Here is a 121,896-nt window from a genome sequence, read left to right as displayed (position 1 = left end):
TTCAGCACCACACATAATTCTTTTAAGATACACCAACATCTACATCGTTTTTAATGGCTGCATGGTCTTTTATTTTACGGTCATACCGATATTAATGATGTGCTATGATTAACATACTCTTAGCTAAATCTCTACATGTATTATTTCCTGAAGACCAAGTCTTACTGTGCTTTTCTACAAGAACAAAAAAGTATGTTTGTAGGATTTACTGGCAAAAGTGTTGTTAATATTTTCCTAATATTCCCCAGTACTCCGTAGTGTGTTTTTAAAATTTTACATTCACAAATGGTTAGGAAAACTTAATAAAATTTTGTCTAAGTGGTGTTTTTATGTTTTCTTTTTGGAAATATCACAGAAAGTACATATTGAATTAACTGCTTTTTATAATTGCTCTGATCGTGAACATAGGAAAAAATAGTATTTCAAGATATTCTCACTGTATTGAACTTGCATTAATACAGAATTATAGAAATTGAAAATTCCTACTACCAGTAGCTTTCTATGAACACAATACTTGTGTGATCAATAGAATTCTGCTTTAATACCTGATAAATTATTTCTATTATCTCAGAGATTAATAAATATGAGTCTAGCCACACTGAGACTAACTTCTAGCAGACACAGTAACTTGGAGATCGAATTCTGTGAACCTAATGGCAAAACCTGGTAATCTCCTGGTGCAGTGACATAAATCCCACAAGCATTAGGAGAATATCTTAAGTAGCAATGAAATTAAAACTATTCTCAAATTATAAATGCTTCATATATGCAATTTCTCATATGAACCAAGTGGTTGGATATTTCAGAACACACAAAAAAGCAAACTGAGAACTTGGTGCATATGTTTACATTTTAATATTTGAGAAAACATGAGTCTGATACAAACAAAGCTCGCACAAGGAATTACACAAAATTGTATTCGGATAGTCAGTATGTGAACTTGGATGTAAGAATGTAGCACAACATCATAACAGCTTGTTATGGAAACCTTTTAAAGAAGCAATAGATTTTTAAATCAGAGATAGAGTAAAGGAACAGTAATTTATTTCTCAAAATATTTCCTGTATTCACTAAGAACTGTAAACTCACTGTGAGGAGAAAAGTTAGAAGTAATCTAATTTATTAAGGCATTTTGAAGATATAAGCGTTAAACACCTAATGTAAAAATAATCATAATTTCATGTTCTTCTGAAGATTAATTTGATGTATTAGTTATGTTAAAAATTTATAGCAAAAAAAACCTTACTCCATTTTTTTTTGAAAATACACATTATTTCTTCCTCTGGTTACTTCAGTAATTTAAGCTTAATATTAACTTACTAAATATCAAACACAAAAATCTTTATAATCTTGCGCTATTATTAAGAGAAATAAAAACTTTCCAACTTCAACAATATATTTTTTAAACCGTGAAAATAATTAGAGACAGTAGTTCTTTAATAGCATTTGAAAATATATTTAAAGAAAGTATCTGTCAGGCATCGTGTATTTCCAAAAAACCTTCATTTTGGAAGGGTAAACCATACATAAATAAAAATTCATTCAACATGAATACAAGCAGAGAAATTTCCTACTGATGAAGAATAAGGCTACTTATAAATGAATTTCCAATTTTTCAAAGAACCATTCTTGGAATTCGTGCCAGCTATATGTGGGATACTTCATTCCTGATGGCTCTCAACACACACTGTGAAATATGCTTGGATTCATAGGTTGGCTGTAATATCATTTACTTTTTTTTAAGTTCTAGAAGTTACTGATACAAAAGTAGTGTTTCTTCTTACAAGGAAATAAACTCCTTAAAGGTAAAATTCTTCCTCTCTGAAACATGCATTAAATATTTCTGATCACTAAAAATATAAAGCCTCCAGCACTTCTTGAACATTGACCTTACTTTCCAAATTGAACATATGATCTCTCTCAATGCCCAGATCAACAGCAGAACTAAACCAAATATTTGGTGAGTGTGTCTTTTAAAAAGAAAAGCATCAGTTATTCCAAAAACCAGCTTGCATATATCCTTATTTTAGCCAGATGACTCAGACAAAAGATCATTTAGTTTTATCCGTTTTCTTGCTTTATAATCTATAGAACATTCAGTCAGCTTAAAATGCTTATTCTGATTGCACATTTGTATAAACCATTACTTTGCTTTACAAAACACATTACAGTTTAAAATAGAGAATCACAAGCCTCAATATTGAATATAATAATCTGTGATAACTGATAATACTGTACAGTTATTAAACATACCCCAAGACTTATGAAAGTAATATTTAACACTTTTTCAAATATCCACAATCTCTTAAAAATCATTTACAAACACCACCTTAAATGGATGGACTCTATGCAGTCATACATGGTCTGGATATGTTCCTTGGAGAATCTGACTATGGGGCAGAAAATGCTACATATATACTGTTACTTGCCATTGCAAAACTGAAGGCAGCATGATTTTATAAAAGAAAATTAATGTAGTTGGAAGAAGCTAATTAAAACTGGTATTGTGCTGTCTAAAGAAAAATAATCACATGATAGAATCTGTATATAGCACCTTTTAATAGAGAATTCTTAGATAAGAATTCTAAGATTCTTTATCACCTTAACTTTAGGATTATTAAAATGTAACTCTGATGTTAAAATATTATATTAATGTAAAAATTCATATCTGCTCTTGTAGGAAATTACATTATTAAAAATATTTTAATATCCTAAAAGCTACTAAATCGGTTTCCCCTTTCACACTGCACAACACCCATCTAAAGTACAAGCTGTAAAGTCTTACAAATAATATGAAAAACCTTGGATTTTACCAAATTTCAGTTGACATTTCACAATACCTCAACTGGCTTTCTTTTTTTAACCAAAAATATTGGTAACAAATTATTACCAATGTTAATAAGCCAGTTAAAAAAATCAGTTCCCTCTGATTTGGAAAGCTTAAAGAAAAGTAGCAATTTTACCAAACCCAGAATAACACCAACCGAATCAGCAGCAGCCACTGGTACTTAGTATTCTTTGATCAGACAATCCCCGCCAGAAAATTAAATTAGGTGCTTTTTGTAAGACAAGTGCCAAACCGTTGGGTTTTTTACTAAAATCAGTAACTAATATTAAGAGCACCACTGTTGCTACTAGCAGGTATGTAACATCTCTATATAAATATAAACCTATACTTAACACATATTCAAAACAAAGCAACTATAGTTAAAGCTCTAGTAGTGTTATTTGACTTTACAGTTCCCTTAAAGGGCAGACATTAATAAAGATTCTATGGACTGAAAATCCGATAAATGTCTATTATTCATAAGAGCCTTGTGGTGAGTTTACCACTGCCTGACTACAAAGGGCACCTTCTAGTGAATTCAGATGCCTAATTCCCATGAGCCCTCTCCTTACCACCCCTACCTCTACCCCAGCCTCCAACCCTTACACTATTGTCCTCAAGGTCTGCACCTATTTGCATAAACACAAACAGAACCTTTTCACATGTGAAACTAACACGTTCATTCTCTTTTCTGTTTTCTTAAAATGGCACAGTTTCATTTACTTTCTAGGTTTCTTACTTCCAGTCATAACAAAATAATGGTCATCGTCTTCCTTTTTCTTTGCAGTAGGTTTTGTATCTCCACTAACTGCTTCCTTATCAGACGAGGGTGGTTTCCTGGTTGAAGCTGGGGTTTTGCCACTTTTTGGAGGTCCTCTGGCTGAATACTGGCTCTTTGTGGCAGTCTGCGCTGCCTTTGATACAGTGTGGGTTTTTGTAGAAGACTGAGGAAGGCTCATGATGGACAGTGGGGTACGACCAGGGGACTTTGAGGAGCTGAATCCTGTCTTCTGGGACGTACTTATATTCTGAGGCTGCTTTTTGGCAACTGAAACTATATTCTTATCTTTTGATACCTGTGCTTTTGCAGGAGCAACTGAGGATACAGAAAGTGGCTGGTTTAAGTTCAAGGCTGACTTAAGCTTCTGTGCCGGCCCTGCCGCTGCCTTTGGGGCTCTATCAGATGGCTGAGACCGTGTTCCTAGACCTGCAGTTATTGTTTTAGAGCTGGACTTAGTCATTTTTGCAGGGGACTGGTCAGAAGAAGGTGTAGGTAGTTTTGGACACTTTGATGATGAATTTAAATGTACAGCTGAATGATACACTGCATTATCCCTAAAAGATACATGATTATGTTTCAAATGCTTTGGTTTGGTTTTTCCAGAACACTTATTTGGCAAACATGTAGACTCAGGCACATCTCTTGATTTCTGGGCTGGAATAAACTTGGCCTTTGGAGTACTGGGTGGTGAGATACATTTTCTTAATGACTCAGATACACAAGGTGTAGTTCTTGATAAGGCTGGTGAAGAAGTGCTTTTACCTCCTGGATTTAAAGAAGCAAGTGAAGGTGATGCACTGTTTGAAGGAGCCTGTGGTTTCTTTGTTATGCCTTTTGAAGATCTGAGTTTGAGATCAGATGATACTGCTGGGGAACTTGGCATTTTAGAACGGACTGACACGGAGCCCAGGTTCCGTCCTTTCGGGGAAGACACTGGCAGCGTCACACCTGGCGGACATACCTGCTTTCCTTTGCTCCTTGTAATCCCAACTGGAGTGCTTGGTTTTGACTTCTCTTTCTGAAACATGCTAACTGCTGACATTGGATTCATCTCAGGAGGCTGAGGTGTTCTGGCAGGTGAATCAGGTACATTTTCGTTAGAAACTCCTTTTTGAAATGCTAGAATTTTTTGCTCTAGTGTAGCAAACTGTAATATTCGACAGGGGTCATATTTTAGCAAAAATCCTTGAAGAGTATCCCAGCCTCCACCAACACGGACCATGACATGTTTTCCATGAAGCATCTTTTCCCCAAAAGAAAGTAAAAAACAAAGGTATAAAACTGTAAGTTTCACAGTTACAATTTACTAGCAGTCACAGTCTGTGACGTCTGTGATCTATGAAATTCAGAGTTGCCAGTACTTTATTATAAATTGACAGTCTCTTCCTTGTATTATTAAAGTAATAAATTTAATCCAATATTAAATCATGCAAATAACAAAACAATACCCTCCAATTTGTAAGGAACATATTTACACACAACTTGCATCCTAAACAATGAAAATTACTAACACACAAAATTGCAAGGGCAATATTGCTCAATAAAGAATCCAGGATTGAAGGAATGAAAGAGAAATGGAGAATTACAGAAAAAAATGCCACATAAAAACAAAAATTATTGTGAAAGATAAAAATGATGAATACATGTACTTTATAATTTAATAAATTACTTTCATATATATTATCAATTTGATCATTTTAAAACTTTGATATAACTTATTACTAGTTCTTCTTTGCAGATGTGAAAACTTTGGCTCTGAGAGATTAAAGAAATAGTCTCAAATCACAAAGCCTGGCCTCGCCTCAAATGCACCAGGCTGCGCCAACCCCGATGGTGCTTCTGTGTGGGTAAGGCACATCCTGAGTCTGCCAGTGGAGACCAAGCTGGATTTCTGCCCACCCCATCCCTGAAACAGGAAAAGCCGCATAACTGGATGAGATTGCCCTGAAAATCTGCACTCTAATTCCATGCTGTGTGCGCTATCACTACACAATGTGGCCTTCGAAAAGAAAGCAAATTTTAAAAAAAGTACATATAATGTTTCTGTGTGATTTGGGTAGGGTGTGGGGAGGTAATGACAATATATGAAACAAAAAAATACAGAGGTTCAAATTATATTTTTAAATACATTCATATTATATTACCAAATTAGAAATAGAACAGCTCGTGCATCAGAAGTAGACAGAAAGCTGAACAGGTGAAACTCCTCTCTCCTTACCAGCAAAGGGGATAATCAGTTGCAGGTTGCAGGGACAAAGAAAGGAAATAAATATGTACAGCCGCATTTTGTATATATACTGATGCTGTGTTGATATAAAAAGGTTTTCTACCTAAGACACAATGTATACATTACTGTAAATTGCAGTGCTTCTATTTCCTTTTCTTATTATGACATTCAATGTCATTTGATGTATTGTTTCCTGTTTTTCTTACTACAATGAAACATTATTTCTTTTTAGAAAATTTGAAAAATGGCCCTGGCTGGTGTAGCTCAGTGGATTGAGCATGGGCCTGTGAACCAAAGCGTTGCCAGTTTGATTCCCAGTCAGGGCACATGCCTGGGTTGCAGGCCAGGTCCCCAATAGGGGGTGAACTAGAGACAGCCATACATTGATGTTTCTCTCCCACTCTTTCTCCCTCCCTTCCCTCTCTTTAAAAATAAATAAATAAAATCTTAAAAAAAAAATTTGAAAAATGGAATGAGTTACCTGAAATATACAAAGATTTTTCCTCCTGATTATATTTGATTTCAAAGTAGTCTTAGCTCTTTGTAGTTAGTTGTTTTGTCATGTTAAAGGTGTTTACCTAAATTTGTTACATATTCATGAAAGCAAGAATTCTGTATTTTTTCTGTACAGTGAAATTCTTTCATTAATAACACCAATTTTTAAAAAAGTAAAAGGGGAGCAAATGGATGTTGGTAAAGCAATAAATCTAATTTCAAAACAAGATCTGTGTGTAAATAGAATGTAAACGGTAGACTTACTCTTATAAAGAGTATTTTGTCCCCTAGTCGGTACCGTCCTTCAGATAAGTATTCAATAGAAAATCGATGAGAACAACTACAAGGAGGGTCTTCAGCAATATGTGTAACCTAAGATTAAAAATAAATAACAATTAGTGCTTGTGACAAAAGTATTTTAACATTAAAATGCAAGGTTATTTGATAGCTAGGAAAATCAAACTCAAAGATAAAAATTTAAAGACAGTGCAACTTTTAATTCTCTTCTTCACTTGCTGAAAAATAGTGAGATTAGACATTAGCTAATGCATTAAAACTTCAGTTAAAAACTAGCAGTGATAAAGTCTTCAGTTTCTTTCTGTTTCTCTCCCCAGTGCCCTCAGACTTGTAGTGCATTCACTGACTACTGGAGAAATTTTGTGAATGTGTACAACAGTAAAGTCAATTCAAAAAACATTCATTAAGCCACATTAATTCATTAAGCTTGAATTATTTTAAGCCCTGGATTAATGTACCTGTGTCAAATCAAAGATACGGCCAGTCAGCCCTGGCTGGGCGGTTCAGTTGGTTGGAGCATTGTCCCGTACACCAAAAACGGTTGTGGGTCAGATTCCCAGTTAGGGCACATACCTAGTTTGTGGGTTCCATCCCTGGAGAGGGTGCATATGGGAAGCAACTGATCTATGTTTCTCTTCATACCAATGTCTCTCTCTCTCTCTCTCTCCCCCCACCCCGGCCTTCTCTTCTTCCCTCCCTCCCTCTCTTTCTAAAACCAATAAACATATCCTTGGATGAGGATTAAAAAATAAAAATAAAATAAAAAAAAAAAGATAGGGCCAGTCAGATAAAGCTTATGTTAAAAACTCTCATTTGTCCCTTAACACTGTGCTAACTTAATATTGTGAGGGAATATCTAGATTTATCCCAAAGCTAATGTTAAAATACACAGACATTTATATCTATTAACCCAAGATTGGGTGAAATTCTAAAAATTTCAGTTCAAGAGGCGTTTTTCTAGAAGCGCTCACTTGTTTAACAGTCTGCTAAAGAGATGAAAGTGAGGGAAAAGCCCTACATCTACACCTCAAGAAGCTCACAGAGTTTTTAATTGCAGCAAGTATCTATAAAATGTAACGACTAGAATAAGTATAAAAAATAAATCCAGGAATTCTATATTTAAAACATGGAAATTAAAATAAATTGGTCAAATGAAAATATCTATTGAGATATGCTTGACTGAAAAAAAAGTCACATATTAGCCACCAAGAAAAATATTTTGTTTTCCTAAAATTGTATTTTTTTAAAAGCCATAAATATTTTTCTCAATTACCTGTCACAGAGTATCAAAACAAATTCATTTCGTTGAATTTATGTATGATATTTAAAAAAGCCTCTTTGGGTATGCCCAGTTTAGCTGACCACTGATCGAAATTAATGACTGTCTTAATTATCTACCCAAAATGAATGAACACATGTAGATTCACCAGGGCCTGCGCAGACGGGTCCACAATTTATCTGCCTACATCATTTGTTTAACAAAATAACATGACCGTAAATAGAACTGAATTTCATAAGCCATTCAATCAAGTTTATCTAATTCACTGCCTGGATATATGTGTACATGTGCACGCATATTCTTACATACACATCCATAAAATGCCTAAAAATAAGTTAAGCTTGGGCAAAGAATTCATAATTGTTAGAACCATATGCACATTAGTTAACCAAAGCAATATGAAGAGAAGTATTTATTCCAATCACTACTTTCAATCCATAAAATTTTCATGTATACAGAACTGCAGTGGTACACTACTTCTTAACAATATTCTAAATAATGAATCAGATAACAATTGTTCCTCATTTTCAACATGACCCCAAGTTCTCTGTAGTTTACATATGCATAGGTGGACACTGAGTATCTTATAACACACATATATTTAGAGAATATGTTCTTTTTTAGTTTTCATAACAAGAATGCAGACAAGAGAACTCACTTATTCTCTTTGTTTAAAATATCCAAATATCATTTATACTCAACAGTACAAATTAGCACCAACCCGTTATCTAAATAAGGAGGGTGGGCCTAAAAGAAGTAAGTGCTATAGATAAGAAATGTTCTCTTCTGGTTTTACATACTGCATGCTTAATATTATAACACTAAAGGAACTAGCTAAAGAAATGAAAAGTCCCTGCAAAGGCACTACCCTACTAGTAAGTACTTCCATTCTCCTTATTCTCATATAGTTTGGCTATATATACATACTTTACACAAAACAAACATTTTTCTCATTGCTACACAGTCTTCAAAATTATCACATAAAGTGATTACTCTGTTAAGATAAAAATCCCAGCTTGAGTAGCCATCGCCCTATTTGAGAGCATGTATGTACAGTGCTCCCAGTTTTTCACCATTATCCACAATAGTGCAATAAGCACTTTAGCCCATGCTTTTTCCTCCCCTCTTCAATTACAAGAAAAATGAGAGAGCAAAATTTTTGTGGCTCTTGATATCCATTTGTCAATTTGTTTTTCAAGTGCACATCATCTGTCATTGCCCATGGCGATCCCTACGTATAGTGTCACCAGAATTTACCAGCACTAGGTCCCGTGATTTCAAAAAATTCTGCTAATGGGGCAAATTGTATATCCAATTTCCTTGATTATCAGCAAGTTTCAACACTGTATTTTCTTCTTGTGTGAACAACAGTCCTTGCCCATTTACCTACTGGAAATGTTTTTCTCATCAAACAGCATATGGCCTTTACATAACAGGGAAATTAACATATCATATTTTCTATTTAATAAAAAATATTTTACAAATGTCTCCTTTTTATTTAATTGTCATTATTTTAAGTTACATGAAATTTAAAATTAGTTTTACTTTTACCTACTACATTATCATTGCATCACATATTGACATTCAGAGTCACCATACAAATCAATAATATAATATATGTAAATACATTTTGGCCTGATACAGTTGTTTAGGTTGGTATTTTCTTAATCTGCCTTTGAAGCCTATCTAAATGCTTTACTACATACTTTTATTATATTAAACAACACAAAGCAACACTGTCTACATACTTATTAGTAATGACTTATTTATTTCTTAAATAATTTTGCATATTAAATACTTTCATAAAATACTATAATCCAAAAAAGACCATGAAATCTAAGCAACAGCCTAAGCAGAAAAAATACTTGATACTTACTTCACCTCCATCACTTGTTATACTATAGCAACTGCAGAAGACCCACGGGCCTAACCAACTGCAATTCTAGCAGCTGCTATCTAGTGACAATCAGGTAACATTAAGGAGACTTTCCAGTTGAGACCCAAGCCTGCATCTATCCTGTCGGGGGGAATGTACCGGAAAACCCCATCAATCTGCTCTCTCAACTTTTCTGCCACCTATATTCCCCAAGTTTCAGTGTCCCCTTTACTTAGACACCTTAGTAATCACCCCAGATTTTCTCCCTCCCTATCAGAATTGGTATTCTTGTCAGTGCTACTTTCTAAATACGTCTTACATTTTTTCCTTTTGCTTTCTTCCCACAACTACTGCTTGAATTCAGGTTCTCATCATTTTATGCCTGGATTATTAGCACAAGACCAATACAACCTCTATGTGACCATGAGAATAATCCTTATAATTTTTAAATTAGATTATGACACTACTATGTTAAAAAAAGAAAAAGAATCAATGAATTCTCATGGCCCATAGTACCCTTCAGGATGGATTGAGCTTTTTTTGCCCCAACATTCCTCAACTCCATTCCTCACCATACACAAGTAACAAAAAGTCACCTTTATCATAGTGCCTTCAACTCACCAGGGAGTGAAAGTCAGTACTAGTGTATATTCTAATTAAGAAACATTTTCTTTTAAATATAGCATCACCTGGGGCAGACTAGGAAACTTACACATCATGGTCAAAAAGTGCAGCAATTACTTACAGCTTCATGCAGCTCTTCGTGTTGACAGCATGATTTGGGGATGCTGATGGAATCTTCAGGCCCAGAAGTATTAAGTAAGGTCTCTTCTAGCTCAATTTCTTTCTCAAGTTTTACTAACACCGGTGGCTCAACCCCATATCTGAAAACCAATTAGGAGATCTCATCATTCGAGTGGAGTCTTACCCAAGCACTCCCTTGCATATTACAATAGGTTATATTTTATTTTTAAATGAAGTCTGTATGACTCTCTTCTCCCAATTGTTTCACTGGGATATCTAGAATGCTTATAAGTGTCCCACAGATTGCCAAAAATTCAGATTATAAACTTCGTATCAGAACATATATTTGGGTTACTAGATGCTCAAGGATTTTGAAAGGCACCTGAAAAGTCAGTGTGTGAGTAAAGACGGGGCTGAGCCAGGTAGGGAGGACACAAGGTGGCCTTCGTATCACTTCCTCTTTGTGTCTAGAGGACTTGCCTTGCCTTGACCGGCTAAAAGACTACATGCTCTTTATTCTTCATCTAAAAATTTTAAGTTACCACTTTTACAGTTTAACATTAAATGAAGGCAGGTTATATGAGCAAGCACATGACTTGGCTCATGCAAACAGAATAAAGTTAAGAAACAGAAAGAAAAAATAGAAAAAATTAAGTTACTTTATTTCAATAAAGTTATTTTCTTTTATTTATAGAAAACAGTGTCCCAGCTAAAATAAAACAGCTTAAAAATATTTATGACATTGAAATTCTGAAATTGTGGAATACATACCTTGACACAATTCGACCAATTTCAAGAAGACAAAGATACACCTGTCTTGGATCTTTGTGTAAAACTGTGAAGGAAAAAAAAAAACACATTTTATGGGGTAAAATTAAATAGAAATATATTTCTGGCATGAAAGAAGTAAAGTAAAAGAATGATGAAGACATTTCTCATTTGGAAACTTAGAAAGGACATTTTGTTTTCTCCACACATTATTGTCGTCCATAAATTTTAAAACAATGGCTAACAAGAAGAGGATGACAACTTACATGCACCCTTATTTGTATAGCATTTTAATTCTAAAAAACTGAAGGCTTAAGTAACATTAAATTATTTATAATTTAGATCTCTCAACAGGAGATACTATTTGAAGAAATATATCACCTCGATTTTACTCCAAAGTATCTTTAGTATAAGAGTATGTGTTAACAGCTTTCTTAAACTCTTTCAAAAAAATAAATGAGGGAGCACTCCTAACTCATTCTATGAGGCCGATATTACCCTGACACGAAAGCAAAAAAAAAGCATCACAAGAAAACATAAAGACCTTTATGAATGTAGATATAAAAATCCTTAATGAAATACTGGCAAACTGAATCCAGAAGCAAATGGGATTTATCCCAGAATGCAAGGTTGGATCACCATATGAAAATCAATCAATACACACCATATTAATAGAATAAAGGAAAAGTAACATACAATTATCTCAGCAGACATGGAAGAAACATTTGACAAAATCAAAGACACTTTCATGATAAAAGACTCAATAAATTAGGAATAGATGGAACTGTATAAATATAAAAACAGACACACATATGAAACCCACAACTATTATCATTCGCAACGGTGAAAGACTTAAAGTCTTCCTCCTAAGACCAGGGAAAGGACAAAAATGCTTGTCTGTTTTCACCATTTCTATTCAACATTGTACTGCAGGTTCTAGCCAGGGAATTTAGACAAGACAAATAAATAAAAGGCATCCAGATTGAAAAAGAAAGGAAACTATTTCCATTCACTGACTGCAGGGTCCTTAGTATTAAAAAAGTCCTAGATAATCCACAAAAAAAATAATTATTATAGCTAACAAGCAAGTTCAGCAAAATTGCAGGTTATAAGATCAATATATAAAAATCACTGCACTTTAAACCCCTGTAATAATTAAATAACAATAAATAAATTAAAAAACAAACAAACAAACCAAAAAAAAAACCCCTGTAATAAATAATCTGAAAATGCAATTAAGAAGACAATGCCATTTATAATAGCTTCAAGAAGAATAAACTACTGAAGAATAAATTTCACCAAAGAAGTGTAAGACTTGTACACTGAAAACTACAAAACACTGTTGAATGAAATTAAAGAAGATATAAATAAATGGAAAGACATCCTGCATTCATGGACTGTCAGACATAATGTTGTTACGACAGCAGTATCCTCCAAACTGACCTACAGATTCAATACAATATCTATCAATTCCTTTTTTTCCAAAAGCAGACAGGCTAATGACAAAATTCACACGGAATTGTAAGAGACATGAAATTGCCAAAATAATCTTGAAAAAGAACAAAGTTTCAAAACTTACTACAAAGCTGTACTCATCAAAACAGTATGTTACTGGCATAAAAATAGCGATATAGACCAATGGAGTGGAATTGAGCACCCAGAAATAAATCTATGTTTCTGTTCAGTTGATTTCCAACCAAGGGAGCCAAGACAACTCAATGGGAGAAAAACAGGTTTGCAACAACAAATGGTGCTAGGAAAGCTGGATATACATGCAAAATAATGTACTCAGACCCCTAGTTCACACTACGTACAAAAAATAACTCAAAATGGACTAAAGACCTAAATGTAAGAGCTAAAACTATAAAACTCTTACAAGGAAACTTGGATTTGGCAATGGTTTTTTAGGTGGCATCAAAAGCACAAATAATCAAAAAAAAGATAAATTGAATTTCATCAAAATTGAAAACTTATTCAACAAAGGACATTACCAAGAAAGTGAAGACACCCCAAAGACTGGTATCTACAATAAAGAATTCTTACAAGTCAACAGAACAAGACAAAGGACTCCTAGAAGTGAGCAAAAGATGTGAAGAGACATTTCTCCAAAGATATACAAATGGCCAATAAACCCATGAAAAGATGCTCAATATCATTAGCCATTAGGGAAATGCAAATCAAAACCACAATGAGATACCACTTCACACCCCCTAGGATGTGAGAAGGAGGAGGAAGAGGAGGAGGGGTGGGGGAAGAGGAGGAATAGAACAGAGAGGACAAAGACGAAGAGGAAGGAGAAGGAAAAGAAGTACAACAACAAGGCAGAAGGAGGAAGAAAAATAACAAGTGTTAGAGAAAAGGTTAAGAAATCAGAACCTATAGTCAGGGGGGAGTGGGGAGGGGACAGTGAGGAGAGGGGATTACAGGAACTACTATAAAGGACACATGGACAAAATCAAGGGGGAGGGTGGAGGTGGGGGGGGAGGGGGGTTAGGCTGAGGTGGGGTGGAGGGATGGGGAGAAAAGGCATATAACTGTAATTGAATAACAATAAAAATTTTTTAAAAAAGAAATCAGAACCTTGTGCACGCTAGTGGGAATATGAAAGGGATGTGAACAATCTGGTGTTTCCTCGAAAAGATAAACATAGAGTTATCATATGACCCAACAATTCCACTCCCAGGTATGTCTCCGAGAGGATTTAAAGCAAATGTTTACCCAAAAACTTGTATGTAAATATTCATAGCAACATAATTCATCATAACCAAAAAGTAGATACAACCAAAAAGTATTAACAGAAGCAACCAAAATGTCCATTAGCTGATAATGAATTTTAAAAATGTGGTCTCTCCATATAATGGAATATCATTCAGACATAAAAAGAAATGAAGTACATACTGTTACTTGCTACAACATAAATAAACCATTATGCTAAACAAAGAAGTCAGACACAAAAGGCCACATATTGTAGGATTCCATGTATATAAAATACCCAGAATATGCAAATCCACAGAGAAAAAGTATAGATTAGTAGCTGCCAGGGGATGAAGGTAGGGAGTACATCATTGGGCCTAACTGCTAATAGGTATGGGTTTTCTTTTGAGACTGATGTACTTAATTAGTGGTGATGGTTGCATGACATAGTGAACATATAAAAAAAACACTGAAGGGTACATTTTCCAATGATGAATTTTATGTTACATAAAGTATATCTTAATAATGCTATAAAAAAATCTCTCATGCTTAAAAATGGTTATAATGGTACATTTTGTTTTGCATATTTTACCACAATTAAAATTTTTTTTACATTAACAAGAAACCCAAATGTTAAGCATAACAGTTCAAACAGAGATCCTTAAAAAAATAAAACAAAGCAAAACAAAAAACCCTGATGATTAGAACTCATGCTAAATGTACCGATATGGTAGCTGTGGATCATCTAACTTTCTTTTCCTGTCCTTAGAGTTAAAAGTTCTAGGTTAAACTCCTGAAGCCTAATATAATAATAGTTTTGTGTGACAAATTATATATATACTGACTCCTTGAATGGAAATGACAGTTGTTTTTTGATTTATGAATAACATCTATTATATACCCCCAGCATGAAGCAATAACAAGGCCTATGTTTGACTTTAAAATTCATACCAAAAGAAATGTATCCTGAAATTTTTATTAAACTTGTTTCTCTGAACACTTAGACATACCTTTAAATGGAGCATTACCTTTTTATAATTGGTCTAAGTTCCTAGCACAATGTAAAAAATGAAGAGGCTCATCTCTGAGATCTTTAGAAAGTTAAAACATTAGCTCATCAGCACAATGCCTAGAAATGAATTAGTTATTGGCAGTACTTTATTTAATCCTATACTGACTGTCAGAATGGTTAGAAAATGCCTCCTACTGAGAATGAGAAATATACAACAATCTTACATCCTTTCAGAAATAATAAACTGGAAACTAGAGAAGTCAAAGCATTTCCATTCCCCTTGGATTTCTGGAAGCGGTATATGCCATTAAATCAATCACATTGTCAATAATAATCAGCACACCTGGATTAAAGCAGCGTGCGACCTGGAGGTAAAACATCAACCAGCTGCATTTTGGGTTTTATTCTACAGTGGACAGAACGTCAGAGGCATACTTAATGCGAACCAGTGGGGCAGCCTGCCCTGAGTGCAGGCAGCAAGGGTATGCGATGTCAGTCAAGAATTTTAAAACAGTAATAAAACCAACTAAAAGTCAGTTTGCTTTTTATTATCACCATGAACCAGCAATTCTACACGATGTGATAAAATACTTCTCTCTACCAGGGCAGACTACTACTCCCATGGCCCACCCTTGGGATACTACCGCTCCTATCAAAACATTATAAATTCTGTGTGTGTGTGTGTGTGTGTGTGTGTGTGTGTGGTATAACATAAATAAATAAATAAATAAATATATAAAAATATATATGTATATGCTTTGAGGAATTATATATAATATACAGTCTAAAATTTAGACAGCTTCCACTTTAGTCACTGCACAGACAGCAGTTCGTCAGTAATTCTTCAGGAGAGCACGACTGTCAATTGAACAGTCGAAAACATTAACCATTTAGATAATCAAGCTGGCAGCTGCTGCTTACCAGGTGAATCTGAAGTCACGAACATACATCATTTAGCCTTGTTATTTCCATAATTATCTAGTTAAGTAGAGTAATTCTTAATGAAAACATTAATTAGTAAAGCATTCATCCCGAAACTTCCTCTAGCCAACTCATTTAGAAAGTAAAATACTTCTAGGGTATTTTAGATATATAAGATCTTTAACAATAAGTGAAAAGCTTAATATATTTGACTTAGAATCAAATTCTCTAATTGTTCGACATATATTTAAAGTATACATTTTTCTAGGAGAATGAGATGTGGTATTTGAGTCCTTATTTGGAAAGAAAAATCAGGGCTGAGGCATTAAAAAATATAATAGACCTTAAACCCAATAATGATGACAACACTCACCTAAACCTTCAGATTCAAAGAGATACGTCTCATCAACCCCAATGTGCCTACACCAGTGAAGGAAGTTCGCAGTATTGTCCCGAGCAAAGAATGAACCTGAGGCAGCATCCTTCTTACAGGGCACTTTTCTCATTGGAAAATTCTGGAAAAGGCAAAAGAGTAATTTCAAAAACGCATTAAAGATATTTTCATTAGATACCCATTTTAATATCACTAAACAAATGTCCAGTGCATTGAATGTAAGTAAAAAGTGTGTAACATTAGAGTAAACAGGTATCTTCAAAATTATTTTATGTTAAATTATTTTATTTTGCTCTCTTTTAAGTATATTTCAGAAATAATTTGGTTGAAATTAGCAGTAGGATCAAGAATTTCTACCCTTTTTCTTTCTGAAATGACAAAAAAATCATTTAAATTTAAAATAAATTAAATTTAAATTAAAAAATTACAGTCTAATACTTCCAAAGTACATCTCTATAGTATGTCTCTCCATACATAGTTCACTACAGACACAAAATTACTGCCTTGGTAAAGACTAACAGACACACTCATGTCTGCTTACTTCCCTATTTGCAGATTCATAAATATGGCTCTGAGTTTCCTAAGGAGACTATCAAATAAGGAAGTAGGAGCCCATTCTTAATTCAAACAGAATCCTAACTTTTTGACTATTTTTTTAAACTTTTTTTTCATTGTTGTTCAAGCACAGTTGTCTCCATTCCCCACCCCCATGACTCCCCCCAACCCCAGCCATCCCCACTTCTTGCCCTTGATCCTAATCACCTTTGGCTTTGTCCATGTGTCCTTTGTAGAAGTTCCTGAAAACCCTTCCCCCTTTTCTCCCCATTCTCCCCTCCCTCCTCCCCTCTGGTTACTGACAGTTTGTTCTTAATTTCAATGCCTCTGGTTATATTCTAAGCCGAAAGTATTTAGATAATACTGCTGAGGTTGGAAGGTCTTTTTGTTTTATTTTAGTTTAAATTTTTACTTGATTAAGCAACTCATGTATGTAATTTTTAAAAATGCAATAGGCATAGTAAGTACAAGGCTCTCTCCTACCTCCACCCCTCAGTTCCTTTATCTCCCTAGAGATAACCACTGTTACCAGTTCCTTCTATATCCTTCCTGTTGCTATTATTTTCCAGAATTACAATAGTCTTGTGAGCTTTTCTAATGTATACAGAATATATGACCATGCTCCCCCCAATAAAAATCAAACAATACAGCCAAATACAAAGGTGGTTAGTATCAACTAAATCCTCTTACCCACATTTTAGCAAGACATCGCTAGGCACAAATATGCACTTGGAAGATACCTGTGTACCTACAGAATATTAAACAAACACTATTCTGCAATCTGATTTATGTGTGTATGTGCTTATGCATACTATTTTTTCCCTTTTTATTGAATTTCTGGGGTGACAATGGTTAACAAAATTATACAGGTATCAAGAGCACAATTCTATAACACATCACTTGTACACTGTATTGTGTGTTCACCACTGCAAGTTGTGTTCATGCACACTTAACAGTAGGTTGTAGGCATCTTTCAGGGTAAAAAAGAACAGATTGAAAGAGTCATTTCTTATAAATGGATGGATAATATTCCTGTGTGTTTAGGTACCATAATAAATATTTAACCAATTTCTCTCTCTTGATGAGCATTTAAGGTGTTCCTAATTTTCTGCAGTCATTTTTGTGAGTTTGCAATTTCCTTAGAACAAATTCCTGAAAGTAGAATTACACTATGTATCACAGGAGGCGCTTCATTTTCTTTTCTTTTATTTTTCAATTACAGTTCACATTCACTACTATTTTGCATTAGTTTCAGGTGTACAGCACCATGGTTAGACAGTCACATACTCTGAAATATCGGTTCCCCTGACATTTCCAGCGCCCAACTGGCAGCACACACAGTTATTACAACATGACTGACTATACCCCCTATGCCATGCTTTATATTCCCATGACTCCTGTAATTATCAATTTGTACTTCTTAATTCCTTCACATTTTTATGATGTGCTTTATTTTCAATGTGAGATATGTATGTATAAATATATCACCCACTGTTCCCCCGAAAGATGATGCCACTTTACATTTCACCAACTCTGTGTGTCTGTCGAGACCCCAGAGACCCCATGTGAAAACACCCATGTTTGATGAAAAGAGAGAAAACCTTATCTACTTCAAATCATAACTTGAGTCAACAGAGAGAAGCTGGCTAAAAAAATTATTATTCATTTAACCAATATTTATAGAATTTACTCACCAATCCGACATACAAAGAATGAAAAGATGACACTAGCTACTAACTGTGTTCCAGGAGCCACTGCAAGCTCTTTTCTCATTTAACTCTCACAACAGCCCAACATTCCTGTGCTCAGGAAGAGCTATCTGCTGGATATTTACTGTGCACTAGGCACTACACTAAACACCTTCTGTAGATTATCTCATTTAATTTTGCTGAATCCTTGCAAATAAATCCTACATGATAAATGTCAATACCTCCACTTCACAAATAAGAACAGTTTTACAGATTCTCAAAAAGATTAAGTTATCCAAGGTCTCATAGGTAGTTGGGGTGGAAGCTTATAATCTTCCAGAGATAATAAGAAATGCACACACACAAGTCAGTATGTACCAGGTATAAAACCACCGTCACACATCTACTTACCCCTGCTTCCTCAGGGCTGCGCATTTTCACCATGGCCTGAAGAACAGCAATCAGCTGGCACAACAGTGCTCCGTTATCAAGTTCTTCCAATAATCTTTCTGCCTTAACTTCAATACCTAAAGGCATATTTCAGAGTTAAGATTCTTCTAAAAACAGTAAACTCAAACACTATGGTTAAAATTTAATTAGATGTAATTGGATTAGGGCTGACATACTAGACAAATATTAGATCAGACTACAATTATTCACTCTTAGAAGGTACAGTTAAACAGCAGAGAATGTCAAGTTAAAAAATGACAACTGAAACCAAGATGTCTGTGACGTAGAAGTACAGAAAAAAATAAAGAAAATTGACACGTCTTTTATTTCATTTTAAAAAGACCAAAGTGTTTTGTATTTCAATACTGACTGTTAAGGTTAAACTCTGATTCACTGCACATGACTGCTGCTTGCACAAGAAAAAGAACAACTCTCTATAAATAAGACAGGCTCTGATGCAAGTTGAAAATTAAAGACAGTAACATAAGAAGCCCCAGGGAATACGAACTTTTCACTTCGAAAATGCCTTCCATAGATGCTTTATTACTTCATAAACCTTTAAAAAAATTCTATATCACACAGATACCAGATATCTGAAGCAAGCGTTGGCTGTTTTTAATTATCTTGGGAAGGCCATAGATGAGGTTTATGCATTCCTTTTCACAAAAACCTTGCAATGTTACATGAAATTGTGTATAATAGGAGAATTTTTTTCTGCAAAGAAGGTTCAGAGCACTTATCATATTCTTTTTTTAAATTTTAATTTGTTTTTAAGAAAGGGAGGAAAAGAGGGAGAAAGAGAGGGAAAGAAACATCGCTGTGAGAGAGAAACATCGATTGGTTGCCTCTCGTACACGCCCCAACTGGGGACAGAACCTGCAACACAGGCGTGTGCCCTGACGGGGAAATCTATTTCACTTTGTGGGATGACACCCACTCAACTGAGCCACACCTGTCAGGGCACTTATCACACCCTTTAACTGAGCAAAGCGATGTGAAACCAGACCTTCTCCAATCTGACATTTCCTCCCGGGCTTCACGGGCCTCTACCCCGCAATGCCTGAGAAAGAACAATCACGGCAACTGCAGTAGGAATCCCGCTCTGAACCTCATGCCTCCTGCAAAATTAAGTGGGAAAAACCAGGAAAACACAGATTCCAAAATTAGACCTACATACCTAAAAAAATTTTAACATTAATGGTGAAAATTTTGATTATTCAAAGTTTACTGACCTCTTCTGTTAAACCTCCAACTTCATTACTATTCAAGCCCTAAGGGTCAGGGTGAAACCAAGTATCTCCCCAACTGGAATATAAGCTTTGTGAGAACAAGGACATCGGATGCCTCATTCACTAGAGCATCCCCCAGCCTCTACGACAATCACGCCTTGACAAAGAATAAGGTTCTTAATAAATATTTACTGAATAAGAGAACACAATTTTGAGTATCTTTTCAAGTCTTACCTAACAAACCAGATAACCAGATTGACAGATCCTCTTGCATGGGCAACAGGGTGGCTTGGTGCCTCACAGCTATCCACTCATCATACTGATAAACGTCAGCCAGACCCGGCCCATGTCTGGGGGTCAGGGGACTCCGTGGACTTAGAGGCAGGTCTTCTCCAAACCATACCTAGAGAAAACACCAACTTCATGGATGGATGTGACCTTGTTAAGTCAGCACAACCCACATCTATATTTAAATGATGAATTACAGACCGCATACAATACAAGCTATATAAAACTGCAGCAGCTCTCAGAAAGTGTATAATCTAGAGCAAACTAGTAGTAGTCAAGATACTTAAGTCATGTTCAATTTTCCCTATCTTGGTAAATGTAAGTGAACCTCTAATTAATGAATGGATCCTGTTATCAAGCCAAGGGGATAAAAATCAACAAGTTATATTTTTATTTCACTTGTTTTACTTCACTTATTTTATTAATTATTATAATTTTATTATACTAATCTCATAAAAATATTTTTCCAAGAAAAACACTTACTTGAATTGCAGGCTGCATGGTCATCAATATTGAAATGAAATTCCTTTCCTGAAAATAGAACAAAACATTAATATGCAGACGATGGCAGCTTCCCCGAGCCCTCAAATTACAAGGAACCTGTTTTACTCGACTGAAGAGCTAAAACTTTTCCTTCTCATTAGAATTATTTGACTATATGAGAATTCAATAATTGCTCCCAGCTTCTTCATAAAAGTACTCTTCATCTGAAACAGGAATGCCTGAAACCCATTTCAATATCTAGTTTCTGGCACTAGTATCAAAGTGATTCTTTTTTTTTTTTTCTTCCCTAGGACGGAAAAATGATGTAAGGGAGGCAATGGTGGGCTGTGGCTCAAAAGTCCTAGCGCGCTCTCTCTCTCCCCCTCTCTCTCTTTTTAATCTAGTAATCTACCAAGAAAGAAAACGCTGTGTGGTGGGCGCTCTCACTAACTCTGACTGCAAGCAAACCAGTTCTTGAAACATCTGGCTTTAAAGTAATTCTTGAAGCTTCTGGTTAGTAAAATAAAATTAACGATAAAACTTAGCCAAGTAAAAGTCTCCCAGAATATCCCCCCTGTAAACATAATATAAATACATATGTCACAACAACTGATACTAAAAGTCAAGTATCTCTCATCTGATGTTTACATGGAGATCATAAAAGTTCATCTGGACTTTGCATAAACTCACAAGCTATCCATGAGCTTCTTTTGCCAGACGACAAGGTAATAGACATAAACATCAATTTTAACTATGAAACAACACTCAACGCCTTTCTATAATAATTTTTCATAAGTTACTTTCTCCATGAAGTGCTAAAGACAAAAAAGAAAGAAAGAGTGTAATTTAGCTCCAAAGTACTGTTCTTGAAATCTACAAGAAAGACAACCACAATTTTAATTAAGTTAGGTTAATATAAGTCTTTAATGCATTTTCAGAAGGAAAAAAAAGTAAAGATTTTAAAAACACTCAGAATAACCAGACTATAAAAACCTAGGATTTTTAATTGCTTACAGCAGCACTATACACTACTCATTTTTTTATTTAAACCACTATTTAAAAATTCTAAGGAAAAAATCTAAAACAGTTTATAAGGCTCTAATGCCATCAGTTTCCAAGAAGTTACTTTCCCCTCTTAGTTACACCAGGCATACCTCAAGCACAGCAGCCAACTACACATACCACCTTCCTTCCTTTCAGGAACACTTCTTCTAGTACCAAATTTGAACTTGAGCTAAACCGAACTGAAAAGTCTAATATTACATCACATTTTCTTTGCAAAAGAAAAGGCAAAGGATAGCAGAATGTCCTTTTTGATATCATTTTCCCTCTCTCTACCACAGCAAAAGGGCAAAGTACAACTGAGCATTACTAATGAGCTTGTTATGCTTCCCACGAGCTAAATCAGTGGGGAATACATTTTCTTTTAGCATAAATAATCCTTTGTCCCCAACAAAGATCCACAGTAAGAAGCTTCCGAGTCCATTTTTTAAAAATGCAGCAAAGAAGTTGCTCCCATTAACATAAGGAGTTCCACATAATCAGACAAGAGCTTCAACAGTTGGAACTTCCAACCCAAAACAAAAGAAGGCCTAAATTATAAGCCGTGTGCAAATCAAGAACAGTGACACTTTCACAAAGAAGCTATCACAAGAATGTTTAGTAGTGGCATTTTTTATGGAAAATTCAGCAAAATAGGTTTTATGAAAGAAACAAAAAATTTGTGTACAACCTTCAGTCACTTGAACTTTTTAGCAGAAAGTTTTTTGAATCACACTTCTCACGTAATGGAAAAACTACTTTTATGATGACAAAAAGGTAACTACCTGGGTTACCTTTAAAAAGAAATTCTTTAATAAAATACAGTGAATCATTAATTAATTAATTCATGAGTACTCATCATGTTCCAGATACTAAGACCCAGTTATTGGTATTTTCTAGTTATTCACTATTCTCTTTATAAACCGCTTTTGTGTCTCAGGGATTTAATCCGGAGACAAGCATCTCTTCTATAGTTGGCCCCAGTTCTCGCCTTCACCACAATCGCAATTCTTGATTGCTTCTTACTCACTTTATTACCTGTCTTCCTCTCTCCTCTCTTCCCTGAAAGTCTTGATCTCTACTTTCTCCCATAAACCAATCACAAAACTTCCTTCTTGAAGCTACATCATAATTAACAACTTAACGGCTTTATTTTGTTTCCTTGTCTTTTGGGGGAAGCCTCCTTCAAGTCGTTGCCAATTTGAGGAAGTCTTTTCCCTTAGCTGTGGGTGTAAAAAAAAAAAAACAACATGACCTCTCATTTGACCAAGTCCAAACTACGCCTATACTTTGACCCTGCTGGGAATCTCTCACAAGACATGGAGCGCCCACAGATGGCATAAATGAAGACAACTACACTTAATTTTTAAACCTGGGGGAAATTAGAAACACAGAATGTGCTCATCCACCTGAAACTTAAATTGGATTTAGGCCTAACCCTCATTTTTACTAAGTTTCAGTCATGAGGTCCTCAAGATTATGTGTGGTAGGTTCTTTGTACCAATTTGACTTCAGATCATGATGGAGGAAAATGCCAACCCGTTGATCCGTTGTCTCATAGCTGTGGGCTGTGAGACCGAGTACATTTCTATTCCTCACCCACATTGTAAGTATGGTGGGGTGACTAGGTCCTGGTACAAATGGGGGGTCATTTTTTTTAATTGGCAAAGAAATAAAAAGCAGACATAAGCTAAGTTACTTTGGAAGAATAATAGCATTAACACCACTGCAATCAGTACGTTCAGCACTCAGCCACCACACTGTTGCCGAGACACATAAGCCGCAAGGGTATGATAAATGCCAGCACTGGGAGTGGAGTTACTACTGAGGAAGAGGAGACTGGGGAGGAATGCACAGAGGCCTTTCAACACTGCTGGGGAGATTTTATTTCAAGATAAGCGGCGAGAACACAGGTGTTATAAATGCCTTTCTGAATGTCAAAAACATGTTATCATTTTTAAATGTTTATTTAGAAAAACAGTTGAAGAAGATGGCCTCCCTTATTTGTTCAGGAAAATAAACAACAGCTTTAAATAGTTAAACATTTCCCGATTGCCTAATAGAGAAAATAGAAATGCTACATTCATACCAAACCTACTTTGTACTTTATGTATATTAAAATAACTCACCATAAAGTCACTACTGCAGTAGTAGAAAGTAGCAGAAACATCTGGTGTGAATTCCAGCTGTATGACCTCGGGATAATTAACTTCTCTGAGCCTCAGTGTTCTCATTTATAAAATGGAATACCACCTCCTCCTTCTTATGGCTGTTGTAATGATTAAACAAGATGATACAAATAAAGTACCTGACACATAGCTAGCACTTCAAAAATGAGTTGTAATGATTAATACTATGATGAGACATAATTATAGTACATGTATGATAATTTGTCAAATTAAAGAGATAAGAAAACAAGGCAAATAATAGTCAGAAATCATTAAATGTGATTTGGAAAGCTTCTTTTACTAACACAAAAATAAAGATAGTAATAAATAAAACTAAAAGCTTTCAAATATCCACATTATAATTGGGAGTATACTGACTATGAATTTGTGACTTATAACTGTCTTGCTGGAATAAAAGTATTGAGCAATTCACGTAACCTAGGTGTTTTGCTCCATTCAGCCTTTCTCCTCACTCCCTATCAGTTCTGCTCATTTCTGTGGCTCTATCACTATTCAGAATGTACGCTTTTCATGTCGGGTTCACGCATTCATTTATCCAACAAGCATTTACTCACACCTTTTATAAAAGTAGGCACACTGGGAAGAGACACAGTGATAAACATACCAGACACGTGACTGCCCTTACAGAGCTAGTAGTAAATACACAAATGAATACACAATGTTACATCATGATCATTGCTTTGAAGGAAAGAACAAAGAGAGAAACATCAGGGGTCTACTTTAGACTTAGATTGAGTGGTTAGAAATGCTTTTGCTGGAGGAAAAACATGAATTTGAAGAATGGTAGAAATTAGCCAGAGAGAGAAAGATGGAAGAGTTTTATGCATACAGCATCATTTTTGTAAAGACTCTCGAAAAGGAAAGAGTTTGGTGCATGCCAAGAACTAAAAGCGGCCGGTGTGGCCGAAACATGGAGAATGTGTGACTCAGGACAGGGTTGAAAAGTTAGACAGTGGTCCCACCACACAAGGCCATGCACACAAGGCCATGCTGAGGAAACTAGATTTTATTCTAAGTGTCATGGGGAAGCCATGGAAGAGCTGTAACCAGGAGAAACACAATCTAATTCATAGCTTTAAAAGAGCTCTCTCAGGGGTAGAAACATGGGAGTGAAATAGTGATGGGTTTAACAGCTAAAAAGGGGAAGAAACTGAAGAGGGGTGGATGGAGATGTGGGGAAAAGAACCAGGGGAAACAATGAGAAGGAAAAAGAGAGGGGTACAAACAGAGAGCCAGGGAAACAGAGCATATAGGAAATGGGATGGACAGAAGCCTGGAAGAGGAAAAGTTAGGAATCCAGTGCATAGTTCAATGACAGATGATGGTGACTGACAGTGTCTCGTTGGAGAGGAGGGGGTGGGTTTGATATCTATGCTGGAGTTAGAAGCAAGACTTGATCATGGCTAGAGATGGATGGGTGAAGAACAGGGACGTAAGGGCAGAGTGAAGTGTCAAGAACAACTCCCAGGTTTCCGGCTTAAGCAACTGAGCAGATAGTGGTAGCATTTACTGAGGTGAGGATGATGGAGACTGAGCAGACCGAAGCAGGGAACACAGCATAGACAGGTCAAAAGTGCTGTTTTGGCCATGTTTAATTTAAGAAGCCTTTAAAGACACTCAAGGGGCAATGTCAAGCTGGCAGTTAGAAATGATATTCTAGAGCTAAAGAGAAAGTTCGGGAGACATAAACTGTCAGCAAATACTTGGGAGGTAAAGCTACTGGAATGAATGAGATCATCTGAGAAAGAAATGAAGAAAGCAATGAGTGATAAGGGTCCAAGAACAAGTCCTGCGAAAATCCAAAATCTACACATGGGAGAAAGAATGAGCAAAGGGAACAGAGAAGGAACAGTTGAAGAGATTCCTCATCATCTCCGCTAATCCAGGACACAACTTTTTTGATTTATCCCTTCCCAGTAGCCCTTCCTGATTGGACTGAATTATTTAGAACTTTAGCTGTTGAAGTCACATAGCATTTCTCCCAATCACTTGCCTTTACAGTGTTTTATACTGTATATTTTGAGTTAGTTCTGTACTTTGCTTGGCCAAGTATATTATAAGTTCTGGGCTTGCTACTGGAAAGTTTTGATACAAGTATTCAAGCCTGAAGTTTAGGAAACACTGTTGTTAAGAGAAATGTGAGTACCTCTAGGAAAATCTGGGCTGTCTCCCTTCTCCACAGTGTTTTTGCTGTGGAAGAGAGGTGACAGCAAAGCTGAGAAACAGCCACGCAGTGGACGAGGGTCTGAAGGGAGAACTCTTTTAGTACTGTTAGTTTTTACTTTTATTTTTATGTAACCTGAATTGATATTTTGCCTCTCGCCCAACATGTCCATGGGGAAATATGTAGAGTGGTTACTAGTCAAGGTACCAGCAGTTCAAGTGAGTTGCCTGATACATCAGAGGAATCACTAAGAAAAATACTAGTAAGACTAATGTAGAGGCAGAGGGTCCAAGCGAACAGGATGGAACAGCGGTGCCACGGGGCAAGGATTCCGGAGGCAATGTGCCACTCAGACATTCATGACTGCCCCAGAGAATGGTACATTTTTACTACACTCAAACTCCATTTACGGTAGACAGAACGATGGTCCCCAAAGATGCCTAAGCCCTATTCCCCACAACCTGTGAATGTACTACCTTCATGGGCCAAATGGACTACAGATGATTGAGTAAATTAGGGACCTTAAAGTGGGAGATTATCCTGGTGGGCCAAATGTAATAACCAAATGAGTATAAGAGGGATGGATGCAGTAACATCGGAGTCAGAGGAGGCGATGTGAGAACAAAAGCAGAAAGAGAGAACGTGATATGATGATGAAAGAGAGGCAGGGAAAGAGGCATGTTTGTGTGGTTACACTGCTGGCTTTGAAGATGGAGGAAGAGCCGAGGAATGCAGGTGCCCTCTAGAAGCTGCAGAAAGGAAAGAAATGGACTCCCTACTTCTGAGCCCCGCGAAGCGACACAGCATAACTGACATCTTTTTTAACTCATTCCAGGTTTCTGTTTTCCCAAGCTGTAAAATATAAATTTGTGTTGTTTCAAACCACTAAGTTTGTGGTTATTTGTTCTAGCAGTAAAAGGAAACTAATATGCTTAAGTGAATAAAGGAAGATTTGCCCAGAGGATCAAGACATCTGACCTAACCTAGACAAAGCAACGTGTATCAGTGAGCCCAGCAGGCTGAAATGATAAGAAAAGGGCACCACTTTCATACAGCATGCTTTAAAAAAAAGATGCAAAATTTATAGTGATATGTGTTTGCTATTATTACCACCATCTTCTCCATCATCACCATTAAATGCTCCTGCCTTTGTATATTTAAAATCATTTATATATTCATTCATTCATTTAAATATTTACAAAGGTTTCCTGTATTTAGTATCTCAGGAAATGACACCAAGATTCACCAAGTCACCAGGACTTCTTTGATTCCATCCTCGCTTCCTTCCTCGCTCACACATCTACCTCCTCACTCCTGGGTCCCTGCCTCACCTCAGCCCAAACCATCAGTGACGACGTCTTGTTGCTTCTACATCTAAACTGTCTCTTCAATACCTATAGCCACTCCTCTCGTTCAAGCCCCCATCATCTTTCTCCAGGTTTACTGGCACAGCTTCCCACCAAGTCACCCTTTCTTCAGCCTTGCAGGCCTCCAACCTTTCTTCCTGTCCTGCAGCCAGTGATCTTCACAAACTCCCACCTGAGGACATGCTTAAAACCCAGAACGGCTCTTCACTGCCTTTGCAGAAAGCCCAAACTTCCTAGCAAAGCTAAATAAAGCTTTCCAGGAATCTCTAGCAGCCTCATCTCTTGAACCCTACACTCGAGCCATATTGAACTTTTAGACCCTTCGAGCTCCATGCTCTCCCATTTCTAGTTCTTAGCACAAGCTGACCCATCTACATAGGACACTCTATTCTTCCAGACTCACTCCTACCTATCCTTCAGATTCAATCTCTCTAAAATTGAACCCCATGAGCCCACTCTTCAGTGTAGGTTATATAGCAAGATATGCTTCAATTTTACTGTACTCCATACTTTTTAAAATACAGGTCCTTGAGGAAGTAACAGTCTCCATTTCTTCCACTTCTATGTAGAAATCAGTGCTAAAATCAGTGCTGGAATTAATCCTAAGTATAATAAATGCTGCATATATTACTAAAAGGAATATGAAACAATAATGAAATAAATCTGTGGTGTATCTATTTAAGAGAAAGGCAGCTTCCAAAGCCAAATGAAAACTTTTAAGAAAAAGAACTAAGATTCTTACAGTTTAATAAAACATCACATATTACTTGCAAGATATAAAAACTGTTCAATTGTTGGGAGTCTTCACTTTTTTATTTGAAATTTTCTTCTTTCAATGGTTGGCAGAGATTCAACCTGATAACTAAATTTTGTATTAGACAGAATTATTAATTTGTCATAAAATTCTGAGTGATACAAAAATTTAAAAGAACTTAAAATCAGTTTGCCTTTATATATGAAAGACTAAAAGGCTCTATGGAAAATACACACACACAGACACTAACATAAAGAAATGTAGCCCTGGCCGGGTAGCTCAGTTGGTTAGAGCCTCATCAGATAAACCAAGGTTGCAGGTTCGATCCCAGTCAGGGCACATAAAAGCAATCAGTGAATGCATGAGAAGTGGGACAACAAAAATCAATGTCTGTCTGTTTGTCTGCCTGTCTCTCTCTCTCTAAAAAAAAAAAATCAATAAAAAGAAATGTAGAGCCAAAGCAGCCCTGCCTCATCTCTCTCCTGTGGGTTCTCCTATCCTAGGCCCTTCCTTCTTTCACTGTCCCAGCTCTAATAAAGGTACCCTCAAAACAAAAATTTTTTTAAATGTAAAAATAACATTAAGTGTCTGTTAGCAGGAAACTGCTCAAATAACTTATGGGACACTTATACAGTGGATTTAGTTAGCCACTTCAAACAATATATGATAGAGCTATATCTACTAATCTGAAAAAATGTCCATTATACCTTACACAACCAAAAATATATAATTTTATTACTTAGATCACAATGTTTTCTAAATTGTGTGTGTCTGTGTGTGTAAAAGAAAACTTCTGAAAATAGCTAAATTATTTTTCAACAGCCAATTTTATTTTTGGAATCAAAAATATTAACAAGTCAGCCATCAAGGAAAAACAACAGTCATTATGTTTAAAACTATATAAAGTAGCGAAAACAATAGTCATCACGTTTAAAACTATATAAAGTGAGCCGTTCACCATAGCTAATACTATACTTTCTTACACAAAAGTTTATATTGTGTGACAATAGGCAGAATCTCTACCAGCCAGCACTTCAGCTATATCTAGCACATCACGGTCATAATACTATAAATTCCTCAGATACTTTTAGCATCAAAGATGAAATTACACTTAGTATATATATGCTACATTTTATTACATTCTAATTCTTTTGGAAATTAGTAATCCATTTAGAAAATACATGGTAACTTTTTGTTAAAACAACCTACTCTGTAACAATGTAATAATATAAAAAAACTTTTTGAGTTTTTAGGAGAAATACTAAAGAAATACAATTGTTATTATTGCCTGTATCTTGTAAACATTACTCTAAGGCATTTTCTACGGCAGTCAAATTTCAATTAAAAACAGGGAAGCTCGAAGTGAGAAAACAGAAGACTCAAGTTTCATATTTTCTCAAACCCTATTGTACATCACATGGTTCATTAGGTACCTGATGTCAAAGTATAGAGAGCAACAAGTAATAGGAAATAAACATACACACAGACATACACACAGACATGTTACTTCAAGAAAGTAAAATATCATGATACATAATAACCTTAATCCCTTACTTTCCTCATCAACAGTTGGCTTGAAAACAATTATTGAATTAACTGAACTTCCTTCTCTTATCTCCAAACTTAAATTAAGACTTACAGGAAAAAGCGACAGCACGGATGGAACTGGAGACTATCATGCTAAGTGAAATAATCCAGTCGGTTAAAGACAAATACTGTATGATTTCACTTATAAGAGGACTCTAATTAACAAAATAAACTAATGAGCAAAACAGAACGAGAGACATGGAAACAGAGAACAGTCTGACAGCTGCCAGAGGAAAGCGGGGGTTGGAGGGCAATGGTGGGAGGAAGGGGAAGGGAGTAGTCAAAGAACATGTAGGAATGACCCACGCAGACATGGACAATGGTGTGGGGACAGACTGTGGGAGGGGGGTGAACTAGGAATAAATTAGGAAACATTTCTGAACTGACCAATTCTCCAAACACCAACGGACTCACTTAGTTTTTTAGTAATAGCATGTATATTGTTGACATTCTCTCTTTTCACATGCTTTGATTCACCATCACCACAAGTTATTTCTTTTTTTTTTAATTAATGAAGTATCAGAATAAACCCATACTCACAGAAGAAATGAACCTGGGACCTACAAACAACAATGGGCAGAGAAGGTGCTTAATGCTGGGGAAATAAATGCAAGGGCAGCGCCATACAAAAAAGCAGCTGGATACTGGAATGTGACAGTCTGGACTGAATTCTGATGGACCTTAGAAGGCTCTGCCCTTTCTCTGAGCCTCAGTTTACTCATCTACAACAGGGAGATAACACCAACTACAGCGCAGGATTACTAAGAGGTTTAAGAATAATATAAACAAGGCACAAAGAATACAGTACCTGGCACATTCTAAGTAATAATGCATTTGATAACTAAGAGTGTGTAGTACCAGCCAGATGCTGCTACTGTAAGTGCCTGGCAGGTGTTAATCGGTGGATGATAAGCATCACTGCCTCTGGCACTGCCTCCACCCGCCCCCTTCCACCAAACTAACCAGCGCGGACAGAACAGCCTCTGTCAGGCATTGTACCAAACTAGTTACACGGATTGTTCCACTCGATCCTCACAACAACCCTTGCATCAATAAGGTAGGAACTATTACTAACTTTCCTTTACAGAGTAGGACATTTAGGTTACAAAGATTAAATAACTTTCCTAAATTCGCACACATAGTAAAGTCTGATTTCAGAGCCCACATGCAACTCTGCTACACTAGAAAGAAGTATTACTTTTAATTCAGTAACCTCAAAATAGCAAAGACACCTACAATTCATTCCGCATTGATCTTTAACGAGTTTCTGAAACAGATCACAGACAACGCGAATCAGTTTCTACACCAGAGTTTCCCGTTTTTCGTTTAAATCCATTCCAGCCTCCTCCCAGAGGGAATCTGAGCTGGCAAGAATTCTAATTCCTAATCATTTAAGTGTCTCGCACGAGACGTGCTCAGAGGGCAGTTCACAGATCACTGAACTCGAGGCAGCAGCCATCATCAGCACTCTGCACACAAACGAAGCAAAGCCCAAACTGACCTGGCCTGGGCCTGCAAAACCCATCTCTTCACTTAGTAGCGGCTGAATCAGATTCTCCACCATACACAGGCCACGAGCACTATAAATCCGTGTGATTCAATCCCTGGGGTCGAAAGGATTAGGTAGGAGCCAGGACCGACTGCATGGGCAAGTATGCCTTCCGACACCTCCCTCCCGTTTACAGGCAATCTGCAAGCGCCCCCGAACCCACGCGGCTCTGCCGCCCGAGGGGTGTGAGTAGGAAGCACCGCGCGGATCGCCCCGTTCGTCCCTCTCTGCGATCTGGGCCTTGCATGGACTGGAGAGGACAAATAGGGAAGAGAGCGTAGGGGAAATGACTGCGTCGCTCTCTTTCTAAGGTCTGTGACTTCATCAAATCTTCCCGAAGGTGATGCGGCAGAAATGATCCTAAATATCCTAAGCGCTCGGGTATGTGGGTGCCGCGGGAGACCCTAAACGAGCTTCAGGCTCTGATCCCTGTTTGGATACTAAAGCTAGAACGGTGGCGGCTGGATGCCTCTTCCCCAGACTAGCACGCGAGCACCAGGCCGGAAGCCGCTCCTGCACACCTGTTGCCCCTCGCAACGCACCAGAGTGGGCAGCGGCGGGCAGACCCCACTTCGCCTTGACGGCCCCAGGAACCAATCAGAGCTCGCGACTCCCGCAGTGGGCCAATCACGGAGCGTCTTGGATCCCGAAGCTTAGGGTCCCAACCTCCCAACTCCTCCACCCCTCGGAACGCGGGGGATTCCCCGAGCCCGGAGGCTGCGGCGCGGCAGCCCAGAGAAGGCAAGTAGAAGTTAGTGAGGGTAAGAGAAAGTGAACAGGGAAATACTCACCAGAGCTGATGCAGAAGGGTCACTGGGCCCTGGGGAGCGACATCGCGGCTCAATCCGTGGGGAGCCGCAACGCCCCTGACCAACCGACGCCACCGCCTTAGCCTTACTGTTTGCCGCGAATCGCCACCGCCTGTTTCGAAGGGACCAATCAGAGGGCGGGAAGGGGGCGTGGCTGGAGGCCCCGCCCCCGGGTCTCCCGGGGAGCACGAGACCTGCGCGCGTGTCTCAGTCATCCCTGGGCACCCAGCCTTGGTTCACTAGTTCAGCGTTCACGCCCGTCTTGGTCACTGAGCAAGTCCTGCCCTCTGGCCCCTCTGTTACAGCAACATGCCTTCCTACTAGTCCCGATAGGCAGGATCTTGGAACGTGGCCCAATGGAGTGTAAGGGCGTTGTCCTGAGATTCATCCTGATCAGTTAAGAGTCCCTCCAAACCTGAAATGCACTCCCGATCTGGCCGTACTGAAGGCGCCTTCTTTCGCGGAGGCAGTCACCAAGCAGGAATGGGAGTCCTACGCAGAAAACTTTCGGCGCCAGACCCCTCTTCTCCTAAGGGGATCAGGGTGACAGATGGAGGAAAGGAATCCTCCATCTGTAATTGCAGGCCAAAACCAAAATCAAAAAGGGATGTTGGCACTTCCTTAAGAAAACGCAAGAGCTAGGGGAGAGAAATTAACCTCAGCACAGTGAGATAGGCTTACTAGCTCTGAGGGCTGTGTCCCCAGCAACTGTTGGTGACACAGTCTTTCCCATAAGTCAGCAGGGTAACTGCCTCCCGGCTCGCTGCCTGCGGAGCAGCCCGGCACCTAGGAGGAGAGTCGCACACAGAAGTATGCTACTCACTCAGCTTTTATTGAGTGCAGGTTCACGCTAAGTAAAACTTCAACATACATTAACATCCTACTCACACTCTAACAATCTCAGAGAATTGTAACACACACAACAATCCATGCGGCATAATGAACCCCAGTCTCAGAGTCTCAGTCTGCAAGACCAGGAGACAGCACTGTGGGCCAGGGAGTTGTCAGTGTCTTGCAGGGAAGGACCTCCGAAGCGAGGTGGGCAGCAGGGCAGGCGAAGTCCTCAGCCCTGCATGGCAGAGCCTCGGGCAGACGATGCCAAGGGAGATCAGCGTGGTGTGGAGCAGCACTCTGGGGTGTGGAACTCAGCTGTCTCAGCAGTGGTCTGGAACCTGCCTCAGTTATACCTTGACAGTGGTGGACTCCAGCCTTCTGGGTCTTTTTGATAAGTGTTTTGGCAGCCGTGACGCCAAGCAGGGAATTTGCCCAGGAGCTTATCTATGGGTGGTCCTGCTCTGCAGACATGGCTATTCTGACCTCGTGTGCGGATATCTTAAGTGTGTCTCCTTGCCAGATGTGTTTACTCTGACTTAGGTAATTTTCCTCTTGAACCAAAGTGTCAGGGCTGACTGACAGCCATTTTAGTTGACATACGTGACTCTACTTTGCTTTATACACCTTATGCTATCTTAGTTGGACCTATGCCGTTTTATTGGTCCTGCTCTCCACAGGATGACATAAAGCAGAGACTAGATTTAAATGGAACAAGAGATGGGTCTGTAATAACTGTAAATGTGGCATGTTAATTGAAAAAAAAAATCAATGGCCAAAAACCTAGAGTTCTAGGCCCTTCTTCTCTTGTTAGTTCAGTTTTCTCAAATTAAGTCACCTCTGTGGGACTTCGTTTCCCTGTCTACAAAGTGTGGGGATTGACCTGGAATGATTTATGCTTTCTCTCTAGGGCATGCATGCCCGCATTTTTCCTTCATTCACTCACCAAAAACAAACGGAGTACTATTGCTGGTTGAAGAGACTAAAATGAAGACAGTCCTTCCGACAAAGTGCCCTGCAGCATGGTAAAGCCTCAATCAGCGGAAGTCTGTGGAGGTCTGTGAAAGATGGGACCCCTAACATTCTTGGACAGGGATGGTCAGAGGTTTGAAAGAAGTTGAATTTTGAAGGATGTATACGAATCTGCCAAGAGGAAGGATAATTAGGAGAAGGGAGTGCTTTCCAGGCACAGAGAACAAGGTTCCAGAGATGGGAGAGCGACTGGGATAATCTGGGCATAGCAGTTATGAATGAATGACTAAAGTTTGGAGATCAGGAGATAGATGAGGCTGAAGAAGAAAGGCACATATGAAAGTCCTGGTAGGTGCCAAGGACTTTAGATTCTTTCTTATAGGTAATTGGAATTGATTATTAGGAGGAAATGGTATGAATAAGTTTGTTTTAGAAAAAAATATTTTCAAGGATTTTGAAGAAAGGAGTAAGACTGGCAGCAATTTAAAAAATAAAAGACGACGCCCTGGCTAGTGTGGCTCAGTGGATTGAGTGCTGGCCTGTGAACCAAAGGGTTTCTGGTTCGATCCCCAGTCACGGTACATGCCTGGGTTGCAGGCCAGGTCCCCAGTAGGGGGTGTGTGAGAGGCAACCACACATGGATGTTTCTCTCCCTCTTTCTCCCTCCCTTCCCCTCTCCCTAAAAATAAATTAAAATCTTTAAAAACAACAAAAAAAATAGATGACATTTATGTAAACTAGCTCAGAAGGGATGGTGGGGAAGAAGTGTCAGGAGATACCTAAGAAGTGGATGTATCTGGACTTGGTTATCATGTGACACTGATACGGATCTAAGGAATGCAGGAAAAACAACTTTGGGGAAAGAACAGTGTATTTTGGTTTGGCATCTGTTCAGTTTGACGTATGAGAGGAACACGTAGGTAGAGGTGTACAGAAGATATTTGGTAAGTTAGGTCTGAAGGTGATTAAATTGGTCTGTGCAAGAGATACAGATTTGAGAAACCAATTCAACAAGTACTATGGAGCACTTGCTCTTCACCAGACTATACCGTAAGCACAGGGGGCCTGCTCTCACAGAACATATCTGCTTTCGGAGGGTGGGCGAAGATGGACATCAAAAGGTTGACCTGTAAGTGGTAATTGAACCTGATGCCCAACAGCCCCTCCCAGAACATTTTATGGCCCATGACTGCAATGGATCAATTTTCGCAGGACGTGTTGTTCAAATCAGCCTATGCTTTATGATGTTTCTACTTAAAACTACAGGCAACTGTCATACCCCTTCATTTAGCAAAATGTCCAGTGGCTGTGTAGTTTTAAATTGGATTTGTTGAGCCCTAATATTGAAATATGTACACTTCTCTGGAGAACCTTAAAAACAAATTATGTTATATAGATATTGTTTGATGAATCATTAGTTAATAGTTCTTTTATTTTTTCTTACATGCATACAATGTGCCTAAACATTTGAGTACCTCTTAAAAATTGCTATATGAGGTATATACAGAAACGTTCTCTCTCTCTCTCACACACACACACACAAACACACAACACTTAATAATTCTAACCATTTATTGAAACTTTGATAGCAGGGTATTTTATGGTTGCTTACATTTTATTCTCATGTCTGCTTGGCTCGTCTTGATAATTTCTCTTCCTTACACAAATACAAGACAGTATGTTGAAAAGTGAATCCACAGCCAGCCTGTGGAAATGGCTTCTCCTCTCTAAGGTCATATTCTTCATTGGTGAAATGTGAGGATTCTCTTCTAGATTCTTTGATTCTTGGTGTTTCCCCCTTCCATACAAAGAAGAAAACAGTTCTCCTCCTTTCCCAACCTCACTTTTATGTTAATTCTCAGCACCCCACTTGATAAGTGCACTCATCATCTTACCTACCTTTAACACTGCAATTAGTAATTGAAGGTTCCACCTAATGAGCTGCAATCTACTTTCATGTGTAGATTTCCTAATTGGTGGTTGGGTTAATAGCCATATTTCAGAGTCTTGCTTTACTTGAAATCAACATGATTGCAACATGCAGAGCAAGCCCCATCCATTTGCTTTCATCAGATGACAGAGTCTATTAGTTCTGTCTTTCCCAGTATTGTGAAGATGTACCCCAGTTTAGTAAGTATGGAGCTTGGAAATCTAAATTTTGAGTTACTATGTTAGGAATAATCATTCATCTGACTAAACATCTTTACAGAACACAGAAGAGACTCTCTCATATACCCCTTGTATATTGAAATATGATTTGGCTCTTTCACAGTTCTACAGGAATGCTCTATTGCTTAAAATATACCATAGCTGGAGGTTTTTTATTTTTGCTTTGGGTTTCCTAGTTGTTTTTTCTGCATTTTTGTGGTTGCTGCTATTGATTTTAATGCCTTTACATTATTGAGTCAATCTCAATATTGCTTTGGGTGATATACTAAATGAAATTTTGGGTCAACAAAATTTCACAATGAGTCATTCACAATTAATTAAACTACTCATTCAGCAGATAATCTATTGAAAGCCAACTTCATTAAAACCAATACTAAGTTCTATCTTAGAGGACTGTTACCAATTTACATGAACAAAATAACATATAAGTAATTCAGTGATATAAAATTTTATGATAACCATTGTTATTAATACTAAAATATTAACTATATGATGGGTTGAATAGTATCCCCTCTAAAATTTGTATCTGCCTGGAACCTCAGAATGTGACCTTGGGAAATAAGATCTTTGCAGGTATAATTAAGGTTAAGGGTTGAAATGAGATCATATTGGATGAGGGTGGGCCCTAAATCCATTGAGAGTACCCCTATAAGAGATATTTTTAGTTCTATATGAAGGGAAAAGTTCTCAATTTTCACATATGAAAAGAGAAAATAATTGGCTCATGTAATTAAAATCCCTTGATAGAATTCTCTAGTTTTAGGTAAAGCTTAATCTAAGATTTCAAATAATGTAACCTGAATCCCGTCTCAAATGGCTCTGCTGTTTAAATTGGCTTTATACTCTGATTTCCTCTGGTTACAAGATGGCTTCCAGCAGTTCAAGTTCTACATTCTCTTAGGTTCAAGTATAACCAAAAAAAAAAAAAAGGTAACTATATAGTCAGGCTCCAGTCAGAAAACGTGAACCAGTCTAAGGCCATACCACCCTGAACGCGCCCAGTCTCGTCTGATCTCGGAAGCTCAGCAGGGTCAGGCCTGGTTAGTACTTGGATGGGAGAAAACATGAACCACTGTAGGTGCTTCAAAAAGAGGAACCTGGTTTCAGAGGAGAGGAAAGAAACGGGAGCAGATGAGACAACCCAGAGATGAGTAACCCTAGGAAGCCACTGCACTTCTAGGGCTTGGAAGTTCAAAAGAGGAATCCAGGCCGGGCCTTTAACAATAGGGTACAGTTTGCCCAAGGGGGTATGAAATCGTTTCTGGAGATGCCATGTGAGGCAGAGAGCAAGGGAGAAATACTCTGGGTTTTCCCTTTCTGTCCTTCAGTTGTCCGCGGATGCCTTCCATTGATTAAACCTAGCCACAGCTAGCTGACAGGGGAACCTATAAAATGCATCTGAGCCGAGATAATTTCTGCGTCTCAGTCATCTTTGTATTCTCCTGTGTTTAGCAAAAGAACCTTGTACTCAGTGGGGAGTCAAGTCTTTGGTGTTGGAGCAGATGGAATCCAACTGATGCAGCCCCAACGCACTCTCTTTTCCACTGGCTAGCTGATTTTAGGACTTCAGGGTTGCCCCAGTATTTTAATACAAAAAGACCAAAGACAAACAGAAAAAACAACCCTTTGCTTGCTAAGCAAGCTCCATTTTGGCTGACTTCAGGAGAAAGGGAGATATAAGCCCATTACTTATAGAAGGTGTTTTATTGTGTTCACCAAAGGATAATGGGGAGAAGAATGCAACCGTATAACAATGAAGGAAGGAAATGAACTAATTCCTGCTTTGGAGTAAGTATACAACAGCTGTGCACCTGGCTAACGGAGTGTTTTCCAAAAGTAAAGCAAAACAAAACAAAAAATGATTAATTATATGCACTGAAGGCAACAGTGAGCACTTTTCAGAGAGAAAAGGAAACATCCCCTCACTGGAGTTATTTGCATCCTCCGAATTTGTGGATGCTGCCTCAGGACCATGCCTATAGGAAGTATGCCCCCTACCAGTGTAATTAATATGCATGGGGATATTTTATGTGACAAGCATTAATTTTGAATGTCAAAGAAAACGAAATGATCAGAGGGCTACTAAAGTGAATGAATGTTCACCAGGGCTTCTCTGGGGATGAAAAATGTACCATTTGTGTTGTGAGAGTTTATTTTTTTATAAATTATCCCCTCAGGCTCAATAGGGTGTCATTGTTTTGTATACTCTTTCAAATCCTGTTCCCAAATGAAAGCCTGTTGCCATTATGTTCAGTTTATTGCCAAAAGTATGTACAACTGTTTAATAAAATATATGCAATAAGGGAAGATGAAGAACAAAATGAGATTTTCCCCATTTCAACATAAAGAATTGAAGTAATGACCAATTTTATTAGGCGAACAGGGCATGCCAATTAGAATAGAAGATTCCCTGAAGCCATGCCAAATACAAAGTAGAGAGAGTAATTCTACCTAGCCCCCTATTTACAGTTGTGGAAGTTCTACAATTCCTGCATAAATATTCATCAAAATTCTTGTGCGAAACCAGGTACAAATGAAATAAAGGAAAGTTACACATCAGATTTATAATGTGCGGAAAACGGAGAGGCAGCCCCCGCGGTGCTCATCACTGCACATCCCAGATCTCACAGAGAAGCGGGGTGAACTTGTGGTCGTTGACTCGCCACGACATCAGCATCTCTGCGTGGTGATGATTGAATGTCCGCAGCTCAGTCAGGCGGCCCAGGAGACAGGCGAAGTGCTGAGGGTTTTCCGGCTGGTGGATCTTGCACAACTTCTGTAGCACATCAAGCAGAGGTTCCTGCAGCTTCTCTACAGCCTCTCTGTCCTTTATGTATTGCCTGTCTGTTTGAAGTTGAAAATAAAGCCACGAAATTAAAAAGTGGAATGTTCGGCATAAGTATATAGTAATGTTACCCTTTTCTGAAGTAGAACTTACACATGTTGTACATTTGAAATGTACAAATGAAGTGTTCAACTGGATGAATTTTTACACACGCATTTAATCACAACCAGATCTCATAATCACACTTATTTAATCACGACTAGATCAAGATACAGGAAATGTACTGCCCTCAGAGGCCTCCCTAAATTCCTCTTCTGATCAATGCCCCCAAAGTAACCTGAGTGGTGAACGTAAGCGTCACTTCTGGTGGCACAGCCCATGGACTGGGATGGCTGGGTCATGGGGTTTACACGTGTGTAACTTTAGTAGGTACTGCCAACATGTTTTCCTTCTCTTTGATTATAATTTTTATGGTAAATCAAAGTAACAACTAGCTTCTGACTTAATACCACGTATAAAATGGTTTAAAATTATGAATGTGGCATCGCTTAAACCCAAATAATTAAGCAAAAAAATACAGAAAAAGATATATGTACCGAGGTATTCCTTTCAACATTGTTTAAAACAACAGAAACTTGGAAATATTCTGAATATCCAAACATATGGTAAAAATTAAGTAAATGATTGGTCACCAACAGAATGTGGTGCAGGCATGACAATAAGCGTTTACCAGTGTAATGTTTTAGTGACATGGGGAAAGGCTTTTAAATAAAAGTACACTTTTAAATAAAGATACTATGTTTTATATTATGGTAAAATATGATTACCGCAATGAACTTAATTAAAATTATAAATAAATACTAAGCTGTAAAAAAAAATGTATATATAATTTCATCTAGGTCCATGCTCATATAACCTCATGGAGAAGCCTTCCCTGGTCACTGATTAAAGTGACACTCTGCTGCCACTTTCTTCTCTTATAGTCTCATCTTTAGCATTGACCACCTCAGTAATTACCACAAATTATTTTTGTTTCTTCACTTGCTGCCATCTTTGCCCTACGAGAGTGTGGAGAGCTCCATGTTGCTGTGTTCTCCCTGTTCATTTACCGCCACGTCCCCCAATGTCCAGGACCATGGCTAGCACAAAGTCAGTATTAAAGGTGCACTTACTGAGTGGGTGTGAGGTTTCAAAAAGTGGTCGAGGAGAAACACACTGAAGTGTTACCGTGGTTCAGTGTGAAGCAGTGGGGGTATAGGCATTTTCCTTTTTTAATTCTGTGTTTTCCTGATTTTATTTCATAAACATTATTATGATTATATTGGAAAAAAAAGAACCAATAGCATAAAAATAAAAATCTCACGTTGAAATTACCTGGAGATAGGATAACAATTGCTGTAAGCAGAGCATACTCTTCTTGAGTCATTTTTAATTCTGCCACACTTTTATAAAAGCTAAACATCGGTGTTATATATTCATCAGAGATACCTGTGGGACAAATTTAAACATTGCAGAGGTAACGTTGTTGAAGAACTGTAAAATTACAAACACATTATATACACACATGTTAATATTTGCATCCATATGCACACATTTAAATAATACTATACATTACACGTTCCAGCCAAAGGCAGGGCAAAGAAGGTCAGATACCAAAATCCGAGAAATACAACTACATCAATGATTGGTATGTCTTTCATTTTGACAGGGCCTTTGTTTAATCACTACTGTCTGACAATAAATGATAATGTTCCTGAACTGCCAAAAGAATCTTCCAACTTCATCATTTTCTACATGGGATTTGTTAATCTTTTAAATATTAATATCTCTAATTAGGGCATAGATAGCATCTTAAACAACCCCCCCCCAATTATTGTTCTTCAGCCCAGAAGTGTAAACAGCTCCACTTAATAATGGGTAGAGTTCTTATCAGAGTTCTCGTCTCTCTCTGAAGTACCAAACCTGTTTATCCATTGCCTACTAGGCACTGGTACTTGACTGTTCTCTTCAAACTCAACATGTCAAAAATTAAAGACACCATGCACAGAACTAAACTCTTCATCTGCGTCCAAGTCCACCTCATTCCTAGTCTTCACGTGATTGGTATTCTCACCCATCCAACTGCCCCCTCCTGAAAACTGAGATTCAGCCTCCCTTTCACTTGGTCACGTGCTAACTCCTGTGATTAGACCTGCCTTCTCACTTAGGGGCTCCCTCTCCTCTCCACTACCCCTGGAATTAATTTAGTTTAACTCTTAGTTCTTTTTGTCTGGAATACTGCAATGGACTCCTCACTGGTCTTCCTGCCTTCAGTTTAGTCTCCTTCTACCCCAGAACTATCTTTCTATATAATTCAAATCCCACCCTGACTTCTCACTTCCTACAAACCTTCTAAGACTCTCCGTGGCTTTGCATAAATGTCCTTCCTTTTTACATAGGAAACTCCAGGACCTGCCACTGCCTATCCTACCACCCACTGCTCACCCACATGATAATCTAGGAGTTCACAATTATTGACTGCTCATTTTATATTGGGCAATGTTTCAAATACTCCTCATGGCACAGCTCATTTAATCTTTTTAACACCCCATGAGATAGTTACAGAGAGATTATATAGTTTGTCCAAGGACACACAGCTGGTGAGAAGTGGAACTAGAATTCAAACCAAAGCTAGCAGGCTCCAGTGTCCTGGCACTTATCTATGACTAAGCTGCTCGACCTGTCCGTCATATCACACAGCCCTTAGTCCAGCTGTGTTCAGCCACTGCAGTCCCTACACAATGCACCTTGCCCAGTTTCTGTACCTGTTGTTCTCTCTACTTGGAATATCCTCCTTCTTTCTTTATCTAGCTGATTCCACTTTATAAATGAAGACTCCTTTGTGTCACTTCCTCCACTCATTCAACAAATACTAGTTTGGTGCCTGTGCTGTGCATGGATCCACTCCAAAAGAGCTTGGACCGGGAAATGTGGAGAGAAAAAGAAAGCTGATGATGTGACCGAGGGGTGGATTAAGATGAACACGAGTTCCCAGGATTGAGCCAGACTAGACTGCTCTACTCCATCCCCCACCAGACCTAGAGCCATAGAGCTTTGGTGAGTCGAACAAGGAGAAAATTGGATTCCAGATTCTAGAAGGTCTAATTATCATCTAATAACCCTTCACAGAATCACAAAGCCTAAATCCTCACCTTTATTTATTTATTTTAATTGTTTCCTTTTTATTGAATTTATTGGGATGACACTGGTTAACAAAATTATACAGGTTTCAGGTGCACAGTTCCACAACACGTCATCTGTATATTGTATTGCGTGTTTACCACCCAAGTCAAGTCTCCTTCCACCACCATTTGTCTCCCCTAAACCCTCCTCTGCCTCCCCCTACTCCTTCTGCCCCAGGGAACCCCCACACTGTTGTCCTTGACCATGAGTTTTATCTCATTTTAATCCTCACCTTTAGAAGAAACTAAAGTGTGCCATACTGATCCCTTGACCTTCTCTTTAGTCAAAATGCCACACTTTTCTCCCCTTCGACTTTCTATTCTTTAAGCAACTCCAGTGTGCTCTCTCTTAACAACAGTGTCTTTGTTGTGCACCTCGGGGATTACATCATGTGGAAGACTGTCCTCTCTCCAGCTGTTTCAGATTGAACTGAATACCCATGACCAACCTAGGTACAACTTTAAATGCAGAGGGCTGGAATCTGAGTCTGAGGGCACCACTCCTGTCTTCCAGCAAGCCGCGGTTAAGAAGTAGTGAACCAGCGCTGAGTTTGAAATCTGATTTATGAATTGATCATGGGCAGATTACTTAATCTCTTTAAGCCTTAGGTTCCTCATCTACGAAATGTAAATTATAACAACAGTAAACCCTCCATAAATATCAGGGAAAATAATGACAATAAGAGCTATGATTATTGTTGTTCAGGAGAAGTGGATCAACACACTCGTTCCATCTTAGTCTCAATCATCTTAATCTTAGATCAAGCTCATACACTTTTGTGTTTGCAAAGCTATGTTTTCTTTCGCTTTTACACTCTGCTGTTTACTAGGGATGAACACAATTGGCTGATCAGTGATTTGCCTCAGTAGTTTTCTAGGTGGTACAGCTAAGATCTGTATTTTCTTGGTAAGGTTGTTCTTTACACTTTCAGACAAAGGCAGTCTTCGGCATTTGAGGACTACACAATCAGTTGTGGTTATCTAAAATAACAATTCATGACTGTGCTATTATTTTACATAGTAGGCAAGGATTTGGGAATAATATTAAGTACAACTGATTTTAAAATATTTAATTTTTAGAAATCATCTTTGACTACCTAATTTTCTATTTTGTCTTTCTAAATCCCAAATCTCACCTCTCAAAGATATTACTTCCACTGGCCATCTAACTGCAGTTAATAATTTTGAAAAAAAAATAGGTTAAAATGCTTAGTACAATTTTTCATCTCATGCATGTTATAAAGGACAAAAGTGAACATAGAGAAAATGTAGAAAACAAATAAAAGAAGGGTTTAGAAAAATAATTTTCCTACAAGATAAATCAAATATAAATCTTTTGAATTAGAATCAGTAATGAGAATGAACCACAAGAGCACAAACTAAGTGGTGTTTTACTAGCGTGAGAAATGTAACAATAACATCAGCCTGAAGGGGCAGTCTTTTCCCATTTTCCTGCTTCCTCCTTTCTGGAGACTGGTTTAAGGTTTGTTTCAATTGGGCTCTTTATACCCAATTAGCTGATTTTTGGTCACAAGGTGGGGCTATTCTCTAACTTAATCACTAAGACTACTATGAAAAAGTTAAAAATTGTGAAAAACCATTTACATTTCTATTCCTCTATTTCTTCTTTTCCTTTCCTTTGTTTTTAAAGTTTTCATGTTTTTATATATTTTTAAAAAAGAGGTCTGTGATTGATAAATCAATTGTTCAATGATCAGAAATATTCTTTGAAAGAATAACCATTTGGCAGGATTAACACTATGCCGTTGTAAGTTATTTTAAATAAAATTGTCTTTTATTTCCTAATTAACTTTCTAGTTTTAATCGGAGACAAAAATAGAGCAGAGGTAGGTGTGTGTGTGTGTGTGTGTGTGTTATATATAAGTGTGCGCTTTATATAAGGGGTCCTTGTTAGGCTAGGACACACCGTCAAGGCCAAGGTGTAATTTTGTTTTCTCTCTGGAGCTTTCCTTGTCACAGTGGAGCAGAATTAGGTGCTCCCTCTCCATGTTCTATTTCACCTGTCAATTCATTTCTCTCCATCCCATTAGAGTGTGAAATACCATATAAATTTTCTGACAGCAGGAGCCAGTTGCTGTATTCCCAGTGCCTGGCACACTGCCTGGCCAGTAAATTGTGCTCCACAGACATTCATCTCTGTCTCCTTAGTAACTAGCATCCTGCTGGAGACATGGTAGGAGATTAATAAATGTATATTAGATTAGGCAATACTACATTTTGCTAGTATTTTTGTGATGAAGGTGGCATAGATATAAGATGTGGTGGGGGAAAAGGATGCCATTAAGATAACGGAAACGTTCTTGTGATGCTAACATATTGGACCCCGGCCTCCATATCAACTGCTATTGTACTCAGAATCATTTGTGCCGTAGGGTTGGCCTTGAGTAAAAAGTTGCCAACAAATTAGCAACTCAAAAAAATACTACTTACAATATAAAATATTTAATATAAAACATTTCATAAATAATATACCTTTCATTAGTCCTAGTGGCTTAAACTTATCTGGCCACATAGACCTCACCAGTGCTCAGGAGCTGACAGGGTTTGGACGATCAAGTCCCAGATTCATCTCAATAAACTTCACCGATTTTTGCACATCTAATATGTGCCAGGCACTGTGATAGTGCTGGGAATAATCCCCAAGCAGTTAACAGGTTGATGAAAGATGCAGATACAGAAATAAATACATAATGCCCAAACTGGAACACATGTAAAAGGCTTAGGGAATACAGCTGAGCGCCAGTGGGAATATAGATTCTTCTATTACATTAATACTTTATTTTGAAAAAACGTTCTTCCTACGTTTCTCCCCAAATTTGCTCATGCTAAAATCACTACATGACCACTTTGAAAAGCAAAAGGAGACCTGTTAAGAGTTGTAAACTCTAATGTAAGCATTTACCTTTGTTATAAAGATTCTTGCATTTGTTTATATTCCTAACCTTTCTTTCAAAGACAGTACTGGAACTATAGCTTACATCTGCTTCTTTAGAAAATTTAGTTTATATGATTGTTTTTCATTTGTTTTCAAGTCTAAGGCAGTAAATTCATGTACATTTAAAAAGCAGAAAAGTAAACATAGTATACTATATACAGTATACTTTACTATGCTACTATAAACTAACTATGACTTTATCACTCTAATGAGAATTTCTCCTATCTCTGACCTCACTGTCTCGATTCATTTTATCATTTACTCAAAAACCACTGCAAATTGCTAACTGTGCTTATACTTTATCTCTCAACCAAAGGGCAGGAACCATGTCTTACTGGTCTTTATATTCCCTACCAGCTGATATTGGGCAAATATTAGATCTTGGTGAGTGGCAGGTGCAACATAGAGAAAGATCGCAGGGCTGTGAGCAGAACAGCTGTGTTCATCCCCGGCACTCTGCTGATTTGATTAACGGTATGACCTTGGGCAAGTCATCTAGCCTCTCCAAGCTCATTCTCCCATCTATAAAATAGCAGCAGAGCATCCACCTCCAGGGGCCACTGGGCATGCAATGACGGTATATGTAAAAGCAAGCCATTGCGAAATCAGAAGATACACATACTGTCACCCTGATAAACACTTACAAAATTGAATGTTTCATTTCTGTGTGTTATAGAGATCAAAAAGGCCACAAAATACTATGAATTTCAGAGGTTATTTATATTTTAATTAACAGAACAAGTTCCTTTGGTTTGGGAGACATTATTGCTAATTTCTCTGTTAAAATGTAAACTCCTCCAGTGTTAGCAAGCCTATTTCAGTCCTATCGTACTTGATGGTATTATATGATTATTCCTACTTTTAATAAAAATTCCATCTCAAAATCTAATTTTCCTAAAACTACATTAGGAATAAAGAAATTGACGCACTAGAGTTATGCAGAAACAACTTAACCACAGGTTGTGGCAGATATATGTTCTGAAGTCTCAGTTCACATAAATAAACACTGTAACCTTCATTAAGTAAATGTATCTCAGGAGACAGTGTCTTTGTGCATGTAATTGGGATTTAATAATAGCAAACAAAGGAGTATGAATTTGGAGAACAAGAAAATAAATTTCACACTATATTCTTTAAAGATATAGGCATAAATAGGCAGCTGAAACATTATGTCTGTGGAATTAAAGGTACGATAGAAATAAGGATGTGTTATATTTTCATAAGAATGAAAAGTTATTCTGAAAGGTCATCTTGCAAGATCAGGTTTTATGTGATGTGTGGAAGAGCTAATGTTCTGAAAATCCACTGGGAGAAGCAAATTCATAAATATTAATAAGTAGAACCATAATTATAGATAATAAAAGACTAAGCAGCATGTGAATTTCATGCTTTTTATTTTCACAATATGTGGTTGGTGTTTGGGTAAAGTATCTTATTATTGCCTAGAGGTGTGTGTATTTATTTATAGAGATCACACACTAGAAAACTTTGATTTTGAACTTTTCTGAAACTTGCAGAATCAAGTTCTGAAGTTTATATTATCAAGCAAGATTTTTCTTTTTGCTTACATAGTTTTAACCTGCAAGACCATCACCATTTCTCACCTAGTTACAGCATTGGTCTCTTCACAGGCCTCTGTGCTTCTTGTCTTAATCTCTCTAAATCCTCCTTCACATTACTGCTGGGAAGATCTTTCTACAGTACCTCTATGGTCATGTCACATCTACTCAGAATATTACAAAGGCACAGCATTATATAAGGAATAAATTAAACTACTTTTGTGGCATTCAACATCCTTAATAATCTAGTACTTACTATAATTTCAGCTTCATAAATATTATTTTTAAATAATATTAAAGTACTTGTGCATCCTATACATGGTTATTCACTCTCCTTCCTTCACATCTCTGCACTTCTATACTATTATATTATAATGGCTATGTATCTTGGAATGCCTTCCTCAGACTTCTGTGGCTTGACAAGTTCCTAATCTTCTTTCATGATTCAATCATCACCTTTCACACCTTTCTGGCTCACCAAATAGACTCACACCAGAAGGCAGGGATTGTCACAAGGAACAAGACTGAGCCGAGTTCCTAGAATTAGATGCAATATAGGGCTCCCCAGAATTTGCTGAGTCTGGGGCAGGACTGGACCTGTTGGGGTGAGTGGAGTATTCTATACAAGGAAAGAACCATCTGAAAAGAAAATAAATGTCTGGACTCATAGCTTCAGATAATCCACCCATCCACCCACCCACCCATCCATCCATCCACCCATCCACCCACCCACCCATCCATCCATCCACCCACCCATCCATCCATCCATCCATCCACCCACCCACCCACCCATCCACCCACTGCATAGATGTCTGTTGAGCACACACTCCAAGCCAGGCATATGCTAGGTTCTTAGGATCAAATACAAAGTCAGAAAGAGGCACCCCTATAGCTGACAAGTAGTGGAGCCTGGATTCAAGCCAGATTCTTAATCACCACTGTCTATTGATGTATAAACCAAAAATACATCAACCAGAGTAATATCCTTTGATAGTTAAAGAGACATAGCTGTAAAATTAAAAATAGTTTGTTCCATGAGTCATCATCTGTTTTTGTTTTATTAGTTTTTTAAAAACTAGATTGGACTCACATTTTCTTAAACAGGGCACTCACAGTGTACAGAAACCAGGACCCAATAGCCGACCAGGTTAAGCTGGCAAGGCCGAAGCCATGGCAATGTTCTTCACAGAGAGAGAGCCAACAATTCACATTCAATAGCCTAAAGTAACAGATTCATGCGTGTGGAAAGTCAGCAGCTTCCATCTTTGTCTCCTTCGTAAGGTGAACTGTTGATTACTAATCACAACTTTAAAATCAAGATATTTGCCCATTAATTAGTAACTCCTTCCCCCACCCCAATCAATGGGCATAAAGTTTCAGTTGAGCAAGATGAATAAATCCTAGACATCTGGGCCTGTTCACATTGCACCTATCGTCAACAATACCACTTAAACATTTGTTAAGCGGGTAGATTTCATGTTAAATGTTCTTACCGCCATAAAATAAAGTAAAATAATAAAATAAAATAAAATAAATCAGGATACTTAAGCGGCTGGTCAAGTGACTGGCTAAACCATCAATCAGGAAAATTTATTGAGAAGAATTAAGAGAAGAAAAGCAATAAAACTTGTAGAATTCGATTGTGCCTTGGAGGTTACCCAATTAAACCCTTCTCCCTTACTCCCAGTCTCCTGGAGACAGACAGACAGACAGACAGACACACACACACACACACACACACAATAATTAAGACCCTGAACAGTTAAGTGATACAATTGGTCCGGAACCAGAATCCATATTTCTCAACAACACAAATGTCTTTCAAAGGGTGAAAAATGCAATAACACATTTCTTAGCTCCTTCTCTTCCTCTCCATTTCTCCCAGTAGCAGGGGTCATGTTCTTGATATCTGCTGCCTTCTACCAGATGTCTCCCATCCTGGCTTATCCTAACATTGCTGGAAGACTTGTAAAGCATATTAATGTTTTCCCTTCCTGCTCAAAAATTGTTAATGGCTCCCCATTATGTAGGAATAAAATCTTTACCCAAGCATTCAAAGCCCTCAACCATTTGGTTCTGACTCTATTTTCTTTTTATCTCTTTTTAATATAAATCTTCATCCAATCAAAATCAACTATTCACCCTGTGTGCATAACCTGAGCTTTCTTGCCTCAGTCCTTTCGCTCTGGCCAATCCTCAGCTCCTGCACCTCCACTCTGAACATCACATAAAATACCATTCATGGTCCTGCAAAAATGCCAATCAAAACTTTCCCAACCCCTCCCAACTAGAAGTCATCTCTCTCTGTTATTTTTTTTCTAAATTTTATTTTAATTATCTCTGTACAGTTCACATCTTCCCACTAGACTGTCAGCTTCCGAGGGGAGGGAATATGGCTGATTCCTCTCCTCACTATCACCATAGTACTTTGCTCTCATGGAGTTGTTAAACTAAAAAAATCAATGGGTATATAAAAGTAGTAAATCTTTTAAGAATGTTTTAAAGTCTACCAATGATGCTAATTATGCTTTCAGTCCTAAACTAAGAGGAGAAAACATGACTATGGTAAGGCTGCTTTTAAGAATAATTTTTAATTTTCCTCTTTTAAAAGACTTCATGTACTTATTGTTTAGAGAGATGGGAAGGGAGAAAGTGAGGGAGAGAAACATCGATGTGTGAGAGATACATTGATTAGTTGCCTCTCGCACGCCCCCAAGTAGGGACCGGGCCCGCAACCCAGGCATGTGCCCTGACTGGGAATAGATCCGGCGACCCTTTGGTTTGCAGGCCAGCACTCAAGCCACTGAGCCACACCGGCCAGGGCAATTTCCAATTATTTTACTTATATTAAAGATACAGAGCTGCCTGAAAACGTTTCTTCCAATCTCTATTTTACAATACTGGTTTTATAAGTATTTAAACTTATTCCAGTCAGTTATAGAATAATAATACTTCAGGAAAAAAAAATCTTCAAAAGTCACCTCATCGCATTTAAACTCCCAAATCATATATAAAATCTCTCAGGAAAATAACAACTTATTCATATCTTTTAAGAAATATTACACAGAATTCTTGGTAATCCATTCTGATGTCTCTCTATTATTATTATTATTTCACAGTTTTCCTCATCCCCTATCTTCTCCCCTTTGGTAACCATCAACTTTTCTCTGTATCTATGGGTTCTGTTTCTTTTTTTTTAAAGATGTCATTTATTTATTTTTAGAGAGAGGGGATGGGAGGAAGAAAGAGAGGGAGTGAAACATGATGTGAGAGAGAAACATCCACTGGTTGCCTCTTGGACTCGCCCAGACTGGAACTGAACCCACAGCCCAGAAATGTGTCCTGACAGGGAATCGAACCAATGACCTTTTGTTTTGCAGTATGATGCCCAACCAACTGAGCCACATGGGTCAAGGTTGTTTCTGTTTTGTTTTGTTGAGACATTGTTGTTTTTTTGTTGTTTTGTTGAGGTGTCGCTTGACCCTCTGTGTTACTGTTACTCCATAATTAGTTAAACTGAGTTACTCATACTATTGACATTATGTCATTTTCTCTTGAAAGGCACTTCAGCACAGTGCTTAAGATATATGGCTTTCTCATCTATAAAATGGGAAAATAGGAACAATAATAGTATATATTTCATAGGATATTTCAAGGATTTGATGGAATTATATATGTAAAGTATTAGAACAGTGTCTGAAACCTAGTAAATTATATATAAAGGTTGCTATTATTATTTCTTCTTATTTTTCATTGAATAAAGATTGATAATAGTTTGATACATAGGCATTCAGAGCTGGGGGTTTTAAATAAATGAATCTTTTTCCAGACTGAATCACTATGGCTCCTTTATGCTATATTTTTTTTACCAGTTTTCCAAATTTTCCAAATTTTGAAAAACCCCTCTTGCAGCCCTTCATCTCAGTGCAGTGAAAAGAGTAATGTTCATATTTTGCTACTGCAACAAGGTTTTTTGAACCAAGACTCTAAAAGTCCCATCTACTCAGCATATACCTTTATAGAGCCATCCTCCTTGTTAGTCACAATGGGCATGTAACATTGCAGAAGATAAGCAAGAGTCCTGCCTTCACGGGTTGTACAAATTCTTTCTTGCAGAAACAAACTCTTTTAAGCATTAACCAAGCCACTTACCACTCTTCCGAATTCTCTCTTCCAATAAGTCAGCATGCCCAGCTGGAAGCTTCTTATTGAAAATCTCAGCTGAACGGAGGAACATAGCTTCAACTGCAGAGCCTTTCAGCAGAGCAATCTGATCTTCGTGGTCCAATGTCTGAAATCCTGGATGAAGGGGATAATCAAGTCAGTACCAAGGTGCTGTGAATGCTGGAAAACAGTACTTCGTCAGCACCAGCACCCGCCTTGATAAACCACTTTCATAAAATTATTTTATAGTTGTTTTAAGATTGGGTAGTCCAGTTCAGTCAATAATTATCTATTGATCTCTCCCAAAGAGAAGGTGACTTTTATCTTCACCAAGTAGGATTTGATAAACAAGTTGGGCAAAAGGGAATGTCAAACCCCATCAAATATATCTAATGGCAAAGACAGGCTGATACAAATGAAGCAACCCTCAAAAGTTACAGGCAGGCAGATTCTCTTTGATTATTTTTGTTACATCTGATGTCACAGGTCAACACTACAGAATGGAAGTATTCACAAGCCAGAAAAATCTTTATGTATCCAGAGGTTTAAAGAAATATTTGGCCAACTCATGAATCTTCAGTCAATCTGGAGAATGGGTAGCATTCCCAACAGGTGGCTCTGCTGCACAATGGATAGCGCATTGGACTTCCAATATAAAATCGAATCAAGGTCATGTTGAGATACCTCCTCTGAGCTCAGCACTGCACTGTGCAGGGTGGGGAAAATGACTGCAGTAATGAATGACTGAAGTAATGAATGGGAAACAAACACAAGCCTGTGTGCTCATGTGCATACACATGCCCCATGAATAGAGGTAAAATAATGCCTTCAGGGCCTAAATGGCTCAGGAAAGTATGAAATAGCAATGGGAGTTTGGGAGTTTAGAGAAGAGGGTAACGCTAAGGATCAAGAAGTTATGCCAGAGGTTTTCTTAATTGTTTATGCTATTACAGTTACCCCAATTTCTCCCTCTATTGCCTCCCTCCACCTATTCCGACCCCCCACTTCCATAGTCATACATAGCAGTGCTATTTACAATGGCCAAGATGTGGAAACAGCCTAAGTGCCCATCAGTACATGAGTGGATGAATGTCACTGTTTTTAGAGAATCTAAGGGCCCCTTTGAGGGCAGGAGACGTGCCAAGTCTCCAGCACCCTGGACAGGGCCTGGCCCCCGTGGTACTCGGTGAACTGCAGGATGGGACGACTCAAACGGGTCCCTCACAGAACACTCTTCCATTAGTAGTGTTGCATCGCTATCGCTACTATTGTAATAATGGCATTTCTATAATTATTGTTAAAATATTTTTTCCTTCTGCTTTACTCACTACACACACATTAATTGTACTCTTTTTCTCCCTCAGGAGCAGTCCAGGCACAGGATTGAAGAGATGTGTAAGATATTGCCATTGCTTTCAGATAAGCTCCCTTCTTATGAGTAAGATTATTTTTGTCGTCAATTATTTCCTAGTTCAAGACCAACTGAGCATTTGAAATGAAAAATCTTTTTCCATAAACAACAAAGAACATATTTCTCCCTTCCCAATGTCTTCTCCCACAGTTTTTACTCTTGAATAATCTTGTTTTTGATCAAGATTGCCTTCAGCTTAATTAGCATATAACAAATTAAGTTCCCCTTTCATTGTTAGTAAAGAAATGAGAGAATATTAATGTTTCAATGATAATGAGAAATTTCGCCTGCAATTTATGAGTTTTATGTAGGCTTATGTTTACCCATGACACATTTAATAAAATAATAGCAAATGCTGACAAAAGAAGGCAAATTAACATGTTTAATTAAAATCTGATGTCAGAAGTTATCTTCTGTAATTTAATATTACAGTATTATGCAGCTATACAAGGTATTTATTATACTCTAGATCATGAAGTTTTAGTGTACTAATATGTTTTGTTTTTAAAACTTATTGACTTAGATTACATTGAAACTGGGTCTAAAACAATTGGAGGCTGAGAGATAAGAATCTTGAATTTCAGTTTCTTGTACTTTTCACAACAGATTTCTTGACTCAAATGCCCCTTCTCCTTCACACCACCTGAAAAACTCCTTGTTGTTTTAGATCCAACTCAAATATGATTCTCTCTGAAGCCTTTCTATCTTTCTCAGATACAATTAGCAATTACTTCCTCTCTATTTAAACAGCACTTTGTATATACATTTTCATTATAGCATTTAATCTCTCCTTGAAGGTAATAGCTAGATACTTAGTATAGAGTAGGTCTCAACACATATTTATTTTTAAATAAATGGATGAATCACAACTTTGCAAAGTCTCAATTTCTTAATTGGTCAATTTGGAAGAATTACTAGAAACAATTTTAAACATCCTATCTGGCTCTAATATTTTTATGTCTATAGTAGACACATTAAATCAGATGTGAGGTAATTCTCATTTTGCAATGAAAAGACTGGCTTCTCTTAATGTCACAAGAATGTTGCACAGTGTAGCAGAGAAGTAACCACATGTAAAGATAGATACCTGGCAGTTTCTTTGTGAATTCTACAAGAATCTGTACATGACTGGTAGCCATTTCAGTCAAAATGAGAAAATTTTCTTCTGCACTGAATTCTTCTTTTAACTAAATTTTAAGAAAAAAGCAAATGATTAATACATAGGTAAAAGGATAAAGCAATATAAAATCATTTGGCTCTCGAACCAAATTTAGAAAATAACATTTAAAGACTCAGTTCATATTTTTCAGACCCCTGGAGAGCAATTACTGTTACCAAGATAGATATGAGACTTCTTACTCATTAGTTATTTAATGCTGCTAAAAGTTTAAATGCATAATAAATTCTCAGCTCTTGTCATTTCAAAGTAACGTATTTATATAAAAATTCCCCCTGTAATATAGGAAAAGCTCCAGAAAATATTAACTTTAACCCATGCATTTGCAGATATTGTACATACAATTTTATTTGTGATTTCCTGAGGCATCCTCTGTTTGCTGTATGAATCCATAATATAATGTAGGAGAGTCTGTTGTTCCGGGGTGAGTTCAGTTTTCTCCTACACTGGCAGAAAAATGAAAGGTGTTAGGGAGTGGGGTTGTAAGGCATTTTCCATATATGTGCACTCATCTGGAGTAAACTAGTCTCAGAAATTGTTAGGAATCCGCTCTGATACAATGTGTCATCACTTCCTCTGAGTCCCTGGGCAAGCCAAATTGTATTTCCCCAAAGCGGTCCCAAGTTACTCATTTTCCTCTCTGTAAAATAGGGAAAACCAAGTATTTCTTTCACGTATTTCTTTGGAATAAGTAATAGTCTGGATATGAAGCCTATTGAGCCCATTCATAGACAAGTTCAGTGAAAGTTCAAGGTTTAGTCATAACTAAGGAAAAGTTCCCGAATATCAAAAGAAGAACCCATTCGAGGTTGTTGATTTAGAGCAGGGGCTGACACACTACGGCCCATCGACCAAATCCACCTGGTTTTGTAAATCCACTGGGAGACAGCCATCCCCTTTTGTTCCTGCATTATCAATGCTACTCTACGTTGAGCGGTTGAGATGGCGACCATGTGGCCAAAGCCTAAAATATTTGTCCTTTACAGAAAAAAATTCGCTGACCCCTGAGGTAGGGAGTCATTAATCTGGATGATTCCGACCTTAAACATCTCCTTCTCCCTTACTAACATCTTTTGAAGAGGGTGGACAATTGTGTCAATTCTTTGCTTCCTTATACCAAAGTGTTACTGATAAAGCACTATGGCAAAACAATATATTTATATCCAATAATTTTTCTGAAATAAATATATAATAATATATTTGAAAACTAAATGTGGATGAAGTTTCCTTTGCCAGTAGTATAATAAATATTAAGAAGGATGTGACTTGAACAAAAATGGGTCATTGGATTTTCAGCTATTAGCAAATTAAAATTCCTTGAAATGCCCTGTGCATTATCAATTTGTTTAGCTAATCATACAAGAGGCTATTCCTCTATTTGTCCCAAGTTGCTCAAAGGATTTCTGGAGCAATTTGTGACCTCTATGAGAAGGGCTTTTCTCTTTCGGTCCACAGATGTGTATTCACCCCGTTTTACCCATAAATAAAGACTAACTCATAAGTCTCTATTGAGTCCGCACCGTTCCCAGTCTGAACCTCCCTTCTTACTGGCAGGTCGTCAAACTCAGTTGGAAAATCCATTTTATACAGCACACCACTTTTCATTGGCAACCTTTGGGAAGCAGGAATGCAATGGAGCCAAGAAGAATTGTCACTTTTTTACTTTACACACCATTATTATTTGAAACTTTCACGGAAGGATGCATTACTCTCTTGGTTAAAAAGAAGTCCATTTAATGCACAATTGAAATGCAGTTCTGCTCATAGCTGTGGCTCTAATTTGAAAGTCTCCCAGCCACATCAGTACACGCCTAGGAGCCCATCTGCCGCTGGCTTTGGCAGGCGCTGTTGCGTGTTATTACCCTGCATGACTTAGTTGTTGAGGTCACTTGTCGCAAGTCTCGTCCTTTGCTGTCTTCATTAATGATCTGATCTGCATGCTGCTTCACGTTTTTTCTCAGTCGTTTAGATTTACACTGAATTTCAGTTAACAAACCTGAAGGAAAAACAAACATAGAGACTTAACTTACCACAGAAAGCACTGTTTGGTGTGCGGTCACGAGGCAGCTGATAGGTAGTTGGCTCATAAGAGTTTCTATACAATTTGGCCCAGAGCTGATTCCAGCCCTTCTGATGTTTTAAGACTTGGCCTTAAACTAGAAATCTATTTTTTGTGAGTCTCAGTTTCTTCATTTATAAAATGGGAATAATATCTACCTTGCAGTATTTTGTGCAGATGAAATGTTACCATGTCATTTTTTAAGTGAGTTTTATATAAAGATGTAATGCCAAAGCATTGTACAAATGCTTTTGTAAATGCAAGGTATTCGATCAGTAAAATGAAGAATGACACTCCCTATTCCTGTCCTAGGGAACTTTGAAATTTATTGTTTCAAAACATAGTGTTAATATTATTTTTCATCCATGTTTACATAATTGTACCATAAGACATATACTAAATTTCATATTAAATATATATGTAAACATGTTGAATAAAACAAATGCCAAGATCTTTTAGGAAAAAACTTCAGATCTTGTTAATTCTCAGAACTGTATACATTATTGAGAACATAGTTAAAGATAAAAATAACTCAAGGGGACTTAAAATTTTTCTTTTGAATAATCATATATCATCATTAGTCTACACTTAATAGAGCTATAAAAAAATAACATAGAATGATATTCCACATTCCCAATTAACTTCCTCATTCTCTCAATGTTCATGAAACTAAATAACAGGAATTTCTTTGTCCAGGGAATTTAGTTTTTAGGATCATGGGAAAGCCTTGCATCTGTTAAAGCTTTCATAAATACTATTAGAGGCTCTTATAGGTGGAGTCATGAAAAATGTCCCCAGTGCTGCAGCTGGGACAAGTTCATGTTTAAGTGATGAGCAACATGAACCACCCAGTATCGAAGTAAATGTTTCCATTGCAAGATTGGATTCCAGCGGCAGCGCCCACTGCAGGCTCTTGTTTCATATATGTAAGAGACGATTGTGATCGACCACTATAAAACTTTCATCCTTCCAGAGCTGGATTATTTACACTGACCTTTTTTTTTTCCCTTCTGCACGCATTATTTCTCTGGGTGCATCCCAGTTGCCCGCACAGTTTGGAAACAATAGAACTGGAATCGCCTTCCAAAGGCTTTCATTTCACGTGGCATTCCCTCCCTGACTGTTCTTATCCCCTTGGTGACATTTGTTTGTCTATTTGTGTCTGAGGGGGAAGAGGACATATCTCCGAATCTGAGTGGTCTGTACAATTTTCAGAATGAAAACTCAATATGTTATATACTAGTACGCATTCCAAATGTTGATGAAGATTACGGTTTCTCACAAAGCCAGCAGGCAATACAGTGTCTTTTGTTATCAGATTGAAGGGCCAAATGATATTAAAACTCAGGGTAGTTAATTTCCTGTGTAAATCTATACAAATTGGTTTAGAGCTGCACCCAAAAAAGAAGGATTCTTAATAAAATGACTTGGCTTAAAACTCTATTTAGACAATTCAGAGGCAGTTATCCCTTAGTCTCATTCTTTCCCACAACTGTGAATTTTTATGCTAATTAAACAATACATTTAAAAGATGCTAAATCTAATTTGGAGGAAACTCTTCGACTCTCATTCTTTGTAGTTTATAAAAATAATGCCACTTCACTCCATCCCTAATTTAATGCAACAAAGAACAATAAAACACGGCTGTTTCTTTCAGGTGAATGGAATGTTCTGTAGCTGACAGTTTGGACAATTCCAGTGGTTCCATTATCCTTTTCAAGAACTTAGATGGATTAGTATATTCCTTCTTTAATACGTGAAGTACCAGTCTAATTGGATGAGTTACCTGACATCTGCCTTCTTAAGAGATATTTAGTGGAATTTAATTGCTTGATGTGAATACCTCTATACATACATTCAGCCAACATTCCCATCTCTTTGCATTTCCTTAGTCGGCACTCTTGGCACTTTCTCCGCATATACATGTCCATCACACAGTTGCCCCCATTTTTACACTTGTACACGGCGTTTTTGGTAATGCTTCTCCGGAAGAAACCTGTGGGAGAAACACAGAATGGAGTAAGAAGGCTCCTGACATCTTCTCCTCAGAGAAACACGTGAGGATTGCGATGCCGAGGCATTTTCTCACGAACCCCCGGGCGCAGCATCCAGGCGACCCTTGAGTGTAACGTTGACAAAAGCATTTCCAACTGCCCGGCATCATCCAGAAAGATGCTGTTCTTAAGTTACATCTCAAATATAAAGACATGTTTCAACGATAACTTCTCCCAGGAAAAAAATCTTAGTTTTTTAAGGTAAATTATGTTTGTTATGCCTGCATTGGGGGTCAGTTTTGCCCCAGTGTACTTACTCTAGGTGTCAGTGGTACAAAGGTGAAGAGTCACCCCTGTCCTCTTGGAGTCTAGGCAGGGGCATCCGGCCCACGGCCCATGGGCACGTGTGGCTCAGGACGGCCGTGAGCAAGGCCCAACACAAAATCGTAAATTTACTTAAAACCTTTTTTTTTTTGCTCATCAGTTTTCGCTAGTGTTTGTGTATTTAACGTGTGGCCAAAAGCAACTCTTCTTCTTCCAGAGTGGCTCAGAGATGCCAAAAGGTTGGACACCCCTGGCAGGTTGAGGGCAAAGCCATGCAAACAACCAAACAAGTAAAATTCAGCACTCCTGGGCTGTGCTGGGGTGGAGGAGGTAGGGAGGATGGTCGGATCTGGAGGAAGAGGTCAGACTCAGAAGTGAGCATTGAGCTAAGTCTTGGAAAACGAGTTGCTGTTTACCAGGCAGACAGAGAGAGGTCACATTCAAGGTTTCAATTCAGTACTTAATATGCCCAGCTTGGTGTAATATAAAGATGCCAACCTTGATTTAAAAGCAAACATCTCCCTGAAAAGGTGTAGCTGCAGCTGCAGCCTGCTACAGTTAATCTGTCTAGTCGGGACAGGAGATGACTGGCTTTCTGTCTGCTTCTCCTTTTCTCCACTTGCCACGTCTACTCTTTCTCCTCCATCTGGCCAACCATAGCTCCTGAAACTTCCAGAGTCAAGGTGGAGTGGCAAATAAGGAGAGGATGGTGGGAGGTGAGGTAGGAAGTGACAGGAAAGTACTTACAGCACTTGCCTCTATCGTTAGAAGCTGGCTTGGAAAGCTAGCGCATCTCTGAAATTGACTTTCTTTGGGGGGGTTGGGCTCTTTAGAGAACCCCTCCCATCATTGGGATACTTCCCTCTGCAAGTCCTTCATGCGGGCCAGTACATCTCTATTCTAGCCCATGGTTTGTATCTCCTTCAGCATCTAGGAATCTGGCAATTCACCTCCACCCTGTTGACTCTGATGCCCCTCCACATGGCCCTCTTGTCAAGGACTTAAGAAAGTCATGCTGACTTTCTCTGGTCCCAAAAGCTCTGTGGGGCACAGAAATCTCTCCCGCTTATCCATAAACAGTCTTCCATCCTTTTTCTCCTTTCAACTTCTCAGGTGAAATTCAGATGCCAGTCTCCAGTCTCCCTCAGCTTCAGGGGATACATGCCAATCTCCTCAAGTGATCCTGCTGAAGGCCATTCCATGGGGGAAAGGGGGACCCCTTTTCCTAATTCCCACAAAAGGACCATATGTTTCAGTGTGGGCCCCTGCAGAAGACACCGCACCCCACATTCACCCCTTTCCAGTGGGGATGCGGGGCTCATAGCACAGCAGTCATGTGCACCAAAATCTCGAAAGCAACATTGTTCTATAGTTTCCGGTTCCTGCCCACTTCATACCCTCAAAGTGGGTGAGGTATTTAGTTAGTTTTTTACTATCTACTGCAAGATGGGTTCACTTTGGAATGTGGCATCTAGTGTCTTCATGTCTCTGCAAAAATCAAAACAACAGTCCTTCCTATTTTAACAGCCTGTTCAAATAATAATTAACATTTATTAAGCACTCATTAGCTATTGTTCTGACTACTTTGCCTGCATCTTATTATTTAATCCCACATCAACTTAATGATGAACCTAATATTATATGTTCCCATACTATAGATGAAGAAAAACAGCCACAGAGAGGTTAAGTAACTCTGCCATGCTCACAGGGTTAGCGAATGGACCAGAAGACTCAAACGCAGGTGGGCATGCAGCGAAGCCCACACTCTTCGGCGCTGTGTAGGCTATAACCGCCTCCCTTGGGTCACAGGGGAGTGGAATAACTTAATACTAAATATCTACTATCCGAAAGCTGTGTTCTCTGACTGCGGAGATACCAAGATGAGTAAGGCATTCTTGTCCTCAGAGCTTCCAACTCAGTGGGAAGATGAAGGACTAAATTCCCAGCATAAAACAAGATAGATTAACAGGATAGCTGATTAAACAATAAAGTATTGGAATGTAGATGAAAATGATCATTTCAGGGCCACACTATGTGCTTGTGAGGGCTGTGTCAAAATTAAGGGGAGGTGGACAGCAATTCCATCACAGACGTGGAGATTTGTATGTCTGTTGTGACAATCTCTCCAGTAGTGGGCAATGAAACATTATTTTAGTAATAAGTACAGGGTCCGGCAGAAGTAAGGCCTGCTTGAGTGTGGTTAGTAGGGCAATAATATTGGTGTAATGATTTATAGTTTTAATTTGAACATTTCACCGAAAATGCCATATGGTGTGTGAGTGATATTGTTATATTACAGAATTACATGCTATGATTTTGTAATAAAAGATTTTGTAATAAAAAAGTGGTGTTATTTGTACTGGCCCTTGTATAATAGGACAATTTTCCAATAGCTAGAAGTCAAGTGTCTTGAGGAAAAGGCATTATATGGCCTGGGAATAACCCTAAAGTAGAGGGAATCATGGAGGACTCCATGAGGGAAGTAGAATTTGAGCTGGATCTTCGAGAACAAGTAAGATTTTGAAATATAGTCTGTGAATAAGAAAGGACATTCTGGGAAATTAGCAAAGGCAGGGAGTTATGGAAATTCCCAGGAAGTCTGAATAATCAATTTCGATGGGAGGTTAGCATGAACAGCTAAATTAGTGGGAGATGGGTGAGGTAATGTAGAGGGACGGACTATGGTTGGGAGCCTTCGAATGCCACCCTAAGGAGTTGAGTCTTTACTATGTAGAAGGTGAAGCCATTCAAGGGTTTTGGGTTTTCGCAGGGGAGGTCATGACCTAACCTGCATGTTGGGAAGAATCCTTGGTACGAGGGAAGGAAAGGTAGAACAGGGAGACTGGAGAGAGGAGACCAGCCAAGAGATGCCCAATGTCTGAACTTGAGGTGGGGGGTGGGGGCTGTGAGAACAGGGAGGAGGAAACAGGAACACTCAAGACTTGGTAATTAAATATGAAATCAAAGGCTGAAGGAAAAGTTAGAGATGTCAAGGCTAAGGAGCAATAGACTTGCTTATGAATTTGTCATTTGGCATAACTTGCAGTAGGAAAGATCTTACCATTTTCCTAAATGTTAAATTCAACAGTGGAAAGTCAAAAAAGAGATTGTGCTTCAGATCAAAGTCGATATTGGGAGTGCAAATACCAACGCATTTTAAAGAGACTATAGGCAAAAAAATTGCTTTCCTGGTACCAAATTCTTGAGCTCAATGACCACTGTAGCCCAAGTCAATCTTTCTACGAATCTTCAGCCCCTGCCAGGAACAATTCCCTTTAATACTGTCAGATACTGATAGCTCAATCGCTAACAGAAATAAAACTCCTTATCCATGAGTCAAAGGAATAGTGCGTAGGAAAAATCTACAGTTTTTTTTTCCTCTGATATTAACTCAGAAAGAAATCATTATCATCTCAATAGCTGAATTAATTAGCTTTCACTCTGAGGTGGCAACACAATATTATCATTCTATCACTTAACTATGGGTACATATACTGTATTTATATTTATGCAAATCCATCCATACACGTACCTCTGCCTCTATCTTGTGCATATTTAACAATGTTCATATCAGAGAAGTCATTTGAAAATGAATGAAAAAGGATATTCACGAGGAACAGAGGCTCCCTGGTAACCAAAGATGAGTAGACAGGGCTGCTTTGCACTACAGGGATTCCTGGGGTGGCAGGAAAACAGCTTTAGGATTGTAAAATGGGTCCCTCAAATATGCAGAATGTTGCACATCATGCTTTTCTGCTTCCTTATATACATGGTACTTACATAGCACACCCAACTCATACACATACATGTATATACATGTGCACACAAACACACAAGCACAAGCCAGACTCCACTAACTGACAGTAGGCTACCCACTACTTTGAAACCACGGTTGTGGAAAACGTCAAGGGTCTCCATGCTTTGAAAACAGCAACAAACACAAAGCTGAGCAACCAGTGATCCTTACATCCAGTGTGGCCCACGTAGAGTTAGGCTTCAGATCTGTCTCAGCACACCGCAGGACGGAAAGGGCGCCCCCACTCACTTATATAGGATGTATTTTGTATCAGACACTGTTCTAACCACTTTGCAGATGCCAACTTATTTAATATTCATAGCAGTCCTACAGCATAGAGCCTATTATTATCTTCTGCTTACAGATAAGGAGTCTGAGTTACCGAAATGAAGTCATTTGCTCAAGACCCCATAGATAGTAAGTGGTAGAGCTCAGATCTGAACCCCAATAGGCTAAGTTTCAAACTGTGCTTTTAACCACTACATTATGCTGTCTTTCTAGTGAGGAGCTTACATTCTTAAAAATTGTTTTTAGACATTAATCTCCCCAAATCCCACAGGGCTTGTTAAGAGCTCCGTGGTTTCTTCCCTATCTCCAACACTTCTTCAGAAATCTCCTGCTCTTCCTCGTACACCCCAGCTGTCTTTTCCACCTCTGTCTCACTGTTAGGAAGCTGCAGCTGCAAAGAGGTACCAGCTAGAGCCAGGGCCACCAGTACTAACGAAGGAAGCTTCGATTTCCATCATACCCTTGCTTAATTGTTATGATTTCAGCTCTTGTCCTTGAGCTTCTTTCTGAAATTTTTGGAACGTCATAACAGACTCCTGATCACCTGGTAAGAGCTGTTTCAGACTGTTGTTTCTGAGAGAGAAAACCCTCAAACTTTTGAGATGCAGTTGATAAAATTACTGTAGACTATTTTGTTTCTGCTAATCATTGAAATTAAGTTTTTTCCCCCTTAATATCTTTGAGAGCCAGAAACTGACTGTTCCTACCTGACTACCTGACTTTTCCAATACTTACTTTTGCCAACTACAATTTCTATTGATGTTTCAAATTAAATAGTTTAAAAAGGACTGACTTTGAATCATTTTTGGAAGTTACTCGATAGCATTCATAAGCAGACAAATCTATAAATAACTTAGTAGTTGAAGGGCATTCATCAAACTTCTATGGTCCCTTCGGTCAAAATGTGCCATGAGAAAAATATATATACCATGAAACGAGAGAAATGTTCATTAGTTTAGAAAGGTGCATCTCCATCAATGTATCAAAAATGCTGATGAATCTCTGAAAGATAGAAAACAGTAAATTTATGAAAAAACATTCTTATGCACCAAGACAGGTGCATAAGAATGCAGGAGTAGGAGCAATGGGGGAAGGTCCAAGTTCAGATACAAGGAAATGCAAACCACCCGAAAGCATTTATAGGGAGGACTGGGCTAAGCCAGGAGTTGGCTAACTATGCAGGGCAAACTCGCCCTGCCACCTTGCCTACTTCTGTATGGCCCACAAACTAACAATGGTTTTTACATTTTTGAATGGTTGAAAAAATTTTAAGAATATTTTGTGATGGCCTGCTGGCATGGCTCAGTGGGTTGAGCACCAGTCTGTGAACCAAAAGCTCACCAGTCTGATTCTCAGTCAGGGCACATGCCTGGGTTGTGGGCCAGGTCCCCAGCTGGGGGCTTGCAAGAAGCAACCAATTGATGTTTCTTTTGCATATCGATGTTTCTTTCATGATGTTTCTCTCCCTCTCTTTCTCCCTTCCTTCCCCTCTCTCTAAAAATAAATAAATAAAATCTTTAAAAAAAAGAATAGTTTCTGTTATTTAAAAATTATATGACATTCAAATTTCAGTATCCACAAATAAAGTATATTGGAACACGGCCAAGCTCATTCATTTACATGAGGTCTGCTTTTGCACTACACTGGTAGAGTCAAATAGTTGTGACAGAGACCTTAATATCCACGAAGCCTAAAACACGAGGCCTTTACAGGAAAAGGTCTGCCACCTCCTGTGCAGTATTGACAATTGATATAAGCCTGAGGGGGACGGCATTGATCAGGAGGAAAGGGGCATCCCTTTGCCCAGATGACAAGGACTAGAACATTCGATCCAAAAAGTACATCTTGTCCTCCGTCCTGATCACTAAAAGCAGGCTGCTCAGACACAAACAGCAGCCTCAGAGAGGTGAGCAGGGGATCTCAGAGGCTACTCAATGAATGGGATTACTCTTCACTCTACAGTCACGTGGGAATTGCCTTTGTGAGAGTTTGCCCTGAAGGCAGCTGAATCTGTTTCTCCTTTTGCCTTCACCTACGAGGGGGGACCCCCAAAAGGAAACTGACTTATAAAAAATTGTGTATTTATTCTTACATGTTTAAATGTCAGTCACCTTCAAAGTACTCCATTTGATGCAATACACCTATCAAGACATTTTTTCCACAGTTCGAAACATTTGAACTTGTCGATTTTGATGCCTTTTGGTACTTGTGCCATTTTTTATTTCACCTCTTTCATACTGGCAAAATGTTTCTCTTTGAGTATTTTTTTTATGGGGGGGTTGGGAAGGTTGCTCAGGGTGAGATTGAGTGAACAGGGAGGGTGGGACACTAGGGGGTCATGCTTTTTTGGTCAAAAACTACTGAACACTCAGTGCTATGTGAGCAGGTGCACTTGTAAATCACCCATCATGAAATGGGGAAACACGTTGAAAGAGTCTTCAAAAAACATTCATTGAAGCTAAATGTAGCCTCTCACAACAATGCCAGTTGGTACACTGATACAAATGGGTTCCTAGAACACTCACCTAGCATGGGAAGCCTGTACTACAAGGGGCCCACCCTCCAGAAGGCAATTCTGGTTTTTTGGGGGGTGCCCCCTTGTATTAACAGAAAGTGCAGGGTCCAGGTCTAAGACATTGAAAGTGACCCTAGTGATAAGCTTACTGACACAAGCTACAAGTTAATGGATTTGAAAGTCTTTCCTATAAGAATTTTTAGAAAGCTTAATTTATTCATCAGTTCAGCCACATAACTGAACTGGGAAAGAAATGAAATCTACTTTAGTTTAGCACTGTAAATAAACATAATAAATCTTCCCAATTTTTTAAAAGGCCAATTTGATTATTTGGCCTAATGATTTTGGATGACCAAAAGGTAAATCACCTCCCAATGAAGCTCAGAATAAAAAGCATTGTAATTAGCTGTAAATAATAATAATAATAATAACAGAACACTCATATCCTTTAGTCAGCTCAAGTGTCACCACTTTACCCACAGCAGTACCCTTGATGAGGCCCGCCTACCCCTTTCCCATTGTCCTTTTTGCATTCTTCCCATCACTGATCTCTACTTATAATTATCTCATCATTTTTGAAGAGTTCATTATTTTCTGTGATTCAAATTCAATGGATAAGAAAGGATATAAAGTAAAACATTTCCTCCCTATACCTGTCCCCATGCTACCTAGTTGTCCTTCCCAGAGACAATCAATCTTACTTGCTTTTTGGTTTTGTGTGCATGAGTGCATATATCCTTATAAAATCACCTCCTTGAATTCTTTTCATTCTGGGTTGAATGAGATGAAACTCAATTTCCCACTACTCCATGCCTGTCCTTGGGTAGCCTCAATGTGTCAGAAAGGAATGCACAACCACACCGACAGTTTCGTGTATTCCTAACAATAAATCCAGAGTGTGCCCTCCATGCGACAGGCATCCGGTCACACCCCTAGTCAGGGCCTTCTTTCACTGTCCTAGATTTTGTTACAACTTCTCTTTAATCTCCCAGCACCACTTCCACAGCTCTGATTCTCAGTTGATGACTGAGCTTCTTATTTAACTGAGAAAATCTAACCTATCAAAAAGAGAATTCCCACATGGAGCGGCATGAAATGTATTATCCTACCTGTATCTGCACCACATAACCTTCCTTCCTTCCTTCTTTCCTTTTATTAAAGATGGGCTGGCCCTGTTCTAAGCCAATCTCACCTTAAAATAAAGCCCTCTTTTGAGCCCCACCCTCCATCCATCACCCTATTTCTCTGCTCCTCTTTATGGCAAACACTCTTGAAAGAGTGGTCCATATTCATTGCCTCTGCTTGATCTCTTCTCTTTTTCTCTTGAAGCCCTGCCAACCCGGCTTTCACCCCCAACCATGCCACCGAACAGGATCCTCCTCTTTACCTCAATCCTCCCCACGGTTGATGTTTGACACAATTGAGTGTTTCCTCTCTTGTGAGTCTCTTTCTCTCATCAGAAGCCACGAGTCTACTGTCTTGGCTTTCCTTCTTCCTCACTGACCCTTTCTTCTCTTTCTCCTTTTTTTGATTCTTCCTGATCTTCCCAACCTTTAAGTGTTCTAGTGCCCTAGGGCTCAATCCTCAGTCCTCTTCTCTAACTAAACTCAATCCCCTGTGACCCCATCTACCACCTTGGCTTTAATCCAATCTAAACACATGGATAAATGGACACCTTTTAAATTTGTATCTCCAGCCCAGGCCTCTCTCACAAAGTCCAGAAGCACAAACCCAACCGCCCACTCATCCTTTCCCTTGGATATCTCATGGGCACTTTACACTTAGCCCATCCAGAATGGAATACCTGTTTCTATACTCCCAGGCACACCCTCCCCAATCTTCCCATCCCCATAAAGGCCCATGCTAGCCTCCCTGTTGCTCAGACAAAAATCTTTGGAGTCGTTTTGCCTCTTTCTCTCCCAGCCCACACCTAAACCATCAGCAAGTCCCATTTAGTCTTCTTCTGTCAAACTTTGTTTTGTTCACTGCTGTACACTTTGCGCCAAGTAAGTTACCTGTACCTATACGGCACTTCATATCTGTCAAAGTACCGAAGGGACAGACTCTATCTGCTGTTGATAGGTACCTCGGTAGATTTGGTAAATTCAAAATTAAGTGTCAGTAATAGCAAGTGCAATTGGATGGTACAGCATCCTTCCTGTGAGATGGGCAGGTTTCTAAACTTCACATAGATCCCCAGTCAAAACACAGCTTTGCTTCTTAGATTCTCCTGGCATGTGTCAATTGAGGTTCTTGAATTATCTCTTAGCGCTCCATGGAATGAGAAATAAAGAGACTCAGAGGCCCTGCTTTTTTCTCTAACCAACAACATAATTTAGAGATCTAATATTTAACTGGTTTTTATTTTGCAACTAAAATCCAGGACCTACATTTTCCTTTACATTGACCTGACATTTTGTAATAAAAAAAGTATGCTATGTTATTGGACAGTGTGCATTCTAAAATTTCCCAGAACGGTTATAGATATAACTCATCTAAAAACTGAGCAAAATAAAAAGTCGGTATAAGATTTACCTAAAAGGATGTAAATTTTGTCACCTCCTCTGCCTGTCAAAGCTAGGAGATTTCGTCAAATGAATAAAGGTACAATCTTTTTGCTCCTAAAAGCAATTCATTTATTTATAGAATAATAAAGTAAAAAACAAAATATTTGTGTTTACTTAAATTCATACTTGAAGTTTAAAAAACATTCTACCTTTACTCACGTTTTGTTGAAATGTGCAATAATGAACAGACAAGGGTCTGTCTATCCATGAAATATATAAATATAAATAAAGATTACTATACTTAACACTATTTTTTTATTTTTTAAGTGGTATGACAGATGATTGTCATTTCTATATGTGGAAGGGGCTGACAACTTTACTTCATTAAGGGGATGTTTGATTTCGTACAGAAGTGAGTGCTGTTCACTAATTTACAGTTGTAACTACTTTTGGTGGAGAACACCAGGAGCCTGTTCTGTCAAACAGCCAATGGGTTTGGAGTCGCTATCATTTAGGCTTTATTTTTCTGCTAGTAAGCTTTCTCCCCGACCCAAAGCCGACTTTTATAATGCTCCTGCTCCTCGGCTATGCTTTAGTGGCGACCAGCTTCGGAGAGTCATTGGCAGCAGGATGAAAGGCTGGGTGGCAGAAGAAGAAGTGTAGTTCAGGAGTCCTGCAGATTCGAACGCCAGCTCTACTCCACTTTCCCGTAGCTGGGAGACCCGGGCAGGTCTCTGTTGGCATCTTTATCTCCAAAGGAGATGTTAACACCGCCTCATGGAGCCATTATGAGGAGAAATAAAATAAAGAGTCTGTGGTGGGAATTGTTCAGCCCATAACAGAAAGTGATTACGTGCCCCCATTTGTTTGAGTCCCTAACTGTGCATTTTTCACTAGTTTATGAAAGGTTCACGGGAAAGGATAGTTTATCACGTGACTCATGAGTGCTTTGTTTCTGCTCCTATTGCTATTTTGCTTCTTTCCCATCCCCAGGGGATAACCATCTTTTTACGTTCACTTGTTGAGGTAAAATGAAGTTATCCACCTCTACATAAAGAATAACTCTCACACAGGGCTTTTGTTTTCAAGCCCTCATTGGAAGGGTTATACTGGATCACCTCAGATATGATGGTGGTAGAGGGTAATGCTTTTATTGTTGGGAGAAGCGGGGTCAGCTTAGCTGGAAAGAGCTTTGGGGAACTTCCCCATAGCCCAAGAATGGGATCTATGAGTATTGGACTAGCAGCAATAAAGAGCCTCCAGAGAGGTAAGAGATCTCTACAGAGATGGCTCTGAGACAAGAAAAGAAAGATGTTAGAAGCATGGCGAAGGGAATCTAGAGATAAGTACCTATGTCAAATTGTGGTTGAGGTGTTCACTCTCCAGGACCAACTCCAAGCTGGATAAGGAGCATATCAACTGATACCAAAATACTCTACCCCATGTAAGACTCCTCAGATTTGTTCATGATTCTGGAGAATGGACATTCCCAAACATAAATCAAATCAATTTCTCATCAGCCAGGCAAGTCATAAGCTTGGAAAAGATTAAATTTGCTTCAGAGAAATGTAGGAATATGACATGTCTTATACCTAGTCCTCCCAGTTCCAGTAACAAGGTGTTTCTAAAAGGTTACACATACAGTTAATCTAATACGGGGTCTGGCGGAAGTAATGCCTGCTTGAGTGTGCTTGGTAGGAAAATAATATGGGTGTAATAATTTACAGTTTTAATTTGAACATTTCACCTAAAGTGTCTTATGGTGTGCTTGAGTGATATTGTTATGTTACCGAATTACATGCTTATGATTTTGTAATAAAAGATTTTATAATAAAAAGGGGCATTATTTGTACCAGACCCTGTGTAGAGAGGTCACTACCAAAATAATAAGTGAAAGTGAACTAAATAAATATGAAAATAGAACATCAAGACTTGTGAGATGAAGCAAAAGCAGAGCTTAGAGAGGAAGCACAGAGCACTGAATACATACACTAGAAAAGAAGAAAGGTCTAAAATCAACAGTATAACTTTGTACCTTAGAAAGCCAAAACAGAGCAAATTAAATCTGAAGTAAGCAGAAGAGAAAAATGAAAATTGGAGTAGAAATCAATGAAACTGAAAGTAGGAAAATGATAGAGAAAATCCAAAAGCTGGTTCTTTGAAAAGTTCAGTAAAATGGGTACATCTCTAGCAAGGCTAACCAACAAGAGAGAGACAAATTACTAATATCAGGATGAAAGAGGGGCCATCACTCCTAATCCCATGGGCATTAAAAGGACAATAACGGAATATTACGAACAACTCAGTGCCTTCTCTGTCTTTCCTTCTGTGTTTGAAGGGAGGGGAGATGGTTTTATAGAAATAAACAGACAATTCAAACACCAAAAACAAAACACAAACTGCAGAAAAAAGTGGTTGCCTCCAGGTAGCAGGGTTTGGGGTGCAGAGGATTGGAACATGGGCCATTCCCAATTACATGCCCTCTTAATGCCCAATTAACATGTTGACTTTCGAATCAAATGTCCTCATTGTTCTGACAAAATATTTATTAAGTGAGAAAGTCATCTAAAGGAATTGAAAGCAAAAATCCACTGATACCCTCTCCTCTACTTGGTGTCTTTTAGGAAGGTGAGGGGAAAGGTGATGATGTTCTGGGTGAGCTTGGCTCTGCATGCCTTTAAGAGCCACTTAGATTCCCCAGTAGGCAAAATCCCAGGAGCCGGAGGCTTAATTGATTTCTAGGAAGAGATATAGTTTTGAAGATAGTATATGATTCAAATGAGGGTGGCTAAATGAGCAGAAAAATAACAACGATAAAATAACAAGAATTAATCAACAAAATAACAATAGCTGTTGCTCACTGAGCACTCAATTGTGCCGATACAGAGCTAGATGTTTTAAAAACTGTATCTCATTTTTTTGCAAGAACCCAATAAGAATAGTAATAGTAGTAGACATTTAGTAGTAGACAATAGTGACAGCTCACTATTGGCAGGCACCATGTTAATTGCTTTCTACAATTACCTTATTCAATCATGCTGACAGCCCCTAGATACCTGCCTCAAAGATGTCCTGAAGATCACAGCAGTTAGGACATCTTAAGTCCCCAGATAAGGCCTGCCCATAATAATCACTTGATATACGTTATCTATGTTTCTTTCCTCTTCCTCCCCCTCTCCTTTTTTTCCTCCTTCTTCTTCCTCATCACCATTATCATCATCTCACTCTCCTTAATTATTTTTACAATTATCCTTATTTTGCAGGTGAGGAGTCTGAAGCCCAGTGATGTTAAGGAACTCGGAACAACTAGGGAATCAGCTGGGTTGGAATCTAGGTTGGCTGTCTTCAGAATCCTACTTTTCTCATTATTTTCACAACATATTACAAAAGGCTTTTAACGCAGTGAAACAGCTTAAACACCACCCTTTGTATCACATTTTAGATAATTTGACCTACAGAGAACATTAGGATCATTATTAACTTATGTGAAATCATATCTCAAAGTCAAAGAGGATTTTACTAAGTGTGTGAGTCAGGGAACCTGAGTCCTGACCCACAATCAAAAGAACTATTGAAAACTCTCTACATCTGTTCTATACACTCGAATAGTTTCAATAATTCTGGAATCTTTCCTAAAACTTTAGAACTAAGTCCGACACTGGTTCACCATCTCCTATAAAAAATGTTCAAAAGGACAACAGGTCACCCATTTACTCAAAAAGTGCCTTTTAAGAATTCTACCATTCTCTCAGCAAGAAGAATGTGACTGACGTTGACCTATTTGAAAATGCAGCCATTTGAAACTTCCAGTCAGATGCAGATGGGTCTTGTTAGTTGACGTTTGAAGTCTGAATGGAAATTCATTCGTACATTAGCATATTTCCATACGCTCCACAGATAACTGAGGGGAAAGAAAGCTCTAGATTTAATCAAATGGGAGTCACGGTCACTCTGCATTATGCTTGTGTTCTGCAGTTATTTTTAAAGAGATCAAAATTTCTTGATGCCATATATGTCTACAAGAAAGAAAATACCCAGAAAAATTAAACTAGTTCTAACAGAAACAGATATAGAGACCAATGAAATCAGGCAGTTTAACCATGATCTTTGTCTTATTTTTAAGTTTTAAAAAATTTTCTTGTGTGTGTGTGTTGTGTGTGTATTTAAGTATCACAGGTCTGACACATCTGCAGTGAGGCCCTAAAGCAAGAGAGCTGCCCGGGCCTTCACATACAAAAACCTAAGCTTAATCCTCAAAATGACCCTATGAAATAGACAGTATCCCCCGAAAGGACAAAGCCAGCCCCGTTTGCTATTGTGGCACCATTTGCCTAGCAGGCCTACGATCTTGTTAAACATGGCTGCCATTTTCCTCTCCTGAGCTATCTCCCCAGGACTGGAAATTTCTGGAAGCAAGAACAGAACTAACCGCTCCCTACAGACACAGGCAGAAGATAACACTGGAACAAACTCGCCCCAACAGCCCAGGGGCCACACAATGACAACCCTCCACCCTTTTTTAATCCAATTACAATCCAATAAAAGCTCAAAGCCCCCACCCCTCAGTGCTGGCGTATCTGTCCACACCATGCCCCTCTCCTTTCTTGGAGAGTGAATAAAAACTTTCTTCTCTACACTCTCTTCTCTTTGTGAATTCTTTCACAACCCACGTCACCAACCACCCTAACATCCCTGTTTTGCAGATTGGAGGCTTAGAGAAGTTAAAAATTTTGCAAACTAAGGATTGGCTAGCTGGATATCCACTGTATCTCCTATTCTGGGATGCACCCCCTACTTTAAAGGCGGGAGAGTTGAACCCACTCTTTCTCAGACTTCCTTGCAGCTAACATGTGCATATGATTTAAGCTCTGCCAAACAGATGCCCTTGTGAGACATTTGGAAATTAGAAATGAAGCAAGAGCTGTGCTTCTGCTGCTTTTGTTGTCTCTGCTGGCAAGCAGGATCGTGTGATTTTGCTGTGTCCACACCTTGGTTTCCAGTTGCTAGCTTCAAAGGTGTGAGAGGCCAGACAGGGGCACTCGTCGTTTGTACGGACAAATTTAGCAGGCAATGCATGGCTCTGGGTCCAGTCACTGTGGTGAAGGCAGCTTCCTGATCCCTAGATGGCAGCGGCGGTGGCCAACCATTCTTGTGCTAGCTTTCTGATTCTTCATCTTCTTGAACGGCAACTGCCTGGCAGGCCAGCTCTTTAAGTGGCTCTGAGCATCGTCCTGGCGGCTCAGCATAGAGCCTGCTCCTCTGCCCTTCCAACTTCTCCTGTATTAATTCCACACTACTTGAAAATTGGCTTCTGTTTTGTTTCACTGAACACCAACTGATACATTACGCACCTTGCTTACTCCTTCAAGAAGCACAGAGCCTAGATTCAATGCATGCCTGTCGAACGTCAAAGCCCATCCTCTCTTTGGTGGAGAGTCATGGAGTGGAATTTGCCCTGCACCTTGTAAGCGCAGATAGCCAAGAGGTGTGGGGGAGGAGGACCAAGCTGGCTCAGCTGACCGGCTGCCTGGCATGGGCACCGGTTCTTTCACTTGTGTGTTGCCCTGTTCAGCGCGCCTCTTCCCTACTCACTAAGCCAGGGCAACTTTCACTTGTTTTCTCAAGAGAACATATGAAAAACACAGAGGAGCCAATTATTGGCTTTCAGTCACCAAAGCCTAAGCTTCAAGATCCCAGACACTAAATTTCCCTGGTTGGGAGAAGCAGACAATCAAACAGGAAATGAAGGAGCTCAAACATGTTAAGTACCTGCCAGGGCCCTGAGTAGCTGGTTCCTCTCAGCCCCCATCCCAAGGCTGAGTCCTGGGACTGTTGCGATGAAAGATTATAGAGTCTCCACGTCATTTGGGAATCCTGGGGCAGAGGGATTCTTGTGTCTTTTCCTGAGGAGCATCTGGAGAGGCCCTTGGGGTTCCCTGTGCCCAGCATGGCATAGGAGCAGGTGAAATGGCTGTGTGGGCTCTCTAGGCAGCCAGGCATTCCAGTGCGCCACTGTGGCAGCCTCAGAGACCCATCCACCTGAGCGGCAGGGAAGCGGGAGGGCCAGAGAGGAGGGAAGGGTGTGCCCAGGACCCCAGGATGGAGCCTCTGGGACCTTTCCCACTGGTGACTGAAGGCCAGCTAGAACAAGCTCCAGAGGAAGCCCACACTTCCTCTGGAGTTAACAGCCCTGACAACCAGAGCTTCCTCTCACCCACCAGTTCCCAATCCCTCCACAAGGTTACAAAATCTGGGAACTTAGGCAAAACCTCAGAAAAATGACTTTTTGTGGGGATGGAGACAGTGAGTACAATACTCCTCAATTAAAAGAAAGTTGTCACCAGGGCTTGAAATTGAATTAAACCCAAAATCCAATTATACAAAATGTGTGGTTACATTTCTTGCACCCAGGCCCTGAGTGTTGTGCAGCTTCCAGTTCATCTGACACTGGCCTTAGAGAGTCACTGGTCTGAAAGAGGGGTCACCAAACTACAGCTAGGTCCATAGGCCAAATTCAGCCCATTGTCTGTGTCTTTTTTTTTTTTTTTTTAATTTTCCTGCCTATTTTTTGTAAGCTAAGTAAAGCCACAGCCATGCTTCTTCTTTGCGTGGCTGTGTTTGCCAAGTTGCACAATTGCAACAGAGACCGCTATGGTGCAAAGCCTAAAACATCTACTATCTGTCTCTTTACAGAAAAAAAAACCACCAAGCCCTGGCACAGAGCATGGGTTCTGCCTGGCTCCAAGTCATGTCCTCCCTGGCGCTCAGGTCCTTCTGCTGCCACCAGGGGGGCAGGGGGGCAAAGCCTCAAATCAAAATCAATGAGAAAGCTCTGCCTCCTTCCTCTACTCTTAAAAAAGTATCTACTTTCAGTTCCAACTTTTCCTTCCCGAACTCCCCCGAACACTGGTTCTCTTTTGACCACTTTCTGGTCCCCTGCCTTGTCTCCTGTGACCCTGCACTTCCCTGGAGCCTCCTGTCTCTGTCTTCTAGTCTCTGTGTCCTTTGTGGGCTTCTCCTGCTTGCCTGCCTTTAATGTCAGTGGTGTTTGTTTGTTTGTTTGTTTGTTTTGGTATTTTTTCTCAATCCTGAAGTCAGCGTTTGTTAGGATTGCCTTGGCACACGGGTCTCACTCTAGCACCCTGCCACACCACCGAATTCTTCTCAGAGGGACTAGGTGCCACCACAGCCTTCACCTGCAAGGAGGTGAGCTGGCCCAGGTTACTGACTTGAGGGGTTTATGCCCTTGGCTTGGGCAATATCAATACCTTAACACCTAAATGAGCTCTTGATTTTCTTCCTTTAGCTGCTGAATTAGTCAATATTAGCCTTGAACAAATAGCTCAAAGAGTGGAATGATCAAGCAGTGGACAAACAACAAAAGGCATTGTAACCCACAGGTTAACAACAGAGGCTCTGGAGTTAGATTTATAAGCTATAGATTTGAAGCTCTACCTCTTATTAGCTGAGAAGCCTTGAAGAAGTTGATTAACCTCTTGTGCCTCACTTCTTCATCTATGAAATGAGGATAAGGTATGAGAATTTACAAGCTGACGATGGAAGCATAGTAAATACATCATATAAGCTATTCGCACTGGCCTCCAAATCTCAGCTTCTTTTTGAAATGATATGCTTATTCCTCACCTTTAAAATAGGCTCAGTAATACCCACTTCCTATGGTTTCTGCAAGGACCTGAGAAAATGTTTATAGCATTGGCTTGTCATTGGCAATGAGATTTGCAGGTTCAAATTTATAAAGGGATTTTTCTTTTGAATCAGATTTTCAGAATAAACTATGCATGTTGTTTTCTATTTCTCTCCAAGCAGGAAACATGACTTGGTTAGACTTTGTGTGTTTCCAGTCAACATTTCTGTCTATTGAATTCTCCTTCTGATGACTGGAGAACAGCATCTCCCCCTCCCCCACCTTCGATCATTTCACAACCACAATACACAACCAAGCTGCTTGGCCAGATAAGTCAACTCAGGTGCCTTTTAGGTATGATTTACATCAGCAGTCCTCAAACTTTAGTGAGGAAGGTTTGTTAAACCCCAGATTCTTGGACCCCATTCCCAGAAATTCTGATTCAATAGGTCTAGGAAGGGGCCCTCGAATTTGCATTTCCCACAACTTCCCAACTGATACTGAATTTCCCAGCTGAACTGATGGTTCTGGACTGGGGACCACACTTTGAGGAGCACTGGTCTACACAGACAAGGTGGGAAGGTGGGATGTCTTTAAAAATTAATAACGGTATTCTCTGGGTCATCTCTATGACTTTGCCCTTCAAAGTAACAGACACAGCAGCTTTTTAAAATCGATTTTTAGAGACAGGAAGGGAAAGAGGGCAAGGAACATCGATTGGTTGTTGCACTTATTTATGCATTCATTGGTTGATTCTTATAGGTGCCCTGACTGGGACTGAACCTACAAACTTGGCGTATCAGGATAACCAACTGAACCACCTGGCCAGGGCTAGAGCTACTTAGCCTTTTGACCAGAGCTACTAGGAAGCTCTTTTTTTTTTTTTTTTTTATGTAGGCTGGCAATTGACTTCTCAAACCTATGTGTATAATTTTATTTTTATTTCAATCCAACTTTCAGGCTGGTCATTTTGAAATTTTCATTTTTTTCTAACCCATTAGCTATTCCTCCCTGCTTTCTTTCAACTCTCCCTCTTTTTCATTTCGGCTTATTTTCTTTCTTTCCAGCTTTATTGAGATATAATTGGCATACACATTCTGTAAGTATAGGGCTACAACGTGGTGATTTGTTCCACTTACATATTGCAAAGTGATGACCGCCACAGCCTTCACTAACACCTCCACCGGGCCACATTACCACCGTTTCTTTTCTTTTCTGTTTTTGTGAGAGCATTTAAGATCTATTCTCTTAGCAACTTTTAACTCCTTTTTTTTTAAACTGTCACAAAAGCAGCTTTGCATCTCCAAAACTCTGCTTACTCAAGAAAAATATTGCCACCAAATATGGGAATGGGAGGGTAATGTTACTTTTATCATCATTTGAGGGTATGAAAAAATTAAGGAGTATAGAAGAGTTTGAATATATTTTTACAAGGTAGAGTTATATATACTAAGCTCCAGCGATGAACGTGGATTTTCACATGCCATTCAAATAACATTCATCCCATACTTACTCTATAGCAGGCACTGTGTTGGGTGCTAAGGGGAATAGTAGAGCTGAAGGCATCATCAACGCCTTCAAAGAATTTACAAGCTCTCCTTTCACCTATACAAACTTGGCCCTCCACAAAAAGAATAAGGATATTTTGAAGGCCATAAATGAGATCTTTTAAATGTTCTTTATAGATCTGTTTTAATTTTTAAGTGTGGGACTTAAATGCCACTTTATGTTTTAAAAATTTAATGACATCGCATCAAGTTTTTAAGAGGTGACTAATGTTGGTTTTTTACACAATCTGATCATTTGAACTTTCAAAGGTTTGAAATGTCCTTGAGCCATTCTTATGTGACTGTTTATTTGCACGGAATCATGGCCATCTGGGAACCTGAATTTGGCACACCATTCACAGATCTGCTCAAGGGCAGTTTTTATTCAGCTTTCAATGTCATAGAAGCTAGCAGAGTAGCTACCACACGGTAGGCATTCCATAAATATTTGTTGAATGAAGAAATACAAAGATAAACAGGTTAACCTACTAGTCCACTCTGTTCTTTCCTCTGAAATTTTATGAACTTATTACCTGTGTCCTTCTTGGGAAAGTAATCACATAGGATTTTAAATTGAGTTGTTTTCATATTTCATGTGTTATATTTTATTCATTCTAAATGGATAGAAATTTCTCTGATCTCCCCACTCCCCACAGCATCTCACAGATGGTTCCTGCTAAGTGAAATATCTGTTGAAATAAGCTATTATTACTTCCTTCTTTCTTAATTTTAAAAGACTTAAGTTCACGTGTCTCTTTAAAAAAACAACAAAAAAACCAAAATCCACAATCATAAATTTCTTAGCTATGTGTAAGGTTGTGAATAGGAAAAAAGTTACTTACATCTAAGGAAAATATTCTAACAAGCTTTTCCTAGAGATCTAAGGCATGTAAACAAAGGTGAGGAGATAGGAAGAGGTAGAGGAGAAAAAGGGAAATTATCTGGGAAAAGGGGAGTGTCCAGTCGGAGGGATTTCGACAACCAATATAGTAAAACCTTAACGAGGACATTGCCAACCAAAAGATGCTTACCTTTGCACCCCTCACAGGTCAGGGCATTGTAATGGTATCCAGATGCTCTGTCTCCACAAACAACACATAGCTCATCTCCTTTTATTCTCCCTGCTGATGTGCCCATCCGGGCCTTCTTTGCTCCAGGAATCTCTACTATCTCAGTCTCTCCCTGGTAGAGAGTCTCAGCTGGCATTGGCTTGAGTTCATATATTCCAGGAGAGTACCATTCTTCAGGCTGCTGGGGGTAGAAACCCAGGTTGGAATAATAGGATGAGGAGGAAATCTGTGGTTGAACTTGGGGAAACTGAATATTGTTGTATTGTGAGTATGATTCCACTTCTAGATTCTGTCCCAGGGGGCCTGCTGTTGGTTCTGTGAGTACACCTGGGCAAAGGGACAATAAGACTGGAATGAACATTATCATTCTATACGTTAGAGAGGCAGTTTAGCACGCAGTGTGTTTGAGTGTGGGCTCTGAGAAGAGACTGAAATGTTTACCTATATAAAAATTAACAACTTTTTTACATCGAAAAGTCTGCACAAAGAATTAAATGACTAAATTACAAGCTCAGAAAAATATCTACAACATAAAGGACGGACGAAACAGTTACAGCATGAATATGTAAAGAGTTCTTGCAAACCAATAAGAGAACATTCAACATGGAAAATTTAAAACAAATCGGAAGATTTTAAAAACAAAATGACTGTTAAAAAAGCATTCAACATGGAGAATATTTAACATTCCATGGAAAAATGATGAAAAGACATGAATGGTCAGTTTTTAGAAATAAAAACACAAGTGTGTTAAAAAGATATAAAAATGTGTACATCCTAGCCAATAATTAAATTTAAATTGAAACAATAGAAAATATCACAGTTTTCACCCTTAAACATATAAAGATTAAAAAAGTTTGACAACACATGCTCAGGAAAGGAAAGTTGTTGGAGAGCAATTCGTCACCAGCTTTCAGCACTTAAAATTCAAACACTCTGTGAACCCAACAATCCTCGGCTAGGAAATTGCTTTCCAAGATATACTTGCATCTGAATGAAAAAAATGTCTGTGTAAAGTGTTCATTTGCAGCAACACTTGTAAGAACCATAAATTGAAAGTGATTTAAATATCCATCAATAGGAGTCTAGTTAAATAAGTTATATTATATCCATACAATGAAATCCTACGTAAATGTGAAACAATATGGGTGCTCATACAGAAAGGTTTCTATAATATGGTGCTTTTTGAAAAAATTAAGCTATAGAATAATGTGCATATCTTCATGAATGTTAAAATACACTATGTGCAAGTGAGGGAATTCTTGGCACAGGGCAGAGGGAACTGGGTGATGGCGACTGTGGGGCGTGAGACCTCTGTGCTGTTCTCTGGGGTGGGAGACGGCACACACACAGGAGTGTCCTGCCTGAAATTTGTCCCCCTGGGTTCACATCTTAGCTTTATTTTATTACCTACCATCTGTGCATGTGGACCATTTACTTAACATCTTTAAGTCTCTGTTTTCTCTTCACAAAGCAAGATTTAATACCTACCTCATTAGGCTGATGTAGGGATTAAATGATGTAATGCATTCAAAATGCAAGTGCTTTGCTAAATGTGTAGACACAAAGTGCTAGATGAATTACAGCTGCCACCAAAATCGTAATAATCATTATTCCCCCTGCCATTATGAAATGAGACCCTTATCTAGAAAACCTCTAGGTAACAGAAAACCATCAGGTTGTGGAAATGCTTCTATTTCCTAGAATCATAAACTGTGGCTCTTTAGAAAAGAGCACTGTTTAAATTATACAAAACACTAAAAAATTTCACAGACATAAATAAGATACAGGAGAGCATACACATATGTCTGATTGTTCAAAGCATAATCAGGCAACCCCAAACCAAAATGCCATCTCTACTCTGAGAACGAGACTGAGCGAATTACTGAGAACCCCAGTTTGTATAGCAGCAGCTTGGGATGAAAATGCCTACATCAGGGTGGCTGAAGACCGAGATAATACAGATCCACAGTTCCTCATCTGAAACTCTGGAGTCGCCTGTGTTTTCAAATTCGGAGTTGGTTGGATTTTAGAATAGAATACAGTATTCTTTCTCCCAGCATCAAACAACACCACTTTCCACAGTGCAATGTATGAAGGCTCACAGTAAGAGAAATAAACGAAGGCCGTGAATGCCCTCACATTCATTTAGGTCCGGTTTTGCCACTGAAGGAGTTTGCACCGCACTGTGTTTTACGCTTCGTTTTTGGAGGTTTGGGAATTTGGAATTGTCGATTAGGTTGTGAGTCCATGCATCTCTACATGTGGAATGCTCTTCACAATACTCGCAAGATGGTTGTTACTATTATTATTATTACTACTATTACTTTTGGAAAACTTTATTATAGAGTTCTTCCTAGTGCCAGGCACTTGTATATTTTCACATCCTTCTCACAAAATCCTATGAGGTAATTAATATTATTACCTCACTTACAAACAAGTAGCCTGTGGCATAGAGAACTTCGGCAACTGTACTCCTACCTACCTGAGTAGCTGAGCTTTGAACTCTGGGAGTCCGACTTCAAAGCCCATGTGCAGAACTGTCCCTCTCTAGGATAACTTCAGATGTGTGATGCTTTAGAGCATGATAGTAAAGCTTTTCTCTTCCTCTCTGAGTTCTTTAGTCTCTTCACTGCTCTGCTTGCAGACAACCTCTCACTGGATCTGTAGGGCTCAGTGTGATCCTACCCTTTCTTTTCCAGCCATTCCTTAAATCTTCCTTGCTGATTCCAGACTCGGGAACTTTCCCACGTGCTGCTTTCCCAGCCTGGGGCAGCCCGCAACACATCCATCCCCTCTGAGGGCTTCATCTCACTAATACTCACTTACCTCTCAATTTCCCTTTAAATATAGTTTCTCTCAGAAGTTTTCCCTGAGTCTGAGTCCCTGAGAGTCCTGGCTCTGAACCGAGTTATATGGCACTTAGCTTCCCTGCCTGGGCCAACCTTTGCTCATCTGTAAAGACTCCATGCTGGATAATCTTACAATTCTCCTTTATATCTAACATGTCTGCAAGTGTCTGACTAACAGTCCATGGGCATTAGAATGCAGAGCTTTTGGACAATGGCAAAGCGGAGTATATGCATATTTATTGCTGGTTGAAAAGAGTGCTTTCTGCATTGACCAGGAAGTGACTGACAGAGCACCCAGGGTACAGTATCTGTGCAGACATCAACTTCCTCTTGCATGCTCGACTTGTTCAAATAAAACCAGCATTGAGGCAGAACATCGAACAGGCAAAGAGACTTGTCTAAAGACCGCAAAATGGAAGAACATAAATGTATGGCATTATGACAGAAAAAAGGAAAGACATACAATCCTGATTTATCTAATAATTAAATGACTAAAATTTCTGGAGTAAATAGGATCGCAAAGAACTTAGCATTAAAAACAGTTTCACGTGAACTTACAGCCAGATTTTATCCCCCAAATCATCTTACCCCTAATCTACTCTGCATCTCCACCCCCAAGCCCAGTTGCTCTCCTCGAACACTTCCAGGAAGGTTAAGCCACTTGCCCGAGGCCAATCAATTAATGACAGAATTCCTTGGATGCTGTAGAATCCAAGGAAATATGTACATTTTTCTCCTCTTATGACAATTCCAAGATCTCTGAGCATCATTTCAACAAAACAAAACTTTTTGTAATTAAGAGACACCACAGAGTCCCAACCCATCAGACCCTGGTATCAATATCATATGGACCTCTGGAACCGTCTTAGTTAAAATGAGAGGCTTTCACAAAGATCACTTCTACTACATGAAACAACAAAGCGTGGTAAGAATAGGAGATTGGCACACAATGGATAATGCCTCTATTCCCAATGCACACTACTGAATACTTCGAGCATTCCATTGTCCCTACCAAGTCTCTATAGAGTAGAGACAATAAATACACAGGCAACCTACAATCAAGTAACCCCACCACAGCCAACATATTTCAAACTGGGATACTAGAACAAATTCTACTATGAACTGACTGTGAGACCTTGAACTAAGGCCAAACATTGTGTCTTGATTTCTTCCATAAAAAGGGGCTATGCACACCCAGCCTTGCTATCTCAGAAGGCAGCTCTGACTGTAAAATAGTCCTTGAGGAAAAGTTTTGACAAGTTGAGTGCCATCAAAAGACATGCTTGATTCCTGAAGAAACTAGCAAAATTCTGACTCTAATGACAGTTAATTGATAATTAGCAATTGTTAATATCTATCAGTCCGTTTTGATGACATAAATGATAGGCTACTTTTTCACTTATATACATATATTGAATGTTACCATTTGCCAGATACGGTGCTAGGCTCTGAGGATAAAGCAATGAATAAGACAGGTAGACAACAGATAGAAAAGGCCACTCCTCTGCACACGTGTGTGTGTGCGTGTGCGTGTGTGTGTGCATGCTGCAAGAGGGGATGTCAAAGACTGGGATAAAACCAAGGAAACAAACACAGAAGTTTCTGATACAGCATAAGCAGAGGCAGGTCAAGTTTAGAGTATGCTTTCTGAAAAGGTAAATGTATTTCTACTTGAATATAATTTAAAGAGATATACATATCAGTTTGAATTTGTGAGTGGGGTTTTTTTTGGAATCAGCTTATCCAGCAGTTGGAAAATTTGGATTCCTTATTATGGGAAATTCTACATGAATAAGAAGAGTATGAGAGTTGAGGAAAGAGTTTTTAAAGGGGAACACTTGAATAGATTCCAGGGAAGTCTGAGACCCCCTGCAGGGGAAAACAACTTCTGGGCAGAGAGACTGGGGCATTTAATAGTTTCTCTGGAGGAGTACCGTCTCAGGGAACTTTCCGAGATGATGGCAGTGCTCTACGTCTATCAACACATCAGCCACTGACCATATGGAATAGTGAGCATTTGAGACATGGCTAGCAATAATGAAGAAATGAATTTTTCATTTAATTTTAAATAATTAAAATTTAAAATGAAGTAGCTACATGTGGCTAATGATACCACATTAGTGCAGCTCTGAGAAGTTTGTGGCCAGAACCACTTGCACCCGCAGGGAAGAACAGGGTTCATGTAATAGCAATGGCATTTTCCCAGGATCTCATGGCTTCGGAGCCCGATAACAGGTCCAGGTTTTATCCAGTTTTCCTCTCTGGCACTATGCCGACCACAGTAAACATATCATGGGTGTTTGCTAGAATGTCTCGTGAATGGGAAAATTGCCTTCTCTGCCTCATTGATTTCCTAATTCATGGATTCTTAACTGTAGGACACAACTTCATCTGTGGAGTTGTTTGCTTTTCCTGGTGCCAGGCCTTTCTGGTGCTGGAGCCTCTCCTTGGCTTGTCGCTGACCACCTCCTCTGTGAGGTCTGTCTGAGCTCCCCTGGGTAGAACTGATCTCTCCTACCCTCTGTACACACCTCTACCACAGCGCTTAGAAGCGGGTTATAATCATTTTTGTTTGTTTACAGGCTTATCTTCCACACTGAACTGGAGGCGAAATGATGTACTGGTTACAAGGGTCCTATCTCATGGACAACTCTGGATGCCATTCACCACAACTTGGTAGATGTATGAACGTGCTAAAGACATTGCACCCCTTTAACCTTCTGTCCTCTACAAAGTTGGAACAATATAGTACCTAGACGAGAGGTTTCAGTGAAGACATAGGCAGACAAAGAACGTAAACTGCACGGTGCCTGACACAGCGTTAATGTTCAGTACATTTTTGTTATTGTGGTGGTTAGTCTGGGAACTCTCCGCAGTATCATACCATATCACATTCCCTTTTTGAGTCCTGGCACCTTACACAAAGCCTGACACAGTGTAACTGTTTAATAAATGTTAAATGGAAATAATAAGAAATTTACTTCCCCAGCCTTTGAACTAATTTCCATTTCTAAATAGTCACTTTTAAAATTTTCATCTTTATTGTATTTTTTCCATTACCATGGAGTCCCTTTAACCCCCACCCCCAGCAATCACCACACTGCCGTCCACGTCCATCAGTCCCTTTTTACATCACATTTAAACAAACCAGTATGCTGCCAGGTCTGTGGTCACAGTATGTTCAATGTTCTAATTATTGTAAAAATGGCTAGAGTTTCTCTCTTAGCTGGAAATTTAAAAGGGAAGATGCTATTTTGAGAAGAATATTAAAACAGACAAAATATACTGTCTTCATTCTAACCCTATGTTTTAATTATAATCCATGTTTTGCTTCAGAAAAAATAGCTTAGGCCTAAAGCTGAACTCGTTGTTCATTTGGTTTTCCAGACTATTAGGAGAGATAGGCTGTGAAAATAGTTCAGAAAATAAGGGTTCTTTAATCTCTTTTTGTTTTTCTCCCCACAACCCACAGTCTGAAATATACCTTCTGTGTCTCTACCCCTGTACGCACTTACACGTAAGTCACTGAAACAAAATTTCTATGAAGCAGCGTTGATCTTTACTCCTTGAGGTGCACGCTGGGATTTCTGTTCTACTCCGCTCTACTCTTCACTTCTGTTCTATTCCAGTTTGTAATGCTGGTGACAAGCCACGAAACAGATTTCATGAGCCTCTGGGATCTGAGACTTGCCATTTTTAAAACACTGCATTAAATAATACACTTTACAATGTCATTTCAAGGGTCCACAAACATTCAGGTTAGAACTGCCTAGTGTTTCACTTGAAACGATGGTGCTAATTTTATATAATACCTAACGAAGAATTTTAGGAAAAACATACTTAGGTTTCATCTCAGTGAAATACCCACCTGGAGGCCTATAAAAATCACCTACCCCCACTTCTCACTCTGGTCTTTTGGTTCTGACCAGGCCATCTCTGATAGAGATCTGTTACCGTCATCTCAAACCCAAGTCTCCCCCCTTCCCTCAGGCCAGCTGCAGAAGCCCGACCGAGAGAAGCTAGGAGCAGTGTCCTACCTTTAGCAGGCTTCAGGCCCATCATGTCCATGATGAACCCTGACGGGGTGCAGCTGTGGCAAGGACTAATCTGAGCGGGATTTTCTAACTCCTGAAACTGCATTACCATTCTTACCTTATTCCCGGCAACTGAAAATGAGACTAGGGAAGGAGTGACAGAGGCCAGAGGTTGTGTGGCTTACTGATTAACTTCATTACTGAGCAGAATATTTGTAAATGTTTATGAGAAAACCTCGATGCCAAATTGCCTAGTAAGCTGGAAACCAGTCTCTTAGATAAACATTTTGGGGGAACACTTTCCACGTTAAGAAATTTTACAGGGCATATTTCTGTTCCATTGCTCTAAAAGTGGATTTGGGGAATCAAGTGCCACGCTCCAGGTCTTAAAATTTGTCCCTATGGAAAGGCTACAGAATGGAATAGTTCTGTAACAACAGGAGGCATGAAGGCACAATGCTTCACAGGGTGAGGCCTCTTGATCCGGGTTTCTATCCAGTGTTATGGTGGAATTGTGTTCCCCCCAAATTAATATGTTGAAGTTCTAACCCCAGTACCCCAGCAGGTGATCTTATTTGGAGACAGGGTCTTTATAGAGGTGATCAAGTTAAAATGAGGTCATTAGGTTGGTTCCTAATCCCATAGGACTGGGGTCCTTATACTAATGGAATTTTGGGCCAGGGAAAGACACACGTGGAGAGAAGACATTGTGAAGAGACACAAAGATGAAAACAGTCACAAGTCAATGCTCTCCAAGGCTCTCCAAAGCCAGGAACAGACTCTTCCCTCACAGCCGTCAGAAGGAACCAACCGTGCCAGCACCTGCATTTTGGACTCCTTGCCTCCAGTATAATGAAACAATACATTTCTGTTGTTTAAGCCACCCAGTATGTGGTATTTCATTACAGTAGCTTTTCTTTTATCTACACCTGAGGACACACTACTGATTTTACAGAGAGAGGGAGGAAGGGAGAGAGGCAGAGAAACATCGATGTGAGAGAGAAACCTCAATAGGTTGCCTCTCATATGCACCCCGACTGGGGACTGAACCTGCAACCTAGACAAGTGTCCTGACCAGCATTTGAACTCACAACCCTTCAGTTTACGGGATGCTGCCCCAACCAACTGTGGCCAGGGCTGTGGCAGCTTCATCAAATTAATACATTCAGGCTCCCCTGTTATTAACTAGCTCTGTGGACTGTGGACAAATTCCTGAACCATTTTCTGCCTCAGTTTCCTAATAATCAGACAATCTCAGAGAATTATTAGGAAAAATAAACAAAATAATATTTAAAAATGCTCAGCACAATGGGTGGATACCCATCATTATATTGATACTGTGATTACTCAGCTTTGGACTCATGTTTTAGGGTAGCTAGCATATCGAGTAGGAGTAATTTCTGCAGCATAACTGGTATATGTCTAGCTGGTGCCTATGGATTATTTTTGGAAGAGAGGACTTTAGAATAGGACTCAGTAGGCCCAGGGTTGAGCTCAGGCATAATGCAAGCATATGCACTGTGTAACCTTAGGCCGGTCTCTCAGCTTCTGTGGGCCACATTTGTATATATCAGCAGATGGTAAAACATAGATAATTCCTGCCCTACTTCCCTCATAGACTTTTCATGAAGATAAAATGACATAATAAATATCAAAGCAGTTTTAAAAGGCAAACATGACCTACATAAATGTAATAATCATTGCTAAGATGTATCTACAGCCCATAGAAGGTTAGTGTTGTTTCACATGCATTATCTCACCCGGTCCTTACCTGCACCCTTTGAGGAAGCGGTTATTTAGGATACCGACTCTCTCTATCTTATTTTACAGACTCAGAAAAGCAACTCAGAGAAGTTCAATGAGCTGTCTACAGTCACCCAGTTATTAAGGGATAAGACTTAAACTTTAACTAAGGTCTTCTGACTCAAAACCCTGTGGCTAAAAAACTAAGGCACACTTGTCCTAATTGCCAAGAAGAGTAATGGCCCATGGGCGTATTTCAATTTGAATTGCTCAGTCAAGTGTTTCCATTGGCTAAGCTGCTCTCAATCCTATTTACTTCTGACCTCACGTCCCTCTCCTCACAGTCTGAGCTACCCTTGCCTCCTTCGGGACAGGAGCTACCCATAGGATGTGAACTGGGGCAAACTACCTCTGAATTTTCTATTTCAAGAATTCTGTGCTCAGTTTTTCACAGGTCAAACAAATCAGTCTGTCTGTTGCCCTCAGAAACTTCTATACTAAAAAAAAAGAAACATGAGCAGGATAATTTAGCTAATCTAAGAAAACTTCATTGCTGAATGAAATCCACACAAGATGTTCTCATAATTAGACTAATTGGATCTCTATGTTTCTCTCAGTGACGACCAACTGCCTCGTGTTATTTGTTCTAAAAATACCCTTTTCTATGGGGGGTGGTGGAAGAGAGTCGGGGGGGGGGGGGGATGAGCGGTGATGAGACTGGACTCAGGATGGTGAACACGCAATGCAATATACAGATGCTGCGTTACAGACGTGTGCACCTGAGACCTGTAAAATTGTGTTAACCAGTGTCGCCTCAATACATTCCATTAAAAATCAAACATCCAAGTGAATAGCATTATCGCAAGGCACCTGCTTTGTACCACAGCTTGGAATAAATACGTATAAATGGTTAAAACATAAAAATATGGTACATTTTCCCCCTGCAGTTCTGTAATGTCTGAAAGAGTACCCACTAGGCATATATGGCTACTTAAATTAATTTAAATTAAGTAAATTAGAACCAATTTCTCAGTCACGCTAGTCACATGTTACGTGTTCTGCAGCTACATGTGGATAGCGGCTACTGCACTGAGCAAAGTAGGTCTGGAACATCTGCACCACCACAGAAAGCTCTGCCACACAGCGTGGTCACAGGCGGTCCTTGGGAGCCACGTGAATGACACCAGTCAGGGCAAGTGGGGCACCGGCTATGAAGCTATAAAAAAGGAAACTCCCGGATATATGTGGGCAATGCTCTTCTGAGAACTATCCTTGAGACAGGACTTGGCCAACAGACTTGGGATGGTACAATCTTCTTGGAAAGCCTTTCTCCACTGCAGTGAACAGGGATACTCTTAGCCCGGATCCTTCCTCATGCAATTCTGATTCTTGTCCTGATCCCATTTTGGTTCCCCACTTACTGTCTAAGGAATCTTAAGCAGATTATTTAACACATTTAAATCTCCACTTTCTTACCAGTAGATGGGAACAGTAAGGGGATCTACCTTATAGGAGAGTTGTAAAATTAATATTAGTGGCAAATAGTTAGTAGAGTACTTATGATATGCCAGGCATTCTTCTGAGAACTGTAATAAGTAAGGCAGTAAGTAAGTATCTTGAACAAAGTTAACGAATTTGCCTAAAACCACATCCTAGTCAATGGCAGATGGGATTGAATGTGGGAAGTCTGTCTGCTTAGAAATCTAAAATGCACTCAGCATGATGCCTGACATGTAGAAAGCACTCAAGAATTGTTAGCTGTTGGCATGATCACAATTCTTTTGATCACTGTAAAGGTATGAATCTGCAATCTTATTTTATGGTCAACCTTTCTCAGCTCAGTTCTTCTACGAGCCCCTGAGATTCGTGTTAACCTGTAGAGTTAAGAGCTGTGCCCTGGATGACACGGATCCGCCCCCCTGCAGGCCACCTTGTCTATCATTCTTTGCCTCGCTGCATGCCTTTTACAAGCTATGTATGCCTGTTCTTAAAAAGGCATTAATATATTTTAAATAAAGAAATGCTTTTTAGATCATTCTTTTCTTTTACCCATTTCTTAACTTCACTAACTAAAACACCAGATCTAAGATGCCTGGGAGACCAAAAATCAAAGCCGTGGTGAATTAACAAAAATCTTGGAGACTGCTTAAATTTGTGGAAGAGATGCAGATACGAAATATTTAAATTATGCTCAAACAAAACTCCATTTTTATGGTATATTTCCATGTTCTGCAAACTTTCAGCTTTGATTCACCCACTGACTAAGGACCATGTTCACCTGAGTTAAACTCAGTGCGATGAACAAATGTCTGAACTCAAATGTCAGGAATACTCCACAAAACTGCATCTCAAGACCTTTAATTGTATTTTAAAACATCTGGCTGACTCTGTAACACTGGAAATGTTCTTTTAATTTAAGCAAAAAGGCAAGAACCATATTCTGATAAAAATAAAGCTACCCAGAGAAAACAGGCCTAAAGAGCTGACAGAAGCGTAAAGTGATGAAAAAGAGCTAAGGGAAATGGAATCTGAGTGAACAGAATTACACAGGACGTGCCTCCTGCCGCTGGCTGGGCCTCATTTGGAATGGGCTTTATTACAACGACTGTTAGACACAGTAACAGACCAATATAAAAACGCGGGTGTCGCAGCTGTTAGCAATGCCATAGTGCCGAAATGAGGGCATGCGTTTCTTTCCTGAGAGCACCCCGAAATGTATTTCCACAATGTTGATTTTTGTTGGCTCCTTGAAAAGTCTTTGCACTCAACAGTGTGAAGATAAACAGAACTTCCGCCTTTTAATGAGCAGAGTGGTGTTTATCATTTTAATAATTTAAATAATAACAACTCCATATCAAGCCCTGAACTAATGATACTGTTTTATGATGCCTTCAAGTTTCCAGAACACTTTCCCACACAGCCATTCAGTCCTCCCAAAAAGCTGGAAAGGGGATGTCATTATTATCCGCACTTTATAGCGGAGAAAAAACTAAAGTTCAGAGAGTCTCAGTCGCCTCTGAGACTTTACTTCTCTCAATTTCATTGCTTATTTTCAGCTACATTCTGTGACCTTGTCCCAGTGTCACTGAGCCGAGTGAGCGGCACTCGCTGCACTGAGAGCATTTGGTGAGAGACTGTACTATCTCTTGCTTACTCTGTGCTATTATTAGAATGCTCTTCTACTTAGTCTGAAATTCTGTGATTGGTTTTTGTTATTTTTTTGAGTTCTTAAACCACAGTTTGCTAAAAGAATACATAGATTTTAATTAACATGCTACCTCCTACCCTACTCACTATGTCAAACCATAAGGAGCTGTGGACTTTGTCATTATTACCTTTTATTATGTGCTAATTACGTAAAGATCATGTCTTCTTCATTCACCAGCAGAGTCTTTCTTAATCCACTGAATTAATCTTTGACCAAGTTTCCTGGCTTGCAGGATCTCCCAAAGGGAAGGAGACTTAACTCTCTTAGGTCACCATGTCCTTCCATTCGGAGGCCTGTGTGTGGATTGAGTTACTGATGAGCTAGATTCCCATCCGGATTTGTGGCAGCCTGATACGTTAAAGGCCCTCACGAGGTGATTCCAGCCCCATGTTTAAAATTCCATTCTGCCCAAGCTTCTTTCCTTCTTTCCTACAAGGACAAGCCTAAGAAAACAGAACGATAGAGCAAGTCTGCACCCTCCCCCAATCTTAGCCTTCCTGTGAGCATTCCAATTATTGGGGTGAGGGCACAGGGTGGTGTAGAATCCCATTATTCAGTGTGACAGGCCCATCTGGTGTCGCATGCTTTTGGCTTAGCTTCTCATTTCACGTGGAGCTTCAGTACCTATCATGTTGACAGACTCACCTCGTGTTGACAGCCTGTCATTTTAAGAACATGCCACACATCTCTTTGTTTTCTGTCCCAAACTCCTTTAACACCTCCAGAGACTACCTGGCCTTGTTTCAACGGGAGTGGCAAAAGCACAGCCCAGAAGTGCTGGGGAGTTCATGTCCCCAGGGGCTACCCTCAACCGACTGGAGCCAGAGGTCAGTTAGTAAGTGCCCCCTCCCCAGGCCCTCAGTGGACAATTCCCCAGGCTGCTCCCAGAGGAAAAAGCCTTCCTTGCCCACGGCAGTGATCTTCATAACTCAACTCACAGCGGTTTTCCCTCCTCTCTTCTCTCAAAGCCCCAGTCCTTCGCACCTGCCCTCTGAGTACACCTCTCACATAAACCGCCTACACACAAGTCCTGGTTTCAGACTCTGCTTTTCAGGGTAACCATCTATGGACAACGGCCATAGAATGCCAAGTCTAATAATCTCCTCTTACAAGTGCTGGTTCAGGGACATGCAGGGTCCAGAGCCCATTCTCTAGACTCTTCCTTCAACCGCCCTAAATAAGAGTGAAAAGACCCTTCCAAGTCCATTCTAGATTTTGGGCCTCTGCATTTGCTATTTCCTCCGCCTGGAATGTTCTCCTTAGCTTGTCTTTCAGTCTCGGCTCAGCTTGTTAACTCCCCACAGCCCTTGTCTGACCATGACGTTGAGAGCAGCCCCATTCTTCGGGTTACTGTGACATCACCCTGGTTTGTTGTTTTGATAGCTCTTACCGCTGCCTGATGTTATCTTGTTTATTTATTTGCTTGTTTCCTGTGAGTCTACCCTCCACTAGGAGCCTGCCTGTCTTGTTTCCTGCTTTATTACATCCCCCACACATAGTCAGCGTTCAACATTTAGATGGAAGAAATGACAGCTGTCCACAAACTTCACTTGCCCTTGTTGTAACAATGTGACTACTGATTTTGATTACACAGTTAGACCATTGGACAAGAGTTTAGTTTAGCTCTCTGGCTGGTTGAGCCCATGAGTTACCACTTCTGAATTTTTGCTATATTTTAAGATCCAAGAGTGATGGGAGAGGCACTGTGGGTTACTCATCCATGGCCACAGTCTTTTCCCTGGTGATCTGTATCCTAAGCTCTGGGTGGGAGGTCCACAGACTCCATCAGTGTCACCAGCACACAGAAGATGAACAGGAGGAACAGAGAGATAAAAATGCAAGTCTTCACCCCCTAATTTGGCATACCTTAGCTCAAGCATGTAGAACAGAGTGAGACGGAGACCCTGGGGAAAAGAGATGTGGGGGAAAAGTGCTTAGCCCCGGCTCTAGAACTTAATGGGGAAAAGGGAAAGGAGCCCCGCTTGGTCACACACGGTTCAGATTAGTTTACCAGGAGAGGGGACCAAACGAAGATTTGAAGAAGCTGCTCCAGCCGGGAAGAACAGCTGTGCATCATGGCTTATGCAACGTGGGCTATCTAGTCTCAGCAGCCTTAAGTGAAGTGTTAGGGAGCTGGATGAGAACGTGGTCCAGCAAAGCAGACAGGAGAGAAAAAGCACACTGGACGCACGAGTCACGGCGCTTCCTCAGCAATCACTTTCTGATGCTTCTCACTTGACAACACCTTCCCCACTGTTTCTGTCCCTACCCACATCGTTTCACCGCACGCCGCTGAGGTCAGCCTTCAACCTGATGCCCTTGCTCAGAGATCTTAACACACAATCGTAAAATTTCAGAGCAGAATATGGACTTTTACAATAATATGGGAAAAAAACCTTAAGTGGAATTTTCCTTAGTCTCTGATATGTACCTATAGTCTTAATTATCCTGTGCATCCTGACTGGTAGAGCAAAAATTATAAAGATGTCTAGACACTGGTTACTTTAAGGATGTGCAGGATAGACAGCAGCAAATGGTCAAGTAGCTGGACACGGAGGCAGGGGGCCCGCGGGCCTAGAATGCACCCACAGGACGAGGAAAGGGCAAATGGAAGAAGCGAGATGCAGCTGCTATGTCCAAGAACTGGCATTCCATAAATAATTACTGACGCCTTTGGTCTCTCTGAGTCACCGATAAGCATCTCTTGTTTTCCTTAACCTCTTTTCTCCTTCCCTTCTATTATTTATGACTTGATTCTTATTTATCAGGTGCAAGCTAGGATTAATACAATATCATCACTGCCCTTAAATGCTCTTATACTCTTTGGGGGCAGGTAGACACATAAACAGGTAACACAAATGATGACCTCCCCTTGGAAGGACCTGATGAACCATTATACACTAAGGTGCTAATGAATCGTATGCAATAGGATAAGCTATTAACATCTCCCAGGGACGTCTGCAATCAAATAGGGGATTGTGCCTTCAAACACTGACTCTTGTGGAATTTCAGGTGTTTGCATTTTCATTGTCATTATCTACCATGGTCCCTATATTAATGTAGAGTGAATAACTGGGAGCATTCAAGCGCTCTCTCTTTTTAAAAAATATTTTATGCAGCCCTAGCTGGTGTAGCTCAGTAGATTGAGCATGGGCCTTCGAACCAAAGGGTCACCAGTTCAATTCCCAGTCAGGGCACATCCCTAGGTTGCTGGCCTGGTCCTCAGTAGGGGGTGCGTGAGAGGCAACCACACATTGCTGTTTCTCTCCCTGTTTCTCCTTCCCTTCCTCTCTCTCCAAAAATAAATACATAAAATTTTTGAAAAATATATTTTATTCATTCATGTTTAGAGAGAGGGGAAAGGAGGGAGAAAGAGGAGAGAAACATCGGTGTGAGAGAGAAACATCAATTGGTTGTCTCTCACATGCCTCCAGCTGGGGACTGGGCCACAACCCAGGCATGTGCTCTGCCTGGGAATTGAGCTGGTTACCTTTTGTTTTGAGGGACGAAGCCCAACCAACTGAGCCACACTGGTCAGGGCCAAGCTCTCCTAATACGGCTACTATGCAAAAGGGAATTATTGTAAGAGTGGCACAAAGCTTCCCTGTCCCATCCAAAATTTACCTCTGACGACTCTTTTCTGATATTCCCAATTAAAACTGTTTATAATGAGATTTTTTCCATAAATACATAAAGTGGAGCAATATATTATTTTATGGTGCTATCTAGTTACAGATCTACTGGAAACAACTTAGTACAATTTGTCCTCCTGCCAGTTTCAATGACTAATCCTGGCACAGTGCCATATATCCCCCAGCACCAGAAGGATGGTGGGTAGAAAACCTATTGCAGAGCTATAACCTAAGTAACCTCAGCCTTTAATGGGTATAATATTAAACCGTAGGAATCAATATTTCATAATTTAGTACATGCTGCAATAAGATCAGACGCAGCCCTAGAACAGGAATTTGTTTCTACTCCCAGCTCTGTTAATTATCTAGCCTCGCGGCCTTGGGCAAGCCTTGCTGTTCTCGTCTATAAAGGAGAGGACCATGAAGTTCAGTGAATCCGAGGTTCTATCTGCCTCTATCCTTGCACAGCAGCTAGCGTTTACTGAGGACTTAGAAGGAACAAAAACATTTTCTAGACTCTTTGTTGCACTCATCATCTCAGTTTTTTTCTCATGCATTTCCAAACTGTGGTTCGTTGTATATATTGATAGATTTAAATGAACTTGGCGACTTACCAAACAAATGATCAGAGAAAGAAAATTCATCCGTGGCAGGTAAGTGAGAGTGTTGGATGAGATTCATTTTTGATCCCATCCAAACTTTTCTATTTGAGAATGCACCTTTGTTATTGTGGTCTTCAAAGAAACAACCTGAAAGGCAAATAAAGAAATAGAGGGTTTGGAAAGGGGAGGAAGATAGTTAAGAGAGAGGGGGAGGGAGAGTGCAAACTAACTCATAAAACAGTGAAAGGCTCCCTTTTGACATTTGCCAAGGCCTTTCTGTATGTATTTGCCGTCAGTATTTATCATTTTTACACCTAATTTGAACATACACATGTCCAGGCATGTGCTTTTGGAAGAGGTACTCTCTAATTTATCTAGGAAAACATCCTATATTCTCACTTAAATTTCAACACTTGGGAAATTTGGGCAAAGCGTGATGACATTTTGGTTGTCTTTATTTCTTTTACACACAGAAAAAACAGAGACAAGTATAAAGGCCTCGAATCAATGATTTAATATCTTAAATTTCATTCTGAAATTGAACAGTTTTTTGCCCAGACACAAAATTTAAGACGACTTTCTACTGGAATTTTCTTAAGTTGAGTAGGCACTATGTCATCAAATCAAAAATTCAGAAGTATTTCCCCAAGATCTTTATCTTTGCCTTTTAGGGAGAACTTAAGGGATTTTAATTTTTGCTCTCATGGTCTACCTTGGCCCTTTATTTCTCTGGGATAAAAAGAAGTTATGATAAACAGAAAAAATAATGGTAAATCTCACCACAGTGTCTGAAGTTTCATCCTGAGATGTACAGCACTTGTCCAAGAACCCAAGAGCAGTAGTGCTCACTTTCAGTTTATCTCTAGGTCTTCTTCCTTCCCTCTTTTCTTCCTTCCGATATGTCTTCTACCTGCCTGAAGAAGTAATTTGAAAGGTCAAATAATAAAAATATGTGCTGTCAGAACCTCCTTTCCAAGGCTGTTTTCTGAGGGTGATTTTCAACCCTTTTTATCCTATCTCCACAAGGAAATCACTTTGTTTACAAATATATAAATATTTATATTTTCTACTCAGGAAGAGAATATGGGGGGGGGGTTATTGGACTAACATTGATTACATTAGAACTGTCCTACTATTTGTGTGTCTCTCTCTCTCTCACTCAGCGAAACGATCCGGTTCCAGCAGAGGCGGGTAGCAGAAGTGGCTGCCGGCGAGGCGGTCCACCAAACCATGCTTGCCGCACTCATTCACCAATTCATGCTTTCAAAATACATTTGCTGAGGACTTACTCAGCACTAAGCTCTGCGCTGCATCTTTGGAAATAAAATGATGAAAGGGGAAAAGCACCCATGATCTATGACATCAAGCTCAGTGAGGAATAGAGACATTAGAAAATAATCACACAAATACACAGACAGTTACACAGTGTACTCGAAGCTGTTGAGGAAGATGAAGATTAGGTGCTCCAACGGAGAGGTCAGGTGTGAAAAGGAGTCACGATAACAGAGCACCTGAGGGAGGCTGTGGTTTCAAGGGCAGTTTTTATTTTGCTTGAAATTTTCTTCAACTACCGCTTACGTTCAGTATTAGTTTGCAGCAGTTTCCGTGGTGTAGCATAGGAACATGTACTTAGACACCCACATACTCCACAGATCATTCCCCCGATGTTTCCAGGACCCAACTGGCAGCATCCTGTTATTATAGTATTATTGACTCTATTCCCTATGCCGTGTTTTAGATTCCCATGACTGTTGTAACTACGAATCTCTACTTCTCAATCCCCCTCACCTCCAGCCAACATCAGTCTGTTCTCTGTATCTGTGAGTCTATTTCTGTTTTGTTTGTTCACTGATATTGAAGAACCCATATTTTTAATGACGACATTAAACTGTCTAGTTAAACAATTGTAAGATCTATCCTACCTGTAGACATTTCGTTATGATGGCAATACCCTACAGGGCACATCTGAATTGGTGAGAACACACCAAAGGGGCTGAAGAATTTGTAAAAAGAGAGAATCTCCTGTGAAAGGATACAAACTGTGTCCACTGTGGGGAACAAATAGCATGGCATGGGCCTACCAAAGTCTACTGTCCACTAAGCCAAAGGACTCATTGGAAGAAAACTCATTCTAAAGTCAGAGGGAGCCAGGAAGCATGACCTTCACCCCAAAGCAAAGCCACCATCACCAGAGGAATGTGTAATTCTCAATGTAGCACAGTGTTTGACCGACCTGTACTAGAGTCAAGAGGTCTTCTTGCCACACTGGTGTGAAAAGGGACAAAGTTAAAAATAAAAATGAAGGTTGGTCACATTGAAGTGTAAGAAAGACCTTTCTAACAGAACACAGTAAGTAGGAGAGAAAGCTCATTTCAACTCTAGCCTCACCCTCCAACAACTCTGCCACATGTCACAATGGAACTTTGACCCCAACAGGATTCAGGGCCATTCTGGGGCAATTGTGAAACAGCCCCAGATTTCACAGATTGTGGCTGCTGAGGTATCACCATAACCAATGAGAATGTCCAGCAGAGGAGCTGTGACCACTGGTTGGGTCCTGCTCTCTCCATTGCACACAGAAAGTAGCAGAATAACTGGCCAGAGCAGACTGGATTATGAAGAAACATGAGGAGACCCCAAAGCACTCCGGAAATACTTGCAGGGAGGAAGACTTTTAATCCCTGCACCTTTCTCCCCTTCCCCCTCCCAACTGATAACCCTCCAAATCATCTCCATATCTATGATCCTGTTGCTGTTCTGCTGGTTTGCTTAGTTTGTTCCTTGGATTCAATTATTGATAGTTGTGAATTTATAGCCATTTTAATGTTCATAGTTTTGATCTTTTTCTTATATAATTCCCTTTAGCATAGCATATAAGGGCTTGGTGAAGATGAACTCCTTTAGTTTTACTTCGTCTGGGAAGCACTTCATCTGCCCTCCTGTTCTAAATGACAGCTTTGCTGGGTAGAGCAATCTTGGTTGTAGGTCCCTGCTTTTTATCACTCTGAATACTTCTTGCCAGTCCCTCTAGCCTGCAAAGTTTCTTTTGAGAAATCAGCTGATAGTGTTAAGGGAACTCCTTTGTAGGTAACTGTCTGCTTTTCTCTTGCTGCTTTTAAGATTTTATCTTTAACTTTTAGCATTTTAATTATGATGTGTCATGGTGTGGTCCTCTTTGGGTCCAATCTGGTTGGGATTCTCTGTGTTTCCTAGACTTGTGTGTCTATTTTCTTCACCAAATTAGGGAAGCTTTCTTTCATTATTTTTTTCAAATAAGTTTTCAATTTCTTGTTCTTCCTCTCCTCCTTCTGGCACCCTTATGATTCAGATATTGGTATGTTGAAAAATGTCCCAGAGGTTCCTAAACGTATGCTTGTTTTTTTAAAATAATTTTTTCTTCCTGCTGTACCAATTTTTTTTTCCTTCCTTGTGTTCCAATCATTGATTGGATTCTCAGCTTCATCCCCTCCACTGTTGGTTCCCTGTAGATTTTTCTTATTTCACTTAGTGTAACCTTCATTTCTGCTGGGTCTTTCTTTATGCCATTGAAGTACCCAATGGGTTCCTGGAGCATTCTGATAATCAGTGTTTTGAACTGTGCATCTGATAGGTAGCTTATCTCCATTTCATTTAGTTCTTTTTCTGAAGTTTTGTTCTGTTCTTTCATTTGGGCCATATTTGTCTCCTTATTTGGGCAGCCTCCCTGTATTTCTGTGTATTGGGTAGAGCTGCTTTGACTTCCTGTCATAGTAGTGTGGCCTATTTTAGAAAAGGGCACCTGTTAAGTTGTATGGGGTGAGGCCTTAGGAAATTGCCAGGGTGAGGCAACCCATGTCACAGCTCTGTTGCTCTGTGTGGGGGCCGGGGGGGGGGGACTTGCAGAGGGGACAATACTGCTGCCTGGCCTCTGGAGTTTTGCTGTCTCCTGATACTCATACTTCACCCTCTCCCCATATGCCAGTGGTGCCCTTCCAGCTGCTGCCCTGGTGCTGAACACTAGAGGGAGTAAGTCTCCATCAGTCCTAAGTCCATGGGGGACCATTTAAGATGAGTCTCTTGAGAATCTTGCAGTTTCTTACGCCACCTCAGCCCTCATTGGTTTTTATAGCCAGAAGTTATGGGGACTTATCTTCCTGGCACTGGAACCATGGGCTGGGTGGTCTGGGCTGGGGGGGCTGGGATCTCTCACTCCCAAGACATCCCTCCCATTTTTTATCCACCACAGGTGGATGTGGGACTGCCCATCCCTATCTCTGTGTTCCTCTGCACCACTCTCTGTCTCCATGCCTGTCTGCACATCTCCACCTCTTCACTTTCTACGCATGTCTGGACGCCTCTCTGTGTCTCTCTGCATCTCCGCCCCTCCTACCCATCTGGATGAATGTGGCTTCTTTAAACCCTTGGTTGTCAGACTTCCACACAGCTCAATTTTCTGACAGTTCTAGGTGATATTTGTTTTGTAGTCTTCTTGTGTTTTTTGCTATAGTTGTGCATGAAGGCGAAGCGTGTTTACCTGCATCTCCATCTCGACCAGCTCAATGTGTATATATTTAGACACCTGAACTATGTATAATTATATGTGTGTCTGCATGTTGTATAAGTGGATTGAAAAGTCTCTCAAAATTTACACAACTCTTGTTCCTTATTGAGTTTCTCCTACTTTTGTGCTAGAAAATTCCCCTTTACCTGAAGACCCAGTTGCTCTGGTCTTTAAAAAACAGGAGATTTCAGTTCTCTGACTCTTAGATTTCCCTCCATGCTAACTTTTCCCCATATTTGTCTTTTTTGACTTTTAGTCATGTTCATCAAGCTCCCTATACTTAACACGGCACATCAGAGCCCTGGTATTTTCCAGGTACAATCATCTTCATTTTGGATTCTTATACTGTATTTTCCTCTATATATTCATATCAGCTTGGCATCTTCAATTCCAGTACCTGACACACAATAGACCCTAGAGAAATGTTACCTCAATTAAAGGATTTGTATTTTTTGTTTTTTGGTTTTTTAGTTCCACCAAATTCCCTGACATTCATGTTCTTCCTGAATTTCATTCTCCTATTGGCACAAAGGACAGGATTTATCACCCTTACCCAAACAAAAGTCCGATTCCCCTAATTCTGTAACATTTGAGTTATTTATTACCCCTGGTTGGAGACCCACTATGTGCATGTCCCCCAAGAACTAACAGCAGAGCCCTCCAGAAGCTAGACAGGTGGCAGTCTGCACAAGTCAGATTTGTTAGGGTTATGATTCCCGAAGGGGCTTAAAAAAAAAAAGGAAACACGAATTTTTAAAATGGCGACAGAAGCACACAGTAAGCAGTTCAAATGGTACACTGGAAAACAGGTCCTTCTTCCAGCTCCATCACCTGTTTCCTTTACCAAAATACCACTACGATGTGTCTTTTTATTTTACGGAAAAAAAGCATACGGCCTTTTTGGCCAACCCAGTATCTTCAAGAAGATTGCCCTAATGAAAAAGTGGAACAGGGAGGGTAAGTAGTACAAGGAGGAGGGAAATTCAGGAAATTTGTTGCTAAAGCGGGATGACCAGGCACATTCCACCATGGTGTCTGTAGGGATGGAGAGGCAGGAACTTGAGTCCAGCACACCAAAAAGGAGAAAGGAAAGGAAGAAGCCTGGCGATACAACGTTTAAGCCTTTAGCATGGGTGGAAACAGGGACAAAATGTTTATTTTACGTTATGTTTATTTGTATGATCTGTAACCTAAGTCTTCATTTAAGGACCCAGGAATAATTTCAGAAATGGTATGTGCTGTTTGTTTTTAATGCGATAAGACACTTAGTGACTGGTAGCTCGGACTCCCACTTTCTGGTTATCGGTTTTTACTTGTTTAGATATTGTGTGTCACAGGAAGTTCATGGTGTATGGAGCTCCTCTGATTTATCACAAACCACATGCAAATAGAGACCTCAGAACCACCCCATTCCAGTTAAATAGCTTTGACTCTGACTCAGAAGATGCTCAGCTCTCAGAAGTTAAAACTAAAAATCAGTTTTAGTGCTGATTACCTACAAAGTCTTCACACCCTCAGATACCATCCTTGGTGGCATTTTTCTTAGGTGCAACCAGTTGTTAATGGGAAAGTATATATTGTGTTGAATATCTATCTAATCCTTTCCTAAAGGGCAAGAGAAAAGTGATCTTTTTCTAGTCATCAACATTTCATGCTCAGGGAAAAGCCCTGGATTCAACCCAAAGGCAAGAAGAATGTTCTTAAGGGAAAAGAAAAGTCATGATCCTTCAAGACGCTCAGAGGACAAGTCAGGCAAGGAAAACCCGACTAAATTGGTGTGGGGATTGCTATGAAAGAGGTAAGCGCAAATCCCTTCGGGAGCGCGGCAATGATAGCCATTCATTGAACATTCATTAATCCTCTGCTGTGTATCAGGCTTTGATGTGGTGGATGAGGCAGAAAAAAAACCCCTGTCTTCATGGGGCATGCATTCAGTTGGGAAAGCTGGATGATGTATAAGTAAACATACTAGATATCCAATGATGATAATGAGAAAATACAGAAGACAGGGGACAGTGATGTGGTTGCAGAGGGTGATCTGGGAAGAGCTCTCTGAAGAGTGGACTTTTGAACTGAGACGTGGAGAATAAGAAGGGGCAAGCCATGTCGAGGAAAAATAAGTCCAGGCAGAGTGGTCAGCAAGTGTTAAGGACCAGGGCTTGGAGTGCCGGAGGAACAGCAAAAGCCCAGTGAGGCTGGAGATGAGTGAGCAAGGATGGGGGGGTGGGGGGGAGTGCAGGACATGACATCTAAGAGTAGACAGCTCTCATACGGCCTGTTGACCATGGTAAAGAGTGGATTTTATTCTAAATGGAAGTCATTGGCGGGTTTTAAGCAAGGGTGTGACTAGGAGGATGAGGAAAGTCTGCCTGAAGATGGAAGGCTAATTTTTAAATTTCGTCTTGAAGGAACAGGCATGAGACCATGCAGGAGTCATGCCCTGGGGAAGGCACAGGAAGGGAAGATAGCACGGTGCGTTCTGAGCAACCATAAGTCGTTCTCTTTGCTGTAGCTAGTGAATTCAGTTCAAACCAGTGGAGGATGGGTGGGCTTTTCAAGGAACAATGTCAGGAAAATTGGCTATTTCTCTGGTGGCGGGCACGCAGAATAAAGATTTCTGTCTTGCATCATCTTGAAAATAAGTCTCAGGTGAATTAAAGAATTTAAAATTATGAAATTACTGAGAGAAATATAGGGAAATACATTTATGATCTTCATGAACTTAGGGATTGAGGACTTATTAAATGAGAAATAAATAGAAAAAGAATAATTTTGACTATATTACAGTCAAGACAACAGCAATCAAGACACAATAAACAAAGCTAAATATATGAAACTGGGAGGAAATGTTTGCAACATAAATAACAGCAAAAAAAATAGTACAAACGATATATAAATAACTCATATAAATAAAAACAGAAAGGATAAACAATTCGGGGAAGAAATTGGCAAAGGATATAAAAAGGAAATTTACCAAAAGGGAAATTCAAGTGGCCTATAAACATACAAAACCTGTAGAACTGATTAATTACAAAAATACAAAATAATATAACTAGATACCCTTTTCAGATTGCCATACCTGTTCAACTTTGATAATATTAAAAGTTGGACTAGTGGGAGCATATCTTTTAATCTTTTGCAAAGTTTTTCGCAGTGTATGTTGCAATAAATGCAATTCTAATTCTTGGGTATCTTCCCTGGAAACGTCTGCAACGGGCACAAGGACGCTCACCGCAGCACTGCCCGCAGCACTGCCGCTTCTGCTGCAAAGGGGAACCACCGCAGCATCCTCAGCCGTGAAACGGCTGAGCTCACCGTGCTCAATCTGCAGTGGCAAATAGGAGGCTGCCGTTGAAAAGACAGAGGTGGTTTTATATGTGTTAACATTGAAAGAGGAGAGGGGAATAGCTTCGGGGAAGATACAGAGAGATTTTAGACTTCGTCACAAGGCTGTGGTTTTTTTTATGAGATGAATGCATTGCGGATATCATTCGCTGTTCTCCATTTGGCCAGTTACAAAGTTGGATGTCATAGCAGGCACATTTAAATTCTCTGGAAGAGAGGGTTGCTGTTTATACCCCCTGTCCCCACAAATGTATAACCTCTCCCACTATTTGTTGCACCTGAGGAACCTACACCGACACATCATATTACCCAAATAGTTTACATCAGGGTTCACTCTTGGTGTTGTATATTCTATGGGTTTTCCATGATACTATCATACAGAATAGTTTCACTGCCCTAAAAATCCTCTATAATATACCTGTGTATTTTTAATACAGCATCAAAGAGTTCCTGACCCCCTGATGTCCAATCATGGCCTCAGATTCAGAGTCTGGACTCCAAAAGAATAAGGATCCCCTACAAAACCTCTTTGGAATGACATTACTTTGTCCTGCTCTCTTAACACTAGACCACGGACAGCTTTTGCAGCCAGCATTTGCTCCTTAAGTGGCAGGCTGGTGCAGACATGGCATCAACACTAAGAACTTCAGTAGCTCTCTAGGGAATGGAAGCAGATAGTTCTTTGCTTGGTCGGGAAGCTCTGAGCCCCAGAACTGGGCTTTTCTCTGATCGGCAACATCCCTCAGCAAGACTGTCTTCTCTGTGGACAAGTGTCTCCCAGAGCCATGTGAGACAATTCTGCCAGGACTAGAAACTGCAAAGCTATGCTATTTCTCCTTTTCTTTGAGCTAGTGACATTAATTAAAGTATAAAGGGTTCCAGTTATCCCAGGGTCACTGGAACCAGGAAAAGGCCTTCAAAATCTATTTTAAATGGGGACCAAAATCTCAACGTTCTATTAGAATTTTTATCTTAAAAAATGAAGATTAGTAAAAATTTATTTTTTATTCATGGGTACTAATTTTAGTCACCAGAACTCTATTATAATTATTTGACTTAAGAATGTATCAACCAGGGACAGTGCTCTCTTGTCTGGGCAAGGTCTTTTCCTGGGCGATATTTTATTTCCTGTGCAATATTTCACTTCACAATTATGTTGCATTATTTTAGCATTGTACTGACACAAATTTACAAAGAGGAGAGAAAGAATAGCAGACATTCCTTTATTGCCAAAATTGGCAAGGTGCAAACTGAGGGAGGAACAACCTCACTGTGGAGGGCAAAGGGGTTAGGGGTTACAGAGAGAAGAGGGCTGTGGGAGAGCAGGGAGGAGGGAGGGAGAGGGGATATTTTTATATAGGGCGACTTTTGCCTCCCCATGCAGCTTGGTGACTAAGGACAATCATACAGTGCTGCCTTGTGGCTACATCTCTGCGGCTAGAAAATATAGGGGCAATAAATAATACCTAGGAGGAAGAAAATTGTTCCTCTTTCTTTTCACCCCTTTGTGATCTATGTTGCTAGCATTTAAGAGAAAAGTTAGACTGTGAGCAAAATGAAGGGAAAACTCTCCCTATCAAGAAAAAAGCGTACACTTTATTCCTTCCTTTTTCTACCCACCTAATGACCACGCGAGCCTTCTGTGTTCTCGTGGCATCGATAACCCACAGCCTCTGTGAACCACAGCGGTTCTGAGCTCGTCTCGGATGTCCCTAATCACAGCACCATGGCGGGTTCCTGCCGTCTTTAATTAAGATGCTGATAACTGAAGTCTCCAACCAGCTCTTCTACACTGACCTCAGGGTTAAAGCAAACAGTGCTGAAAACTTTCCACTTCCCCTGCTCATGGTACAGTCATTAGAAAATGCCCTACGAGTGTTCACATTTGTACTGAGGCTTAACAACTCACTCCTGTCATGCTGACCTGTGTGCAGGCTGGCCCACCTGCTGTGCATCATCCCGGATTTCAGGTTCTCCCAGCCCCCAACAATATCAGAGTAGCAACAAAAAGACTTTTGGGCCGGCAAGACCTGCCCTCATATTCAGAGCCTGCTTGTCCTAAATGCGTGACCATGGACAGGTTATTTGTCCGCTTTGAGCCTCAGTTTTCTCATCTGTAAAATGAATATAAGGATAACTTCCATGCAGGGTTATTGTGAGAAGAAAACAGGCAGTTTAAGGAAAGCCTGTGACCTGTCAGTAATGATTCAACCAGAGGTCACTCTGCCACACACACACTCTTGCACACACATTTCTTTTCTTTCCCAAGTCCTCAGGGGCTCACAGCTAGTAGGTGTTCCATTACTACTGGACAGATCTTAGAGATTTGGAAATAAGAAGAAGAACAAGGATTACGTTACTTTCCATCTCCAACTGGGAGGCAAGGGCAGAGGTGTGTGGTGGAAGACAAAGCTGCAAGCCCTGAGGATGGGTCTCAGGACAAGAGAGTGTCGCCCCTGGCCTGCCCTGTATCAGCTAACTCGGAGTTACATCAGCCATATTGCAACATTCTCAGCAAAGCAGAAAAGTCCACGGTGCAAATGGCACAGGTCCAGACTTTGGAGGTGGAGGAGGTGACAAAGATGAAGGTGTCTATGACAGCTAGAAACCCAGTGATGGCCCCTGAACATCCTTCTCTATCCATCCTGTAATATATTTTTTAATCCTCACCTGAGGATATGTTTATTGATTTGAGAGAGAGGCAGAGAGAGAGACAGAGAGAGAGACATTGATTGGTTGGTTGCCTCCTGTGCATGCTCCAACCAGTGTCAAACCCACAACCCAGGCTTGTGCCCTGATCAGGAACTGAACCTGCAAACTTTTGGTGAATGGGATGATGGTCCATCCAAATGAGCCACACAGCCATGGGATCCCTCTTGTAGATCCCCCTGAGGTGGCTCTAAGGCAACACCAGATTTCTTTAAATCTAGGTGTTTTTCTCAGAGAAAGCATCCACAATGAGTCATGTACATACCTGCACCACCCCCACTTCTAAATGAAACCTCATCCGAGAGAAAGGATCCAGGCTCACCCCATCACTGCTAATTCGCTATGGGAGGAGATGCCTTATCTGTAGGTTCAGACACTGGACACTTTTAATAATAAAGTGCTTCCTAATAATTTCCCTCTTTTTTAAGTATTTCCATCTGCTCTAGTATGAGAAATGAAAAGCAGCAAAAGAGTTTACAATGGAAGTCAAAAGAGAAAGCTTTTTAAACCTACTCTCCTAGGAAGAACTTTTATTTCAATTAAGTGTAACTTCAATGTCGTGCTATGCTTAGTTTCCGAGTCATCTGACATTAGCAATGTTCCCAGACACACACCAGGATTTGATAGATCACCAACATGTAGAACACCATACAAGCCAAATTGCCTATGGAATCAGAACAGAGGCGTTTCCAGAATGTACTGCTCCAGTGATTCTCTGGGACGACCACAACGTTCAAAAGATATTTGTAAATAACTGTTCAATAAGGTCAACAACTTGTTTTTCAGTAAGGTCAGGTTAGACCCATTAACTTTTGCTCCTTTTTGTTTACTTTTAAGAGTTTTCCCTTTTTTTAAATTTTCAGGATTTTATACCAAATTCTACTAACCTAGCATTTATTTGTCAACCCAACTTCCTGATGTTAAAGAGAAATTTTAAATGACCACTTCCCCTCTGTTGCCATGAGATCGATAAACACCCCACTCCCAGAGGAATTAGGTACTCACTCGGATTGTCTCAGGTCAGAGACGAACTTTAGGCGCCAGGGAAGATCCCAAGTCCAGTCTTCCTCTCCAAATCCCGGCAAATTTTCTACAAATGCTCACCAAGTTTGCGTCGTTGGGGTGAATCCAGGAGAGGACGGAGCGAGGAGGAGGGAGTTCGAGCAAAAGCTGTGGATGATCCGGGGCGGCCTTCCGGCCCAGCAGCATCTCTTCCTTGGCTCCGAGCCTCGGACACAGATTAGTCATTAACAATCCTGTCCCTGCTAAATGATATAAACACAGAAAGGGAGAGGCTGGAGATTCCCAGGAACCACTCCCAGTGCCCCCGAGCAGGGAATGGGACAAAGCCAGGAGCCCTGAAGCTTGCATTTCAAAACACTTCTCCTCAGGCTGCTTTTTGGGGTTCTGAGTACCAGATTTCTGTACACATTATCACTTTTTTTTTCTGTACACATTCTCTCTCTCTCCAATTTCTTTTAATAGTTTCACCACCTCCCAGGGACTGAAGTTTAGAAAACTCTGAGCCTTCTCGACCCTTCCCCTCTCCCAGGCATTCTCTGTCAAGTAGTAACAGATTCTTGTGGACTCTATCTTTGGAATGTTTTTTATTTTCATCCCACCCTTTTCCTCTGCTAATTTGGGCCGATCACAGCTTCCATTCTTAAGGAAAACATTGGCCGCATAACTCTTTTCTCTCTTTCCTCTCCTTTTTTCTCTTTTCCTAATTGCATAGCATTATAAAGTATGAGCTCCGGTAAGATGCTTACTCATTGGTCATGACCTTTGGCAGGATGCTTTAGCCTCTCTGAGTTCGGTTTCCTTGTCTGTAAAACAGGGATGGAGTAACTATCTCATGGGCTACCGTGAGAATGATATGCATCACTAAAAATGTATAAAATGTCTAGAAAACTGCTTGGCATATGGCCAGCACCCAATACATTTTAGCTGTTACGATTTCTTTCCTTGAACAAATATTGATTGATTTTCTGCACACTATGTACCTAGCATCATGCTAGATGTTCTGTTAACCAAAAATCCCCAAGGGGTTCCCACTGACTAAAAAATAAATGTAAAAATGATATGTATGACCTGACATTTAGATCCCCCCTCCATACCCTGACAATCTATCCTTAATCTATCTTTCTAGCATTTCTTCACATCCTGTCTCTTCAGAGGCCTAAACCTCTTGCCCAGTGGTGCCAAGCTCTCCTGCCTTCATGCCTTTGCCCAAGCTCCTCCTTTTACCAGGATTATCTTCCCTTCAAAACCACACGGCTTCCAGGCCCATCGCAAATGCTGAGTTCTCCCTGAAGCCAGCCGTATCTCTCACCTGCCCTTCCCACCAAACTCCCTGCATCCCTCATTTCTCTCTGCTGTCCCTTAATTCCTCTGACCTTGCAGATAAGATAAGTTGCCTACTTATCTTATTCTTATCTCTGTTACAAGAACAAAATTTCTAGAGGACAAACAGGGCAGCAGACTTTCCTTTGTATCCATCCCAGGGCTTAGCATAGTGTGGGGGTGGGGGGGGCAATATTACATAACTATTTGCTAACTGAATCAATGAGCGAGCTGAGAAAACAGCAATTTTTCAAAGTAACGTGTTTGCACATATACGGAGGGTATATGCATGCTTTTGTGTGTGTGCACATATGTTCCCCATTGTAAAGTAAGTTAGTGGAAGGCAGGCCACACTCAAATCTCTTAATGAGGCTACATTTTACTTCTCTTATTACACAGCATGTGTAGGTCCTACGGTTCCTACTCCCTACTCCATGGGCTCCTGATGTCCTGAGGCACAGCTCCCATACACCTTTATCACAAGGAAGAGGGGAACATGGCCCTGTACATTATCCCTCGCCCATGTGAAGTGCTTTTGTAATGATACTCCCATGCTCTCTGCAGCTCCCGGCTGCCCAGGGGACTCCTGCCTGACTCCCAGACCAATTGTTCTTGGATGACGAGGGCCTATGTTGTGATTTCATTCTCCCCAGTGGCAGTGGAAGGTGATGATTGAGGACACAGACTCTGGAGCTGATGGTCTGAGTTCAAATCCCAATTCTACCACTTATAAAGTGTGTGACTTTAGCTTTCAGTTAACATTTCTATGTCTTCGTTTTCCCACCTACAAAGTGGAGATATAATTACTACCTATCTCATGGTAGTATTATAAGGATTAAATAAAGTAATACATGCAGAGTGCTATACATATAGTGTATTCGACACACAGAAATGAGATATAAGCACTGGCTGGTTTTTTTTTTGTCTGGCATTTCACACTGACTTTCATATTCGTCCAACTGCACTAGATCTGAAGGGTCTCAGGTGTATTGGGAGTGAGGAGTAGTGAGGGGAGAGAGGGAAAGGCAACAGCAAAGGCTCTGAGGCACGAGGTAGCTTGGAGAATCCCGCGAAGTAAAGAGGAAGCCACAGTTTTACAACTAAGAGTGAGGAGAAGGCATGAAGAAATAGGGGTAGAACAGGTAGGGGCAGTGCTGTGCTGGGAAATGTTTAACAACCAGCTCCCCGAGGGGTGCGGTGCACGCATGCCCGAATGCAAACATCCCCCCACACACTAACACCTTCATTTTAAAATCTGTTGATGCAAAAGACTTATAATTCATGTTTTACAAATAATAAAATATATAATATACAATTTTTGTGCATTTTTGTAAATCCCCATGTAGCCAGGTAATTCTCACAGAATTCTTTCATTGAGTTTTGCTGAAGTCTAGTAATTGTAGGTGACTTATGGTTGCAATACAACCAAGATTTGACAAATGGAATTGCATCCCAGTCCACTAATTCTTTTCCCAATATATTTGTTATCACAGAATCACATATGTGATCTACTGTTAAACTGCTACTCACATACAAATTACAGTCATTAACTTTGTAAGCTCCTTTTCAGCTCCAACACTACGTATGTTGGAAAATTACTTGTTCATCAGTGACATGAGCAGTTTTTGCTGAGTTACATGTTTCTGAATGGAGAGAGGGGAAAGGAGGGAGAAAGAGAGGGAGAAAAATGTCGATTGGTTGCCTTCTGTATGTGCCCCACCGGGAAGAAATCTGCAACCCAGGCATGTGCCCAGACTGGGAATTGAACTGGCAACCTTTCACTTTGCAGGACCACGCCCAGCCAACTGAGCCATGCTGGCCAGGGCTCTTCAATCATTTCTTTTTAGTGTAACTTTCACAATCTAACAGCTACAAATGTGACATATGTTTATGTTTAATCAGCATTATTAATTTCTCCATCATTTAGAGGTCAGCGAACTTTTTCCCTAAAGGGCCAAAAAGTAAATATTTTAGGTTTTGAGGACCATGTGTGATCTCTGTCATGTTTTACAACCTTTTAAAAATCTAAAACCTCTTTTTAGTCTGCAGACTACAAAAACATCCATGGCCAAATTTTGTCTGCTGACCTTAGTTTACCAACCCTTAGACCAGTGGTTCTCAGTGGGGAAAAGAGGGCAATTTTGCTTCCCATAGAATATTTGACAATATCTGGAAACTACTGTGGTTGCCACAACTTTGGAGGAAGTGCAACTGGAATCTAGTAGGTAGAGGGATGCTGCTGAACATCCTACAATGTACAGCATATCCCTCCGCCACAAGACTATCCAGCCCCAAAGGTCAAGAGTACTGAGGTTGAGAATCCCTGCCTCAGACAATCAATAAAGACAATCAATCAATCAAGTCCTGATTTATAGATTTTGCTAACGTCCAAGAGTATCCCTGGCTGGTGTGGCTCAGTTGGCTGGGGAGTCATCCCCTAGACCGAAATGCCATTGGAACGAATCCAAGTCAGGGCACACGCTCTCAGGTTGCAGGTCTATCCCCAGTCGCAGCATGTGCAAGAAGGCAACCTGTCAGTTCCCCATCTTCCTCTCTCTCTAAAAGCAATGAAAAAAAATGTCTTCGGGTGAGGATTAATATAATGAATTTCCAAGGTTTAAAAATTCTCATGGCCAAATTCAAACTATAACATGATTCACTTAACATGGAGTTGGGAAGAGATGTACAGGGCACATCATTACTTAGTATTTCCACCATACAGATATAGTAGACATAAGTGACCATTTTATTAAAGATTTTACTTATTTTTAGAGAGAGGGAGAGAAACATTGATGTGCAAGAGAAGCATCTATCATTTGGCTATTATAGATCCCAACTGAGGACCTAGCCTGCAACCCAAGCATGTGCCTTGACTGGAAATTGAACTGGTGACCTTTTAGGTCACAAGCCAGTGCTCAAACCACTGAGCCACACCAGCCAGGGTTAATACTGCCTATGTTCAACAAACAGCTCAAAAAGTCCTGAAAATTTAACAATTGGCTGTAGTGACTCACTGTAAGTCAACTAAGCAATCATTGCGTAGATGAGGGGTTCTTACATTTAGTCTTTACAAGTTAGGTACTAAGAAGTATTATCTCTACTTTATAAATGAGAAAACTAAGAAAGACTTGATATTCAGTGACTCATCAAAGCAACAAACTGGCCTTTAAACTTCAGTTTGTTTTCTCCAAAACTGATATACTTTCTCTTACTTTATTCCACTATCAACCCAGGCAAAGGGGATTTAAAATATTTGTTCTATGAAATGCTTATCAGTCCTCAGATATTTTAATTAACTTCTGAATAGGATAGAGATGAAAAGAGGAAGTCATTAACATATTGTTAGTGATCAACTCTGGCATAGTCTTAGGTATACAGCAGCGAAACCATTCTGCCAAAAAAATAAAAAATAAAAGACTTTTGTTCATATAAATTGTTATTTTTTGGTTAATTTTTTCTTTGGTTTCTGTATTTTCTCTAAGATCTCTCCTTTTTTTTTTTTTTTTTTTTTTTAACTGAAACTGGGTCTACATTGGAGAGATAACCCTCCTACAAATGGTGAAGAATGCAGCTAAACCTTCATCTGAACCTGGAGGGCCATTCCTAATTATCAGAACCTTTTAAAAATATGTATTCATACTTGTTTTATTGAATACGTAATGCATAAGCTAAAACATTGCACTATATTACTTAGAAAGTCTCAAATTAACTTCTCCCCTGATCTGAGATCAAAGGTACTTTGCTTTGGTATTTTCCCCATCCCACTCTTTTCTGGAGGGGTCCTTTGTTGTTTTTTTTAATTACACAAGTAGTCGTGATCATTGTAGAAAAATAAGAACATAATCTTAAAGAAGAAAATAAAATTCACCTATATTCCTAAAATACACTATTAACACTTTGACATATAGTCTTCCAAACTTTTTAATGCTAAATAGTCCTATCCATGTCTTATCTTTTGATTTTTAAAAATGATATTAATATTACATGGTAAACAGGGTTCTGGATCTGTTTTTCTCATTTAATACATCACAACTATTTTAGTATTACTAAATATTTCACTACATAAATAACATAGTTTAATGGCGGTATACTATTCCAATTCAGAGATACATGCCTTCATTGGACCAGTACCCTCCTGTTGAACCTTTGAGTTGTTTTTACTCTCCTCCCATTGTAAATGATTTTGCAGTGATCATCCTTCTTAGATAAATCTTTGGCTACATCTGCCATTATTTCCTCGGCCTGGTTTTCTAGAGGTGGAATTATTGGGTCATAGTGAACACATTTTTAAGACTCTACAGCAAGAGTGTCAAACTCATTTTTACCAGGAGCCACATCAGCCTTGACGTTGCCTTCACAGGGCCAAGTGTCATTTCAATTCCTTAACAGTTAAGGAATAGTTACATTTACACATCCCTAAAATTACCCTCAGCCCTTTGAAAGCAACCACGAGGCTGATGTGGCCCCCAGAGAAAATGAGTTTGACACCCCTGCTCCACAGTAAGCTTAGCAAACTGCTTTCAGAAAGATCGTGCCAATTTATACACTCCCAATAGGATCCAAGTATGTCTATTTCTTGTCCCTTTTCTTTTTTTCCCAGGGGAGCTTTCCTGTGAAATGCCTCCAGTCCTCGCCTACCCCTCCCAACAGACAAGCACCACAGACCTTTAGACGGTGTTTTTTAAGTTGTGTGATGCGAACCATTCGTGGTTCATAAAATCAGTCTAGTGGGTCATGACCACATCTGTTTGTTTTCAATGAAATAATATATTAAAAAGAGCAAAGCAAGTATTTGCATTGCAAGGAGAAAGAGGAGTACTGATTAATGAAGCTTTTGTTTCACTACATATGTGTGTGGATGAGACCTAGATTTCAGTATAACATGGTTCAGAAAGGTCACACTCTAGCAAGTTTGAAAAGCACTTATCAGTCAAAACATTGGTGAATTGGGTGGGGCCCACGAGACTTAATTCAGGACATAACTGCAGGGAGAAGGAAACCGAGGGAAAAGAGAAAGGCCGCACATCCCATTTAGGTTCTTGGTAAGAAAATGTTGACGGAGATGTGATAGACCTCTCAAAGGTACAAGACTAGCAACCAAAAAAAAGTGTGACGCCATAGTTCCATAAGACGGGGAATTATAAGTTTCTGGGTGCAACAAGTAATCCCCACTGCTCTTCCCCAAGCATTTCTTCTCCACGTTATGTCTGTGGTTATAGACCTGGCTTTGCCTTTCCCTAGTGGTGTTTTGGAACTTAATCAACTCGTTTACTCTCTCTGAGCCTCAGTCTCCCCTGTAGGATGGGGATGTTCGACCAGAGGACAGCTGAGGTTCCTTCCACATCCGCGATCTGGGGGTCTTATGGAGAAACCAGGGGCGCTGTGCTGATCCAGCGTAGTTTCCAGCAGTCCATTAACAGGCCCGCTCCATAAACGTGTAACCTGTCAGTCACCCAGGGCCCCCCAGTAGAAGGTTCTGTGTTTCATTTAACATTCTGCTGTCATTCTTTTGAAAGTCTTAATTTTTCAACGAAGGTCTTCCTGTTTTCTCGTTCCACTGAACACCACCAATTATGGAGCTGGTGCAGTCTATTCATTCCGACAACAGGAAGTCTTTGGTAGGAAAGTGGAATTTTCTTCCTCGGCAGTGCTGGGAGCTGAAGCAGTGACGCTCGACCTTGGTGGGAAAAGTAGGAGGCCCGGAGGGCTTGTGATACACAGCATTTCCAAGTCTGCCGTGCGTGGCAACGGCACACGAGGGAAGCCCTTTAGAACGTTTGTTCTGCTGAAGCCTTGTGTTCAATTGTTCTGGCCTCAGCTCCGGTGGATTGTCCAAACTGCATTCAACTCCTGTAGAAAACAGTCTTAAAATAGGATGACCCACTTAGTGCTACGTGCTGCTACATGGGTTAATTGGATGTGAAACACTCACAGCAGGTTCTTGAGAAAAGATATAATAGAAAGATGAAGGTCTGTGTTGGGCCTGAGTGCTATTATATTATGACCAACATGCATTTTAAACCAAAAAGATTATTAATAGGTAAAACAAAGGACCACACTTGGGGACATGGCCCATTTTATATTTGGAAAGGCCTTCATCTGTTTGGTAAATTTAGCTGACAGCTCAGCGGTTAGTATCTGTCTTCAACAGAGACAAATCTACCTCTCAGGAAGAAAGTACATTTTTAGTGCTTCCCAGTGGCCAGGATGAAGCACCTACACTATCATTTCGTGTTTCAAGGGTTGGATACAGGTTAGGACCACCCAGCAGAATCAGAAATGATAGAAATCATGACGCTCGCTGTCTAAGAAATGTGTCTGATACAGAGAAGTCAGCTAGGAACTTAAGACAGCAGTCTTTATACACAGAACAAGCATTATTAAGCATCACTACTCAAAGGTTTGTACACGCTTTGCAGAATTACCTAATCAGACATGGTCCACGTGACTGTTGTCTCTCCTCTGTGCCCCAAAGCACCCCACATTCAGTCCTCTTAAAGCACTTGTTATTCTTTATTGAGGTTTTTTCTTTCCATATCTTCACTAGTCTGTGAGCTCCTTGAATGAAGTACTATGGAGTTGCTTTTAATCTCTGTATCCCTAATAAATCTGTACAGTTAAGTAAATGAATGACTGACATTATACATGAAGAGCTCCTACAAATCAATAAGGATCAACAGCACAAAATAAAAACGGGTAGAGCAAATGAAAAGACGGTACACAGAAAAGGAAATACAAATGACCACTGAACATAAAGATATGCAAACTCAATTCCACTAAGAGAAATGCAAATTAAAACCACTCTCAGATGCCATTCTTCACCTATCAGATGGGTAAAGATGAAAAGAAGCTCACTAACGTGTTGTGCCAGTGAGGGTAAAGAAACACACACATCTTTTGTGTAGGCTGGTGAGGATATAAACTGGTATGACCTCGAAGGAGGACAAATTGCAAGTGTGTAGAACGTTTCCTTAACTATTCCACTTCCAGAAATCTATCCTAAAAGATAAATATGCACAGGTGTGCGAACTGATGTTTGAACACAGAGATAAATCCACCTGGTGTGCGCCAGAGTGCTACGCTGGTTATTAAAACATTAAAATTCTTATTTACTAGTAAATGGTTCCGCCCCTGAGCCCAGCCAGTGCCCTGTCATCCAGTCCATACCCCAAATTCCCAGGCCTCGCCGCAACCCAGCAATTCAAGAGGTAACACCTGATCCAGAAGGACCATGCCTCAGCGCCATGGCCCGCATCCTTCTGATTGGTCAGTGCTTGTGCTGTAAGGGTTATTGAACATTTGGATATCATTCCTACCTTCAAGGTTAATCACTGCAGAATAGAATGCAATAGCAAATCCTGGGAAACAACCTTATCAAAAACGAACATTTATTGAGAGCTTACTATGTGCCGTACACTATTTTAAGTACTTTACCCTGATGAACATATTTACTCTTCACAACACCTCTAGGAAAGAGGTATTCTTGTAGTTCCCATTTTTCCAATGAGAAAACTGAGGCACACAGAAGTTAAGTAATTTGCCTGAGGTCATATAGCTAATAAGAGATAAGCCAAAATTCTATCAAGATAGTCTGATTCTAAAGTCTCTGCTCTTAACACCAAATGCTCTTCAATAGGAACTGGTGAAATCAATGAGACTATCTCCATGGGGCGGAATACTATACAGCCATAAAGAAGATAAGAAAGCTCTTTACAAACTCATAATGAAGTGGTATCCAACCTTTACTAGCAATCGAAAAGAAAGTTCAGAAAAATGTGTGTAGCTGTTAGCCAACTTGTAGATGTACACACGTGTGTGCGGTATGTGTGCATTTATACATGTGTATGTGTGTATACTATGTGCATATAGTGCCTATTTTAAAAATTAAAATGCAAATTAATTTTTAAATGAATGATATGACATGTACACAGGGATACTGAGGCAGAAAGTCGAAACAACTTACAGAGAAATAGAAAAGGTCCAGGTGGCCAGAGCGTTTGAGCAGAGCCTTGAAAGATGGGAAAGCTCTGAGGATATGTGGAGAGTGGGGGAAGGGCATTTTAAGGGGAGTGGTAGGGGTAAGAAGTCCAAGACAAATTTTAACACCAAATGAGGCAAAGGTCACCAGAGGTCCCTGTGCCCTCTAATCTACTATTGTGAGGAGAAGCCCAGGAAGCTAAGATCTTGGTGTGGGGGTCTGGGTGGGGCTGCAAGGGGCCCCTGAGCCTGGATGCAGATTAGAAGTCAGCCCAGTGGTGTTTGTTTCAGGGAAATCCAGAGGAATGTCAACCGGAAGTGCCTCACTCAACCTCATCCTGTCCCACACCCAGGGCTGGTGAGGAGTTAAGCTGTGGAGCCTTTCTCGTAGGAGTGGGCAAGGAACAAGGAAGTCATTAAGGCAGAACAGGGCCAAGAGAAAGTGCTCAAGGAGCTGAGATTGTTGGCTCTGAAGGAGGACAATTACTGACCCCTACTTGAGCAGGAAGCTTTGTCAGTGGGATAGTGACCAGCTGTTCTCTTCTGCCACAAAAGTCAAAGAGGGAAAGGGCTACAACTGCAGCAGGAGCAACTGCAATTAGATTCTGAGAAGATCTGCCCACCAGACAAACAATAAAGTTGTTAATCGCTGAGGGCACAGATTCTGAGGGAAGATAGGACATTGCTACCTCTCCCTCTAAATTAGACCTGACCGTGCGGAAGAAGCTGGGTTTGAATCGGTCGTCTTTTCCATATCCCAGTGTCTTCATCTTCAACTGTGGGTAACGACGCCAACCTCCTAAGGTTGTTGCAGTGGTTACAGAAACCCTGTGTGCCAACCACTTAGGACAGGGCCTGACGTGTAGTGAATTCTGAATAAATAGCAGCTATTGGGCTCTGTGGTAAAATAGACAGTTATCAACTAACTCTTAAGTTTTTAAGTGACTTAGATGGTTATTTGGGATGGTCCCTAAAGGTCTCTTTGATTCAAACAAATATCTCAAGTCCTTCATCAATGGTTGTATGTCCATGGTTTTATAATGAAATTCTCAATATTCTGGAATAAAATATTAGACCATTCATCTCATCTGATTTGCTTCTAAAGAGTTCTCTGGTGTCAGCCATGTTCCCAAAAGTCCCATTTCTGACAACCTCACCCTCTGGAGAAATGCCATGCAAGGCAAAGTTTTTCAAATCTCTTGGTCTGTGACCCACAGTAATAAATAAGTTTCATTTCACAACACAGTACACACACACACACACACACATTAATATGTATGTAACTGGAATGCAAGTTTGCAAAAAAAAAATGCTTAGGCTTTCTATTTGTCACCTATGCTGATAGTTTCTATTTTTTTTCCTCTGATTTAAAAAAACACTGGTCATGACCCACTAAATTGATTTCATAGCCCACCAATGTATTGTGACCCATAATTTGAAAAACTTGTATAAAGTCTAAGAACTGTGACTCCTGACATTGGGCAAGAATGGGCAAGTTTCTGAACTGTTCCGGGACCTACTTGCGCACTGGTAGAAGGGGATGAAATTATCTATAGCTTAGGGCCTCATGAAGTTTAACTTAGGACACCAAGAGCAGTGTGCCTAATATTTATTTAACTGACCATCCTCAAAAACAGTTGACTGTATCACTCAAATGGCTGCAACGAAGTCCCTGCACTGAAGCTGGCTGTAGTAGGTCCCAGCCCAGACAGAGCCCAAGTCACCGTGATTTTGCAGGGATCCTCTCCAGTGCTGGCGCTTGGTTTCCCCACTAAGGGTGTGGGCTCATCAGCAAACCAGAAAAGAACTCAGAGCAAAGAGAGAGGGGGGAGCAGTGCAAGGGGCCAAAGTACTCCCCAAACTATGAGAAGACTGGACTTACTACTAAAGTCCAGGTGAGAACGAGTGCTCAGAGCTGCAGGTGCAGAGAGAGAGGTGAGCTACATCCTGCATCCTCCGTGGAAAAGGCCAGTTCCAGCAGAATCTATTTTAGAAAAACTATTTCATTCCAAGTGGCAAAAACATATTAAAAAAATAACTAAACATTTTGTTTCTTAAAGGAATACATTCTGCGTGTTAAAAATAATCACTGTGGAAGAGCTCTTTCTCTAGCTAAGATGAATGAGAGGTATCACTACAGTTTGAAATAAATTGGCAGAAAATGCAGCTGGGCATTTTATCTGTAAGCAGGCATCCTGCGGGCTCCCTTGAACCTGGCAGTTGTCATTCCTTGCCTTGGTCCTGAGAAAACTCAACGCACTTTTCAGATTTTGCTTCTACAGCTTCTAACCATGACTAGGGCAGCAGGACATTAATGGAATGGTCGCGTGTGTGTTGTCCCTCCCTCTGCTCTTCAGTCTCCCGCCCAAAAGCCACCACTGCAAGCAGGTAGGCAAACCTCATGTATTTACTTTTCTTTGCACCTCCCCCCACCCTGCCCGCCCCCCCCACACACATTCAACAAAGAAGAAAGCAGAAGCTATCTGCCAGAACAAAGACATCTTCAAGGAGATTTTACTGGTAATCTTAGAGTAAAAGAGCCCAGAAGTGCCTACTGGGAAAGGAAGAGACCCTGACTGGGAGGAATATGGTACCAACATCGTGGTTCCCCAAACATAATTCCAAATAGAAACTATACTATCCAAAACATCAATAAAAAGAAATCCAATTCAATTTAAACGTTTTTCCTATTGATCAATAAAAAGATTTTGTGTAATATCAATTCTTTTGTAAGTTTCTCTGTGTGTGTGCACATGCGTGTGTGCCCCTGCATTGTTGGTGTCCTAATTGAGTGTCTATTCTGCCTCTGAGTTGAGGGTCCCGAGGCTGGGAAGTGGAAGGAGGTTCGTGAGAAGTCAGGCCCTGCCCTGCCTTGGGTAGTGGGGAGAATTTCTGGGAGAACGGCTTCAAATGGTTTCTAGAAAGTATGGGCTCCAGACCCAGGGGTGTCTTGCCCAAGATTCGGGTGCCCTGAGTGTGCACACTGGGACAGCAGACAGTGCCGTGGTGAACCCTGGGCGGTGTCCCGTGGTTGGCTCTCACACTGTATGTAAGACCTACAGCACTGGGCAGTCTCAACATTGACCGAGATTTAATTTCTCGCCAGCATGGCAGAATGGAATATAAGATCATATTTTGCACACTTGAGATTCTGGCCTGACATTTAAACCTGCTCACTCCTGGACCCATCTCCTGGGTGGTACCTCTGCAGCTGTGGCTGAACTCTTCCTGTGAGAGGCAGTTTCCTCCCCAGTCCTGCCAATCAGACTCTACCCCCGGGATATAAACTGTCAGGTTGGTGTCTTACAGGCAGGACCTGAGCAATAGGCAAAAGATGAGCTGAATATCATACCAATGTCTGGGTTGGACGTTTCGGAAATAAACTAATCCTCCTATTACAATGAGTCATCACCACACATTACCTTGGGAGGATATAAGACAAGATGACACTTCAGGGGGACACATCTCACAGCAGAATGATGAATCATTTCAGACGGATGTTGTCAGCCGCCCCCTCCTTCTGGGCTCCAGGCAAAGGAAGGAGTCTGGATCTATCAGATTTGGGGATCAGATATCGAGGAGAAGGCTGAGAGAAAGAATGCTTTGTTATTTTAACAAAGCCCATTTCAAAGCACTGTCCCTCCCTGCTACTGTACTTATCAATAAAAAACCCAGATTATCATCAGAACAGGCCCGGCATTATTTCATAAAGAAAGCCAGATCATTACTCATTGGGCTTTAATTACTGGGTTTAATTTTGTCCCCATCACCTCTTTTCATTTTCTTCCTCTGAAGAAAATTCTTGGAAATTTCTTCCATCCTTTCTGATTTTATTATTCCCTATGTATGAGTACTAAATATCTAGTTTAATTTTTTTTTCTTAATTGGTTTTAAAAATTCAGTTTTAGACACCAGCCTCCATGAGTCACTTTGGTAATATCATCCCTGTGAATCAATAAGCAATGATTAATAGAACTAATCAGGGGCTTTTTTATTAATGGATAGTTTATTAAAGTGTTGCTCTTACAGTATAATATTAAACCATCTATCTGTACATGTGGGCTTCCTTGAGCTTAATTGCTGAATGCACCATATTGAGAAGGCAAAGCTATTAGCTACTTGATGAAATGTGTCTATAGAAACCACATATGAAGTCTAAAGTTATGATCAGACCTGGAGCTCATCTTCTCCCTCCTGAAATATAACAGGAAGTAAGATGGAGAAGGGAATTGCAAAATTCAAACAGATCTTCAGCAATAGCTGGAAAAAAGAGCCTGTGGACATAAATCAGATCGGTGAGCGAGCCCATACTCCTCTGCCTCTTTTAAAATAGATGACCTCATTCTCAGGTACAGTGTAATGGAAGAAGAATATATCACAATGTAATATTATATTGCATCTGAAGTACGATGTAGTCCTTCTAACAGTTCCAAATCAGAAACCCTGATGCATGGCGTGATGAGGAAGAGTGTGGTTATGAGTATAAGCCCTCTTCACTTCACATTCATTCACGCATTCACTCATTCATTCATGCATGCATGCATTTATTCACTCATTCATTTATTCATGCATTTAATCATTCATTCAATATATTCTGTGCCAGTTGCTGGGTATACAACAAAGCACAAAACATACATTTTCTATCTTTGCGAAGTATGTTATCTAATACACTCTAAGACTACTTCACATTAAAAAAAAATGTTATAAAACCAAAAAACAACCGAAGAGAACTGAAGTGAATCTTAACTTAGACCTCCATAGCTACAAATAGAGGAATCAAAGACAATTAGAGAATCATCAACAGATCTCTTAGGTACTGACCTGCCATTTGCATGTACTTACTCTAGTGCTTACAGAAACTGTCCAAAGCAGATCCTGTTCCCTTCTTTACAGCTGAGGAGACTAAGTGGCTGCCGAAGCACAGGGCTAGAAAGTCCAAGAAGCGTGTTTGAACCAAAGCCCTCATCCTTCCAGCACCACACGCTCCTGTGCAGGGACTCTTCAGGGCAGAGGGCCTTTCCCTCAACTAAGAACCGGAATCAGCTTATTAGCATAACAGAAAAAGTCCTACCTAAAGCATATTGGTTTAGCTCTTGAAAGAAATGCTTCATAAAGCTATACCATCTCTTTCTTAAAAGCATTTGAAAAAGAACTTTTATATATAGAGATCAGTTCTGTTTTTTCTGAAATACTGCGGTAGATGATATCATTTGTTACCCCTATTGTTAAAGTCCACACAATAACTTGTTTTGCTAAGCTTAAATGCTTTCTTATGTTAAATATATAACTCATCATGTTTCTCCTTTTACTCTAGCTTCTAGGAACTTCCAGCTTAAATCTCTGATTTCAGTTTAATTTCTTCATTTGTTCATTCAACAAACATTTATGGGAAATGATTCCTTTAGTGCATTACCATATCCCTGCCTCAAAGGCCTTTTGATTTCCTTCTTATCTTTATTGTACCTGCTTTTCTATTACATGTGTATTATCATGCATTTTAGTAAATGTGTACTTTGGAAGCAATCAGGAGAGTACAAAACGGAAATGATGAATAGACAAGTGGAATAGTTTCACTGTAAATATGGTAGAATCCGGGACATCCCGCAGCAGAGGGACCAAGAGCACGGGACTTAGAATCACAGACTCCGGGCTCACACCTCAGTTCTGCCTCACTCACAGTATGAACTGAGACAAATCACACTTTCTGAGCCTCAGTCTTTCCTCCTATAGAATTTCCACGTACAATGTTTATGGAAATTGAATAAGAAAACTGTATGTAAAGCATCTAGCACTGCCTAGCCCATAGTAAATGTTTAATAGTCACTACCTGTGATTAAAGCAGGTAAATATACAACAAATAATTCCACCCATAAGGACCCAGACTCTAAGGTGGGTTGAACTTCGTTTCCATGCGTGGGGGGGGGGGACAATTTTTAAATGTCAAATTTTTAATTAATTTAAACCATTTCACTTTGGTCCTCTCTGAGATTCTCGGCAACGTTCCATCACCCTTGGTTGTTGAGTCCTCTTGTCTAATTATAAACCAAGTTCTGGCTTGTTAGCAGAAAAGATTTTTCTCAGGCTCTGTTCTATAAACAATACCGGAGAAATCACAGATGCCTTGGAAACTAGGAGGGCTCCCTCAGTCTGCATTTTTTTTTTCATCTTAAAGCCATCATAATGGCACTGGCTTTAGAAGTTGCGTTCTTGCCAACAATAAGCACAGCACCTTCAGTTTCCTTCTTCATCCACACTGTCAGGGAGCTGGTTTGTTTTTCCTTGTCTGCCTCTCCCACACTAAATTTTGTGAGAGCTGGCGTTCCCCATTCATCTCCTGTTCCTAGTCCACTGGGAGATATACAGTCAGTGCCTAGTAAATATTTGTTGAATCAATGAATGAACCAATCAATGAATGAGGGCAAGGATCACATTTAATGTATTGTGGTGCCTTCCCATAGCATCCACTGCAGTGAATGAGCGAATATTGTTTAGTTGAGTCCACTTGAGGTACAAAGCACTTTTTTAATAATAATTTAAACATAATTCTTTTAGCTTAAGCTACAAAATGATAACTTTTTAAAATCCCAGAGTCAATTTTTAGAGGACCTTCAAAGCCATGTCCAGCATTTAAAAGTTTGGATTTCCTTGTCCATTTTCACCAAAACTCTCAAACAAATCTTGCTAAGGTCTCACAGTGTTCTGGGCCTGGTGTTCCTCTTTCTCCCTTAGTGCCGGGAAGCTTGGGCAGAGGGGCGGGAGTGGATTCCTCAAAGATCAGACTGAGTTTAGTACGGCCTGAAGCTGGAGCCTGGCATAAGTTTTTCCTCCAACTTAAGTATCATGTCTGGAATATATGGACGAGGCCCAGGACACTCTTGGGAAATAACTCTTCCAAAACCATGTTCAAGGGCAACAAGCCAGTGGAACGCTGAGGGGTGATTCCAAGGACTTCCATTCATGAAGTGTTCACTTTCTCAAGCGGCCAGAATCCCTGTCCCACATGACAACGGCTCACACGTGAAACAGCTCTGTCCTGGATTTCCACACACGCCCATACATAAAACCCAGCCTTACACAGCCTTTCTTTGGAGTGGCAGACTTGATAGAAGTTTGGGGAGTTCAGACTTCCGTCAAGCAACTTGGCACCCCTCCGTCGTTCCTCTTCGTGGGAAAAAAATCCAAATACCTTTATTTACCTATGCAGAGAAACATCCATACTCCTTTTATTCTACCTTCTCTTTCTAGTGTTTGCTCTGCTGCTTATATTTTCACATCCAAATGACTCATAAAGATATTTTCCTAAACAAGGCATTTCTCTCCCTAAGAAGTATCTCATACCTACTGTTAAAGAATGATTTTTGCCTCCAACCAGCAGGAAAATGGGGACATCTGTAATAGCATCAACAATAAAAATAAAGAAAAAAGTCAACAAGGGAAATAAAAAGGCTAAACTAAA

General features: G+C 39.8%; 2 protein-coding genes across 15 annotated transcripts; both read right to left on the bottom strand.

The window, feature by feature from the left end:
* Positions 1-840: 840 nt before the first annotated feature.
* Positions 841-32,545, bottom strand: GAS2L3 (growth arrest specific 2 like 3). Of its 5 annotated transcripts, none has more exons than XM_045187184.2 (10): positions 32,451-32,544; positions 24,179-24,318; positions 21,009-21,056; positions 20,472-20,640; positions 18,970-19,085; positions 16,295-16,436; positions 11,298-11,361; positions 10,528-10,666; positions 6,595-6,702; positions 841-4,851 (listed from the first exon to the last, which is right to left on the bottom strand). In XM_045187184.2, the coding sequence occupies exons 2-10, from the start codon at positions 24,281-24,283 to the stop codon at positions 3,547-3,549; spliced, it is 2,196 nt and encodes a 731-aa protein (XP_045043119.2). In that variant the 5' UTR covers positions 24,284-24,318; positions 32,451-32,544; the 3' UTR covers positions 841-3,546. The 5 variants fall into 5 exon arrangements, with proteins under 5 accessions (XP_045043119.2, XP_045043120.2, XP_024435133.2 ...); XM_045187185.2 differs by lacking the exon at positions 24,179-24,318 and adding an exon at positions 31,612-31,714 and having other exon boundaries at positions 32,451-32,535; XM_024579365.3 differs by lacking the exon at positions 24,179-24,318 and having other exon boundaries at positions 32,451-32,545.
* Positions 32,546-38,674: 6,129 nt separating this feature from the next.
* Positions 38,675-105,383, bottom strand: NR1H4 (nuclear receptor subfamily 1 group H member 4). 10 transcript variants are annotated; one of them, XM_045187224.2, is made up of 11 exons: positions 105,126-105,383; positions 94,307-94,440; positions 93,539-93,673; positions 77,420-77,785; positions 57,559-57,768; positions 55,576-55,709; positions 54,056-54,154; positions 53,624-53,723; positions 51,114-51,260; positions 40,600-40,713; positions 38,675-39,284 (listed from the first exon to the last, which is right to left on the bottom strand). In XM_045187224.2, the coding sequence occupies exons 3-11, from the start codon at positions 93,615-93,617 to the stop codon at positions 39,046-39,048; spliced, it is 1,488 nt and encodes a 495-aa protein (XP_045043159.1). In that variant the 5' UTR covers positions 93,618-93,673; positions 94,307-94,440; positions 105,126-105,383; the 3' UTR covers positions 38,675-39,045. The 10 variants fall into 10 exon arrangements, with proteins under 10 accessions (XP_045043159.1, XP_045043160.1, XP_024435122.1 ...); XM_045187225.3 differs by having other exon boundaries at positions 77,420-77,639; positions 105,126-105,382; XM_024579354.4 differs by having other exon boundaries at positions 57,616-57,768; positions 105,126-105,379.
* Positions 105,384-121,896: the final 16,513 nt, after the last annotated feature.

Source organism: Desmodus rotundus, chromosome 3, assembly GCF_022682495.2.
Source record: "Desmodus rotundus isolate HL8 chromosome 3, HLdesRot8A.1, whole genome shotgun sequence".
Taxonomy (NCBI): Eukaryota; Metazoa; Chordata; class Mammalia; order Chiroptera; family Phyllostomidae; genus Desmodus; species Desmodus rotundus.
This window is presented reverse-complemented; position numbering and strand designations above follow the sequence as displayed.

Bases quoted from the DNA above. Each gene is read 5' to 3' on its own strand.
- NR1H4 (XM_045187223.2), bottom strand. From the start codon at position 84,453: ATGGTAATGCAGTTTCAGGAGTTAGAAAATCCCGCTCAGATTAGTCCT. The intron at 54,155-55,575 runs GTAATAACACGC...CTGCCAGTGTAG, and splicing joins CAACAACTAAGTCATGCAGG to GAGAAAACTGAACTCACCCC. The intron at 53,724-54,055 runs GTATGTACAATA...CTTAAAATTTAG, and splicing joins AGGAAATCACAAATAAAATT to TTAAAAGAAGAATTCAGTGC.
- GAS2L3 (XM_045187184.2), bottom strand. From the start codon at position 24,283: ATGAGAACACTGAGGCTCAGAGAAGTTAATTATCCCGAGGTCATACAG. The intron at 16,437-18,969 runs GTAAGTAGATGT...TGCCTTTTCCAG, and splicing joins GCAGCCCTGAGGAAGCAGGG to AATTTTCCAATGAGAAAAGT. The intron at 6,703-10,527 runs GTAAGTAATTGC...TTTTAATCTTAG, and splicing joins ACGAAGAGCTGCATGAAGCT to GTTACACATATTGCTGAAGA.